Source organism: Leptodactylus fuscus (genome assembly GCF_031893055.1).
Source record: "Leptodactylus fuscus isolate aLepFus1 chromosome 5 unlocalized genomic scaffold, aLepFus1.hap2 SUPER_5_unloc_1, whole genome shotgun sequence".
Lineage (NCBI taxonomy): Eukaryota > Metazoa > Chordata > Amphibia > Anura > Leptodactylidae > Leptodactylus > Leptodactylus fuscus.
Window position 1 is genome coordinate 730,711 of NW_027439806.1, and position 144,179 is coordinate 874,889.

At 42.0% G+C, this 144,179-nt stretch overlaps 3 protein-coding genes across 3 annotated transcripts; 1 reads left to right on the forward strand and 2 right to left on the reverse strand.

The window, feature by feature from the left end:
* The first annotated feature begins 27,375 nt into the window (after positions 1 to 27,375).
* LOC142186343 (beta-1,3-galactosyltransferase 5-like) lies at positions 27,376 to 82,991 on the forward strand. Its single transcript, XM_075261172.1, has 3 exons — positions 27,376 to 27,530; positions 80,181 to 80,765; positions 82,403 to 82,991. The coding sequence occupies exons 2-3, from the start codon at positions 80,183 to 80,185 to the stop codon at positions 82,858 to 82,860; spliced, it is 1,041 nt and encodes a 346-aa protein (XP_075117273.1). The 5' UTR covers positions 27,376 to 27,530; positions 80,181 to 80,182; the 3' UTR covers positions 82,861 to 82,991.
* Positions 82,992 to 94,356: 11,365 nt separating this feature from the next.
* On the reverse strand, positions 94,357 to 105,582 carry SRRT (serrate, RNA effector molecule). The gene is made up of 20 exons (XM_075261177.1): positions 105,505 to 105,582; positions 101,909 to 102,030; positions 101,696 to 101,824; positions 101,449 to 101,595; positions 101,110 to 101,298; positions 98,905 to 99,074; positions 98,655 to 98,806; positions 98,473 to 98,577; positions 98,254 to 98,371; positions 98,008 to 98,156; positions 96,848 to 96,909; positions 96,621 to 96,699; positions 96,355 to 96,531; positions 96,096 to 96,269; positions 95,839 to 95,992; positions 95,387 to 95,580; positions 95,141 to 95,297; positions 94,964 to 95,053; positions 94,783 to 94,879; positions 94,357 to 94,696 (listed from the first exon to the last, which is right to left on the reverse strand). Exons 2-20 carry the CDS (start codon positions 102,025 to 102,027, stop codon positions 94,621 to 94,623), a joined length of 2,538 nt encoding a protein of 845 aa, XP_075117278.1. The 5' UTR covers positions 102,028 to 102,030; positions 105,505 to 105,582; the 3' UTR covers positions 94,357 to 94,620.
* Positions 105,583 to 116,785: 11,203 nt separating this feature from the next.
* On the reverse strand, positions 116,786 to 127,052 carry LOC142186345 (TSC22 domain family protein 4-like). The gene is made up of 5 exons (XM_075261174.1): positions 126,688 to 127,052; positions 119,926 to 120,354; positions 119,664 to 119,809; positions 119,297 to 119,345; positions 116,786 to 117,496 (listed from the first exon to the last, which is right to left on the reverse strand). Exons 2-5 carry the CDS (start codon positions 120,340 to 120,342, stop codon positions 117,308 to 117,310), a joined length of 801 nt encoding a protein of 266 aa, XP_075117275.1. The 5' UTR covers positions 120,343 to 120,354; positions 126,688 to 127,052; the 3' UTR covers positions 116,786 to 117,307.
* Positions 127,053 to 144,179: the final 17,127 nt, after the last annotated feature.

Here is a 144,179-nt window from a genome sequence, read left to right on the forward strand (position 1 = left end):
TACTCTAATAACTCGGTGCTGCCTGTCCTGGCCTCAGCATGATTACTCTAATAACTCTGTGCTGCCTGTCCTATCCTCATCCTGATTACTGTAATAACTCTGTGCCGCCTGTCCTGTCCTCAGCCTGATTACTGAAATAATTCTGTGCCGCCTGTCCTGTCCTCAGCCTGATTACTGTAATAATTCTGTACTGCCTGTCCTGGCCTCAGCCTGATTACTGTAATAATTCTGTGCCACCTGTCCTGGCCTCAGCCTGATTACTGTAATAACTCTGTGCTGTCTGTCCTGACCTCAGCCTTATTACTGAAATAATTCTGTGCCGCCTGTCCTGACCTCAGCCTGATTACTGTAATAACTCAGTGCCACCTGTCCTGGCCTCAGCCTGATTACTGTAATAACTCTGTGCTGTCTGTCCTGACCTCAGCCTTATTACTGTAATAATTCTGTGCTGCCTGTCGTGGCCTCAGCCTGATTACTGTAATAACTCAGTGCCACCTGTCCTGGCCTCAGCCTGATTACTGAAATAATTCTGTGCCACCTGTCCTGTCCTCAGCCTGATTACTGTAATAACTCAGTGCCACCTGTCCTGGCCTCAGCCAGATTACTGTAATAACTCTGTGCTGCCTGTCCTGGCCTCAGCCAGATTACTGTAATGACTCTGTGCTGCCTGTCCTGGCCTCAGCCTGATTATTGTAATAACTCTGTGCCACCTGTCCTGTCCTCAGCCTTATTACTGTAATAACTCTGTGCCACCTGTCCTGTCCTCAGCCTGATTACTGTAATAATTCTGTGCTGTCTGTCCTGGCCTCAGCCTGATTACTGTAATAATTCTGTGCTGTCTGTCCTGGCCTCAGCCTGATTACTGTAATAATTCTGTGCTGTCTGTCCTGGCCTCAGCCTGATTACTGTAATAACTCTGTGCCGCCTGTCCTGGCCTCAGCCTGATTACTATAATAACTCTGTGCTGCCTGTCCTGGCCTCAGTCTGATTACTGTAATAATTCTGTGCCACCTGTCCTGACCTCAGCCTGATTACTGTAAGAATTCTGTGCTGCCTGTCCTGACTTTAGCCTGATTACTGTAAGAATTCTGTGCTGTCTGTCCTGACTTTAGCCTGATTACTGTAAGAATTCTGTGCTGTCTGTCCTGACTTTAGCCTGATTACTGAAATAACTCTGTGCTGCTTGTCCTGGCCTCAGTCTGATTACCATAATAACTCTGTGCCGCCTGTCCTGGCCTCAGCCTGATTACTGTAATAACTCTGTGCCACCTGTCCTGGCCTCAGCCTGATTACTGTAATAACTCTGTGCCACCTGTCCTGTCCTCAGCCTGATTACTGTAATAATTCTGTGCCACCTGTCCTGACCTCAGCTTGATTACTGTAATAATTCTGTGCTGTCTGTCCTGACTTTAGCCTGATTACTGAAATAACTCTGTGCCGCCTGTCCTGGCCTCAGCCTGATTACTGTAATAACTCTGTGCCACCTGTCCTGTCCTCAGCCTGATTACTGTAATAATTCTGTGCCACCTGTCCTGACCTCAGCTTGATTACTGTAATAATTCTTTGCTGCCTGTCCTGGCCTCAGTCTGATTACTGTAATAACTCTGTTCCGCCTGTCCTGGCCTCAGCCTGATTACTGTAATAACTCTGTGCTGCCTGTCCTGACTTTAGCCTGATTACTGAAATAACTCTGTGCTGCCTGTCCTGGCCTCAGTCTGATTACTGTAATAACTCTGTGCCGCCTGTCCTGGCCTCAGCCTGATTACTGAAATAACTCTGCGCTGCCTGTCCTGGCCTCAGTCTGATTACTGTAATAACTCTGTGCCGCCTGTCCTAGCCTCAGCCTTATTACTGAAATAACTCTGTGCCGCCTGTCCTGGCCTCAGCCTGATTACAGAAATAATTGTATGCCACTTTTCCTGGCCTCAGCCTGATTATTGTAATAACTCTGTGCTGCCTGTCCTGTCCTCAGCCTGATTACTGTAATAACTCAGTGCCACCTGTCCTGGCCTCAGCCAGATTACTGTAATAACTCTGTGCTGCCTGTCCTGGCCTCAGCCAGATTACTGTAATGACTCTGTGCTGCCTGTCCTGGCCTCAGCCTGATTATTGTAATAACTCTGTGCCACCTGTCCTGTCCTCAGCCTTATTACTGTAATAACTCTGTGCCACCTGTCCTGTCCTCAGCCTGATTACTGTAATAATTCTGTGCTGTCTGTCCTGGCCTCAGCCTGATTACTGTAATAATTCTGTGCTGTCTGTCCTGGCCTCAGCCTGATTACTGTAATAATTCTGTGCTGTCTGTCCTGGCCTCAGCCTGATTACTGTAATAACTCTGTGCTGCCTGTCCTGGCCTCAGTCTGATTACTGTAATAATTCTGTGCTGCCTGTCCTGACCTCAGCCTGATTACTGTAAGAATTCTGTGCTGCCTGTCCTGACTTTAGCCTGATTACTGTAAGAATTCTGTGCTGTCTGTCCTGACTTTAGCCTGATTACTGAAATAACTCTGTGCTGCTTGTCCTGGCCTCAGTCTGATTACTGTAATAACTCTGTGCCGCCTGTCCTGGCCTCAGCCTGATTACTGTAATAACTCTGTGCCACCTGTCCTGTCCTCAGCCTGATTACTGTAATAATTCTGTGCCACCTGTCCTGACCTCAGCTTGATTACTGTAATAATTCTGTGCTGTCTGTCCTGACTTTAGCCTGATTACTGAAATAACTCTGTGCCGCCTGTCCTGGCCTCAGCCTGATTACTGTAATAACTCTGTGCCACCTGTCCTGTCCTCAGCCTGATTACTGTAATAATTCTGTGCCACCTGTCCTGACCTCAGCTTGATTACTGTAATAATTCTGTGCTGCCTGTCCTGGCCTCAGTCTGATTACTGTAATAACTCTGTGCCGCCTGTCCTGGCCTCAGCTTGATTACTGTAATAACTCTGCGCTGCCTGTCCTGGCCTCAGTCTGATTACTGTAATAACTCTGTGCTGCCTGTCCTGACTTTAGCCTGATTACTGAAATAACTCTGTGCTGCCTGTCCTGGCCTCAGTCTGATTACTGTAATAACTCTGTGCCGCCTGTCCTGGCCTCAGCCTGATTACTGAAATAACTCTGCGCTGCCTGTCCTGGCCTCAGTCTGATTACTGTAATAACTCTGTGCCGCCTGTCCTAGCCTCAGCCTTATTACTGAAATAACTCTGTGCCGCCTGTCCTGGCCTCAGCCTGATTACAGAAATAATTGTATGCCACTTTTCCTGGCCTCAGCCTGATTATTGTAATAACTCTGTGCTGCCTGTCCTGGTCTCAGCCTGATTACTGTAATAACTCTGTGCTGCCTGTCCTGGCCTCAGCCTGATTACTGTAATAACTCTGCTGTCTGTCCTGTCCTCAGCCTGATTACTGTAATAACTCTGTTCCACCTGTCCTGGCCTCAGCCTGATTATTGTAATAACTCTGTGCTGCCTGTCCTGGCCTTAGCCTGATTACTGTAATAACTCTGTGCCACCTGTCCTGTCCTCAGCCTGTTTACTGTAATAACTCTGTGCCGCCTGTCCTCAGCCTGATTACTGTAATAATTCTGTGCTGTCTGTCCTGACTTCAGCCTGATTACTGTAATAACTCTGTGCCACCTGTCCTGGCCTCAGCCTGATTACTGTAATAACTCTGTGCCACCTGTCCTATCCTCAGCCTGATTACTGTAATAACTCTGTGCCGCCTGTCCTGACCTCAGCCAGATGACTGTAATAACTCTGTGCCGCCTGTCCTGGCCTCAGCCTGATTACTGTAATAATTCTGTACTGCCTGTCCTGTCCTCAGCCAGATTACTGTAATAATTCTGTGCTGTCTGTCCTGACCTCAGCCAGATTACTGTAATAACTCTGTGCCGCCTGTCCTGGCTTCAGCCTGATTACTGTAATAATTCTGTACTGCCTGTCCTGGCCTCAGCCTGATTACTGAAATAATTCTGTGCCGCCTGTCCTGACCTCAGCCAGATTATTGAAATAATTCTGTGCCGCCTGTCCTGTCCTCAACCTGATTACTGTAATAATTCTGTGCCACCTGTCCTGTCCTCAGCCTGATTACTGTAATAACTCTGTGCCGCCTGTCCTGTCCTCAGCCTGATTACTGTAATAACTGTGCTACCTGTCCTGGCCTCAGCCTGATTACTGTAATAATTCTGTGCTGCCTGTGCTGACTTCAGCCTGCTTACTGTAATAACTCTGTGCCGCCTGTCCTGTCCTCATCCTGATTACTCTAAACTCTGTGCCGCCTGTCCTGTCCTCAGCATGATTACTCTAATAACTCGGTGCTGCCTGTGCTGACTTCAGCCTGCTTACTGTAATAATTCTGTGCCGCCTGTCCTGGCCTCAGCCTGATTACTGTAATAACTCTGTGCTGCCTGTCCTGGCCTTAGCCTGATTACTGTAATAACTCTGTGCCGCCTGTCCTGGCCTCAGCCTTATTACTGAAATAACTCTGTGCCGCCTGTCCTGGCCTCAGCCTGATTACAGAAATAATTGTATGCCACTTTTCCTGGCCTCAGCCTTATTACTGAAATAACTCTGTGCCACCTGTCCTGTCCTCAGCCTGATTACTGTAATAACTCTGTGCCGCCTGTCCTGACCTCAGCCAGATTACTGTAATAACTCTGTGCCACCTGTCCTATCCTCAGCCTGATTACTGTAATAACTCTGTGCCGCCTGTCCTGACCTCAGCCAGATTACTGTAATAACTCTGTGCCGCCTGTCCTGGCCTCATCCTGATTACTGTAATAATTCTGTACTGCCTGTCCTGGCCTCAGCCAGATTACTGAAATAATTCTGTGCCGCCTGTCCTGACCTCAGCCTGATTACTGTAATAACTCTGTGCCGCCTGTCCTGACCTCAGCCAGATTACTGTAATAACTCTGTGCCACCTGTCCTATCCTCAGCCTGATTACTGTAATAACCCTGTGCTGCCTGTCCTGGCCTCAGCCTGATTATTGTAATAACTCTGTGCCGCCTGTCCTGGCCTTAGCCTGATTACTGTAATAACTCTGTGCCGCCTGTCCTGGCCTCAGCCTTATTACTGAAATAACTCTGTGCCGCCTGTCCTGGCCTCAGCCTGATTACAGAAATAATTGTATGCCACTTTTCCTGGCCTCAGCCTGATTACTGTAATAATTCTGTGACGCCTGCCCTGTCCTCAGCCTGATTACTGTAATAATTCTGTGCTGTCTGTCCTGACTTCAGCCTGATTACTGTAATAACTGTGCCACCTGTCCTGTCCTCAGCCTGATTACTGTAATAACTCTGTGCCACCTGTCCTGTCCTCAGCCTTATTACAGTAATAACTCTGTGCCGCCTATCCTGGCCTCAGCCTGATTACTGTAATAACTCTGTGCCACCTGTCCTGTCCTCAGCCTGATTACTGTAATAACTCTGTGCCGCCTGTCCTGGCCTCAGCCTGATTACTGTAATAACTCTGTGCCACCTGTCCTGGCCTCAGCCTGATTACTGTAATAACTCTGTGCCGCCTGTCCTGGCCTCATCCTGATTACTGTAATAACTCTGTGCCGCCTGTCCTGGCCTCAGCCTGATTACTGTAATAACTCTGTGCTGCCTGTCCTGGCCTCAGCCTGATTACTGTAATAATTCTGTGCTGTCTGTCCTGACTTCAGCCTGATTACTGTAATAACTCTGTGCCACCTGTCCTGGCCTCAGCCTGATTACTGTAATAACTCTGTGCCGCCTGTCCTGGCCTCAGCCTGATTACTGTAATAACTCTGTGCCGCCTGTCCTGGCCTCAGCCTGATTACTGTAATAACTCTGTGCTGCCTGTCCTGGCCTCAGCCTGATTACTGTAATAACTCTGTGCCGCCTGTCCTGGCCTCAGCCTGATTACTGTAATAACTCTGTGCCACCTGTCCTGTCCTCAGCCTGATTACTGTAATAACTCTGTGCCGCCTGTCCTGGCCTCATCCTGATTACTGTAATAATTCTGTACTGCCTGTCCTGGCCTCAGCCAGATTACTGAAATAATTCTGTGCCGCCTGTCCTGACCTCAGCCAGATTATTGAAATAATTCTGTGCCGCCTGTCCTGTCCTCAGCCTGATTACTTTAATAACTCTGTGCCGCCTGTCCTGTACTCAGCCTGATTACTGAAATAATTCTGTGCCGCCTGTCCTGACCTCAGCAGATTACTGAAATAATTCTGTGCCGCCTGTCCTCAGCTTGATTACTGTAATAATTGTGTGCCACCTGTCCTGACCTCAGGCAGATTACTGAAATGATTCTGTGCCGCCTGTCCAGTCCTCAGCCTGATTACTGTAATAACTCTGTGCCGCCTGTCCTGGCCTCAGCCTGATTACTGTAATAACTCTGTGCCGCCTGTCCTGACCTCAGCCTTATTACTGAAATAATTCAGTGCCGCCTGTGCTGTCCTCAGCCAGATTACTGAAATAATTCTGTGCCGCCTGTGCTGTCCTCAACCAGATTACTGAAATAATTCTGTGCCGCCTGTCCTGACCTCAGCTTGATTACTGTAATAACTCTGTGCCACCTGTCCTGTCCTCAGCCTGATTACTGTAATAACTCTGTGCCACCTGTCCTGTCCTCAGCCTGATTACTGTAATAACTCTGTGCCGCCTGTCCTGTCCTCAGCCTGATTACTGTAATAACTCTGTGCCACCTGTCCTATCCTCAGCCTGATTACTGTAATAACTCTGTGCCGCCTGTCCTGACCTCAGCCAGATTACTGTAATAACTCTGTGCCGCCTGTCCTGTCCTCAGCCTGATTACTGTAATAACTCTGTGCCGCCTGTCCTGTCCTCAGCCTGATTACTGTAATAACTCTGTGCCACCTGTCCTATCCTCAGCCTGATTACTGTAATAACTCTGTGCCGCCTGTCCTGACCTCAGCCAGATTACTGTAATAACTCTGTGCCACCTGTCCTATCCTCAGCCTGATTACTGTAATAACTCTGTGCCGCCTGTCCTGGCCTCAGCCTGGTTACTGTAATAACTCTGTGCGGCCTGTCCTGACCTCAGCCATATTACTGAAATAACTCTGTGCCACCTGTCCTATCCTCAGCCTGATTACTGTAATAACTCTGTGCGGCCTGTCCTGACCTCAGCCATATTACTGAAATAACTCTGTGCCACCTGTCCTATCCTCAGCCTGGTTACTGTAATAACTCTGTGCCGCCTGTCCTGTCCTCAGCCTGATTACTGTAATAACTCTGTGCCACCTGTCCTATCCTCAGCCTGATTACTGTAATAACTCTGTGCCGCCTGTCCTGACCTCAGCCAGATTACTGTAATAACTCTGTGCCACCTGTCCTATCCTCAGCCTGATTACTGTAATAACTCTGTGCCGCCTGTCCTGGCCTCAGCCTGGTTACTGTAATAACTCTGTGCGGCCTGTCCTGACCTCAGCCATATTACTGAAATAACTCTGTGCCACCTGTCCTATCCTCAGCCTGATTACTGTAATAACTCTGTGCGGCCTGTCCTGACCTCAGCCATATTACTGAAATAACTCTGTGCCACCTGTCCTATCCTCAGCCTGGTTACTGTAATAACTCTGTGCCGCCTGTCCTGACCTCAGCCATATTATTGAAATAATTCTGTGCCGCCTGTCCTGACCTCAGCCAGATTACTGAAATAATTATGTGCTGCCTGTCCTGACCTCAGCATGATTACTGTAATAACTCTGTGCTGCCTGTCCTGTCCTCAGCCAGATTACTGTAATAACTCTGTGCCGCCTGTCCTGTCCTCAGCCTGATTACTGTAATAACTCTGTGCCACCTGTCCTATCTTCAGCCAGATTACTGTAATAATTCTGTGCCGCCTGTCCTGGCCTCAGCCTGATTACTGTAATAATTCTGTACTGCCTGTCCTGTCCTCAGCCAGATTACTGAAATAATTCTGTGCCGCCTGTCCTGTGCTCAGCCAGATTACTGAAATAATTCTGTGCCGCCTGTCCTGTCCTCAGCCTGATTACTGTAATAACTCTGAAGAAACATTAAGGCAGACAAGCCAAGGAAGGTTGGGTGGTGCTAGGCTCAAACATGGGGGAGTCTGCCAGGGGCTGTGGGATGTCAGGCTGGACGGGGCTGTTGACCACCATGTGGTGGGAGGTTTTCTGCCCTGAAGCCTGTGGTGTAGCCTGATTTGGTTCACTTCTGTGGTGACGTGGATTGAACAAGAACATGGTGGAGGGGTCGATAAGGAATAAAGGTGGACTAGTGGTTACCGTCCTCCTAGGAATCGGGATGAAAATACTGGATTATAGGTCTGTTCAAAGGCAACACTGACCTGCCAGAGCTCTAAGGACTGTATAACAAAGATAAATTGTGTTCTAGCAGCAATAGCGCCTCCTAGAGTGAAGTGTGACTGATACTTATACTGGGCCCCACTGTCATGTCAAAAAAGAAGTAAAATTTTCTCTTTTAAACAATTTGGTCTGTGACTGTTTCTTTAACACTTGAGCATCCTGTTACAAGTTGTATTGCATATTACTTCTTCTGTAATCCCCTGTCCTGGATATTGGTTCCTCCTGCTGTAATCCCCTGTCCTGGATAATGATCCCTCCTGCTGTAATCCCCTGTCCTGGATATTGGTTCCTCCTGCTGTAATCCCCTGTCCTGGATATTGGCTCCTCCTGCTGTAATCCCCTGTCCTGGATATTGGTTCCTCCTGCTGTAATCCCCTGTCCTGATATTGGTTCCTCCTGCTGTAATCCCCTGTCCTGGATATTGGTGCCTCCTGCTGTAATCCCCTGTCCTGTATATTGGTGCCTCCTGCTGTAATCCCCTGTCCTGTATATTGGTTCCTCCTGCTGTAATCCCCTGTCCTGGATATTGATTCCTCCTGCTGTAATCCCCTGTCCTGATATTGGCTCCTCCTGCTGTAATCCCCTGTCCTGTATATTGGTTCCTCCTGCTGTAATCCCCCGTCCTGGATATTGGTTCCTCCTGCTGTAATCCCCTGTCCTGGATATTTATTCCTCCTGCTGTAATCCCCTGTCCTGGATATTGGTTCCTCCTGCTGTAATCCCCTGTCCTGGATATTGGTTCCTCCTGCTGTAATCCCCCGTCCTGGATATTGGTTCCTCCTGCTGTAATCCCCTGTCCTGGATATTGATGCCTCCTGCTGTAATCCCCCGTCCTGGATACTGATGCCTCCTGCTGTAATCCCCTGTCCTGGATATTGGTTCCTCCTGCTGTAATCCCCTGTCCTATATATTGGTGCCTCCTGCTGTAATCCCCTGTCCTGTATATTGGTGCCTCCTGCTGTAATCCCCTGTCCTGGATATTGGTTCCTCCTGCTGTAATCCCCTGTCCTGGATATTGGTGCCTCCTGCTGTAATCCCTTGTCCTGGATATTGGTTCCTCCTGCTGTAATCCCCTGTCCTGGATATTGGTGCCTCCTGCTGTAATCCCCTGTCCTGGATACTGATGCCTCCTGCTGTAATCCCCCGTCCTGGATACTGATGCCTCCTGTAGCAGTCACTTGTCTTGCCTCATTGTTAGACCTTCTGTAAGTACAGGGCACCTCGCTGGTTATTCATTAATCCCTTTCCGCCAGTTCACATTTGGCGCTATCCATTTATTGTGTAAGTGGGGGCAGAGCCGGGAGAGTCGGGGTGGTGAGGTCTCAATCCAACAATTAAGAAAGTTGAATTCTAATGGAAATCACTGGTTGTCCTGCATATCTGACAGCCAGTGATATAAGGGTTAATTGGGCCCGCAGAGCCTGGCCGCCTTATCAGATAACCATCACCTGATTATATACAATATACGTCATCTATACCTGCCCAAAGGGATCCAGACAGAACTGGCTATAAGAGGTGGCCATGCTTGGTCCGTCTACCACCCCCGAAACGTGGTTACAGCTGTGTAGGTGGCTAAAGACCAGTGAGAGGGCCGGGGACAATTACCCATCCCTGCTGCTATTAGGGACAGCGGGCAGGAGATAAAGGGGTCCAGACAGATGGCGGCCACAATCCATGTTCAGACTGTGGTCCACCAGTTGACTATCCTTGCTATATATCATAGAGAAGAAGAGCAACTGCCTTCACTGCCCAGATCACCAGGGGCCTAATCCTCAACCCCTTCACTGCTCCAGACCACCAGGGGCCTAATCCTCAACCCCTTCACTGCTCCAGATCACCAGGGGCCTAATCCTCAACCCCTTCACTGCTCCAGATCACCAGGGGCCTAATCCTCAACCCCTTCACTGCTCCAGATCACCAGGGGCCTAATCCTCAACCCCTTCACTGCTCCAGATCACCAGGGGCCTAATCCTCAACCCCTTCACTGCTCCAGATCACCAGGGGCCTAATCCTCAACCCCTTCACTGCTCCAGATCACCAGGGGCCTAATCCTCAACCCCTTCACTGCTCCAGATCACCAGGGGCCTAATCCTCAACCCCTTCACTGCTCCAGATCACCAGGGGCCTAATCCTCAACCCCTTCACTGCTCCAGATCACCAGGGGCCTAATCCTCAACCCCTTCACTGCTCCAGATCACCAGGGGCCTAATCCTCAACCCCTTCACTGCTCCAGATCACCAGGGGCCTAATCCTCAACCCCTTCACTGCTCCAGATCACCAGGGGCCTAATCCTCAACCCCTTCACTGCTCCAGATCACCAGGGGCCTAATCCTCAACCCCTTCACTGCTCCAGACCACCAGGGGCCTAATCCTCAACCCCTTCACTGCTCCAGACCACCAGGGGCCTAATCCTCAACCCCTTCACTGCTCCAGACCATCTCTGCCCCCAGTGTCATGCCGTCCTCTCCTTCATCTGCCCCCAGTTTCCTGTTCCACCTCAATGTGTACATACATTAAACTCACCTTTTCCTTGCTCCCCCGCCGCTCTCTCCGCAGTCTCACTAATACTGTTGTAGGCGCCATGCGATGTCATCACATTGCGTCTACACAGCCACTAGCTGGAGTGTCTGTGTCCTCCGGATGCAGATCTGAGTTGAAATCGGGACATACCTCCCTCCAACCGGGACCGCGGGACACACGTCACCGACATCGTGAATGTTCCGCGGAAATCGGGACGTTTGGGAGGTATGCATTCTATACGTCACCTATATTCTATGTTTCGGTACGATTCCCAGGATACCACATTTCTATGGTTTTATTTACATTTTAACCCCTTAACAAAAATCCCAAACTGTATTAACATGTTTTTTTTTCTATAAGTCGCCATATTCTGACTCCCATAACTTTTTTATGCTTCCGTGTACGGGGGTGTATGGGGCATCTTTTTTTGCGGGGCCGGGTTACTTCTCAGTTCTCCCATTGTACTATTTTTTAATATTTTTTTTTTACTTTTCAAAAAAAAATTTTTTTTTTGTATTTATTAGACTCCCTAGGGGGTGTCTTGAACCCCAGGGGGTCTGATCACTAATTCAAATCAGTTCTATTGCAGGCTACATAGAGTACATAGTAACCTGCAATAGAACATACTGTAAGACAGGCCTGGGGGCCTTCACAAGGTTGTCACTACAGGACGCTGACTCCTCAGATTGCTCCGGGTGCCGGCGACCCCCAGCAAATTGGCGGCGCACACACTGCTGGTAAGATGGCACCTAGGTCAGCTTTGACTGAGGCGTCAGAGAGGTTAATGCCCGCGATCAATACGATCACCAATCACGGGCATTAGTGGCGGGTCTCTGCTGTATAAAACAGCAGAGACACGGAGGCTATGGTGGATATTGGGAAGGGGTTAGAAACAATTAAAAGAAACCAGAAATTGGAATCTAGAAAATGTCAGGAAAAGATTGTAGTAGGTAGTGAGGTGTATTCAGGTCTGTATGTGCACACTGTGTGGGGGCTATAATCTATGGGGCTGACCCTGCCAATGCAACCCTGCAAGCTATATCAACTTGTGTGTCCGGGTAAAAACTTTTGTCTGGGGCCTCCTATCCCCTCCCTACAGCAAATTTTTGCCAGTGAGGGTTACGGGTGCTGTAGCAATATCTCAAATACTTGAAAGGGATTCAACTGTAGTACAGTATATGAGGAGCGAGCAGTGCCCGGCATGTAAGTACAACACTGGGAGCGGCAAGCTTTGGGAAACAGCTGATCTGTGGGGTCCTGACAGTCTAAGAGATATAAAGATTGGGGGGGGGTCCAACACCTGGGGCCCCTGCTGATTAATTCTTTGAAGTTACTGTGGTGCTTTTGTGAGCGCTGTGACTCATACCCTATTAACATTACACAGTATCAGTTTTATGATAACCAAACAATGTTATTACATCCTGTAATAATAGTGCACAACTGCTATAAAACAGATGGCGTGTGGTGAATAGTGAAGGGGCCCCACACAATATGCTACACAGTGCACAGTGGCTCACACACAGTATTATATGCCCAGCGGTGGTCCCCACACAGTACTATACGCTCCACAGTGACCCCACACACAGTACTATATGCTCCACAGTGACCCCACACAATACTATACGCTCCATAGTGACCCCACACAGTATTATATGCTCCACAGTGACCCCACACAGTACTATATGCTCCACAGTGACTCCTATACAGTACTATACGCTCCACAGTGGCACCCACACAGTACTATATGCTCCACAGTGACTCCCATACAGTATTATATGCCCAGAGGTAGTCCCCATACAGTACTATATACTCCAGAGTGAACCCCAAACAGTATTATATGCCCAGTGATGGTCCCCACACAGTACTATACGCTCCACAGAAGCCCCCACACAGTATTATATGCTCCACAGTGACACTCGTACAGTACTATATGCTCCACAGTAACCCCACACAGTATTATATGCTCCACAGTGATCCCCACACAGTATTATATGCTCCACAGTGACACTCATACAGTACTATATGCTCCACAGTGACTCCAATACAGTATTATATGCCCAGAGGTAGCCCCCACACAGTATTATATGCTCCACAGTGATCCCCACACAGTATTATATGCTCCACAGTGATCCCCACACAGTATTATATGCTCCACAGTGACACCCATACAGTACTATATGCTCCACAGTGGCCCCTACACAGTATTATATGCTCCCAATAGCCCCCCTCAGCTCCTCAGACCCCCAAGTGTGTATATATATATATATATATATATATATATATATATATATATATATATATATATATATATAATATTGGAGGCCCAGGGAAGAACAAACACTAATACTCATCTTGCCTCACCTTTCCTGGGCATCCTGGCTCTGGACGTCTTCAGCATCTTCGGCCATCTTCCCTACGTCTCTGCTGAGGCCTGTGATTGGTCTTCAGTGGCCACGTGGGGGCGCACTGACATCATTTACTGCTTCACCCCATGTGACTGCTGGGGCCTAATCACAGGCCTCCGACACATGATAGAGAGGAGGCTGAGCCCAGGAGAGGTGAGTATAAGTATTACTTTCAGTCACCTCCACTGGGCTAATATCTATTGGAAAGCCGGGGCCCCTTATCATTTACAGTATATAGAGTGGTTGGGAATCCAGGCTCTCTCAGACTGCTATCATAGTGGTCCGGGGCCCCAGACAATCTCTAGCTGGCCGCAGCCCCGTACCCCACCGTGCCCAGTCGTGGTCGCGCTCCCGCAATCATTGTGCCACTGTATATGAACAATAGCCACCTGTGACACATAGGAATCCATTATACTGATACAAGTTACCACGTGGTCTGTGATCACTATATATAAATAGAACATGTGACGGTATATAGAGAGCGGTCATACAGCAGAGACAACGTATATCATAATATAGGGCATTATAGAAAAGACCTAAAAATAATAATCCACCCCCATCGCCCCATGTGCCCCGCCTGCAGGCTCCCTCCCTGTTTAGCAGGCGGTGCACATGGCGCGATGGCGGTGGGTCTATCCCTTGTAGGATTATTATTTTTATATTATATGATATTATTCTAATATTTGCCCTCTGATTTGTTGCTATTATTATATTCGGGGGTCTCCTCAGTATAACAAGTAGAGGCCCAGGAGAAGTTATGAAAAATAAACACTTATACTCACCTCTCCCGGGGTCCTCGCACTGTCCGACTCTCTTCAGTATCTTCTTTGGTCCTCTTCTGTCTGTGACTGAGGTGTTGCGCTCCAGACATCACTGATGGGGCCTTTGATTGGTCCTCACTGGTCATGCTGGACTGGAAGAGCCCCCGAGAGGATGCTGAGGACTGTTATGAGCCCAGGAGAGGTGAGTATAAGGATGTCTTATTTTTAGTCACCCTCTTGGGGCAGCAATATTCCATTAACAATATGTATAGTGAGGATACTCCCAACCATTATCATGGTGGCCTGGGGGGTCCCAGCCATATCCAGCTGCCCGCAGGCCCTGTACCCCTTGATTGTTACACCCCTGGCTCTAATTAACATCAGACTTGGACAAATGGGCGGGGTGCACAAAACAAAATGGACAATGCAATAATCTAACAGGTTAGTCAGCACTGCCACACAATATGAACAAGACAAGCAGGTTACAGGGGCGCGGGCTGTACCTGCAAAAAATTGCAAAAACAAAAAGTTGCCTCTGCCGTCTGCCAGCACCAAGAGCCACCTGTATATAAGATACATGAAGGTCAGGTCCTAGGGGTTTACTGTATCTGTAACCCGTGTACCTGCCCTGTCAGGGTGACCTCTGCTAGGGGGTCCCTGCACTAAGTGACTCATCAGGTCGCAACGTCTCCTGGGTCACACCACAATATCCTGGGGGGGGGACAGATTCGTTCCAGAAGATGATATTGCCAGTGACGGTATCTGGACTGGAGATAGGGATAAAGGTGAATTTACTCCAATCCTCCGTGTCGCTGAGCCGGGGGTAACTCGCCCAGAACCTGTCCAGACTAGCCATGAGCTTACAGCTGACATCATAGGTTTGGGCCCAGCCACCTACCCAGACCAGCCAAAATGAGACTTTCGCCCCTGGAGTTCTGCAAATACCTGCTCCATGTCCATTGCAACACCTCCAACATGGCCTGCAGGGCAGAGCTAGGCAGACTCCCCCTATGGCTCACCATACAGAAGAGGGCGCTAGCTTTCCAGGCACACATCCAGGGGAGCGACTCCTACCACCACCAAGCATGGCTAAGCCACCTGAGCAAACCAGACACTCACCAACCAAACAGCAGCCAACCACCAAACCAAAAACACCAACAGATGATAACCAAGGCCGAAATAAAGGCGACCACAGAGGCAAACAGAGAGCGGTACATTGAAGAATGGAGAAACGAAATAAATAACTCCAAGAAACTCACCAATGTGTACCAATCCCTACAAAGGGACTACACCATGGCCACCTACCTGGAGAGAATACGCCACCCCAAGCACAGACAGACCCTGAGCCGGTACAGACTGAGCGCCCACAACCTAGAGATAGAGACGGGGCGATACAGGCAGACGTACAAGCCACGGGAGAACAGACTGTGCCAGCACTGTGACCAGGGGGCCCTAGAAGATGAGACCCACTTCCTGCTACACTGCACCAAATACTCAGCTGTGAGGGCCGTCTACTACCAAAGACTCTCTGCCCACATCCCAGACTGGGAGAAGAGGAAACTCTACATCCTACTGGGAGAAGAAGAGGCCACTGTGGAGATCGCTGCCCAATACGTGTCCAGCTGTCACCAAACAAGAGGAAGATGAGACTCCATGGACTGTTATATTTATCCCAATACACCCGCCCCACCCCCACCTCCCCATATAGCGGTCACCAACGAAGAGGAAGATGAGACTCCATGGACTGTTATATTTATCCCAATACACCCACCCCACCCCACCCCACCTCCCCATATAGCAGTCACCAACGAAGAGGAAGATGAGACTCCATGGACTGTTATATTTATCCCAATACATCGCTCCCTCACCACAAACCTCTTATCTAGCAGGTCCTCCTTGGCGTCCCGATGCTTATGAGGGCGAGGGTCTGCTCTGTGTCTGGGGAAATACGGCTCACTGCTGCACTATGGTGGTCGTCAGAGAGTCCGGACATGGAAAGTTCTGTCTGTCTCATTTGTAAATCCCTCCTGGATCCTATAGGACTTGGCCAGACCCTTCCAGGACACCGTCCATCTCGTCCACCACACCTGCCCGCTCTGCACTCACTGGGTCATACAAGGTCCCGCTCTCAGGTTGTGCAGATATTTGGTTATACAAATTAGTGGATTTGTATGTGCAGCGTTTGTTTGTGAAGTCTCCTCATAGTCCCGGGATCTCCTCCACCATCTGCAGCTCAGGTACTCGTGCGCTCTCCTCACCTGGCCTCTTGGGCTGTTTGCTTTTGCCTGTCTCCATCTTTGCCCTTGCAGGGTTAATGGCTCCACCATCTGAGCTTGGATCAGTCATTACTGAGTTTCCACCGGCCTCAATCTCTCCACCATCTCCTCTGTGGCCTGTTCACGCCATACTGTGACCACATTGTACTGCCTCGGGTTGTCCCTCCGTGTCCCCTACTCCAGAGATGTCCTCAGGGCACCTGCTGCATGTCCGGCCACCATGATGACTTCTCCTGGAAACTGTCTCTTCCTTTACTGCACTCACTTTCACTTCTATCTTCATGTCACCCATAATACCGACATCCCATCTACTCTGCTGCTCATAGGAAACTATGGGATGTCCAACCGAAGTATAAAGAGGCGGAAAGTTCTGTCCCTGGAGAGGAATAAAAGGTCCAGGGGTGGTGGGAGAGATACAAAACCCGGGGTAACCTCACCGAAATCTACTGCAGATATCAGGAGATCTGCCAATCCCACAGCTAGGAGGCGCTATTATAATACTTATATACATATGTACATAGGAGCAGTATTATAGTAGTTATATTCTTGTACATAGGAGTAGTATTATAGTAGTTATATTCTTGTACATAGGAGGTAGTATTATAGTAGTTATATTCTTGTACATAAAAGGCAGTATTATAGTAGTTATATTCCTGTACATAGGAGTAGTATTATAGTAGTTATATTCTTGTACATAGGAGTAGTATTATAGTAGTTATATTCTTGTACATAGGAGCAGTATTATAGTAGTTATATTCTTGGACATAGGAGCAGTATTATAGTAGATATATTCTTGTACATAGGAGGTAGTATTATAGTAGTTATATTCTTGTACATAGGAGTAGTATTATAGTAGTTGTATTCTTGTACATAGGAGTAGTATTATAGTAGTTATATTCTTGTACATAGGAGGTAGTATTATAGTAGTTATATTCTTGTACATAGGAGTAGTATTATAGTAGTTATATTCTTGTACATAGGAGCAGTATTATAGTAGTTATATTCTTGTACATAGGAGTAGTATTATAGTAGTTATATTCTTGTATATAGGAGTAGTATTATAGTAGTTATATTCTTGTACATAGGAGTAGTATTATAGTAGTTGTATTCTTGTACATAGGAGTAGTATTATAGTAGTTATATTCTTGTACATAGGAGGTAGTATTATAGTAGTTATATTCTTGTACATAGGAGGTAGTATTATAGTAGTTATATTCTTGTACATAGGAGGTAGTATTATAATAGTTATATTCTTGTACATAGGAGTAGTATTATAGTAGTTATATTCTTGTACATAGGAGGTAGTATTATAGTAGTTATATTCTTGTACATAGGAGTAGTATTATAGTAGTTATATTCTTGTACATAGGAGTAGTATTATAGTAGTTATATTCTTGTACATAGGAGTAGTATTATAGTAGTTGTATTCTTGTACATAGGAGTAGTATTATAGTAGTTATATTCTTTTTTTTTGTAAATCATAGTTTTTTTATTGAGTTTTCAATTTTTATAATACAATACAAACAGTGTTATTGCAAAATGAGGAAAAATAAGATAGAATTCACATCTCCACAGAGCAGCTAGTACAGTAAATCGCATCAACACAATTTCTTTTCTCCATAACTATTAATGTAGTATTCCACAGTTAGTGTCCGGTGAAGGTGAGAAATATTAACGTGGTAGACTGATACTAATTTTTAATACGTATAACTAGTCGAATATAAATTTTCAACAACAGGTGGGGTAGAGGAATGGGGGGGGGGGGAGGAGAGGTAAGTATAAGGGGGGGGATGGTAGTCAGGAAGAACAGAACAGAGCAATCGGTTACATTTCAAGTCATTTGTGAGACAGCAACACTTGAAAAGATTAAATAGATAATAAGAAGTAAAAGAAATAAAAATAAAACCTAACCATCCGCAGCAATTTTAGTTTTTCTGTAGGCAAGCCAAGGGGACCAGATTTTCAAAAACTTATCATGTGAGAAATTTGCCCAGCTTGAAAGCTCCTCAAATCTTACTATTTGATCTACTTTATTGAGGAAGGGTGGAATAGAGGGCGCCACTTGTTGCAACCAATGTAGGGGGATGAAGGATTTCGCTATCTCTATCAAATGCGTAGCAAGGTTTTTCTTGGAGGGTTTGTAATCTGCTGAAGGGGTAGAAAGACACACCACTGCTGGATTTAAGATGAGAGTCTGCTGAGTGACTTCTTGAATAATATCTTGTAACTGAGACCAGTAAGTTTGAATTAAAGGGCATGTCCACCAAATGTGCGTGTAAGAACCAACATCTTTCCCGCAGCGCCAGCATAAATCAGAGTCAGCAAGTCCATGCCTGTGCAGCCACTCAGGGGTCCTATACCATCTACTTAGTACTTTATAATGCATCTCCTGCAGTCTCGTACAAGTTGTGAAGCCATGGGAGTGACTCAATATAAAGAAAGATTATGAATGATAATCTGTTTTCCCTTAGCCCAAACAGCAGCACAACTGGGGTATTCCTGCCCCTATGAGCTGTTAGGACAGGTGGAATTTTTAATTACCTAACAGCTTTTGACCTCTATAAGAGGCCGGAAGACCTGCTCCTCCCTTGTGTTAGTAACAAGTATGATATACAGAGCAATCTATGCCAAGAGATACACACACATACACAAAATCTGTACAATAGCACCTCTTAGGGAGGGAGCCTTGTGCTGCTGTTTGGGCTAAGGGAAAACAGATTATCATTCATAATCTTTCTTTCCCCCTACGCCCAACAGCAGCACAACTGGGGATTTAGCAAGTATTATCTCCCCTAGGGCGGGACCTCCTGGCAGGCTGAAGCCAAGACGGAGTGCCCAAATGCTGTAGCATCGGCCGTACGCCAGTCCAATCTGTAGTGTTTGGCAAAAGTCAGCTGTGAGCTCCAAGAGGCTGCAGCACATATCTGCTCTAGAGAGAGGAACCGTGTCTCTGCCCATGATGTCGCCACTGCTCGGGTGGCATGGGCTCGTAGGAATTCTGGAACAGGAAGCTCTTGGGCCCGAAGGGAACAGTTAATGGCCTCTCTGACCCATCTAGACAGGGTTACCTTTGATGCTTTAGCGCCTCTATTGTGGCCAAACACATTAACCAGAAGATTCTCTGATCTTCGGAACGGTGCTGTACGATCCAGGTAGATACGTGGTGCTCTTACCAGATCCAGTGTGTGTAGCTTCTCCTCCTTCTCAGTGGCAGGGGAGGGAAAGAAGCCCGGTAGGGTGATCACTTGGTTGGTGTTCTGAAGTGTGGGTACCTTCGGCAAGAATCCTGGGACGAACCTTAGCTGTACTCTGTCAGGAAAGAAAGTTATGAAAGGTTCGGAGGCTGCTAGGGCCTGCAATTTACCAACCCTCTTGGCGGAGGTTATTGCCAACAGAAAGGTCACTTTAAATGACAGGTACTTCCAGTCCACTTCAGATAATGGTTCGAAGGGGGGCGCACATAGCCCTTGTAGAACCCCGGCCAGGTCCCACCTGGGGACAGGGGGCCGTACCTGGGGGCGGAGCCTGGCAGCCCCCCTCAGGAACTGTTTGACGAGAGGATCTTGTGATAACCGTGTCTCCAGGAGAGCAGATAGAGCTGACATTTGAACCTTGAGGGTGGCAGGTGCTAGTCCTCTCTCCAAGCCGTTCTGTAAGAACTCTAGGACTGCATCTCTGTCTGGATCGCGGTGGCTGCCTGTACACCAATCTCGGAATATCATGGCGATCCTTTGGTAGCTCTGATTGGTTGCCTCTGCTCTTGAATGGGCTAAGGTACTTAGCACTCCCTGGGACAATCCTCTGTCTGCGCGTATGGCGCGGTTAGCCTCCAGGCAGTGAGGTTGAATTTGTCTAGGCCCAGGCACGGCCGACTGTTCAGTGACACCAGGTTCCTGACTGGTGGAAGCCTCCAGTAGTTCCCCCGACTCATAAGGATAAGGTCGGCGAACCATGCCCTTTTTGGCCAGAACGGCATGATCACTATTGCCGAAGTCTGGTCCTGCCTGAGTTTCGCCAATACCTTCGGTATCATCGGGATGGGAGGGAACACGTATGCCAGTTCGAACCTCCATGGTATTGACAGGGCATCCACCGCCAAAGGGTTGTCTTCCCGGTACAGGGAGCAAAACCTTTCTACTTTGGCATTGTGTTGGGTGGCCATCAGATCCACCTCGGGGAGACCCCACCTCCTGGTCAGGTAGTGGAAGATGTCCTGGTTCAGGGACCATTCGCCTGCGGTCGGCCGGCCTCTGCTGAGTTGATCTGCTAGGATGTTCAGGTGGCCCTGGATATGTACCGCGGCCAGCTGGGAGAGGTTTCGTTCTGCCCAGGAGAAGATCAGGTTTGTGACTTGCAGGAGTGAGGGGGACCTGGTTCCTCCCTGCTTGTTGATATAGTGGACTGTCGTCAGATTGTCCGACCTTACTTTGACCGCTTTCCCTCGTAGAAGTGGTGCAAATGACAGAAGGGCTCGATGAACTGCAGTAAGCTCGCGCCAGTTGGATAAGTGCGTCCTCTCCCGCTGATTCCATGTACCTTGAAGCGGGGTCTCCCCCAGATGAGCTCACCAGCCTGTGAGGGAGGCATCTGTAGTCAACAGGGTCCAGGCGGGCTGGACCGAGGACTTCCCATCTCGCAGATGGGTCCACCAGGGCAAGGTTTGCCGGGTGCTGATGGTTAACTGGATTGGCTTCTGTAAACCTGAAGGACTGTGATTCCAGACTCTCAAGATCTCGTTCTGTAGAGGGCGCATATGCCATAGGGCCCAAGGAACTGCATCTAGGGCAGCGGACATCAATCCGAGGACCTTCATCGCCGTCCTGATGGTGACCTTCCGTGTAGAAGACAAATGATGTGCCGCCCGAGCAATCTTCCTTTTGCGAGGAGAGGGTAGAGAGACCGTCATGCTGAGAGAGTCTAGAATAAGTCCCAGGAACTGAACTCGTGTTGATGGCACCATTACTGACTCCTGCCAGTTTACCAGCCACCCCAGCGTGCACCTGCGTGGTAAGAACCTCCTTTGAATGAGCCTTGAGAAGCCAGTCGTCCAGGTACGGGACTATGAATATGCCTTGAAGGCGCAGGGCGGCAGCGACCGGAGCTATGACCTTTGTGAAGATGTGGGGGGCGGAGGATATGCCGAACGGGAGGGCTGCGAACTGGAAGTGCGCCTCTTTCCCCTGTATGTCTACGGCAATCCTTAGGAACTTTCGGTGTGCCAGAAAGATGGGTACGTGGAGGTAGGCGTCCTTCAGGTCCAGAGTGACGAAGTGATCTCCAGGGTGCATGAAAGGTAGTACTGACCTTATGGTTTCCATGCGAAACCGCAGCCTGCGGATGAAGTTATTCAGATACCTGAGATCGATGATCATACGCCACTCGCCTGATGGCTTGGGGACCAAGAAGACTGGAGAGTAGACGCCTGTGCCTTGTTCTGCGCGAGGAACCATCTCTAGCGTGGCCTTGTCCACGTACTCCTGAATCAATCTCTCCAGATGAAGTTGTTTGGGGCCCTGAAGAGGGCGGGTTCTTACCATCTTCTCTGGCGGCTGGGAAACAAAATGAATTTTATAACCTTCCTGGATCATCTGGATGACCCAGGGGTCCCGAATATTCTGCCGCCAGGCCTCCACATAGTGGGAAAGACGACCGCCCACCCCAGGGGAGGGGGGGGAGTAGGAAGGGGGGGGGTGTACTGAGAGGGAATTAGAAGGGGGCATTCTTACGGCCACGAGATGAGCCCCGACCTCTTCCTTTCCCGGATCGCCGCTGGCCTCTGGTGCCTCTTCGAGTGCCTCTTCCTCGAAAGGAGGTACTCCGACCTTCAAGGGGCTGTGGCAGGTTCTTGCTCTTAGAGTCGGCCCAGCCTTCCATGATGTGGTCGAGCTCCCTTCCGAACAGCCGTCCGGGCTCAAAGGGGAGACCACAGAGGCTATTTTTGGAAGTAAGGTCAGCCTTCCAGGGCTTCAGCCATAGGGGTCGGCGAGCCACAGTAGCCAGTGCCATGGATCTAGCCGCCAGACGGGTCTGAAAATGGGTAGCTTCTGTCAGGTGATCCACCAACAGCGTGATGTCGGACACTGCCGTGAGGAGATCATCACGATCCATGCCGGAATCGATGTCCTTGGCCAGGGATGACAGTTCTGCGCGTAAGCCAGTTGCTACCTCATTCGTGACCATGCCCAAAGAGGCCTGGGCAGAGGCGGACGAATATACACGCCTCAAAGATCCTTCGACTCGGCGATCCATGAGGTCCCTGAGGCCCGAGCCGTCCTCTGATGGAAGGATGGAGCGCCTTGATAACTTGGCCACGGCGACGTCCACCTTTGGCGGGGGACCCCACGCCTTTAGTTGACTCTCAGAGACGGGAAAAAGTGCCTTGAAGCGTGTGGATGGTGCAAAGGATCTCTCCGGGTGCCTCCATTCGCCCTCCATCAGGAGGAGCATCTCCGAAGAGGGCCTGAAGGTACGAGACCTACGGCTAGAGCCTTCTCCGCCTTCCCGGTCTCTGATTCTTAGGGTCTTGAATACTCTGGACATTTTGTCCAGGGGAAAAATCTCCTTCTCCTCCTCCGTACTAGAAGACGACTCCACATCCCTGAGGCGCAGCTTTTCCAGAGGCGGCAGGGACAATTCGCAATCCAGCCGTGGCCTCTTGGCCAGGGAGACGGCTTCTTTTTTTTTCATGGAGTCCTGGACGTACCCCTTCACCCAGGACACCATCTCTCGCATGGGAGTTGTTTCAACAGAGGGGGCCCTGCACCCCTGACAGAAGCGATATTGGGAGTCATCAGGCAGCGGCACTCTACAAGAAGCGCACGCCAGATGCTTCCTTTTGGAAGTAGCCTTCCTTCTAGGCGGAACAGTGGAGGAAGAAGAAGACATTCTGAGGAGGAATAAAAAGGATACACTAGCTACTTACTGCACTCAGAGATGCAACTCTCCAAACCCCCCCCCCCCCCGGCCATGTCCACCAAACCTTAGTCAATGAAGACAGTTCTCCAGCACAGAAATTGACCAGGGAGCTTCACCAACTGATGTGCTTGCAACCGGAGCGACAAGCACTAACTGAAGCTCTAAGGGGACTTAAATAGGCCAGGGGGCGGGGTTTTGCCCGGAGCCCCGCCCAAGGGGTAGGGGCTACAACGGAGCCAGAATCTCATGAAAAAAAGGGGAGGGGAGAAGACAGGGGGAGGGGGATCTGACCCAGGTATGGTCCCCAGGACCGGGGGACCCCCCTCCCGAACTACCGTGCAATGCTCGTGTCTAGGGGTTGTTCTCTTCCCGTCCGCCGCGAGACCCGCGCACTGCGCATGTGCGGCGGACCCTGTTAGACGGCGGACCGGAGGAACCTGAGAAAGGTTCCTAGGTCTAGCGTTCCTAGGGGAAAGCCCCGACCCGGCGCCCCAGACGGACAGGAGCGTGCACGAGCCGGCAGGGTCCCCGCCGGGAGAAGGGGACCTCTGCTGAAAAAAGAGGATGTCCAGAAAAAGATCTTCTGCTGTCAGGTACCGGTGGGGGAGAGTAGTGGACCCCTATAGGAGGTCAGAACCCCTGCTCCCCCCCTGACCACCTGTCCTGTCCCACAGGACAGAAAAAAACACAAGGGAGGAGCAGGTCTTCCGGCCTCTTATAGAGGTCAAAAGCTGTTAGGTAATTAAAAATTCCACCTGTCCTAACAGCTCATAGGGGCAGGAATACCCCAGTTGTGCTGCTGTTGGGCGTAGGGGGAAAGGCTCTATCCTCATCTGAAAATGTGGTGTGAAGTTCTCTTTCCCAGGCCAACACAAACCTGGGGACTGAGCATGGTCTCATGGCTTCTAAGTATGTCTTACAAGCGGGTAACGCTCTCAATTTTTTGAATTTGGACAATATGGCCTTTTCAATAGGTGTCGAGTCTCTGAACAATGTGTGGTTCGAAATCTTGTTCAATGTACTCGTGAAGTGGGCATAATGCAGGAAAGATATAGGATAGTTCGGCATGAGAAGTTGCAAGTCCGTTAAGGAGTTCGGTCCTGTCGGAGAGAACAGATCGCCTAATTTTTGGCCTTCCAATTTTGCCCAAAAAATCGTCATAAGGTTGGGGAGCTTGGCTTAGAAGACATGGCGCCAAAGAGGCAGGCATAACTTTAGAGGAGACTAAGTTCATTTTGGCTACAATTTCCCTCCAAACTAAACAGGGACCCTGAAGGAGCGAATCAAGGGTTGTGTCCCGGAGGAATTTACTATCAGGGAGCCATAAGGACCTATCCAGTTCTCGACCATACGTGTCCTTAACTAAGTCCCACACACCACAGTCTTTCCGGGTGCTGCTAGCGCTAGCCAATTACTCAGCAGGTTAGCTTTATACAAAAGATGTATGTCGGGAAATTGAATGCCTCCATCTGTCTTTTTCCTTAGCAGTAGAGTATGAGCTAATCTTGGGAACTTATGTTTCCATACGAACTGTCTAAACATTGTGTGCAGCTTCGAGAGATAGGGAGTTGGTAGTGGTATTGGTAGCATTCGAAAAGTGTAAGTGAGTTTGGGGATAATATAAGTTTGTAAGATATTTTTCCTACCAAACCAAGAAACATAAGGGAGATCATAGGAGTTAAGCAGGTCCAGTATGGTCTTTTGTAGAGGTATATAGTTACTAGCATAAAGATCATCTAACTTGGACGTGAGCTGAATTCCCAGGTATTTAATTCCTATGGTCGCCCATTTGTATGGTGTATCTCGTTTGAGTGAGACAATTAAATCATTAGGGACTGTCACATTAAGGATCTCCGATTTAGTAAAGTTAACCTTATAATCCGCCAGAGTACCAAACTCTTGAAGGAGTGACGTCAATTTAGAAAGACCATCTGATGGATTCGTAACTAAAAATAATACGTCATCAGCGAACGCGACTGCTTGGAGGTGTCCTTTACCAACCGGGAGGCCACATACAGTCCTATGAAAAAGTTTGGGCACCCCTATTAATCTTAATCATTTTTAGTTCTAAATATTTTGGTGTTTGCAGCAGCCATTTCAGTTTGATATATCTAATAACTGATGGACACAGTAATATTTCAGGATTGAAATGAGGTTTATTGTACTAACAGAAAATGTGCAATATGCATTAAACCAAAATTTGACCGGTGCAAAAGTATGGGCACCTCAACAGAAAAGTGACATTAATATTTAGTAGATCCTCCTTTTGCAGAGATAACAGCCTCTAGTCGCTTCCTGTAGCTTTTAATCAGTTCCTGGATCCTGGATGAAGGTATTTTGGACCATTTCTTTCTACAAAACAATTCAAGTTCAGTTAAGTTTGATGGTCGCCGAACATGGACAGCCCGCTCTCAAATGATCTGAAAACAAAGATTGTTCAACATAGTTGTTCAGGGGAAGGATACAAAACGTTGTCTCAGAGATTTAACCTGTCAGTTTCCACTGTGAGGAACATAGTAAGGAAATGGAAGAGCACAGGGACAGTTCTTGTTAAGCCCAGAAGTGGCAGGCCAAGAAAAATATCAGAAAGGCAGAGAAGAAGAATGGTGAGAACAGTCAAGGACAATCCACAGACCACCTCCAAAGAGCTGCAGCATCATCTTGCTGCAGATGGTGTCACTGTGCATCGGTCAACAATACAGCGCACTTTGCACAAATAGAAGCTGTATGGGAGAGTGATGAGAAAGAAGCCGTTTCTGCACGTACGCCACAAATAGAGTTGCCTGAGGTATGCAAAAGCACATTTGGACAAGGCAGCTTCATTTTGGAAACAAAGATTGAGTTGTTTGGTTATAAAAAAAGGCGTTATGCATGGCGTCCAAAAAGAAACAGCATTCCAAGAAAAACACATGCTACCCACTGTAACATTTGGTGGAGGTTCCATCATGCTTTGGGGCTGTGTGGCCAATGCCGGCATCGGGAATCTTGTTAAAGTTGAGAGTCGCATGGATTCCACTCAGTATCAGCAGATTCTTGAGAATAATGTTCAAGAATCAGTGACGAAGTTGAAGTTATGCCGGGGATGGATATTTCAGCAAGACAATGATCCAAAACACCAAAGCTCCAAATCCTCAGGCATTCATGCAGAGGAACAATTACAATGTTCTGGAATGGCCATCCCAGTCCCCAGACCTGAATATCATTGAACATCTGTGGGATGATTGGAAGCGGGCTGTCCATGCTCGGCGATCATCTAACTTAACTGAACTTGAATTGTTTGTCCAAAATCCCTTCATCCAGGATCCAGGAACTGATTAAAAGCTACAGGAAGCGACTAGAGGCTGTTATCTTTGCAAAAGGAGGATGTACTAAATATTAATGTCACTTTTCTGTTGAGGTGCCCATACTTTTGCACCGGTCAAATTTTGGTTTAATGCATATTGCGCATTTTCTGTTAGTACAATAAACCTCATTTCAATCCTGAAATATTATTGTGTCCATCAGTTATTAGATATATCAAACTGACATGGCTGCTGCAAACACCAAAATATTTAGAACTAAAAATGATTAAGATTAATAGGGGTGCCCAAACTTTTTCATAGGACTGTATATCTGGAGATTGCCGCACAGCACAGAGCAGAGTTTCCAGTGTCAAAATGAACAAAGTCAAGGAAAGGGGGCAGCCTTGCCGCGTCCCGTTCGCAATGTCAAAACAATTTGATAATAAACCGTTGACCTTTACCTTGGCATGAGGTTGTGAATACATAGACATGATGGCTGATATAAAACCATCAGGGATGCCAAATCTGTGTAATGTAAGCGTCATAAAGCGCCAGTCTACTCGGTCGAACGCTTTTTCAGCGTTGACACTAAGTAGTAGTAAGGGTATGTTTTTCTTGCGTGCTAGATGGATGGCATGTAGCAAGCGTCTAGAGTTTTCTCGTCCCTCTCTACCTTTCACAAAACCGGTCTGTTCCCTATCTACCAGGTTAGGAATCAAAGGTCTCAATGCCAATATCTTTGCCCAGAGTTTTAAATCCACATTTAGAAGTGAAATAGGGCGGTAACTACTACATTGTTTCCTATCCCTCCCCTCTTTTGGAATAATAGAGATGTGTGCTTCCTGTGATTGTCGGGCCCATTTCCCTCCAGTTAATAAATCGTTACATAGCGTGGAAAAATGGGGAACTAAAGCATCTCTAAAACTTCTATAATAAGAGACCGGTAGCCCATCGGGTCCTGGGCTCTTTCCTTTGGGAAAAGTGGCCAGTGCGGTTCGGATTTCCTCATGTGAGATTGGGTCTATTAAAGTGTTTGCCGTTTGTTCATCTAAGACAGGTAAGTTGAGAGCTTGAAGGAACTCTTTTATGGCGCTACTTCTTCGCTGCAAGGCTTCCCCTGTTTCACCAGATCTAAGATGATATAACTCTCCGTAATACTGTCTGAATGCTTCTGCTATGGCAGGTGACTCAGTCAGTGAATCACCAGAAGGATTCAAAATCTGCGTGATGTACGACTTCTTCTTCGCTTTTTTGATAAGGTGCGTTAAGAGTTTTCCACCCTTATCACCGTGCGCATATAGTTTACTAGTTGGTACCCGCGACTTGGTCTGCGGTGATTGTAGCAGTGGGTATATACAGGCGCAGGTAAGGTTTTCGTACTGTGTATAAGGTATGGGATATGAAATGTAACTTTGTATCTTGTTGTTGCTGTAATTCAGAGAATACGTGAGACTTTTGTGTTGCAGTTACTTTGTATTTGAGTTGCTATATATACGGTGTTGTGAGAAACTTTACATAGTGACTTTGGGACAGAGGGATTTGAAGTTAACCCTTTCCCGTCGATGGCATTTTTTGATTTTGGTTTTTCATTTTTGACTTCCCTCCTTCTAAACCCCATAACTTTTTTATTTCTCCGCTCCCAGAGCCATATGAGGTCTTAATTTTTCTTGGGACAAATTTTTCTTCATGATGCCGCCATTATTTATTCTATATAATGTACTGGGAAGCAGGGAAAAAATTCTGAATGGGGGGGATTTGACAAAAAAATGCATTTCTGCGACTTTCTTGCGGGCTTTGGTTTTACAGCGTTCACTGTGCAACCAAAATGACATGTCCCCTGTATTCTGTGTTTCGGTACGGTTCCAGGGATACCAAATTTATATGGTTTTATTTACATTTTGACCCCTTAAAAAAATCCAAAACTGTGTTAAAACTTTTTTTTTTTGAAAAGTCGCCATATTCCGACAGCCGTAACTTTTTTATACGTGCGTGTACGGGGATGTATAGGGCGTCTTTTTTTGCGGGGTCGGGTGTGCTTTTTAGTTCTAACATTTTCAGGAAATGTTATTGCTTTGATCACTTTTTATTCAAATTTTTATCAGAATCAAAAGAGTGAAAAAACGGCGGTTTGGCACTTTTGACCATTTTTCCCACTACGGCGTTTACCGAACAGGAAAAATATTTGTATATCTTTGTAGAGCGGGCGATTTAGGACGCGCGGATACCTAACATGTATGTGTTTCACAGTTTTTAACTACTTTTATATGTGTTCTAGGGAAAGGGGGGTGATTTGAATTTTTAATCCTTTTTATTTGTTTTTATATTTTTTTTTACTATTTTTTTAAACTTTTTTTTTTTTGCATTTATTAGACCGCCTAGGGGTATTGACATGGGTGGGCGGTGTCGCGGATTGTCAGAGCGGTGGGGGTCGGCAAACATGGCTGCTCCGGAGCGTTATAGAGAGCCTTCTGGAGTATCGGTAAGGTGAGGGGGAAAGTGGTAAAGTATATGTATATGAGATTGTGTGGGGTTAGGGGCGAGGCTGCAGAGGGCAATAGGAATTTTGTGGCTTGCTATGGTCCAAAGTGTGTGAGATTGCAGAGATGGTGGTGTGAGTTTGGGTTTTGTGGGGGTCCTGGCACAAACGTATGTGCGCTATTGTGACGAAAAGTAGCCTATTGCGCAATCGAGTGTAGGGACTATGTTTGTGGAAAATTTCAGCCAAATCGGTCGAGCGGGTTTTGCGTGATTGAGGAACAAACATCCAAACACACAAACTCACAAACATCCAAACTCACAAACTTTCACATTTATAATATTAATAGGATATTTGAAGAATAGCTGCTGTTTAGTCGTCTGACGGTGATAGATTCTATTTAACTTTTCTCGCAATAAAGTGAGATCCTCTAAATGACTCTTGAGGCTGCGCATCTTATGTGTCCTTTCAATAGCCGCAATTTGATTAAGGATGCTCTCAATTTCTTTCCTCCTCTGCTTTTTGACAGCTGTGGCTTTAGCTATCAGAACTCCTCGTACAAAAGCCTTATGGGCTTCCCATACTGAACCAACCGTAACATCCGAAGTGGAGTTAATTTTGAAAAATTCTTTAAGTTTATTACTTAAGTCTTCTACAAATGCCCTATCTTCTAATAAATGCTCGTTCAGCCGCCAGGACCATTGGCGAGGTGTTAAACCTGTAAACAGGAACGAGACCGTCACAGGGGCATGGTCTGAAATCGTGCGGTTACCAATTTCTGCAGTGATGTCTGGGGATAATAGTGTGGAGGAGCAAAAACATCATCGATTCTCTGATGAGAATTATTTTGGGGGGCAAAATGTGTATAATCTTTTCCCGAGGGATTGATCTGACGCCACACATCTATCAGGCGCAGCTGTTGTAGTGAGCAATGAATCGACCTAATCTGCGACCCGTGGAGGAATCTAGCAAGGGATTCAATGAAGAGTTCAAGTCTCCACCTAATATAATCTCACCCATAGCGAATTTGTCCAATATGGCCAATGCCGATTTAATCCACGGAGTTTGCGAATGGTTAGATGCGTAAAAGTTTGCTAGGGTGATGGGTCTAGAGGCGATGTGTCCTCTAACAAAGAGATATCTACCCTCTGCATCAGTAAGGGTCTGGTCAGGAATAAACGGAATCGTATGGTGTATGGCTATTGCAACCCCCTTTGATGCCGAGGTGGGGTGCGAACTGAAAAACCACAAAGGGAAGCTACGTTTGGGTAAGTAAGGGAGTTTTTCCTGCTTCCAGTGTGTTTCCTGTAGCATCAGAATGTGCGACTTCAGTTTGGCCGCAATTTGTAATACTGAGTGTCTCTTCTGAGGTGTGAGCATGCCATTGACATTAAGAGAAGTTACTCTAACGGCTGACATTATGACCCTTTAAACTAAGCACTCAATCCCTACAAGAAGTCCCACTACCAAATCCTAGGGGAAGGGTGTAGGGAAAGGAAGAGGGGGGAAGAATAAAGGAAAAAGACGGAGTTAATAGGTAGGGGGAATCACAAATGATGTACTGCGAATAGCTAAACAATCAGTAAAAACAACTTCCCTGTAGGGAAAAAAGTGCAGTATAACTGAAGCCTAGCGGTATCGTCAGTCTCTGTGGAGCCAATAATAAAGCTAACAGTCTGATCGGGTCCAAGCCTATCACCGCTTCTCCAAAAAATATCAAGAGATAACATTCAACGTAATAAAGATGCAAACATTGAGCATATACAGAATAATGAAGAGTGCAGCTACACTCTAGGTCATTTAGAATAATAACTCAAATTTAGCAAAGACAGTTCACGATTAACCAATGAACTAAGGTTGGAAAACAAAGCAAGAAAGTCAACTTAGGTCATCAAAAAAGGTAATTAGTAAAGGATACCGAATGTGGGCTTCCGTCTACTATGTGAGACAGTGGCCCATTAGTTCCAGAAGTAACATATATCCATAGGTGCTTCTATTGTGGGAAGAGCGAGCGCTGCTTCTGAAGATATTTTCTTTGTTTTGGCGATTTCTGTCTCAACGGCGCCGCTTGTCCAAGATCCTCTGGTAAGACAGGAAAATCTGGTGGATCTGGAGTGGGCATCCAAGAAGGGATATCCAGAGGTTCCACATTTAGGGCTCTCCACACAGCTGGAAGATCTCTAGGCGTTAATATCATGAATCTCCTGCCATTATAAGACATTGATAATCCAAACGGATATAGCCATGCGTATTGAATGCCTTTGGCACGGAGGAGTTCTAGTAAAGGTCTCATCAATCGTCTCTTTGCCAAAATAGAGGGGACTATGTCCTGAAAAATGGCGATCTCATCCTCTCCTACCATCACTTTCTGCTGTTGCCTCGCTGCTGCAAGGATGGCGGAGGTGTCTAGATAGGACAGTAGTCCGCCTATAACATCCCGGGGGGGATCTCCTGCTTGGGGTTTCGGTCGTAGTGCCCTATGTATGCGTTCCACCACGACCGACGCTGCTCTCTCTTGCCCCAATAAACTTGTAACTAGCTGAGACGCCATTTTAGGCAAATCTCCTGGTGCCCACGATTCTGGTAGACCTTTTATCCGAATATTTCTCCTTCTCCCTCTATTTTCCTGGTCTTCAATTAGGATCAACGATCTATCTATATACTCCTTGTGCAGTGCCAATTGTGATGCTGCAGTAGTAGCGTGTGCCGACACAGCCGAGTAAGCCGACTCCAGGCCGGTGACTCTGAGGCCTAGGGTCTCCATCACTCCCCTGATCTCTGCTAGCTGTGCCATGACAGGGCTCAAGGCCTCTGTTAGAGTCTGGTGAAAAAAAGTTTTTGCAATCGCCACTGTACCTTCTTCCATGTCATTAGAAGCCGCGTACTCCGTTTCCAATTCTGTTCCCGCCGCCAAGCTCTGAGAGGAAGAGGCCGGCGCCATTTTGAGTGCTTTCTCTGGGGAGAGCGAGGGCTTCTTCTTGAGGTAGGTGTGCATGTCCCCTTGTTGTTTACTAGCTTTCTGGGCAACCGGGTGTTCCGGGCCTCTGTCCTTGCCGTATTTGACCATCATGTAGCCACACAATGTAATAGAGAAGCGGAAAATAGGCCGATGTCACGGAGCTCTACATAGGCACGTCCATTCCAGCACGCGGTCAGACTCCACCCCCTATAGTAGTTATATACTTGTACATAGGAGTAGTATTATAGTAGTTATATTCTTGTACATAGGAGGTAGTATTATAGTAGTTATATTCTTGTACATAGGAGGTAGTATTATAGTAGTTATATTCTTGTACATAGGAGTAGTATTATAGTAGTTATATTCTTGTACATAGGAGTAGTATTATAGTAGTTATATTCTTGTACATAGGAGTAGTGTTATAGTAGTTATATTCTTGTACATAGGAGTAGTATTATAGTAGTTATATTCTTGTACATAGGAGGTAGTATTATAGTAGTTATATTCTTGTACATAGGAGGTAGTATTATAGTAGTTATATTCTTGTACATAGGAGCAGTATTATAGTAGTTATATTCTTGTACATAGGAGCAGTATTATAGTAGTTATATTCTTGTACATAGGAGTAGTATTATAGTAGTTATATTCTTGTACATAGGAGGTAGTATTATAGTAGTTATATTCTTGTACATAGGAGTAGTATTATAGTAGTTATATTCTTGTACATAGGAGTAGTGTTATAGTAGTTATATTCTTGTACATAGGAGTAGTATTATAGTAGTTATATTCTTGTACATAGGAGGTAGTATTATAGTAGTTATATTCTTGTACATAGGAGTAGTATTATAGTAGTTATATTCTTGTACATAGGAGTAGTATTATAGTAGTTATATTCTTGTACATAGGAGTAGTATTATAGTAGTTATATTCTTGTACATAGGAGTAGTATTATAGTAGTTATATTCTTGTACATAGGAGTAGTATTATAGTAGTTATATTCTTGTACATAGGAGTAGTATTATAGTAGTTATATTCTTGTACATAGGAGTAGTATTATAGTAGTTATATTCTTGTACATAGGAGTAGTATTATAGTAGTTATATTCTAGTACATAGGAGTAGTATTATAGTAGTTATATTCTTGTACATAGGAGTAGTATTATAGTAGTTATATTCTTGTACATAGGAGTAGTATTATAGTAGTTATATTCTTGTACATAGGGGGCAGTATTATAGTAGTTATATTCTTGTACATAGGAGGTAGTATTATAGTAGTTATATTCTTGTACAAAGGAGCTGTATTATAGTAGTTATATTCTTGTACATAGGAGTAGTATTATAGTAGTTATATTCTTGTACATAGGAGTAGTATTATAGTAGTTATATTCTTGTACATAGGAGGTAGTATTATAGTAGTTATATTCTTGTACAAAGGAGCTGTATTATAGTAGTTATATTCTTGTACATAGGAGTAGTATTATAGTAGTTATATTCTTGTACATAGGAGTAGTATTATAGTAGTTATATTCTTGTACATAGGAGGTAGTATTATAGTAGTTATATTCTTGTACATAGGAGTAGTATTATAGTAGTTATATTCTGGTACATAGGAGCAGTATTATAGTAGTTATATTCTTGTACAAAGGAGCAGTATTATAGTAGTTATATTCTTGTACATAGGAGTAGTATTATAGTAGTTATATTCTTGTACATAGGAGGTAGTATTATAGTAGTTATATTCTTGTACATAGGAGGTAGTATTATAGTAGTTATATTCTTGTACATAGGAGCAGTATTATAGTAGTTATATTCTTGTACATAGGAGCAGTATTATAGTAGTTATATTCTAGTACAAAGGAGTAGTATTATAGTAGTTATATTCTTGTACATAGGAGTAGTATTATAGTAGTTATATTCTTGTACATAGGAGGTAGTATTATAGTAGTTATATTCTTGTATATAGGAGGTAGTATTATAGTAGTTATATTCTTGTACATAGGAGGTAGTATTATAGTATTTATATTCTTGTACATAGGAGTAGTATTATAGTAGTTATATTCTTGTACATAGGAGGTAGTATTATAGTAGTTATATTCTTGTACATAGGAGTAGTATTATAGTAGTTATATTCTTGTACATAGGAGGTAGTATTATAGTAGTTATAGTCTTGTACATAGGAGGTAGAATTATAGTAGTTATATTCTTGTACATAGCAGTAGTATTATAGTAGTTATATTCTTGTACATAGGAGCAGTATTATAGTAGTTATATTCTTGTACATAGGAGCAGTATTATAGTAGTTATATACTTGTACATAGGAGTAGTATTATAGTAATTATATTCTTGTACATAGGAGTAGTATTATAGTAGTAATATTCTTGTACATAGGAGTAGTATTATAGTAGTTATATTCTTGTACATAGGAGTAGTATTATAGTAGTTATATTCTTGTACATAGGAGGTAGTATTATAGTAGTTATATTCTTGTACATAGGAGCAGTATTATAGTAGTTATATTCTTGTACATAGGAGCTGTATTATAGTAGTTATATTCTTGTACATAGGAGTAGTATTATAGTAGTTATATTCTTGTACATAGGAGGTAGTATTATAGTAGTTATATTCTTGTACATAGGAGCAGTATTATAGTAGTTATATTCTAGTACAAAGGAGTAGTATTATAGTAGTTATATTCTTGTACATAGGAGTAGTATTATAGTAGTTATATTCTTGAACAAAGGAGTAGTATTATAGTAGTTATATTCTTGTACATAGGAGGTAGTATTATAGTAGTTATATTCTTGTACATAGGAGTAGTATTATAGTAGTTATATTCTTGTACATAGGAATAATATTATAGTAGTTATATTCTTGTACATAGGAGGTAGTATTATAGTAGTTATATTCTTGTACATAGGAGTAGTATTATAGTAGTTATATTCTTGTACATAGGAGGTAGTATTATAGTAGTTATAGTCTTGTACATAGGAGCAGTATTATAGTAGTTATATTCTTGTACATAGCAGTAGTATTATAGTAGTTATATTCTTGTACATAGGAGTAGTATTATAGTAGTTATATTCTTGTACATAGGAGTAGTATTATAGTAGTTATATTCTTGTACATAGGAGGTAGTATTATAGTAGTTATATTCTTGTACATAGGAGCAGTATTATAGTAGTTATATTCTCGTACATAGGAGGTAGTATTATAGTAGTTATATTCTTGTACATAGGGGCGGTATTATAGTAGTTATATTCTTGTACATAGGAGCGGTATTATAGTAGTTATATTCTTGTACATAGGAGGTAGTATTATAGTAGTTATATTCTTGTACATAGGAGGTAGTATTATAGTAGTTATATTCTTGTACATAGGAGCAGTATTATAGTAGTTATATTCTTGTACATAGGAGTAGTATTATAGTAGTTATATTCTTGTACATAGGAGTAGTATTATAGTAGTTATATTCCCGTACATAGGTGGCAGTATTATAGTAGTTATATTCTTGTACATAGGAGTAGTATTATAGTAGTTATATTCTTGTACATAGGAGGTAGTATTATAGTAGTTATATTCTTGTACATAGGAGCAGTATTATAGTAGTTATATTCTTGTACATAGGAGTAGTATTATAGTAGTTATATTCTTGTACATAGGAGTAGTATTATAGTAGTTATATTCTTGTACATAGGAGTAGTATTATAGTAGTTATATTCATGTACATAGGAGGTAGTATTATAGTAGTTATATTCTTGTACATAGGAGCAGTATTATAGTAGTTATTTTCTTGTACATAGGAGGTATTGTTATAGTAGTTATATTCTTGTACATAAGAGCAGTATTATAGTAGTTATATTCTTGTACATAGGGGACAGTATTATAGTAGTTATATTCTTGTACATAGGAGTAGTATTATAGTAGTTATATTCTTGTACATAGGAGTAGTATTATAGTAGTTATATTCTTGTACATAGGAGTAGTATTATAGTAGTTATATTCTTGTACATAGGAGTAGTATTATAGTAGTTATATTCTTGTACATAGGAGTAGTATTATAGTAGTTATATTCTTGTACATAGGAGTAGTATTATAGTAGTTATATTCTTGTACATAGGAGGTAGTATAATAGTAGTTATATTCTTGTACATAGGAGCTGTATTATAGTAGTTATATTCTTGTACATAGGAGTAGTATTATAGTAGTTATATTCTTGTACATAGGAATAGTATTATAGTAGTTATATTCTTGTACATAGGAGTAGTATTATAGTAGTTATATTCTTGTACATAGGAGTAGTATTATAGTAGTTATATTCTTGTACATAGGAGTAGTATTAAAGTAGTTATATTCTTGTACATAGGAGGTAGTATTATAGTAGTTATATTCTTGTACATAGGAGGTAGTATTATAGTAGTTATATTCTTGTACATAGGAGCTGTATTATAGTAGTTATATTCTTGTACATAGGAGTAGTATTATAGTAGTTATATTCTTGTACATAGGAGGTAGTATTATAGTAGTTATATTCTTGTACAAAGGAGTAGTATTATAGTAGTTATATTCTTGTACATAGGAGGTAGTATTATAGTAGTTATATTCTTGTATATAGGAGGTAGTATTATAGTAGTTATATTCTTGTACATAGGAGCTGTATTATAGTAGTTATATTCTTGTACATAGGAGGTAGTATTATAGTAGTTATATTCTTGTACATAGGAGTAGTATTATAGTAGTTATATTCTTGTACATAGGAGGTAGTATTATAGTAGTTATATTCTTGTACATAGGAGTAGTATTATAGTAGTTATATTCTTGTACATAGGAGGTAGTATTATAGTAGTTATAGTCTTGTACATAGGAGGTAGTATTATAGTAGTTATATTCTTGTACATAGGAGGTAGTATTATAGTAGTTATATTCTTGTACATAGGAGTAGTATTATAGTAGTTATATTCTTGTACATAGGAGGTAGTATTATAGTAGTTATAGTCTTGTACATAGGAGGTAGTATTATAGTAGTTATATTCTTGTACATAGGAGGTAGTATTATAGTAGTTATAGTCTTGTACATAGGAGGTAGTATTATAGTAGTTATATTCTTGTACATAGGGGTAGTATTATAGTAGTTATATTCTTGTACATATGAGCAGTATTATAGTAGTTATATTCTTGTACATAGGAGCAGTATTATAGTAGTTATATTCTTGTACATAGGAGTAGTATTATAGTAGTTATATTCTTGTACATAGGAGGTAGTATTATAGTAGTTATATTCTTGTACATAGGAGGTAGTATTATAGTAGTTATATTCTTGTACATAGGAGGTAGTATTATAGTAGTTATATTCTTGTACATAGGAGTAGTATTATAGTAGTTATATCCTTGTACATAGGAGGTAGTATTATAGTAGTTATATTCTTGTACATAGGAGTAGTATTATAGTAGTTATATTCTTGTACATAGGAGCAGTATTATAGTAGTTATATTCTTGTACATAGGAGTAGTATTATAGTAGTTATATTCTTGTACATAGGAGCAGTATTATAGTAGTTATATTCTTGTACATAGGAGGTAGTATTATAGTAGTTATATTCTTGTACATAGGAGTAGTATTATAGTAGTTATATTCTTGTACATAGGAGTAGTATTATAGTAGTTATATTCTTGTACATAGGAGTAGTATTATAGTAGTTATATTCTTGTACATAGGAGGTAGTATAATAGTAGTTATATTCTTGTACATAGGAGCTGTATTATAGTAGTTATATTCTTGTACATAGGAGTAGTATTATAGTAGTTATATTCTTGTACATAGGAGTAGTATTATAGTAGTTATATTCTTGTACATAGGAGTAGTATTATAGTAGTTATATTCTTGTACATAGGAGTAGTATTATAGTAGTTATATTCTTGTACATAGGAGTAGTATTAAAGTAGTTATATTCTTATACATAGGAGGTAGTATTATAGTAGTTATATTCTTGTACATAGGAGGTAGTATTATAGTAGTTATATTCTTGTACATAGGAGCAGTATTATAGTAGTTATATTCTTGTACATAGGAGTAGTATTATAGTAGTTATATTCTTGTACATAGGAGTAGTATTATAGTAGTTATATTCCCGTACATAGGTGGCAGTATTATAGTAGTTATATTCTTGTACATAGGAGTAGTATTATAGTAGTTATATTCTTGTACATAGGAGGTAGTATTATAGTAGTTATATTCTTGTACATAGGAGCAGTATTATAGTAGTTATATTCTTGTACATAGGAGTAGTATTATAGTAGTTATATTCTTGTACATAGGAGTAGTATTATAGTAGTTATATTCTTGTACATAGGAGTAGTATTATAGTAGTTATATTCTTGTACATAGGAGGTAGTATTATAGTAGTTATATTCTTGTACATAGGAGTAGTATTATAGTAGTTATATTCTTGTACATAGGAGGTAGTATAATAGTAGTTATATTCTTGTACATAGGAGCTGTATTATAGTAGTTATATTCTTGTACATAGGAGTAGTATTATAGTAGTTATATTCTTGTACATAGGAGTAGTATTATAGTAGTTATATTCTTGTACATAGGAGTAGTATTATAGTAGTTATATTCTTGTACATAGGAGTAGTATTATAGTAGTTATATTCTTGTACATAGGAGTAGTATTAAAGTAGTTATATTCTTGTACATAGGAGGTAGTATTATAGTAGTTATATTCTTGTACATAGGAGGTAGTATTATAGTAGTTATATTCTTGTACATAGGAGCTGTATTATAGTAGTTATATTCTTGTACATAGGAGTAGTATTATAGTAGTTATATTCTTGTACATAGGAGGTAGTATTATAGTAGTTATATTCTTGTACATAGGAGCAGTATTATAGTAGTTATATTCTTGTACATAGGAGCAGTATTATAGTAGTTATATTCTAGTACAAAGGAGTAGTATTATAGTAGTTATATTCTTGTACATAGGAGTAGTATTATAGTAGTTATATTCTTGTACAAAGGAGTAGTATTATAGTAGTTATATTCTTGTACATAGGAGGTAGTATTATAGTAGTTATATTCTTGTATATAGGAGGTAGTATTATAGTAGTTACATTCTTGTACATAGGAGGTAGTATTATAGTAGTTATATTCTTGTACATAGGAGTAGTATTATAGTAGTTATATTCTTGTACATAGGAGTAGTATTATAGTAGTTATATTCTTGTACATAGGAGGTAGTATTATAGTAGTTATATTCTTGTACATAGGAGTAGTATTATAGTAGTTATATTCTTGTACATAGGAGGTAGTATTATAGTAGTTATAGTCTTGTACATAGGAGGTAGTATTATAGTAGTTATATTCTTGTACATAGGAGGTAGTATTATAGTAGTTATATTCTTGTACATAGGAGGTAGTATTATAGTAGTTATATTCTTGTATATAGGAGGTAGTATTATAGTAGTTACATTCTTGTACATAGGAGGTAGTATTATAGTAGTTATATTCTTGTACATAGGAGTAGTATTATAGTAGTTATATTCTTGTACATAGGAGTAGTATTATAGTAGTTATATTCTTGTACATAGGAGGTAGTATTATAGTAGTTATATTCTTGTACATAGGAGTAGTATTATAGTAGTTATATTCTTGTACATAGGAGGTAGTATTATAGTAGTTATAGTCTTGTACATAGGAGGTAGTATTATAGTAGTTATATTCTTGTACATAGGAGGTAGTATTATAGTAGTTATATTCTTGTACATAGGAGGTAGTATTATAGTAGTTATATTCTTGTACATAGGAGGTAGTATTATAGTAGTTATAGTCTTGTACATAGGAGGTAGTATTATAGTAGTTATATTCTTGTACATAGGAGGTAGTATTATAGTAGTTATATTCTTGTACATAGGAGTAGTATTATAGTAGTTATATTCTTGTACATAGGAGGTAGTATTATAGTAGTTATATTCTTGTACATAGGAGGTAGTATTATAGTAGTTATAGTCTTGTACATAGGAGGTAGTATTATAGTAGTTATATTCTTGTACATAGGGGTAGTATTATAGTAGTTATATTCTTGTACATATGAGCAGTATTATAGTAGTTATATTCTTGTACATAGGAGCAGTATTATAGTAGTTATATTCTTGTACATTGGAGTAGTATTATAGTAGTTATATTCTTGTACATAGGAGGTAGTATTATAGTAGTTATATTCTTGTACATAGGAGTAGTATTATAGTAGTTATATCCTTGTACATAGGAGTAGTATTATACTAGTTATATTCTTGTACATAGGAGCAGTATTATAGTAGTTATATTCTTGTACATAGGAGCAGTATTATAGTAGTTATATTCTTGTACATAGGAGGTAGTATTATAGTAGTTATATTCTTGTACATAGGAGTAGTATTATAGTAGTTATATTCTTGTACATAGGAGTAGTATTATAGTAGTTATATTCTTGTACATAGGAGCAGTATTATAGTAGTTATATTCTTGTACATAGGAGTAGTATTATAGTAGTTATATTCTTGTACATAGGAGTAGTATTATAATAGTTATATTCTTGTACATAGGAGGTAGTATTATAGTAGTTATAGTCTTGTACATAGGAGCAGTATTATAGTAGTTATATTCTTGTACATAGGAGCAGTATTATAGTAGTTATATTCTTGTACATAGGAGGTAGTATTATAGTAGTTATATTCTTGTACATAGGAGCAGTATTATAGTAGTTATATTCTTGTACATAGGAGTAGTATTATAGTAGTTATATTCTTGTACATAGGAGTAGTATTATAGTAGTTATATTCTTGTACATAGGAGCAGTATTATAGTAGTTATATTCTTGTACATAGGAGGTAGTATTATAGTAGTTATATTCTTGTACATAGGAGTAGTATTATAGTAGTTATATTCTTGTACATAGGAGGTAGTATTATAGTAGTTAAATTCTTGTACATAGGAGCAGTATTATAGTAGTTATATTCTTGTACATAGGAGTAGTATTATAGTAGTTATATTCTTGTACATAGGAGTAGTATTATAGTAGTTATATTCTTGTACATAGGAGCAGTATTATAGTAGTTATATTCTTGTACATAGGAGGTAGTATTATAGTAGTTATATTCTTGTACATAGGAGGTAGTATTATAGTAGTTATATTCTTGTACATAGGGGCGGTATTATAGTAGTTATATTCTTGTACATAGGAGCGGTATTATAGTAGTTATATTCTTGTACATAGGAGGTAGTATTATAGTAGTTATATTCTTGTACATAGGAGTAGTATTATAGTAGTTATATTCTTGTACATAGGAGTAGTATTATAGTAGTTATATTCTTGTACATAGGAGTAGTATTATAGTAGTTATATTCTTGTACATAGGAGTAGTATCATAGTAGTTATATTCTTGTACATAGGAGGTAGTATTATAGTAGTTATATTCTTGTACATAGGAGGTAGTATTATAGTAGTTATATTCTTGTACATAGGAGGTAGTATTATAGTAGTTATATTCTTGTACATAGGAGGTAGTATTATAGTAGTTATATTCTTGTACATAGGAGTAGTATTATAGTAGTTATATTCTTGTACATAGGAGTAGTATTATAGTAGTTATATTCTTGCACATAGGAGTAGTATTATAGTAGTTATATTCTTGTACATAGGAGTAGTATTATAGTAGTTATATTCTAGTACATAAGAGCAGTATTATAGTAGTTATTTTCTTGTACATAGGAGGAAGTATTATAGTAGTTATATTCTTGTACATAGGAGGTAGTATTATAGTAGTTATTTTCTTGTACATAGGTAGTATTATAATAGTTATTTTCTTGTACATAGGAGGTATTATTATATTAGTTATATTCTTGTACATAGGAGGTAGTATTATAGTAGTTATATTCTTGTACATAGGAGTAGTATTATAGTAGTTATTTTCTTGTACATAGGAGGTATTATTATATTAGTTATATTCTTGTACATAGGAGGTAGTATTATAGTGGTTATATTCTTGTACATAGGGGTAGTATTATAGTAGTTATATTCTTGTACATAGGAGCAGTATTATAGTAGTTATATTCTTGTACATAGGAGTAGTATTATAGTAGTTATTTTCTTGTACATAGGTAGTATTATAATAGTTATTTTCTTGTACATAGGAGGTAGTATTATAGTAGTTATATTCTTGTACATAGGAGCAGTATTATAGTAGTTATATTCTTGTACATAAGAGCAGTATTATAGTAGTTATTTTCTTGTACATAGGAGGTAGTATTATAGTAGTTATATTCTTGTACATAGGAGCAGTATTATAGTAGTTATATTCTTGTACATAGGAGGTAGTATTATAGTAGTTATTTTCTTGTACATAGGTAGTATTATAATAGTTATTTTCTTGTACATAGGAGGTAGTATTATAGTAGTTATATTCTTGTACATAGGAGGTAGTATTATAGTATTTATATTCTTGTACATAGGAGTAGTATTATAGTAGTTATATTCTTGTACATAGGGGTAGTATTATAGTAGTTATATTCTTGTACATAGGAGCAGTATTCTTGTACATAGGAGTAGTATTATAGTAGTTATATTCTTGTACATAGGAGGTAGTATTATAGTAGTTATATTCTTGTACATAGGAGTAGTATTATAGTAGTTATATTCTTGTACATAGGAGGTAGTATTATAGTAGTTATATTCTTGTACATAGGAGCAGTATTATAGTAGTTATATTCGTGTACATAGGAGTAGTATTATAGTAGTTCTAATCTTGTACATAGGAGCAGTATTATAGCAGTTCTATTCTTGGACATAGGAGCAGTATTATAGTAGTTATATTCTTGTACATAGGATGTAGTATTATAGTAGTTATATTCTTGTACATAGGAGTAGTATTATAGTAGTTATATTCTTGTACATAGGAGTAGTATTATAGTAGTTATATTCTTGTACATAGGATGTAGTATTATAGTAGTTAAATTCTTGTACATAGGAGTAGTATTATAGTAGTTATATTCTTGTACATAGGAGTAGTATTATAGTAGTTATATTCTTGTACATAGGAGTAGTATTATAGTAGTTATATTCTTGTACATAGGAGGTAGTATTATAGTAGTTGTATTCTTGTACATAGGAGTAGTATTATAGTAGTTATAGTCTTGTACATAGGAGTAGTATTATAGTAGTTATATTCTTGTACATAGGAGCAGTATTATAGTAGTTATATTCTTGTACATAGGAGGTAGTATTATAGTAGTTATATTCTTGTACATAGGAGTAGTATTATAGTAGTTGTATTCTTGTACATAGGAGTAGTATTATAGTAGTTATATTCTAGTACAAAGGAGTAGTATTATAGTAGTTATATTCTTGTACATAGGAGTAGTATTATAGTAGTTATATTCTTGTACAAAAGAGTAGTATTATAGTAGTTATATTCTTGTACATAGGAGGTAGTATTATAGTAGTTATATTCTTGTACATAGGAGTAGTATTATAGTAGTTATATTCTTGTACATAGGAGTAGTATTATAGTAGTAATATTCTTGTACATAGGAGGTAGTATTATAGTAGTAATATTCTTGTACATAGGAGTAGTATTATAGTAGTAATATTCTTGTACATAGGAGGTAGTATTATAGTAGTAATATTCTTGTACATAGGAGGTAGTATTATAGTAGTTATATTCTTGTACATAGGGGTAGTATTATAGTAGTTATATTCTTGTACATATGAGCAGTATTATAGTAGTTATATTCTTGTACATAGGAGCAGTATTATAGTAGTTATATTCTTGTACATAGGAGTAGTATTATAGTAGTTATATTCTTGTACATAGGAGGTAGTATTATAGTAGTTATATTCTTGTACATAGGAGGTAGTATTATAGTAGTTATATTCTTGTACATAGGAGGTAGTATTATAGTAGTTATATTCTTGTACATAGGAGTAGTATTATAGTAGTTATATCCTTGTACATAGGAGTAGTATTATAGTAGTTATATCCTTGTACATAGGAGTAGTATTATACTAGTTATATTCTTGTACATAGGAGCAGTATTATAGTAGTTATATTCTTGTACATAGGAGTAGTATTATAGTAGTTATATTCTTGTACATAGGAGCAGTATTATAGTAGTTATATTCTTGTACATAGGAGTAGTATTATAGTAGTTATATTCTTGTACATAGGAGCAGTATTATAGTAGTTATATTCTTGTACATAGGAGTAGTATTATAGTAGTTATATTCTTGTACATAGGAGTAGTATTATAGTAGTTATATTCTTGTACATAGGAGTAGTATTATAGTAGTTATATTCTTGTACATAGGAGGTAGTATTATAGTAGTTATATTCTTGTACATAGGAGGTAGTATTATAGTAGTTATATTCTTGTACATAGGAGCTGTATTATAGTAGTTATATTCTTGTACATAGGAGGTAGTATTATAGTAGTTATATTCTTGTACATAGGAGCTGTATTATAGTAGTTATATTCTTGTACATAGGAGTAGTATTATAGTAGTTATATTCTTGTACATAGGAGTAGTATTATAGTAGTTATATTCTTGTACAAAGGAGCAGTATTATAGTAGTTATATTCTTGTACATAGGAGTAGTATTAAAGTAGTTATATTCTTGTACATAGGAGTAGTATTATAGTAGTTATATTCTTGTACATAGGAGGTAGTATTATAGTAGTTATATTCTTGTACATAGGAGGTAGTAATATAGTAGTTATATTCTTGTACATAGGAGCAGTATTATAGTAGTTATATTCTTGTACATAGGAGGTAGTATTATAGTAGTTATATTCTTGTACATAGGAGTAGTATTATAGTAGTTATATTCTTGTACATAGGAGGTAGTATTATAGTAGTTATAGTCTTGTACATAGGAGGTAGTATTATAGTAGTTATATTCTTGTACATAGCAGTAGTATTATAGTAGTTATATTCTTGTACATAGGAGGTAGTATTATAGTAGTTATATTCTTGTACATAGGAGTAGTATTATAGTAGTTATATTCTTGTACATAGGAGGTAGTATTATAGTAGTTATAGTCTTGTACATAGGAGGTAGTATTATAGTAGTTATATTCTTGTACATAGCAGTAGTATTATAGTAGTTATATTCTTGTACATAGGAGGTAGTATTATAGTAGTTATATTCTTGTACATAGGAGCAGTATTATAGTAGTTATTTTCTTTACATAGGAGGTATTGTTATAGTAGTTATATTCTTGTACATAGGAGTAGTATTATAGTAGTTATATTCTTGTACATAAGAGCAGTATTATAGTAGTTATTTTCTTGTACATAGGAGCAGTATTATAGTAGTTATATTCTTGTACATAGGAGCAGTATTATAGTAGTTATTTTCTTGTACATAGGTAGTATTATAATAGTTATTTTCTTGTACATAGGAGGTATTATTATAGTAGTTATATTCTTGTACATAGGAGGTAGTATTATAGTAGTTATATTCTTGTACATAGGAGTAGTATTATAGTAGTTATATTCTTGTACATAGGGGTAGTATTATAGTAGTTATATTCTTGTACATAGGAGCAGTATTATAGTAGTTATATTCTTGTACATAGGAGTAGTATTATAGTAGTTATATTCTTGTACATAGGGGTAGTATTATAGTAGTTATATTCTTGTACATAGGAGCAGTATTATAGTAGTTATATTCTTGTACATAGGAGCAGTATTATAGTAGTTATTTTCTTGTACATAGGTAGTATTATAATAGTTATTTTCTTGTACATAGGAGGTATTATTATAGTAGTTATATTCTTGTACATAGGAGGTAGTATTATAGTAGTTATATTCTTGTACATAGGAGTAGTATTATAGTAGTTATATTCTTGTACATAGGGGTAGTATTATAGTAGTTATATTCTTGTACATAGGAGCAGTATTATAGTAGTTATATTCTTGTACATAGGAGTAGTATTATAGTAGTTATATTCTTGTACATAGGAGGTAGTATTATAGTAGTTATATTCTTGTACATAGGAGTAGTATTATAGTAGTTATTTTCTTGTACATAGGTAGTATTATAATAGTTATTTTCTTGTACATAGGAGGTAGTATTATAGTAGTTATATTCTTGTACATAAGAGCAGTATTATAGTAGTTATTTTCTTGTACATAGGAGGTAGTATTATAGTAGTTATATTCTTGTACATAGGAGCAGTATTATAGTAGTTATATTCTTGTACATAGGAGGTAGTATTATAGTAGTTATTTTCTTGTACATAGGTAGTATTATAATAGTTATTTTCTTGTACATAGGAGGTAGTATTATAGTAGTTATATTCTTGTACATAGGAGGTAGTATTATAGTAGTTATATTCTTGTACATAGGAGTAGTATTATAGTAGTTATATTCTTGTACATAGGAGTAGTATTATAGTAGTTATATTCTTGTACATAGGAGGTAGTATTATAGTAGTTATATTCTTGTACATAGGAGCAGTATTATAGTAGTTATATTCTTGTACATAGGAGGCAGTATTATAGTAGTTATATTCGTGTACATAGGAGTAGTATTATAGTAGTTCTAATCTTGTACATAGGAGCAGTATTATAGCAGTTCTATTCTTGGACATAGGAGCAGTATTATAGTAGTTATATTCTTGTACATAGGATGTAGTATTATAGTAGTTATATTCTTGTACATAGGAGTAGTATTATAGTAGTTATATTCTTGTACATAGGAGTATTATTATAGTAGTTATATTCTTGTACATAGGATGTAGTATTATAGTAGTTATATTCTTGTACATAGGAGTAGTATTATAGTAGTTATATTCTTGTACATAGGAGTAGTATTATAGTAGTTATATTCTTGTACATAGGAGTAGTATTATAGTAGTTATATTCTTGTACATAGGAGGTAGTATTATAGTAGTTGTATTCTTGTACATAGGAGTAGTATTATAGTAGTTGTATTCTTGTACATAGGAGTAGTATTATAGTAGTTATAGTCTTGTACATAGGAGTAGTATTATAGTAGTTATATTCTTGTACATAGAAGCAGTATTATAGTAGTTATATTCTTGTACATAGGAGGTAGTATTATAGTAGTTATATTCTTGTACATAGGAGTAGTATTATAGTAGTTGTATTCTTGTACATAGGAGTAGTATTATAGTAGTTATGGTCTTGTACATAGGAGTAGTATTATAGTAGTTATATTCTTGTACATAGGAGGTAGTATTATAGTAGTTGTATTCTTGTACATAGGAGTAGTATTATAGTAGTTATATTCTTGTACATAGGAGTTCTATTATAGTAGTTATATTCTTGTAAATAGGAGTAGTATTATAGTAGTTATATTCTTGTACATAGGAGGTAGTATTATAGTAGTTGTATTCTTGTACATAGGAGTAGTATTATAGCAGTTATATTCTTGTACATAGGAGTAGTATTATAGTAGTTATATTCTTGTAAATAGGAGTAGTATTATAGTAGTTATATTCTTGTACATAGGAGGTAGTATTATAGTAGTTAAATTCTTGTACATAGGGGGTAGTATTATAGTAGTAATATTCTTGTACATAGGAGCATTATTATAGTAGTTATATTCCTGTATATAGGAGCAGTATTATAGTAGTTATATTCTTGTACATAGGAGGTAGTATTATAGTAGTTATATTCTTGTACATAGGGGGTAGTATTATAGTAGTAATATTCTTGTACATAGGAGTAGTATTATAGTAGTTATATTCTTGTACATAGGAGCAGTATTATAGTAGTTATATTCTTGTACATAGGAGTAGTATTATAGTAGTTGTATTCTTGTACATAGGAGTAGTATTATAGTAGTTATATTCTTGTACATAGGAGCAGTATTATAGTAGTTATATTCTTGTACATAGGCGGCAGTATTATAGTAGTTATATTCTTGTACATAGGAGTAGTATTATAGTAGTTATATTCTTGTACATAGGAGGTAGTATTATAGTAGTTATATTCTTGTACATAGGAGGTAGTATTATAGTAGTTATATTCTTGTACATAGGAGTAGTATTATAGTAGTTATATTCTTGTACATAGGAGTAGTATTATAGTAGTTATATTCTTTTACATAGGAGTAGTATTATAGTAGTTATATTCTTGTACATAGGAGTAGTATTATAGTAGTTATATTCTTGTATATAGGAGTAGTATTATAGTAGTTATATTCTTGTACATAGGAGTAGTATTATAGTAGTTATATTCCTGTACATAGGAGTAGTATTATAGTAGTTATATTCTTGTACATAGGAGCAGTATTATAGTAGTTATATTCTTGTACATAGGAATAGTATTATAGTAGTTATATTCTTGTACATAGGAGGTAGTATTATAGTAGTTATATTCTTGTACATAGGAGTAGTATTATAGTAGTTATATTCTTGTACATAGGAGTAGTATTATAGTAGTTATATTCTTGTACATAGGAGGTAGTATTATAGTAGTTATATTCTTATAAATGGGAGTAGTATTATAGTAGTTATATTCTTGTAGATAGGGGCGGTATTATAGTAGTTATATTCTTGTACATAGGAGGTAGTATTATAGTAGTTATATTCTTGTACATAGGGGGAAGTATTATAGTAGTTATAGTCTTGTACATAGGAGTAGTATTATAGTAGTTATATTCTTGTAGATAGGGGCGGTATTATAGTAGTTATATTCTTGTACATAGGAGTAGTATTATAGTAGTTATATTCTTGTACATAGGAGTAGTATTATAGTAGTTATATTCTTGTACATAAGAGCAGTATTATAGTAGTTATTTTCTTGTACATAGGAGGTAGTATTATAGTAGTTATATTCTTGTACATAGGAGCAGTATTATAGTAGTTATATTCTAGTACATAGGAGGTAGTATTATAGTAGTTATTTTCTTGTACATAGGTAGTATTATAATAGTTATTTTCTTGTACATAGGAGGTAGTATTATAGTAGTTATATTCTTGTACATAGGAGGTAGTATTATAGTAGTTATATTCTTGTACATAGGAGTAGTATTATAGTAGTTATATTCTTGTACATAGGGGTAGTATTATAGTAGTTATATCCTTGTACATAGGAGTAGTATTATAGTAGTTATATCCTTGTACATAGGAGTAGTATTATACTAGTTATATTCTTGTACATAGGAGCAGTATTATAGTAGTTATATTCTTGTACATAGGAGTAGTATTATAGTAGTTATATTCTTGTACATAGGAGTAGTATTATAGTAGTTGTATTCTTGTACATAGGAGTAGTATTATAGTAGTTATATTCTAGTACAAAGGAGTAGTATTATAGTAGTTATATTCTTGTACATAGGAGTAGTATTATAGTAGTTATATTCTTGTACAAAAGAGTAGTATTATAGTAGTTATATTCTTGTACATAGGAGGTAGTATTATAGTAGTTATATTCTTGTACATAGGAGTAGTATTATAGTAGTAATATTCTTGTACATAGGAGTAGTATTATAGTAGTTATATTCTTGTACATAGGAGTAGTATTATAGTAGTAATATTCTTGTACATAGGAGGTAGTATTATAGTAGTAATATTCTTGTACATAGGAGTAGTATTATAGTAGTAATATTCTTGTACATAGGAGGTAGTATTATAGTAGTAATATTCTTGTACATAGGAGGTAGTATTATAGTAGTTATATTCTTGTACATAGGGGTAGTATTATAGTAGTTATATTCTTGTACATAGGAGCAGTATTATAGTAGTTATATTCTTGTACATAGGAGTAGTATTATAGTAGTTATATCCTTGTACATAGGAGTAGTATTATAGTAGTTATATCCTTGTACATAGGAGTAGTATTATACTAGTTATATTCTTGTACATAGGAGCAGTATTATAGTAGTTATATTCTTGTACATAGGAGTAGTATTATAGTAGTTATATTCTTGTACATAGGAGCAGTATTATAGTAGTTATATTCTTGTACATAGGAGTAGTATTATAGTAGTTATATTCTTGTACATAGGAGTAGTATTATAGTAGTTATATTCTTGTACATAGGAGTAGTATTATAGTAGTTATATTCTTGTACATAGGAGGTAGTATTATAGTAGTTATATTCTTGTACATAGGAGGTAGTATTATAGTAGTTATATTCTTGTACATAGGAGCTGTATTATAGTAGTTATATTCTTGTACATAGGAGTAGTATTATAGTAGTTATATTCTTGTACATAGGAGTAGTATTATAGTAGTTATATTCTTGTACATAGGAGGTAGTATTATAGTAGTTATATTCTTGTACATAGGAGCTGTATTATAGTAGTTATATTCTTGTACATAGGAGTAGTATTATAGTAGTTATATTCTTGTACATAGGAGTAGTATTATAGTAGTTATATTCTTGTACAAAGGAGCAGTATTATAGTAGTTATATTCTTGTACATAGGAGTAGTATTAAAGTAGTTATATTCTTGTACATAGAAGTAGTATTATAGTAGTTATATTCTTGTACATAGGAGGTAGTATTATAGTAGTTATATTCTTGTACATAGGAGGTAGTATTATAGTAGTTATATTCTTGTACATAGGAGCAGTATTATAGTAGTTATATTCTTGTACATAGGAGGTAGTATTATAGTAGTTATATTCTTGTACATAGGAGTAGTATTATAGTAGTTATATTCTTGTACATAGGAGGTAGTATTATAGTAGTTATAGTCTTGTACATAGGAGGTAGTATTATAGTAGTTATATTCTTGTACATAGCAGTAGTATTATAGTAGTTATATTCTTGTACATAGGAGGTAGTATTATAGTAGTTATATTCTTGTACATAGGAGTAGTATTATAGTAGTTATATTCTTGTACATAGGAGGTAGTATTATAGTAGTTATAGTCTTGTACATAGGAGGTAGTATTATAGTAGTTATATTCTTGTACATAGCAGTAGTATTATAGTAGTTATATTCTTGTACATAGGAGGTAGTATTATAGTAGTTATATTCTTGTACATAGGAGCAGTATTATAGTAGTTATATTCTTGTACATAGGAGGTAGTATTATGGTAGTTATAGTCTTGTACATAGGAGGTAGTATTATAGTAGTTATATTCTTGTACATAGCAGTAGTATTATAGTAGTTATATTCTTGTACATAGGAGGTAGTATTATAGTAGTTATATTCTTGTACATAGGAGTAGTATTATAGTAGTTATATTCTTGTACATAGGAGGTAGTATTATAGTAGTTATAGTCTTGTACATAGGAGGTAGTATTATAGTAGTTATATTCTTGTACATAGCAGTAGTATTATAGTAGTTATATTCTTGTACATAGGAGGTAGTATTATAGTAGTTATATTCTTGTACATAGGAGTAGTATTATAGTAGTTATATTCTTGTACATAAGAGCAGTATTATAGTAGTTATTTTCTTGTACATAGGAGGAAGTATTATAGTAGTTATATTCTTGTACATAGGAGCAGTATTATAGTAGTTATATTCTTGTACATAGGAGGTAGTATTATAGTAGTTATTTTCTTGTACATAGGTAGTATTATAATAGTTATTTTCTTGTACATAGGAGGTATTATTATAGTAGTTATATTCTTGTACATAGGAGGTAGTATTATAGTAGTTATATTCTTGTACATAGGAGTAGTATTATAGTAGTTATATTCTTGTACATAGGGGTAGTATTATAGTAGTTATATTCTTGTACATAGGAGCAGTATTATAGTAGTTATATTCTTGTACATAGGAGTAGTATTATAGTAGTTATATTCTTGTACATAGGAGGTAGTATTATAGTAGTTATATTCTTGTACATAGGAGTAGTATTATAGTAGTTATTTTCTTGTACATAGGTAGTATTATAGTAGTTATTTTCTTGTACATAGGAGGTAGTATTATAGTAGTTATATTCTTGTACATAGGAGCAGTATTATAGTAGTTATATTCTTGTACATAGGAGGTAGTATTATAGTAGTTATTTTCTTGTACATAGGTAGTATTATAATAGTTATTTTCTTGTACATAGGAGGTAGTATTATAGTAGTTATATTCTTGTACATAGGAGGTAGTATTATAGTAGTTATATTCTTGTACATAGGAGTAGTATTATAGTAGTTATATTCTTGTACATAGGAGTAGTATTATAGTAGTTATATTCTTGTACATAGGAGGTAGTATTATAGTAGTTATATTCTTGTACATAGGAGCAGTATTATAGTAGTTATATTCTTGTACATAGGAGGCAGTATTATAGTAGTTATATTCGTGTACATAGGAGTAGTATTATAGTAGTTCTAATCTTGTACATAGGAGCAGTATTATAGCAGTTCTATTCTTGGACATAGGAGCAGTATTATAGTAGTTATATTCTTGTACATAGGATGTAGTATTATAGTAGTTATATTCTTGTACATAGGAGTAGTATTATAGTAGTTATATTCTTGTACATAGGAGTATTATTATAGTAGTTATATTCTTGTACATAGGATGTAGTATTATAGTAGTTATATTCTTGTACATAGGAGTAGTATTATAGTAGTTATATTCTTGTACATAGGAGTAGTATTATAGTAGTTATATTCTTGTACATAGGAGTAGTATTATAGTAGTTATATTCTTGTACATAGGAGGTAGTATTATAGTAGTTGTATTCTTGTACATAGGAGTAGTATTATAGTAGTTGTATTCTTGTACATAGGAGTAGTATTATAGTAGTTATAGTCTTGTACATAGGAGTAGTATTATAGTAGTTATATTCTTGTACATAGAAGCAGTATTATAGTAGTTATATTCTTGTACATAGGAGGTAGTATTATAGTAGTTATATTCTTGTACATAGGAGCAGTATTATAGTAGTTATATTCTTGTACATAGGAGGTAGTATTATAGTAGTTATATTCTTGTACATAGGAGCAGTATTATAGTAGTTGTATTCTTGTACATAGGAGTAGTATTATAGTAGTTATGGTCTTGTACATAGGAGTAGTATTATAGTAGTTATATTCTTGTACATAGGAGGTAGTATTATATTAGTTGTATTCTTGTACATAGGAGTAGTATTATAGTAGTTATATTCTTGTACATAGGAGTTCTATTATAGTAGTTATATTCTTGTAAATAGGAGTAGTATTATAGTAGTTATATTCTTGTACATAGGAGGTAGTATTATAGTAGTTGTATTCTTGTACATAGGAGTAGTATTATAGCAGTTATATTCTTGTACATAGGAGTAGTATTATAGTAGTTATATTCTTGTACATAGGAGGTAGTATTATAGTAGTTAAATTCTTGTACATAGGGGGTAGTATTATAGTAGTAATATTCTTGTACATAGGAGCATTATTATAGTAGTTATATTCCTGTATATAGGAGCAGTATTATAGTAGTTATATTCTTGTACATAGGAGGTAGTATTATAGTAGTTATATTCTTGTACATAGGGGGTAGTATTATAGTAGTAATATTCTTGTACATAGGAGTAGTATTATAGTAGTTATATTCTTGTACATAGGAGCAGTATTATAGTAGTTATATTCTTGTACATAGGAGTAGTATTATAGTAGTTGTATTCTTGTACATAGGAGTAGTATTATAGTAGTTATATTCTTGTACATAGGAGCAGTATTATAGTAGTTATATTCTTGTACATAGGCGGCAGTATTATAGTAGTTATATTCTTGTACATAGGAGTAGTATTATAGTAGTTATATTCTTGTACATAGGAGGTAGTATTATAGTAGTTATATTCTTGTACATAGGAGGTAGTATTATAGTAGTTATATTCTTGTACATAGGAGTAGTATTATAGTAGTTATATTCTTGTACATAGGAGTAGTATTATAGTAGTTATATTCTTTTACATAGGAGTAGTATTATAGTAGTTATATTCTTGTACATAGGAGTAGTATTATAGTAGTTATATTCTTGTATATAGGAGTAGTATTATAGTAGTTATATTCTTGTACATAGGAGTAGTATTATAGTAGTTATATTCCTGTACATAGGAGTAGTATTATAGTAGTTATATTCTTGTACATAGGAGCAGTATTATAGTAGTTATATTCTTGTACATAGGAATAGTATTATAGTAGTTATATTCTTGTACATAGGAGGTAGTATTATAGTAGTTATATTCTTGTACATAGGAGTAGTATTATAGTAGTTATATTCTTGTACATAGGAGTAGTATTATAGTAGTTATATTCTTGTACATAGGAGGTAGTATTATAGTAGTTATATTCTTATAAATGGGAGTAGTATTATAGTAGTTATATTCTTGTAGATAGGGGCGGTATTATAGTAGTTATATTCTTGTACATAGGAGGTAGTATTATAGTAGTTATATTCTTGTACATAGGGGGAAGAATTATAGTAGTTATAGTCTTGTACATAGGAGTAGTATTATAGTAGTTATATTCTTGTAGATAGGGGCGGTATTATAGTAGTTATATTCTTGTACATAGGAGTAGTATTATAGTAGTTATATTCTTGTACATAGGAGTAGTATTATAGTAGTTATATTCTTGTACATAAGAGCAGTATTATAGTAGTTATTTTCTTGTACATAGGAGGTAGTATTATAGTAGTTATATTCTTGTACATAGGAGCAGTATTATAGTAGTTATATTCTAGTACATAGGAGGTAGTATTATAGTAGTTATTTTCTTGTACATAGGTAGTATTATAATAGTTATTTTCTTGTACATAGGAGGTAGTATTATAGTAGTTATATTCTTGTACATAGGAGGTAGTATTATAGTAGTTATATTCTTGTACATAGGAGTAGTATTATAGTAGTTATATTCTTGTACATAGGGGTAGTATTATAGTAGTTATATTCTTGTACATAGGAGCAGTATTATAGTAGTTATATTCTTGTACATAGGAGTAGTATTATAGTAGTTATTTTCTTATACATAGGAGCAGTATTATAGTAGTTATATTCTTGTACATAGGAGGTAGTATTATAATAGTTATATTCTTGTACATAGGGGTAGTATTATAGTAGTTATATTCTTGTACATAGGAGCAGTATTATAGTAGTTATATTCTTGTACATAGGAGCAGTATTATAGTAGTTATTTTCTTATACATAGGAGCAGTATTATAGTAGTTATATTCTTGTACATAGGAGGTAGTATTATAATAGTTATTTTCTTGTACATAGGAGGTAGTATTATAGTAGTTATTTTCTTGTACATAGGAGGTAGTATTATAGTAGTTATATTCTTGTACATAGGAGGTAGTATTATAGTAGTTATATTCTTGTACATAGGAGCAGTATTATAGTAGTTATATTCTTGTGCATAGGAGGTAGTATTATAATAGTTATTTTCTTGTACATAGGAGGTAGTATTATAGTAGTTATTTTCTTGTACATAGGAGGTAGTATTATAGTAGTTATATTCTTGTACATAGGAGGTAGTATTATAGTAGTTATATTCTTGTACATAGGAGCAGTATTATAGTAGTTATATTCTTGTACATAAGAGCAGTATTATAGTAGTTATTTTCTTGTACATAAGAGCAGTATTATAGTAGTTATATTCTTGTACATAGGAGGTAGTATTATAGTAGTTATATTCGTGTACATAGGAGTAGTATTATAGTAGTTCTAATCTTGTACATAGGTGCATTATTATAGTAGTTCTATTCTTGGACATAGGAGCAGTATTATAGTAGTTATATTCTTGTACATAGGAGGTCGTATTATAGTAGTTATATTCTTGTATATTGGAGCAGTATTATAGTAGTTATTTTCTTGTACATAGGAGCAGTATTATAGTAGTTATATTCTTGTACATAGGAGTAGTATTATAGTAGTTATATTCTTGTACATAGGAGTAGTATTATCGTAGTTATTTTCTTGTACATAGGAGGTAGTATTATAGTAGTTATATTCTTGTACATAGGAGTAGAGTAGTATTATAGTAGTTATATTCTTGTACATAGGAGTAGTATTATAGTAAGTATAATCTTGTACATAGGAGTAGTATTATAGTAGTTATATTCTTGTACATAGGAGGTAGTATTATAGTAGTTATATTCTTGTACATAGGAGTAGTATTATAGCAGTTATATTCTTGTACATAGGAGCAGTATTATAGTAGTTATATTCTTGTACATAGGAGTAGTATTATAGTAGTTATATTCTTGTACATAGGAGCAGTATTATAGTAGTTATTTTCTTGTACATAGGAGTAGTATTATAATAGTTATTTTCTTGTACATAGGAGTAGTATTATAGTAGTTATATTCTTGTACATAGGAGCAGTATTATAGTAGTTATATTCTTGTACATAGGAGTAGTATTATAGTAGTTATATTCTTGTACATAGGAGCAGTATTATAGTAGTTATTTACTTGTACATAGGAGTAGTATTATAGTAGTTATATTCTTGTACATAGTAGTATTATAGTAGTTATATTCTTGTACATAGGAGCAGTATTATAGTAGTTATATTCTTGTACATAGGAGTAGTATTATAGTAGTTATATTCTTGTACATAGGAGCAGTATTATAGTAGTTATTTACTTGTACATAGGAGCAGTATTATAGTAGTTATATTCTTGTACATAGGAGTAGTATTATAGTAGTTATATTCTTGTACATAGGAGTAGTATTATAGTAGTTATATTCTTGTACATAGGAGGTAGTATTATAGTAGTTATATTCTTGTACATAGGAGCAGTATTATAGTAGTTATTTTCTTGTACATAGGAGGTATTGTTATAGTAGTTATATTCTTGTACATAAGAGCAGTATTATAGTAGTTATATTCTTGTACATAGGGGACAGTATTATAGTAGTTATATTCTTGTACATAGGAGTAGTATTATAGTAGTTATATTCTTGTACATAGGAGTAGTATTATAGTAGTTATATTCTTGTACATAGGAGTAGTATTATAGTAGTTATATTCTTGTACATAGGAGGTAGTATTATAGTAGTTATATTCTTGTACATAGGAGCAGTATTATAGTAGTTATTTTCTTGTACATAGGAGGTATTGTTATAGTAGTTATATTCTTGTACATAAGAGCAGTATTATAGTAGTTATATTCTTGTACATAGGAGTAGTATTATAGTAGTTATATTCTTGTACATAAGAGCAGTATTATAATAGTTATTTTCTTGTACATAGGAGGTAATATTATAGTAGTTATATTCTTGTACATAAGAGCAGTATTATAGTAGTTATTTTCTTGTACATAGGAGGTAGTATTATAGTAGTTATATTCTTGTACATAGGAGCAGTATTATAGTAGTTATATTCTTGTACATAGGAGGTAGTATTATAGTAGTTATTTTCTTGTACATAGGTAGTATTATAATAGTTATTTTCTTGTACATAGGAGGTAGTATTATAGTAGTTATATTCTTGTACATAGGAGGTAGTATTATAGTAGTTATATTCTTGTACATAGGAGTAGTATTATAGTAGTTATATTCTTGTACATAGGGGTAGTATTATAGTAGTTATATTCTTGTACATAGGAGCAGTATTATAGTAGTTATATTCTTGTACATAGGAGTAGTATTATAGTAGTTATATTCTTGTACATAGGAGGTAGTATTATAGTAGTTATATTCTTGTACATAGGAGCAGTATTATAGTAGTTATATTCTTGTACATAGGAGCAGTATTATAGTAGTTATATTCTAGTACAAAGGAGTAGTATTATAGTAGTTATATTCTTGTACATAGGAGTAGTATTATCGTAGTTATATTCTTGTACAAAGGAGTAGTATTATTGTAGTTATATTCTTGTACATAGGAGGTAGTATTATAGTAGTTATATTCTTGTACATAGGAGTAGTATTATAGTAGTAATATTCTTGTACATAGGAGTAGTATTATAGTAGTTATATTCTTGTACATAGGGGTAGTATTATAGTAGTTATATTCTTGTACATATGAGCAGTATTATAGTAGTTATATTCTTGTACATAGGAGCAGTATTATAGTAGTTATATTCTTGTACATAGGAGTAGTATTATAGTAGTTATATTCTTGTACATAGGAGGTAGTATTATAGTAGTTATATTCTTGTACATAGGAGGTAGTATTATAGTAGTTATATTCTTGTACATAGGAGGTAGTATTATAGTAGTTATATTCTTGTACATAGGAGTAGTATTATAGTAGTTATATCCTTGTACATAGGAGTAGTATTATACTAGTTATATTCTTGTACATAGGAGCAGTATTATAGTAGTTATATTCTTGTACATAGGAGCAGTATTATAGTAGTTATATTCTTGTACATAGGAGCAGTATTATAGTAGTTATATTCTTGTACATAGGAGTAGTATTATAGTAGTTATATTCTTGTACATAGGAGCAGTATTATAGTAGTTATATTCCTGTACATAGGAGGTAGTATTATAGTAGTTATATTCTTGTACATAGGAGTAGTATTATAGTAGTTATATTCTTGTACATAGGAGTAGTATTATAGTAGTTATATTCTTGTACATAGGAGTAGTATTATAGTAGTTATATTCTTGTACATAGGAGTAGTATTATAGTAGTTATATTCTTGTACATAGGAGGTAGTATAATAGTAGTTATATTCTTGTACATAGGAGCTGTATTATAGTAGTTATATTCTTGTACATAGGAGTAGTATTATAGTAGTTATATTCTTGTACATAGGAGTAGTATTATAGTAGTTATATTCTTGTACATAGGAGTAGTATTATAGTAGTTATATTCTTGTACATAGGAGTAGTATTATAGTAGTTATATTCTTGTACATAGGAGTAGTATTAAAGTAGTTATATTCTTGTACATAGGAGGTAGTATTATAGTAGTTATATTCTTGTACATAGGAGGTAGTATTATAGTAGTTATATTCTTGTACATAGGAGCTGTATTATAGTAGTTATATTCTTGTACATAGGAGTAGTATTATAGTAGTTATATTCTTGTACATAGGAGTAGTATTATAGTAGTTATATTCTTGTACATAGGAGTAGTATTAAAGTAGTTATATTCTTGTACATAGGAGTAGTATTATAGTAGTTATATTCTTGTACATAGGAGGTAGTATTATAGTAGTTATATTCTTGTACATAGGAGCAGTATTATAGTAGTTATATTCTTGTACATAGGAGCAGTATTATAGTAGTTATATTCTAGTACAAAGGAGTAGTATTATAGTAGTTATATTCTTGTACATAGGAGTAGTATTATAGTAGTTATATTCTTGTACAAAGGAGTAGTATTATAGTAGTTATATTCTTGTACATAGGAGGTAGTATTATAGTAGTTATATTCTTGTATATAGGAGGTAGTATAATAGTAGTTACATTCTTGTACATAGGAGCAGTATTATAGTAGTTACATTCTTGTACATAGGAGGTAGTATTATAGTAGTTATATTCTTGTACATAGGAGTAGTATTATAGTAGTTATATTCTTGTACATAGGAGTAGTATTATAGTAGTTATATTCTTGTACATAGGAGGTAGTATTATAGTAGTTATATTCTTGTACATAGGAGTAGTATTATAGTAGTTATATTCTTGTACATAGGAGGTAGTATTATAGTAGTTATAGTCTTGTACATAGGAGGTAGTATTATAGTAGTTATATTCTTGTACATATGAGCAGTATTATAGTAGTTATATTCTTGTACATTGGAGCAGTATTATAGTAGTTATATTCTTGTACATAGGAGCAGTATTATAGTAGTTATATACTTGTACATAGGAGTAGTATTATAGTAGTTATATTCTTGTACATAGGAGTAGTATTATAGTAGTAATATTCTTGTACATAGGAGTAGTATTATAGTAGTTATATTCTTGTACATAGGAGTAGTATTATAGTAGTTATATTCTTGTACATAGGAGTAGTATTATAGTAGTAATATTCTTGTACATAGGAGTAGTATTATAGTAGTAATATTCTTGTACATAGGAGTAGTATTATAGTAGTTATATTCTTGTACATAGGAGTATTATTATAGTAGTTATATTCTTGTACATAGGAGGTAGTATTATAGTAGTTATATTCTTGTACATAGGAGTAGTATTATAGTAGTAATATTCTTGTACATAGGAGTAGTATTATAGTAGTAATATTCTTGTACATAGGAGTAGTATTATAGTAGTTATATTCTTGTACATAGGAGTATTATTATAGTAGTTATATTCTTGTACATAGGAGGTAGTATTATAGTAGTTATATTCTTGTACATAGGAGTAGTATTATAGTAGTTATATTCTTGTACATAGGATGTAGTATTATAGTAGTTATATTCTTGTACATAGGAGTAGTATTATAGTAGTTATATTCTTGTACATAGGAGTAGTATTATAGTAGTTATATTCTTGTACATAGGAGTAGTATTAAAGTAGTTATATTCTTGTACATAAGAGTAGTATTATAGTAGTTATATTCTTGTACATAGGAGTAGTATTATAGTAGTTATATTCTTGTACAAAGGAGTAGTATTATAGTAGTTACATTCTTGTACATAGGAGAGTATTATAGCAGTTATATTCTTGTACATAGGAGTAGTATTATAGTAGTTATATTCTTGTACAAAGGAGCAGTATTATAGTAGTTATATTCTTGTACATAGGAGTAATATTAAAGTAGTTATATTCTTGTACATAGGAGTAGTATTATAGTAGTTATATTCTTGTACATAGGAGGTAGTATTATAGTAGTTATATTCTTGTACATAGGAGTAGTATTATAGTAGTTATATTCTAGTACAAAGGAGTAGTATTATAGTAGTTATATTCTTGTACATAGGAGTAGTATTATAGTAGTTATATTCTTGTACAAAGGAGTAGTATTATAGTAGTTATATTCTTGTACATAGGAGGTAGTATTATAGTAGTTATATTCTTGTACATAGGAGTAGTATTATAGTAGTTATATTCTTGTACATAGGAGTAATATTATAGTAGTTATATTCTTGTACATAGGAGGTAGTATTATAGTAGTTATATTCTTGTATATAGGAGTAGTATTATAATAGTTATATTCTTGTACATAGGAGGTAGTATTATAGTAGTTATAGTCTTGTACATAGGAGCAGTATTATAGTAGTTATATTCTTGTGCATAGGAGTAGTATTATAGTAGTTATATTCTTGTACATAGGAGGTAGTATTATAGTAGTTATATTCTTATACATAGGAGCAGTATTATAGTAGTTATATTCTTGTACATAGGAGGTAGTATTATAGTAGTTATATTCTTGTACATAGGAGGTAGTATTATAGTAGTTATATTCTTGTACATAGGAGCAGTATTATAGTAGTTATATTCTTGTACATAGGAGGTAGTATTATAGTAGTTATATTCTTGTACATAGGAGTAGTATTATAGTAGTTATATTCTTGTACATAGGAGTAGTATTATAGTAGTTATATTCTTGTACATAGGAGTAGTATTATAGTAGTTATATTCTTGTACATAGGAGTAGTATTATAGTAGTTATATTCTTGTACATAGGAGGTAGTATTATAGTAGTTATATTCTTGTACATAGGAGGTAGTATTATAGTAGTTATATTCTTGTACATAGGAGGTAGTATTATAGTAGTTATATTCTTGTACATAGGAGGTAGTATTATAGTAGTTATATTCTTGTACATAGGAGTAGTATTATAGTAGTTATATTCTTGTACATAGGAGTAGTATTATAGTAGTTATATTCTTGTACATAGGAGTAGTATTATAGTAGTTATATTCTAGTACATAAGAGCAGTATTATAGTAGTTATTTTCTTGTACATAGGAGGAAGTATTATAGTAGTTATATTCTTGTACATAGGAGGTAGTATTATAGTAGTTATTTTCTTGTACATAGGTAGTATTATAATAGTTATTTTCTTGTACATAGGAGGTATTATTATATTAGTTATATTCTTGTACATAGGAGGTAGTATTATAGTAGTTATATTCTTGTACATAGGAGTAGTATTATAGTAGTTATTTTCTTGTACATAGGAGGTATTATTATATTAGTTATATTCTTGTACATAGGAGGTAGTATTATAGTGGTTATATTCTTGTACATAGGAGCAGTATTATAGTAGTTATATTCTTGTACATAGGAGGTAGTATTATAGTAGTTATATTCTTGTACATAGGAGTAGTATTATAGTAGTTATTTTCTTGTACATAGGTAGTATTATAATAGTTATTTTCTTGTACATAGGAGGTAGTATTATAGTAGTTATATTCTTGTACATAGGAGCAGTATTATAGTAGTTATATTCTTGTACATAAGAGCAGTATTATAGTAGTTATTTTCTTGTACATAGGAGGTAGTATTATAGTAGTTATATTCTTGTACATAGGAGCAGTATTATAGTAGTTATATTCTTGTACATAGGAGCAGTATTATAGTAGTTATATTCTTGTACATAGGAGTAGTATTATAGTAGTTATATTCTTGTACATAGGAGGTAATTTTTATTAGTAAAAACAAAACAAAAATACATTACATTCCAGCAGAATTAATAACTAATTAATAATAATAATAATAATATAACATAAATCAGACATGTCTGTCAGATAACAAAAATGAGAATCACTTTAACTTAAGAGTCCATTGCTGGCAGGATAAAGAGGGGGGAAAAATAAATAAATCCATAAATAAATGAACAGACTTATTTGCAGTGTTATCAGAATATTCAGCAATCGATATATACATTTCTCCACAATTTTACATTATCAGACTTTTTTCTGACCTCCAGAGACTTTATCCACCTCAGTTCAGACATGATATATGTGACAGCGGTCATATGACGGAAGGGCTCTCTGTGTAGGGACACCTGGGTCCTCGTATGCCAGTGATAATATTTGATGACAGTAATAATAATATACAGGGTCTCCCGGTTAATGTCACCTATATTAGTTGGGATGCCATATATGATTTCGGGGTATTTGAGAGACTGTAATCGGGGAATTTTCAGCCTCCGGGATATTTCCTGCCAGATCTTTCGCCCTCCCCCGCACTCTGATATAAAATGTGCCATGGTCTCCTCCTGCTGACAACCTAATGGACATGCCCGATCTGTCACACTGAGATGTTTTAGGTTGCCTCTTACAAAAAGTTTCCCATGCAGAGATAGCCAGGCAATGTCAAAGAACTTTGCAGGGAGCCTCCGACCAGTGAGGAGCCTCAGACTATCCTGCAGGGTTATAGATGTACAGTCCCTCAATGCCGGCTGGAGACAATAGAAGGTCTTACATACCCTGGTGTATAGATCTCTCCTGGTCTTACTCACCAGATAGGTCTTTTCAATACCCCATTTTTTTAGGCACCTTATGCCATAGTCCAGATACTGGGGGAGGTAGTCACGAGTCGATCGACCCCTCTTAAGGCTGCCGCCTCGCACCCAGGATTCTGCAAAAGGCAATATCCAGTCCCTGATACTATTTACCCACAGGGAGCTGTTATCTGAGTCCAGGCAACCAAAATTTACTTTTAGAAACATGGAGTCAAAAAACACCCTTGGATTTAACATATCCAGCCCACCCTCTCTCCTCCGTAGGTAGGTTATCCCTCTTTTTACTGGGTTCAACCTGTTCCCCCACAAAAGTTGGAAGAACAGGCTAAAGAGCCTAGTGGAGAAAGATTCTGGCAAAGGAAAGACAACAGAGACGTACAAGAAGACAGGGACCAGGTAAGTCTTCAACATTTTAACCCTTTCTCTATAGGTCAGCCTCCAGTTCTTCCATCGCTGAACCTTTGCATTTCCGGATTCCAACTTTTCTTCCCAATTTAGTCTGCAATTATCATCCCTCCCGAATTTCACCCCAAGGATCTTAATATAGGAGGAGGCCTGGGCAAACTGCGGCAGATCAAATGTAGGACCAGTATGACCCGTCCAGAGAGCTTGACTCTTCTCAAGGTTGACAAGAGACCCGGAGGCCTCTGAGTAACTTCTGATGGCTGCAGACAACATCTCCACCTCACGAGGCTCAGATATCACCACAGTCACATCATCCGCGTAGGCAACAACTCTCAGGGGCAAGCAGTGGGGGACCGGCGCCCCCTGAAAATCACACTCCTGCAGTGACCTAAGAAACGGGTCTATGGCAAACACATACAGTAATGGACTCAGTGGGCAACCTTGTCTCACCCCTGCCTCAACCCTGAAAGCATCACCCTGCCAACCATTAATCAGAGGAAAGCTCTCCGCCTCACGGTACAAAGTTCTCAGCCAATCCACAAATTGTCCCGGAATACCGTACTTTGTCAAAGTCGCCCATAGATACTCATGGTCTACTCTGTCAAAGGCCTTAGCCTGGTCAAGACTCACAACATATCTCCCACACCTCAGAGCTTTACATCTCTCAAACATCTCCCTTATCGAGATAACTGCTCCAGAGATGTTCCGCCCTTTAACTGTGCCAAACTGTGAGCCTGCCAACAGTGCCGGGGACAAACAAACTAATCTAGAGAACAGAATTTTTGCAAGAATCTTCCTATCGACATTCAAGAGGGCAATCGGCCTCCAGTTCTTGATGTCACTAGGCTCTTTACCTTTAGACAGCAGGATCAGGGAGGACACTCTCATGGATGGAGGCATCAGGTGGTTTTCTAGACTAGTTTTGTATACATCCACGAGAATTGGTGCCAAGAGGTCTCGGAATTTCTTATAGAACTCAGCTGTAATCCCATCTGGACCTGGTGCCTTCTTCAGATGTAACTTATCTATGGCCTCTTTCACCTCCTCCACTGTTAACTCTGCTGTCAAAGGAGAAAAGTCCAAATCATTAGTATCAGGACCTGGAGTTGCCTCCAAGAATTGAGCCACCTTCTCTCTATCCAAAACCTTCTTCTGAAACAAGTCAGCATAGTAAGTTCTCACCACCCCCAGGATACCCTCCCGAGACTCCTGTAAAACACCCTGGGAGTCAGTGAGACCTGTGACCGATTTATTTGCCACCCGCTCCCTGCAATTCTCAAAAGGATCCGGAGCCCCTAAGGACCCATAATCCCGTTCAAGAACCAGGGATGTATACCTGCGGTACTGATACTGACTGATCTCAGATTTCAGCCGGTCAATCTTCTGTTGGTTATCCCCGCCCGCCGAATAGAGTGACTCTAATTCTTTCCGCAGCCTGAGATACTGGCTATACTTACTCTTCCCCTTCTTAACTGACAGTCTCCTTAAGAGGGATCTGATCTCCTCCTTGACATCCTCCCACCAGTCTGCCATGTTATCATAAAACACCACTCTCTCAAGCTGGTTCTGAAATAGAGAGTGGACACAACTCCGGACACAGTCATCGTCCAAGAGGCTGGAATTGAGCTTCCATAGGCCTCTCCCAATATCAGGGCGTTTTGTGGAGCCCAAGCAAAAATACAAAGCCAGATGGTCAGAATAAGGGACTGTCTTTTCACTTTTCTCACTAACATGCTCAGCGGGACTGACCAGAGCTAAGTCTATCCGACTGCATCTACCAGCGCAGGAGTAAGTGAATTTTGGTTTCCTACCACCCTCAGTAAACACATCAGACAGACCAGCCTGTGAAATAATTCTGCTTAAGACCTTGCAGTCCCTGGTGAGAGGCCGACCAGTAGGTCTGTCACTGGATGACATGGTGGCATTGAAGTCCCCTGCCATGACTACCGGAACAGATGTAAACAAGTACTGCTTGACTTCATCAAACAGACGTGCCCTTTCCATCACCGACTGCGGTGGACCATAGATATTAATGAGTCGGAGCCTTCTGCCTCGGATGGTAACTTCTAAAACCAGGCACCTCCCCATCAGAACCTCAGTGAATCTGTGTATGGTGACATCAGGGGTGTTAAACAGTATAGAAACCCCGGCATAAGGTTCCACAGCCAGAGACCAGAAGGACGGGCCAGATTTCCATTCTCTCTCTGCTTCTCGTATTAGTCCTAAAGTATTTAAACGGGTTTCTTGTAAGAAATAGACATCGGCATCAAGATATCTCAGATGTTCATACACTGCGTGTCTTGTCCTCCTTGCTCGGATGCTATTCACATTACTAGAGATAACTTTAAGATAGAAACCTGCCATCAGAACAACTAGGAATATGAGAAACAGAGAGATGGGCCCCATTGTCATAGATCAGAGTCAGAGGTGTCCTGGTGACCAGCTGTTTCCATGTCTGATTCGGACTGCCCCTCATCTCGGTGGGGTCTCCTCTTATTGGGAGGATCGCCCTCTGGCTCCTCCTCATACTCCGCCATCATCCGTGAGAGTTCTCTGTCTAGTTCTGCTTCTCCGTCTGACTCTGATAGGACACTAAATCTATTCCCCGTTGCAGTGACCTCGCCTGCACTACTTACTCTCATCTTTGTAGGCTTTTCTACCGTGGTCCACTCACCCTCAGGCTTACGGCTGGCTTTATCCTTCTTCCTCCTTTTATTATTGTTGGATGATCGGGCAGGAGAAGAGACGACCACTGAGGGTTGTACAACCTGCTCGACAACCTCCATGGTCGTCTCAATGGGACCTGACTCGGCCTGGTCTTGGGTGGTATCACCTGTATGTGGTTGAGGCTCCGCCTCCGTGACTACTGACCCTGACAATAGCGCCTCCTCCTCCTCCTGTATGTCATCAGCCGCTGCCAGCAAGTCCTCATCAGGGCTATCCTTACAGATGTTATGCCAGGCATCAGGACAATCTCTGTGGGGGTGACCGATCCGACCGCACAGGTTACACCTAATGCTTTGGCATGTGGCACTCACGTGGCCCATTTCATTACATAGGCTACACTTTACCATGGAGCATACACTGGCCACATGGCCGGCCTTCCCACACTTGAAGCACCGGCGAGGCTGACCCGCATAGAAGCAGATCCCTTTTTCTCGGCCTATAAAGAACGAATTGGGCAGATGTTGGGTTATGTTGTTCTGCTGACGCAACTTCACCAGGACCCTCCACCCACCGGTCCAGACCCCGTCTTCATCCCTGTTCTTACTAAGATCGGACATGAGGTCACAATGCCTCCTGAGCCAGATGACAATGTCCTGAGGGGGAACGGCTTCATTCCAAAATACAATTGTGACAGAGGCTGTATCTGGCCTAGAGATGGGGATGAAACTGAACTTATCCCAACCTTCCGTATCTCTCAACCTGGTGAGATTGGCCCAGAACCGGTCCAGATCAGACATCAGCTTAAAACTAACATCATACCCCTGGCGGTCAGGAAGGTTTATGACGGCCAGGATATCAGTCGGCACAAAGCCCATCTGGGTACATAGGAGCTCTCGGACCACAAACCTCCTATCCGGCAGATCCTCCTTGGCACCTCCGTGCCTAAACCTGACTACATTCCTCCTCCTGAAAGCCTGGCCTGTATAACTGGAGTTTGATGCAAAAGATGGAGCACCGCGGCTCCAGGCATTCCCTGAGGAGGTACGGCCGGATCCGCCATCTTGGCGTGTTTGTGGGCGCTGTGTGGGCTGCTGAGCACCTGTACCATGTGGTTCTGCTACTGTGCGAGTATCCAGAGGGGGAAAGTCCTGCACACTGGACTGTCCTGTGTCCGCCCCACCATCAACCTCTATGTCTGCAATATCACCAGACTCCAGAGACTGGACTGCAGAGGGGTCTGACGCCATAGATAGTGAAGGATCCCCCCCAGAAACACCTTCCCCTGCTGGGCCGTTATCACATACAGGAATATCCATAATATCAGGCACATTAGTCAGACAATCAGCGGCAGCAGAGTCCTGCACAGCAGAGTCCATATTAGTATTATAGTCAGCGGCAGCAGAGTCCTGCACAACAGAGTCCACAACCTGTAACCCCAAATATGTTACTCCCCCAGTACCTTCAGGTAAGAGTCCATAGTCCTGCTGCAATGACTTGTCTCCTGGGACTTGTGGTGTCTGCACAGCTGCTACTTCATTACCATTAGGCAGGGGTCCATGACCTGGTTGCAAAGTGCTGGTTGCTGGGACTTGTGGTGCCTTGCTGAGAACTGCTGCAGGTTTTTGCTGTTGCTGAACACTGGTCGCTTTCCCGTACAAATTCCCTTCCTTAAAAGGGAAACTTGCTGGCTGCAGAACTGGTTTTACATGGGACTGCTGGCTGCCACCTTGAGAGGGTTCAGACCCAGCTTTAGCACAAGGTGATGGTGACTTCTGGTATTCCTGGAACCGCTGCTGGTTTCTGTATGATTCTCCCACCGGTCCCATTTGCTCCAGTACAGTCTCGGTCTCCCGTACGTTCTCGGCGAGCTCTTTCGCCAGTGCGCTCAGCTTCCTGTCCAGTAACACCAGTTTCTCAGGGCATGCAGACTTTTTTAGATTATACGCACATTCAATCTGTCTCTGCAGATATATTTTACTGGCCTTCAATGTCTCCAGTCGCTTGACCAGTGCTGGGATCTCGTCTGCCAGGCGCAGTTCTGGTGCTCGCTCAGTAGCTGTGACAGTCTGTGCATTGTTGGAAAGCTTTGCAGGTTGGTTACCCCCAGTATGGCTTCTGGTTGGTGTAGCCTGTGATTTCTGACATGCTACGGCTGTTGTCACTGCCATGGGCCCACAATGTCCAGACTGGGGACTATGTCCCAGTTTATTTCCAGTGACTGTACTGCTGGTACCTTGAAGCTTCCCCGCTGGTCTCCCTTTGATCTCCTCCACTGCCTTCACTACATTTTTGTAGTTACCGCTTCCAGATCTTGTCCGCTCAGACCGTACCAATACAGACTGCTGCATGTTCTCCTGCATGGTCTGCTTCTCCAGGGATGTTCTCCTCTGTCTGCAGGAGGGTGGGGTGGACTGGACACCTGCAACCTGCAATGGAGTCTGCACAGGCTGCAAAGTTTGCTCCTTACATTCAACCATTTTGCTTGGTTGTTGCACCGTACTACTGCTTGCTTCCGTTACTTCTTCCTTTACAACTTTCTTCCCATCTTGGCTTGCTGCACTAGGACTGCTGACACACTGGACACGATTCCCATTACTGGGGACTTTAGGATTTCCATCCATTTTTTTAGTTGTCTGGGAATTGCTTCCCAGAGAAGGCCTTGGAGCCTGGGCCTTGGCAGGGGAACTTCCCCACCCAGGGCGGCCCCGCCCTGGGCTATCTCCAGACATCAGGAGCCTCAGGAGAGCTACAAAAACACGTCCTCACAGCTAGGAGGTAGTATTATAGTAGTTATATTCTTGTACATAGGTAGTATTATAATAGTTATTTTCTTGTACATAGGAGGTAGTATTATAGTAGTTATATTCTTGTACATAGGAGGTAGTATTATAGTAGTTATATTCTTGTACATAGGAGTAGTATTATAGTAGTTATATTCTTGTACATAGGGGTAGTATTATAGTAGTTATATTCTTGTACATAGGAGCAGTATTCTTGTACATAGGAGTAGTATTATAGTAGTTATATTCTTGTACATAGGAGGTAGTATTATAGTAGTTATATTCTTGTACATAGGAGTAGTATTATAGTAGTTATATTCTTGTACATAGGAGGTAGTATTATAGTAGTTATATTCTTGTACATAGGAGCAGTATTATAGTAGTTATATTCGTGTACATAGGAGTAGTATTATAGTAGTTCTAATCTTGTACATAGGAGCAGTATTATAGCAGTTCTATTCTTGGACATAGGAGCAGTATTATAGTAGTTATATTCTTGTACATAGGATGTAGTATTATAGTAGTTATATTCTTGTACATAGGAGTAGTATTATAGTAGTTATATTCTTGTACATAGGAGTAGTATTATAGTAGTTATATTCTTGTACATAGGATGTAGTATTATAGTAGTTATATTCTTGTACATAGGAGTAGTATTATAGTAGTTATATTCTTGTACATAGGAGTAGTATTATAGTAGTTATATTCTTGTACATAGGAGTAGTATTATAGTTGTTATATTCTTGTACATAGGAGGTAGTATTATAGTAGTTGTATTCTTGTACATAGGAGTAGTATTATAGTAGTTATAGTCTTGTACATAGGAGTAGTATTATAGTAGTTATATTCTTGTACATAGGAGCAGTATTATAGTAGTTATATTCTTGTACATAGGAGGTAGTATTATAGTAGTTATATTCTTGTACATAGGAGTAGTATTATAGTAGTTGTATTCTTGTACATAGGAGTAGTATTATAGTAGTTATATTCTAGTACAAAGGAGTAGTATTATAGTAGTTATATTCTTGTACATAGGAGTAGTATTATAGTAGTTATATTCTTGTACAAAAGAGTAGTATTATAGTAGTTATATTCTTGTACATAGGAGCAGTATTATAGTAGTTATATTCTTGTACATAGGAGGTAGTATTATAGTAGTTATATTCTTGTACATAGGAGTAGTATTATAGTAGTTGTATTCTTGTACATAGGAGTAGTATTATAGTAGTTATATTCTAGTACAAAGGAGTAGTATTATAGTAGTTATATTCTTGTACATAGGAGTAGTATTATAGTAGTTATATTCTTGTACAAAAGAGTAGTATTATAGTAGTTATATTCTTGTACATAGGAGGTAGTATTATAGTAGTTATATTCTTGTACATAGGAGTAGTATTATAGTAGTAATATTCTTGTACCTAGGAGTAGTATTATAGTAGTTATATTCTTGTACATAGGAGTAGTATTATAGTAGTAATATTCTTGTACATAGGAGGTAGTATTATAGTAGTAATATTCTTGTACATAGGAGTAGTATTATAGTAGTAATATTCTTGTACATAGGAGGTAGTATTATAGTAGTAATATTCTTGTACATAGGAGGTAGTATTATAGTAGTTATATTCTTGTACATAGGGGTAGTATTATAGTAGTTATATTCTTGTACATATGAGCAGTATTATAGTAGTTATATTCTTGTACATAGGAGCAGTATTATAGTAGTTATATTCTTGTACATAGGAGTAGTATTATAGTAGTTATATTCTTGTACATAGGAGGTAGTATTATAGTAGTTATATTCTTGTACATAGGAGGTAGTATTATAGTAGTTATATTCTTGTACATAGGAGGTAGTATTATAGTAGTTATATTCTTGTACATAGGAGTAGTATTATAGTAGTTATATCCTTGTACATAGGAGTAGTATTATACTAGTTATATTCTTGTACATAGGAGCAGTATTATAGTAGTTATATTCTTGTACATAGGAGTAGTATTATAGTAGTTGTATTCTTGTACATAGGAGCAGTATTATAGTAGTTATATTCTTGTACATAGGAGTAGTATTATAGTAGTTATATTCTTGTACATAGGAGTAGTATTATAGTAGTTATATTCTTGTACATAGGAGTAGTATTATAGTAGTTATATTCTTGTACATAGGAGGTAGTATTATAGTAGTTATATTCTTGTACATAGGAGTAGTATTATAGTAGTTATATTCTTGTACATAGGAGTAGTATTATAGTAGTTATATTCTTGTACATAGGAGTAGTATTATAGTAGTTATATTCTTGTACATAGGAGTAGTATTATAGTAGTTATATTCTTGTACATAGGAGTAGTATTATAGTAGTTATATTCTTGTACATAGGAGTAGTATTATAGTAGTTATATTCTTGTACATAGGAGGTAGTATCATAGTAGTTATATTCTTGTACATAGGAGGTAGTATTATAGTAGTTATATTCTTGTACATAGGAGGTAGTATTATAGTAGTTATATTCTTGTACATAGGAGCTGTATTATAGTAGTTATATTCTTGTACATAGGAGTAGTATTATAGTAGTTATATTCTTGTACATAGGAGTAGTATTATAGTAGTTATATTCTTGTACATAGGAGGTAGTATTATAGTAGTTATATTCTTGTACATAGGAGCTGTATTATAGTAGTTATATTCTTGTACATAGGAGGTAGTATTATAGTAGTTATATTCTTGTACATAGGAGTAGTATTAAAGTAGTTATATTCTTGTACATAGGAGTAGTATTATAGTAGTTATATTCTTGTACATAGGAGGTAGTATTATAGTAGTTATATTCTTGTACATAGGAGGTAGTATTATAGTAGTTATATTCTTGTACATAGGAGCAGTATTATAGTAGTTATATTCTTGTACATAGGAGGTAGTATTATAGTAGTTATATTCTTGTACATAGGAGTAGTATTATAGTAGTTATATTCTTGTACATAGGAGGTAGTATTATAGTAGTTATAGTCTTGTACATAGGAGGTAGTATTATAGTAGTTATATTCTTGTACATAGCAGTAGTATTATAGTAGTTATATTCTTGTACATAGGAGGTAGTATTATAGTAGTTATATTCTTGTACATAGGAGTAGTATTATAGTAGTTATATTCTTGTACATAGGAGGTAGTATTATAGTAGTTATAGTCTTGTACACAGGAGGTAGTATTATAGTAGTTATATTCTTGTACATAGCAGTAGTATTATAGTAGTTATATTCTTGTACATAGGAGCAGTATTATAGTAGTTATTTTCTTGTACATAGGAGGAAGTATTATAGTAGTTATATTCTAGTACATAGGAGCAGTATTATAGTAGTTATATTCTTGTACATAGGAGGTAGTATTATAGTAGTTATTTTCTTGTACATAGGTAGTATTATAATAGTTATTTTCTTGTACATAGGAGGTAGTATTATAGTAGTTATAGTCTTGTACACAGGAGGTAGTATTATAGTAGTTATATTCTTGTACATAGCAGTAGTATTATAGTAGTTATATTCTTGTACATAGGAGTAGTATTATAGTAGTTATATTCTTGTACATAAGAGCAGTATTATAGTAGTTATTTTCTTGTACATAGGAGGAAGTATTATAGTAGTTATATTCTTGTACATAGGAGCAGTATTATAGTAGTTATATTCTTGTACATAGGAGGTAGTATTATAGTAGTTATTTTCTTGTACATAGGTAGTATTATAATAGTTATTTTCTTGTACATAGGAGGTATTATTATAGTAGTTATATTCTTGTACATAGGAGGTAGTATTATAGTAGTTATATTCTTGTACATAGGAGTAGTATTATAGTAGTTATATTCTTGTACATAGGGGTAGTATTATAGTAGTTATATTCTTGTACATAGGAGCAGTATTATAGTAGTTATATTCTTGTACATAGGAGTAGTATTATAGTAGTTATATTCTTGTACATAGGAGGTAGTATTATAGTAGTTATATTCTTGTACATAGGAGTAGTATTATAGTAGTTATTTTCTTGTACATAGGTAGTATTATAATAGTTATTTTCTTGTACATAGGAGGTAGTATTATAGTAGTTATATTCTTGTACATAAGAGCAGTATTATAGTAGTTATTTTCTTGTACATAGGAGGTAGTATTATAGTAGTTATATTCTTGTACATAGGAGCAGTATTATAGTAGTTATATTCTTGTACATAGGAGGTAGTATTATAGTAGTTATTTTCTTGTACATAGGTAGTATTATAATAGTTATTTTCTTGTACATAGGAGGTAGTATTATAGTAGTTATATTCTTGTACATAGGAGGTAGTATTATAGTAGTTATATTCTTGTACATAGGAGTAGTATTATAGTAGTTATATTCTTGTACATAGGAGTAGTATTATAGTAGTTATATTCTTGTACATAGGAGGTAGTATTATAGTAGTTATATTCTTGTACATAGGAGCAGTATTATAGTAGTTATATTCTTGTACATAGGAGGCAGTATTATAGTAGTTATATTCGTGTACATAGGAGCAGTATTATAGTAGTTATATTCTTGTACATAGGATGTAGTATTATAGTAGTTATATTCTTGTACATAGGAGTAGTATTATAGTAGTTATATTCTTGTACATAGGAGTAGTATTATAGTAGTTATATTCTTGTACATAGGAGTAGTATTATAGTAGTTATATTCTTGTACATAGGAGGTAGTATTATAGTAGTTGTATTCTTGTACATAGGAGTAGTATTATAGTAGTTGTATTCTTGTACATAGGAGTAGTATTATAGTAGTTATAGTCTTGTACATAGGAGTAGTATTATAGTAGTTATATTCTTGTACATAGGAGCAGTATTATAGTAGTTATATTCTTGTACATAGGAGGTAGTATTATAGTAGTTATATTCTTGTACATAGGAGTAGTATTATAGTAGTTGTATTCTTGTACATAGGAGTAGTATTATAGTAGTTATAGTCTTGTACATAGGAGTAGTATTATAGTAGTTATATTCTTGTACATAGGAGGTAGTATTATAGTAGTTGTTTTCTTGTACATAGGAGTAGTATTATAGTAGTTATATTCTTGTACATAGGAGTTCTATTATAGTAGTTATATTCTTGTAAATAGGAGTAGTATTATAGTAGTTATATTCTTGTACATAGGAGGTAGTATTATAGTAGTTGTATTCTTGTACATAGGAGTAGTATTATAGCAGTTATATTCTTGTACATAGGAGTAGTATTATAGTAGTTATATTCTTGTAAATAGGAGTAGTATTATAGTAGTTATATTCTTGTACATAGGAGGTAGTATTATAGTAGTTAAATTCTTGTACATAGGGGGTAGTATTATAGTAGTAATATTCTTGTACATAGGAGCAGTATTATAGTAGTTATATTCCTGTATATAGGAGCAGTATTATAGTAGTTATATTCTTGTACATAGGAGGTAGTATTATAGTAGTTATATTCTTGTACATAGGGGGTAGTATTATAGTAGTAATATTCTTGTACATAGGAGTAGTATTATAGTAGTTATATTCTTGTACATAGGAGCAGTATTATAGTAGTTATATTCTTGTACATAGGAGTAGTATTATAGTAGTTGTATTCTTGTACATAGGAGTAGTATTATAGTAGTTATATTCTTGTACATAGGAGCAGTATTATAGTAGTTATATTCTTGTACATAGGCGGCAGTATTATAGTAGTTATATTCTTGTACATAGGAGTAGTATTATAGTAGTTATATTCTTGTACATAGGAGGTAGTATTATAGTAGTTATATTCTTGTACATAGGAGGTAGTATTATAGTAGTTATATTCTTGTACATAGGAGTAGTATTATAGTAGTTATATTCTTGTACATAGGAGTAGTATTATAGTAGTTATATTCTTTTACATAGGAGTAGTATTATAGTAGTTATATTCTTGTACATAGGAGTAGTATTATAGTAGTTATATTCTTGTATATAGGAGTAGTATTATAGTAGTTATATTCTTGTACATAGGAGTAGTATTATAGTAGTTATATTCCTGTATATAGGAGTAGTATTATAGTAGTTATATTCTTGTACATAGGAGCAGTATTATAGTAGTTATATTCTTGTACATAGGAGGTAGTATTATAGTAGTTATATTCTTGTACATAGGAGTAGTATTATAGTAGTTATATTCTTGTACATAGGAGTAGTATTATAGTAGTTATATTCTTGTACATAGGAGGTAGTATTATAGTAGTTATATTCTTGTACATAGGAGCAGTATTATAGTAGTTATTTTCTTGTACATAGGAGGTATTGTTATAGTAGTTATATTCTTGTACATAGGAGTAGTATTATAGTAGTCATATTCTTATAAATGGGAGTAGTATTATAGTAGTTATATTCTTGTAGATAGGGGCGGTATTATAGTAGTTATATTCTTGTACATAGGAGCAGTATTATAGTAGTTATATTCTTGTACATAGGAGGTAGTATTATAGTAGTTATATTCTTGTACATAGGGGTAGTATTATAGTAGTTATATTCTTGTACATAGGAGGTAGTATTATAGTAGTTATATTCTTGTACATAGGAGGTAGTATTATAGTAGTTATATTCTTGTACATAGGGGGAAGTATTATAGTAGTTATAGTCTTGTACATAGGAGTAGTATTATAGTAGTTATATTCTTGTAGATAGGGGCGGTATTATAGTAGTTATATTCTTGTACATAGGAGTAGTATTATAGTAGTTATATTCTTGTACATAGGAGTAGTATTATAGTAGTTATATTCTTGTACATAAGAGCAGTATTATAGTAGTTATTTTCTTGTACATAGGAGGTAGTATTATAGTAGTTATATTCTTGTACATAGGAGCAGTATTATAGTAGTTATATTCTTGTACATAGGAGGTAGTATTATAGTAGTTATTTTCTTGTACATAGGTAGTATTATAATAGTTATTTTCTTGTACATAGGAGTAGTATTATAGTAGTTATATTCTTGTACATAGGAGCAGTATTATAGTAGTTATATTCTTGTACATAGGAGTAGTATTATAGTAAGTATAATCTTGTACATAGGAGTAGTATTATAGTAGTTATATTCTTGTACATAGGAGGTCGTATTATAGTAGTTATATTCTTGTATATTGGAGCAGTATTATAGTAGTTATTTTCTTGTACATAGGAGCAGTATTATAGTAGTTATATTCTTGTACATAGGAGGTAGTATTATAGTAGTTATATTCTTGTACATAGGAGTAGTATTATAGTAGTTATATTCTTGTACATAGGGGTAGTATTATAGTAGTTATATTCTTGTACATAGGAGCAGTATTATAGTAGTTATATTCTTGTACATAGGAGTAGTATTATAGTAGTTATATTCTTGTACATAGGAGTAGTATTATAGTAGTTATTTTCTTATACATAGGAGCAGTATTATAGTAGTTATATTCTTGTACATAGGAGGTAGTATTATAATAGTTATTTTCTTGTACATAGGAGGTAGTATTATAGTAGTTATATTCGTGTACATAGGAGTAGTATTATAGTAGTTCTAATCTTGTACATAGGTGCATTATTATAGCAGTTCTATTCTTGGACATAGGAGCAGTATTATAGTAGTTATATTCTTGTACATAGGAGGTCGTATTATAGTAGTTATATTCTTGTATATTGGAGCAGTATTATAGTAGTTATTTTCTTGTACATAGGAGCAGTATTATAGTAGTTATATTCTTGTACATAGGAGTAGTATTATAGTAGTTATATTCTTGTACATAGGAGTAGTATTATCGTAGTTATTTTCTTGTACATAGGAGGTAGTATTATAGTAGTTATATTCTTGTACATAGGAGTAGAGTAGTATTATAGTAGTTGTATTCTTGTACATAGGAGCAGTATTATAGTAGTTATATTCTTGTACATAGGAGTAGTATTATAGTAAGTATAATCTTGTACATAGGAGTAGTATTATAGTAGTTATATTCTTGTACATAGGAGGTAGTATTATAGTAGTTATATTCTTGTACATAGGAGTAGTATTATAGTAGTTATATTCTTGTACATAGGAGCAGTATTATAGTAGTTATATTCTTGTACATAGGAGTAGTATTATAGTAGTTATATTCTTGTACATAGGAGCAGTATTATAGTAGTTATTTTCTTGTACATAGGAGTAGTATTATAGTAGTTATTTTCTTGTACATAGGAGTAGTATTATAGTAGTTATATTCTTGTACATAGGAGCAGTATTATAGTAGTTATATTCTTGTACATAGGAGTAGTATTATAGTAGTTATATTCTTGTACATAGGAGCAGTATTATAGTAGTTATTTACTTGTACATAGGAGTAGTATTATAGTAGTTATATTCTTGTACATAGGAGTAGTATTATAGTAGTTATTTACTTGTACATAGGAGTAGTATTATAGTAGTTATATTCTTGTACATAGTAGTATTATAGTAGTTATATTCTTGTACATAGGAGCAGTAGTATAGTAGTTATTTTCTTGTACATAGGAGTAGTATTATAGTAGTTATATTCTTGTACATAGGAGGTAGTATTATAGTAGTTATATTCTTGTACATAGGAGTAGTATTATAGTAGTTATATTCTTGTACATAGGAGCAGTATTATAGTAGTTATTTACTTGTACATAGGAGTAGTATTATAGTAGTTATATTCTTGTACATAGGAGTAGTATTATAGTAGTTATTTACTTGTACATAGGAGTAGTATTATAGTAGTTATATTCTTGTACATAGTAGTATTATAGTAGTTATATTCTTGTACATAGGAGCAGTATTATAGTAGTTATTTTCTTGTACATAGGAGTAGTATTATAGTAGTTATTTTCTTGTACATAGGAGTAGTATTATAGTAGTTATATTCTTGTACATAGGAGCAGTATTATAGTAGTTATTTTCTTGTACATAGGAGCAGTATTATAGTAGTTATTTTCTTGTACATAGGAGTAGTATTATAGTAGTTATTTTCTTGTAAATAGGAGTAGTATTATAGTAGTTATATTCTTGTACATAGGAGCAGTATTATAGTAGTCATATTCTTCTACATAGGAGCAGTATTATAGTTGTTATATTCTTGTACATAGGAGGTAGTATTATAGTAGTTATATTCTTGTACATAGGAGTAGTATTATAGTAGTTATATTCTTGTACATAGGAGCAGTATTATAGTAGTTACTTTCTTGTACATAGGAGTAGTATTATAGTAGTTATATTCTTGTACATAGGAGCAGTATTATAGTAGTTATATTCTTGTACATAGGAGTAGTATTATAATAGTTATATTCTTGTACATAGGAGCAGTATTATAGTAGTTATTTACTTGTACATAGGAGCAGTATTATAGTAGTTATATTCTTGTACATAGGAGTAGTATTATAGTAGTTATATTCTTGTACATAGGAGCAGTATTATAGTAGTTATTTACTTGTACATAGGAGTAGTATTATAGTAGTTATATTCTTGTACATAGGAGTAGTATTATAGTAGTTATTTACTTGTACATAGGAGTAGTATTATAGTAGTTATATTCTTGTACATAGGAGCAGTATTATAGTAGTTATTTTCTTGTACATAGGAGTAGTATTATAGTAGTTATTTTCTTGTACATAGGAGTAGTATTATAGTAGTTATATTCTTGTACATAGGAGCAGTATTATAGTAGTTATTTTCTTGTACATAGGAGTAGTATTATAGTAGTTATATTCTTGTACATAGGAGCAGTATTATAGTAGTTACTTTCTTGTACATAGGAGTAGTATTATAGTAGTTATTTTCTTGTACATAGGAGCAGTATTATAGTAGTTATATTCTTGTACATAGGAGCAGTATTATAGTAGTTATATTCTTGTACAAAGGAGTAGTATTATAGTAGTTATATTCTTGTACATAGGAGTAGTATTATAGTAGTTATTTACTTGTACATAGGAGTAGTATTATAGTAGTTATATTCTTGTACATAGGAGCAGTATTATAGTAGTCATATTCTTCTACATAGGAGCAGTATTATAGTAGTTATTTTCTTGTACATAGGAGTAGTATTATAGTAGTTATATTCTTGTACATAGGAGCAGTATTATAGTAGTTTTATTCTTGTACATAGGAGTAGTATTATAGTACTTATATTCTTGTACATAGGAGCAGTATTATAGTAGTTATTTACTTGTACATAGGAGTAGTATTATAGTAGTTATATTCTTGTACATAGTAGTATTATAGTAGTTATATTCTTGTACATAGGAGCAGTATTATAGTAGTTATTTTCTTGTACATAGGAGGTAGTATTATAGTAGTTATATTTTTGTACATAGGAGTAGTATTATAGTAGTTATATTCTTGTACATAGGAGCAGTATTATAGTAGTTATATTCTTGTACATAGGAGTAGTATTATAGTAGTTATATTCTTGTACATAGGAGCAGTATTATAGTAGTTATATTCTTGTACATAGGAGGTAGTATTATAGTAATATACTTGTACATAGGAGTAGTATTATAGTAGTTATATACTTGTACATAGGAGTAGTATTATAGTAGTTATATTCTTGTACATAGGAGCAGTATTATAGTAGTTATATTCTTGTAAATAGGAGTAGTATTATAGTAGTAATATACTTGTACATAGGAGTAGTATTATAGTAGTTATATTCTTGTACATAGGAGCAGTATTATAGTAGTTATATTCTTGTACATAGGAGTAGTATTATAGTAGTTATATTCTTGTACATAGGAGTAGTATTATAGTAGTTATATTCTTGTACATAGGAGCAGTATTATAGTAGTTATATTCTTGTACATAGGAGTAGTATTATAGTAGTAATATACTTGTACATAGGAGCAGTATTATAGTAGTTATATTCTTGTACATAGGAGGTAGTATTATAGTAGTTATATTCTTGTACATAGGAGTAGTATTATAGTAGTTATATTCTTTTACATAGGAGGTAGTATTATAGTAGTTATATTCTTGTACATTGGAGGTAGTATTATAGTAATATACTTGTACATAGGAGTAGTATTATAGTAGTTATATACTTGTACATAGGAGTAGTATTATAGTAGTTCTTTTCTTGAACATAGGGGCAGTATTAAATTACATAGACACATATCTATTGACAATTTATCTCTTTCCTCAAGGCATGAGACGTATAAACTTCCTGGTCAGTTCTGGACTACTCTCTGCCATCATTTTCCTGACCTATAGATGGATAGATTGGTCGGACCTCATTGTATTTCATTCTCTTCCTGAGACACCCGATGTGACTGTCATGACTCCGGTGGTGAGACAGTCGGTGACTCTTAATGATGGAGAATATGATTATCACTTGAGTCTCTCCAGGTTCCAGGCGGAGTTCCCGTACCTCCAGACCTACCAGTGCTCACTGATGCTCCATCCTCCAGTAGCGCCATACGATGACAGTGACTTACTGCTCATAATTATGGCCATAAAGTCCCATCCAGGATCTGGGCGCAAGAGGTTTGCAGTACGACAGACTTGGGCCAAAGAGCAAGAACTGAAAGGCTACAAGATAAGACGACTCTTTCTTTTGGGGAAGACTAAGTTGTCAGGAGAAATGGAGTTGTTGAAGGTTGAGAGCGCCACATACAGGGATATCCTACAATGGGACATGATGGAGGGACATCACAACTTGTCTCTGAAGGAACGATGCTTCCTGGAGTGGCTGCACCACAATGTCCCCGAAGTGGATTATATATTCAAAGGTGAGGAGAGGAGCGGTCACTGACCCTATAACTTATAGGATTCTGTATGTGACACTATTATCAGAGGAGCGGTCACTGACCCTATAACTTATAGGATTCTGTATGTGACACTATTATCAGAGGAGCCGTCACTGACCCGATAACTTATAGGATTCTGTATGTGACACTATTATCAGAGGAGCGGTCACTGACCCTATAACTTATAGGAATCCCGTGTATGACACTATTATCACTGACCCGATAACTTATAGGATTCTGTGTGTGACACTATTATCAGAGGAGCCGTCACTGACCCTATAACTTATAGGATTCTGTGTGTGACACTATTATCAGAGGAGCGGTCACTGACCCTATAACTTATAGGATTCTGTATGTGACACTATTATCACTGACCCGATAACTTATAGGATTCTGTGTGTGACACTATTATCAGAGGAGCCGTCACTGACCCTATAACTTATAGGATTCTGTATGTGACACTATTATCAGAGGAGCAGTCGCTGACTCTATAACTTATAGGATTCTGTATGTGACACTATTATCAGAGGAGCGGTCACTGACCCTATAACTTATAGGATTCTGTATGTGACACTATTATCAGAGGAGCGGTCCCTGACCCTATAACTTATAGGAATCCCGTGTATGACACTATTATCACTGACCCGATAACTTATAGGATTCTGTGTGTGACACTATTATCAGAGGAGCCGTCACTGACCCTATAACTTATAGGATTCTGTGTGTGACACTATTATCAGAGGAGCCGTCACTGACCCTATAACTTATAGGATTCTGTATGTGACACTATTATCAGAGGAGCAGTCAGTGACCCTATAACTTATAGGATTCTGTATGTGACACTATTATCAGAGGAGCCGTCACTGACCCTATAACTTATAGGATCCTGTGTGTGACACTATTATCAGAGGAGCGGTCACTGACCCTATAACTTATAGGATTCTGTATGTGACACTATTATCAGAGGAGCAGTCAGTGACCCTATAACTTATAGGATTCTGTATGTGACACTATTATCAGAGGAGCCGTCACTGACCCTATAACTTATAGGATCCTGTGTGTGACACTATTATCAGAGGAGCGGTCACTGACCCTATAACTTATAGGATTCTGTATGTGACACTATTATCAGAGGAGCGGTCACTGACTCTATAACTTATAGGATTCTGTATGTGACACTATTATCAGAGGAGCGGTCACTGACCCTATAACTTATAGGATTCTGTATGTGACACTATTATCAGAGGAGCGGTCGCTGACTCTATAACTTATAGGATTCTGTATGTGACACTATTATCAGAGGAGCGGTCGCTGACGCTATAACTTATAGGATTCTGTATGTGACACTATTATCAGAGGAGCGGTCGCTGACCCTATAACTTATAGGATTCTGTATGTGACACTATTATCAGAGGAGCGGTCGCTGACGCTATAACTTATAGGATTCTGTATGTGACACTATTATCAGAGGAGCGGTCGCTGACGCTATAACTTATAGGATTCTGTATGTGACACTATTATCAGAGGAGCGGTCACTGACCCTATAACTTATAGGATTCTGTGTGTGACACTATTCTCACTAATAACCCATTTAGTAGTGTCTTGTGGTTTCTCGGCAGGTGATGATGATGAGTTTGTGAACACTGAGCTGGTTGTTGATCTTATTATGGAATTTGGTTCTCCATATATAGTCCATGGTTTCCATCAGCATCGTCCTCCTGTAATGCGTGACACCAAATACAACATCTCTAAATCTCTCTACCCATTGAAAAATTACCCCGGCTTTGTATCTGGTGGAGGCTTCATCTTCTCAGGACCTTCGGTGCCCCGTCTATATAATGTCTCCTGTATTATGCCGGTTTTCCCATTGGACGATGTTTACTTTGGATTTTTGGCTTTGGGATCAAATTTAACTTACAGACACGACTCTCGTTTCCATGTTCACGGGTTGAAGTATGACGTGTGCAGGTACAAGGAGGCGATTGTTGTACATGGAATAGGCCCAGACCAACTGACCCAGATATGGATAGAGGTGAACGAGAAGAAGTGTGAGAAGGAAGAAAAACTGAAGAGGTAACGGAAGATGAGGAGTAAAGACAAGGAAGAAATGGAATGTGGAGTTTGGTCAGCACCTTAATAAAACTGACGGTCTTCTTTCATAAGAACTTTGTTATGTAACTATATAAAGTGTAGAATTTTTTAAATAGCCATGAAGACTGTGCGTGTTTTGTTCTTAGATAAGACTTCATCTCTCTAGTCTCTCATCCTTCTTCCATATTCTACTCCTCTCTAGTGTCTCATCCTTCTCCCGTGTTCTCCTCCTCTCTAGTCTCTCATCCTTCTCCCGTGTTCTCCTCCTCTCTAGCGTCTCGTCCTTCTCCCGTGTTCTCCTCCTCTCTAGTGTCTCATCCTTCTCCCGTGTTCTCCTCCTCTTTAGTCTCTCATCCTTCTCCCGTGTTCTCCTCCTCTCTAGTCTCTCATCCTTCTCCCGTGTTCTCCTCCTCTCTAGTCTCTCATCCTTCTCCCATGTTCTCCTCCTCTCTAGTCTCTCATCCTTCTCCCGTGTTCTCCTCCTCTCTAGTCTCTCATCCTTCTCCCGTGTTCTCATCCTCACTAGTGTCTCATCCTTCTCCCATGTTCTCCTCCTCTCTAGTCTCTCATCCTTCTCCCGTGTTCTCCTCCTCTCTAGCGTCTCGTCCTTCTCCCGTGTTCTCCTCCTCTCTAGTGTCTCATCCTTCTCCCGTGTTCTCATCCTCACTAGTGTCTCATCCTTCTCCCGTGTTCTCCTGCTCTCTAGTGTCTCATCCTTCTCTCGTGTTCTCATCCTCACTAGTGTCTCATCCTTCTCCCGTGTTCTCCTGCTCTCTAGTGTCTCATCCTTCTCTCGTGTTCTCCTCCTCTCTAGTGTCTCATCCTTCTCCCGTGTTCTCCTCCTCTCTAGTCTCTGATCCTTCTCTCGTGTTCTCCTCCTCTCTAGTGTCTCATCCTTCTCCCGTGTCCTTCTCCCGTGTTCTCCTCCTCTCTAGTCTCTGATCCTTCTCTCGTGTTCTCCTCCTCTCTAGTGTCTCATCCTTCTCCCGTGTTCTCCTCCTCTCTAGTGTCTCATCCTTCTCTCGTGTTCTCCTCCTCTCTAGTGTCTCATCCTTCTCCCGTGTTCTCCTCCTCTCTAGTCTCTGATCCTTCTCCCGTGTTCTCCTCCTCTCTAGTGTCTCGTCCTTCTCCCGTGTTCTCCTCCTCTCTAGTGTCTCGTCCTTCTCCCGTGTTCTCCTCCTCTCTAGTCTCTCATCCTTCTCCCATGTTCTCCTCCTCTCTAGTGTCTCATCCTTCTCCCGTGTTCTCCTCCTCTCTAGTGTCTCATCCTTCTCCCGTGTTCTCCTCCTCTCTAGTGTCTCGTCCTTCTCCCGTGTTCTCCTCCTATCTAGTTGGTCATTATTCTTGCAATCCCAATATTTAACTTCTTATAAGCTGTAACATAAATCAATGTCAATGGTGAAATGAAATAATAACACGACAAAAGAACACAAAAAACATAACGCCACCATTTTCTGTTTCTACAAACACGAAACGGGGCAGGACTTTCATCGTCAATCATCCCCTGTGGGCGAGGTAAGCAGGACTCTCACTGTCTCTTCTAGGAGTCCTATCAGGATTTACCCTTCTTATGTAAACCCATACATCATATAGCTACACCAGCAGATCACATTCAAAAACAGTAAAGCCGAAAAATAGAAAAAAAACAGCTCACCGCCATCATGTGCTCAAATTGGAATACATACTCCTAGAATGAAAGGTGCACAAAAAAATAGATCTTGGGGGGCCACACGGTGGCTCAGTGGTTAGCACTGCAGCCTTGCAGCGCTGGAGTCCTGGTGTTCAAATCCCGCCATGGGCAAAAAACCATCTGCAAGGAGTTTGTATGTTCTCCCCGTGTTTGCATGGATTTCCATCCCATATTCCAAAAAAAGACATACTGATAGGGAAAAATGTACATTGTGAGCTCTATGTGGGGCTCACAATCTACATTTAAAAAAAAAAAAAAAATAGATCTTGGACTTGCAGACCTGTGTTAATCCTCAAACTTGATGACAAAAAAAAAAATAATTCAGCACCAAATTCATAAAATATAACTTTTAATCTTCCAGTACAAAAATACAATCCATGGGTTCAGTAGTCAAAAAGGGACTACCAGCCACACGGATCAACCAAAACAACACCATACCGTACACCAGGCTCAGTGTCAGGACAGACCCCAGCGCCTCTTTTCAGGATCTGCCATGAAGTGCAGGCTCTGTAGCCCTTTATGGCCCAGTAATGAGCCCATGACCCACACCTGGGGCTGAGGCCTATTCCAAATCCGCACTGGCCCACACGTTCTTCTCGGAGTGCTGCACTGAGGAGAGGTCTCCATGTAGGTCGGTGAGGCCTGGCACCAAGTCGGCGTTCCAAAACATCCCAAAGGTGTTCTATAGGATTCAAGTCAGGGCTCTGTGCAGGCCAGTCCATTACAGAGATGTTATTGTGGTGTAACCACTCCGCCACAGGCCGTGCAGTATGAACAGGCGCTCCATCATGTTGTAAGATGCAATCGCCATCCCCGAATTGCTCTTCAACAGGCAAGAAGGTGTTTAATACATCAATGTAGGCCTGTGCTGTGATAGTGCCACGCAAAACAACAAGGGGTGCAAGCCCCCTCCATGAAAAACACCACCACACCATAACACCACCGCCTCCGAATATTACTGCTGGCACTACACACGCTGGCAGATGACGTTCACCGGGCATTCGCCATACCCACACCCTGCCATCGCATCGCCACATTGTGTACCATGATTCGTCACTCCACACAACGTTTTTCCACTGTTCAGTCGTCCAATGTTTACGCTCCTTACACCAAGCGAGGCGTCGTTTGGCATTGACCTGCGTGATGTGTGGCACCCAATCACCTGACCACGTTCGAAGTCCGTGAGTTCTGTGGAGCGCCCCATTCTGCTCGCTCGCAATGTCTACTGAGGTCGCTGATATGGAGAACCTGGCAGTAGGGGGCAGCACAATGCACCTAATATGAAAAGTTTATGTTTTTGAGGGTGTCTGGGGACTTTTGATCACATAGTGTAGATCAGGCATCTGGGGCTGATATACCAGGACTCTACCACTCTGCCTGTCACCTTCTCACATATCCCCTTTCCCCTCCTGGGTTTGGACCTGTAGGGGTGGATACTTTTGGCCCACATATAATGGGTCCCAGACTGGACATCAGCATTCCCCTGCAGCTTGCCTGGCCTGTCTTCCACAGTGAACTTAAAATTGTGTAAAGTCAGAAACCACCCGGTGACTCCGGCGATCCTCTCCTTAGCACGGCCCAGGAGGGGAGTGATCAGCTTATAGTGTCGGACCAGGAGGTTGTACCTTAGGGATTCCCGGGCCCACTTATGGCTGAGCCCTCCCCCAAATGCTATAATGTCTCTCCGGGGGTGTAAGCTTCCTACTCAGGTCAGTTACTGGGGGCTCTTCACCCCCCACCATTTGGGACTGCACTGCCCCTAATCCTACATCAGAGGGGTCAGTCAACACAAACTCTATGGTAAAGTCAGGTGTGACCAAAAATGGCTGTTTACAGAGGACTGACCCCAACTCCTGGATGTCCCCTCGGCCTCTTCCCTCCATTTCACCATGACACAATTAGTCCCTTAGTCAGGTCTCTCAGTGGGGCTGCAATAGTTGAAAAATTTGGGATGAACCTGTGATAGCAGCCAACAATTCCCAAGAAACTCTCTTACTTGCTTTTTATCTAAGGGCCGAGGCCAGTTTTGAATGGCCTCCACTTTGTTACTCTGGGGTTTTATCGCCCCTCTTCCTATTACATACCCCAGGTATCAGCCTTTCCCTATTACATACCCCAGGTACCGGTCTCTTCCTATTACATACCCCAGGTATCAGCCTTTCCCTATTACATACCCCAGGTACCGGTCTCTCCCTATTACATACCCCAGGTATCAGCCTTTCCCTATTACATACCCCAGGTACCGGTCTCTCCCTATTACATACCCCAGGTATCGCCCCTCTCCCTATTTCCTACCGCAGGTATTTGCCTCTCCCTATTACATACCCCAGGTACCGGTCTCTCCCTATTACATACCCCAGGTACCGGCCTTTCCCTATTACATACCCCAGGTACCGGTCTCTCCCTATTACATACCCCAGGTACCGGTCTCTCCCTATTACATACCCCAGGTATCGGCCTCTCTCCCTATTACATACCCCAGGTACCGGCCTCTCCCTATTACATACCCCAGGTATCGGCCTCTCCCCCATTACACACCCCAGGTATCGCCCCTCTCCCTATTACATACCCCAGGTACCGGTCTCTCCCTATTACATACCCCAGGTACCGGTCTCTCCCTATCACATACCCCAGGTACCGGTCTCTCCCTATCACATACCCCAGGTACCGGTCTCTCCCTATCACATACCCCAGGTACCGGTCTCTCCCTATTACATACCCCAGGTACCGGTCTCTCCCTATCACATACCCCAGGTACCGGTCTCTCCCTATCACATACCCCAGGTACCGGTCTCTCCCTATCACATACCCCAGGTATCAGCCTTTCCCTATTACATACCCCAGGTACCGGTCTCTCCCTATTACATACCCCAGGTACCGGTCTCTCCCTATTACATACCCCAGGTATCAGCCTTTCCCTATTACATACCCCAGGTACCGGTCTCTCCCTATTACATACCCCAGGTATCGCCCCTCTCCCTATTTCCTACCGCAGGTATTTGCCTCTCCCTATTACATACCCCAGGTACCGGTCTCTCCCTATTACATACCCCAGGTACCGGCCTTTCCCTATTACATACCCCAGGTACCGGTCTCTCCCTATTACATACCCCAGGTACCGGTCTCTCCCTATTACATACCCCAGGTACCGGTCTCTCCCTATTACATACCCCAGGTACCGGCCTCTCCCTATTACATACCCCAGGTATCGGCCTCTCCCCCATTACACACCCCAGGTATCGCCCCTCTCCCTATTACATACCCCAGGTACCGGTCTCTCCCTATTACATACCCCAGGTACCGGTCTCTCCCTATCACATACCCCAGGTACCGGTCTCTCCCTATCACATACCCCAGGTACCGGTCTCTCCCTATCACATACCCCAGGTACCGGTCTCTCCCTATCACATACCCCAGGTACCGGTCTCTCCCTATCACATACCCCAGGTACCGGTCTCTCCCTATCACATACCCCAGGTACCGGTCTCTCCCTATCACATACCCCAGGTACCGGTCTCTCCCTATCACATACCCCAGGTACCGGTCTCTCCCTATCACATACCCCAGGTACCGGTCTCTCCCTATCACATACCCCAGGTACCGGCCTCTCCCTATTACATACCCCAGGTATCGGCCTCTCCCCCATTACACACCCCAGGTATCGCCCCTCTCCCTATTACATACCCCAGGTACCGGTCTCTCCCTATTACATACCCCAGGAATCGCCCCTCTCCCTATTATATACCCCAGGTATCGGCCTCTACAGACTCAGAGCACACTTTTTTGGGTTGACTGTTAAACCGACTGCTTGGAGAGAATTTAGCACGGCCTGAACTTTTGGCAAGTGACTCTCCTAGTCCATACTAAAGATGACAATGTCCTCCAGGTGGGCTGAAGCAGACCCTCGATGGGGCTTAAGGAGTCTGTCCATCAACCTCTGGAAGGTCTCCGGAGCCCCAGGTAACCCAAACGTCATTGTCACATATTGGAACAAGCCCTCTGGGGTGACTAATGCAGTTTTTCTCTAGGCAGTGGCTCCAGTTGATAAGTGTCCGCTTTAGGGCAATGTAAATCAGGCTTCTCCAGTTTCTTCCAGTCTGATTTAAGGATATGCGCGAGGAGAGGATGATCTGGGAAAACTCGTCCCTTGTTCCTGTGAAAATAGTAGAGTCTCTCTCTTCTAGATCTGTCCCCCTTTATATTATCAGTCTCCGCTGTTTTCTTGACAGGCTTGATCGGCTGCTGAACTTTTTATGGAAAAGAAATTCGTCACCATCACCACCAGAGCGGTCATCTGTATCATCAGATCTTATCTCGCCATCCAAATGAGGGACACGTGAGATCCATCAGAAGAGGATACTTGAACACAAGTGGACGGCTTCTTAGTAGGATGATGAGCCTTAAGGAATACCTGTAACTGCACAGCCGCCAGAGGAAAGGTTAGGACACAGATGAAGGCGGCTGCAACGGGGCATCACCACTGTCGGAGGACAACTCCCCCCCCAATACAAGCTGGGAGCTCAGGAAATCGACCCCATATATTTGTACTGCCAAAGAAAGGTCTCATGTAGACGGCTTACTGGTGGCTGTACAGTCTGTTACTTCATGATATAGGTGGACGCTTTACTATAGAATTATCCCGATGGCTGGAGGACATTGTCAGCCAAGCTCTTGGTGGTTACTACACGTGGTCAGTAGGGATGAGCCGACCTTGAGATTTCATGATTGTTTTTAAAATCCGATTTTCGATCATTTTCCAGCCAATCCCGATTGTGAAATCTGCTCGATCGGGATCCAATCTTTCCCGATCCCTCAACCCTAGTTGTCAGTATTTGCCTTATGTGTATGCCCTCAGTATAACAAAGTCACGTCCATTCTGGAACATACCAGCACCTTCGGCTAATTCTTCCCGAGACCTGATGGTGAACAGGCGTATAGGAGACGTGAGTTTATCATACAGTGCTTGGCTGACAACGTCCACATACGCCAACCACCGTAATAACGTGACAGTAAACGTTACCCATCTATATATATATAAAACTCAAATCCTGTAGTATCCGCTCTATACAAATCCACAGATCTCACCTAATTTGGGTGAAATATGGCACGCCCCTTCTCCACCCACAGGAGCAGAATACTGCGCACATTACATCTCACTAGTGTCCCCCCCACCATGAGATTGGGGCCCCTGAAGTTAGGCCCTATACATATAAGGGGGAAAAGCGAAAGCGCTGAGGGGAAAATAACAGTTGTGACTGACGGACGGATTATAGCGACGGCGCCAAAGAGTCGCTGCTAAAGGGGCCGCAACACCACACACAACCACCATATACACATCACACAGACAGCACAGATATACCAACCCACAAGCACAACACCACACATATGCCACAACACATGCACGGACCACACACAGCACATACACCAACCCACAAATATCACATACACACGCAAACACACTTGGATGAACACTATACACACGGATGAACAGAGCACACACAACTACTGCACGCATAGACACTTGTACTGCACAAACACATGGATCACATGCGCACATACATATACACAGACCAAACATGTGCATGCACACACACACACACACATACGTACCAATGGATCACACGCATGCACAGACACACACGCGCCCTGACAAAACATGTCTGGTATCCTTAGTGGCTTCTTGCACAGTATAGTATTCTTCACGGACCTCCTGGCCATGGATTTGGCGGTTGCATAGACTTCTTTGTGCACAAAGCTGTGAATTTTGTAGCTCTATAGAAGTCTATGGAGATATAGAATGCATGGCCCAGAGACCCGTGAAAACTCCTGTAGTGTGCGAGCCGCCTTACTGAGCAGTCATATTGGTCAGGCGATATCTGCCCCATAGTAAGATTGTCAGTATTACTGACTATACAGGAGCCGAATCACTGAAGATGCTGAGGTAAAGTGAAAGCTGAGCTCTGATTGGTTGCTATCGGCCTGTGAGGCGGCTCCTTCAGGTCATAGTAAGGGTCCACTCACACGGAGGAAAATGGTGAGGAATTTGCTGTGGAATTCAGCACTGAAAAAAAAGTCTCCCATTGACTTCAATGTTTTTTTTTCTGCTAGTTTGGAGGGTTTTTTGGCAAGGAAAAAATCTGCTTCAGAAATTAAGAAATGTTTTGTTTTTTTTAAGTGGTTTTTGGAGCATTTTTTTTTTTTCCTTCAGCACAAGGCATGGACCCTGAAAAAAGCCGCTACCATTTTTTTTCCGTGCGGTTTTTGACAATTCTGCGCCCAAATCCCCGACGTGTGAGCCGTATCCGCCTCAAAATCCTGACCAAAAAGACGGCTCCCATTGAAATCAATGGGAGCCGATCAGTTTTTTTTTTTTTCCTGGGAGCCATTTTGTTCCGGCTCCTGGAAAAAGTAATGAGATTTTCACTCTTCGGGCCGTTTCGCCTCACAGTATCCGCCTGAAGACACTCCCTCCCAACTAGGCTCATTCACACCAACTATATATAAAAATAGCTGTAATAGTTTATAGGACATAATATGTATTGGATATGGGAAATCAATAAAAACATTGAAATTAAAGAACAAGTTGTTCACATCAATGTCACGACAAATTAGGAAAATGACAAAAAAACTTAGTGCAAAATAAAAGTTACTGTAGCGCTGAAAATGTCAATTACAGTGCGACAACGAACATTTTACTTTAGCGTAACCAACAATGTCACATTTTACGGGAGCGAGGCCGCCGGGGATTCTACTAGTCTATATAAGACCAGTCAGTCCCAAAGCAGCACATGGAGGAGGGGCACGTGGGCAACTATCAAGGAAGGGTTAAATGAAGCCCAATGGATAGAAGGGGTAGGTGGGACAAGCTGGTCATGGAGGAGTTATGTGGGGTGGGGTTGGCTAGTCATGGAGCTGGTGGACAAGTCCAGTCAGTCATAAAGCGGGTCAGCACTGGCCGCAGTCCTTGACACTGCAATCACACAATGTCAGTATACACGGGATCACTCTCCCTTATAAACCCTTCACTATTAGCAGATCACATTAGCCTGAGCTAGCAAGAGAGAAGTCCTTAGTAGTCAGGACAGCGACATTACAGACACCATCCTGGAATATGTGGAGACGCCATCACACATGGAGGGTCAATCTATGCTGAATCCAAGGGGCCGATCACCACCACTGATGGAGGATATGCCTGATAGGTTACAATACCCGGCCAGTCTGATAAGATGCGTCTTTAGTTTGCGTTTGAAACTGTAGAAATTGGGAGTTAATCTGATTGTCCGGGGTAGAGCATTCCAGAGAAGTGGTGCAGCTCGGGAGAAGTCTTGTATACGAGCGGGGGAGGTTCTGATAATAGAGGATGGAAGTGTTAGGTCATTGAGTGAGCGGAGAGCACGGGTTGGGCGGTAGACAGAGATGAGGGAAGAAATGTATGGAGGTGCGGCATTATGGAGAGCCTTGTGGGGGAGGGGGAGAACTTTATATTTTATTCTATAATGAATAGGCAGCCAATGTAGTGACCGGCACAGACCGGAGGCATCGCTGTAGCGTCTAGCCTGGTAGATGAGCCGCTGCATTCAGAATAGATTGTAGAGGGGAGAGTTTAGTGAGGGGAAGACGGATTAGTAAGGAATTACAGTAGTCAAGGCGAGAATGAATCAGAGAGACAATAAGTGTCTTTAGTGTATCTCTGGTAAGGAAAGGGCGTATTCTGGAGGTGGAGGTGACATGAACGTGCGAGTGATTCAACATGAGGGGTGAAGGAAGCCTCAAAAATAAATCCAGAACTGAAGTAATCAGGATGTAACTCTAAAGGCAAATGTCGCTGTGAATCCAAATCCAAAATAAAGACTGCTCAGAAGAAAGTTGCTCTCCTCAATAACTTCTGTGATATCCTGAAGCTGCCGACGTCAAGATTTTCACAAAAAATCCTGGTTAGAAGATTAGTATCAATAATGCCGACTATTATTCCTCCGGAGCAGGCAGGCTTTATAGCTGGCAGACCAACAGATGGCACTCGCAGGTTCATAGACCTTGTTCCACATGCATAGGTGACCCGTACACCTTCCATGCTTCAGGCCTTAGATGCAGAGAAAGCGTTTGATAGGGTGCACTGGAATTTCCTGGAAAAGGTACTGATAAAATTTGGATTTGTAGGAAACATCCAAGACGCTATACTTACACTTTATTCTAATCCCTCGGGTAGAGTATACAACAGGTTATATTTCAGGTAAATTTACCATCACAAATGGCACCCGCTAAGGATGTCCATTATCTCCTATCATTTCTGCCATGATCATGGAACCGCTAGCGGAGCATAGAAGGCAAAACCAAAACATATCGGGCCTTAAGGTAGGGAAAACTATCCATAAAATTGGCTTGTACGTTAAAGTCAACACTATGACTATGTCCTGGAAGGTCGGAGGCATGGGGCTGCCTGACATACGTATCAGACAGCATCCTTATTAGACAAAGCTAAGTCTTGGTGGCGTCAACCCCAGAACAGATGGTCACAGATAGACTTCTATGTTCATGGACATACCATCCGCCTTCTAACACCAAACGACGAAGTGGATAACAGAGCTCATGCTAAACCTGCTTCCCCTATCTAGTGTCAGAGCTACATATAATGTGTGGATAACTTACTCTAAAGTGACCCCAGAGCTGGATACAACACCAGTGACCTCTCTGCCACTACCTTATCTTTATACTATTGTCCCTGATCTTCACCTCTCCACATGGGAAGACAAAGGAATTCGGAATATTGCTGATATACTGGATGGTGGTTCCCTGGTTCCTTTTGTAACCCTAACCTCGAAGTTTCATATACCAAACAGACTTCTTCAAATACCTACAAATCCGTCACGCCCTGGCATCTCACCAGTTCACCACCTACACCTTCCCTAGAATCTACAAGTATTATTACATCCTACTGGAAAAGTTCAACACCCCTGCACATCTCCGAAGTCAGAGAAAGAGTTAACATCGCAGAGGACTTGGAGCTAAAATTTGCCTCACAAAATAAGTGCTGGTCAATAACAAAAGAGAGAGGGCAGTTTTGGGACCCGGCTACTTTCTCTTAATATAATGCCAGGTCACTGTAGAGTGTGTATATATATATATATATACACACACACACACATACAGTATAAGAGCATACATGAGCACATTTGCTCGATACTCTGGTCTTCCTTCTCCCTTTCCATAAAATGTACTTGGTAATTTGGATACGACATTCACGGCACGCTTCAATATCGTCCTCTCTTATATTATTACTTTCTAGTTTGTCACGCGGCGGTGCTATTATTATTTTCCTGTATTTTTTCTTTTGTTACCCGGTTCTGTAAACTCAAGTTGTTACTTTAAAATTTCTTGTTTGTATTTAAAAAAATAAATAAAAATTTCAATAAAAATAAGTTGGGGAAAAAAAAAAAAAAAAAACCACACGAGGCCCATGCCCGTATCCTCATCTAGTCCTGTTAATGCCATCTTGTGGTCATGGTAGACACTACACTCTGACAACTCCTTTCCTCATTCCTGAAGCTCCAGAACATTCTGAGCCCAGAAAAGAGGGGCCTGATAGTAATAACCTCTGGATCTCCTAGCCATCAGCTCTTATTAGTAGCCCATAGCATTTAGCAGCTCTGCCTGATCGTGTAACACCGCTGCCCTCTGCTGGCTCAGTCTGTATAGTGCACGTTCTGCTGCCTTGCAGTGTGGTGCAGATACTCCACATCTCCCACAATGCAGGACAGCTGCGAGTTAAGACACCGGAGACGTCACATAGTGCAGATACATTTACAAGTTTATTAGATCATGGAATGACAGTAATCCCGCCTCCTCCAACAGCCCCTCCCCCATCTATAACTTATCAGTCGGTGCCGGCGAACACGTTGAACAGGACGAGGTCACATCAGCTACAGTCCTGAAGAGTTAATAATAATAAAAAATAAAAACAACAAAAAGTCTGGAAGGGGGAGGCGGAAATACCTGAAGGAAGGGGCGGAGCTGCCTGCAACTTGAGGCGTGGGGGAGGGGCAACATCTAATATAAGTGCTAAAAGAAATCCACATCTTCTGGAGCGTCCAGGTCTCTGTACTCAATAATAGAGCGAGGGTCTCCTCTCATCATCCTGTGAAGGGGGGACAGGTCATCAGCACGGAGTATGCAGAATTGGGGGGGGGGGTGTTAAATATGGACAATCTATTACTCACTCACCGGCTGCGGGGTTTGCCTGGGTAGCCTCCACCCTGGCCCCTAAACGCATCATATCCACGTCCAGCGCCATAAGGATTGGGAGGGAACTGCGGGGCTCCTGGGGGGGGGGGGGGGGGAGACGAGAGTCAACAACACATAAAACCGAAAACCCCCAAAATCCCAGCCGAGGTCCCGAACCTACCTCCATACCCCAGAACTGGGGGGCGCGGCTGACCGTAAGGCAGGAGAGCCTGAGGCCCCTGGTGAGGATACAAGAGCCCTGGGGCCAAACCTGCAAAACAAGAGCAAAGCGTTATGAAGTGATGGGGAGGAGCTATGAGCCTGCCCCGCCTCCTGCAGGGTGATGACTTGGACTCACCTTGCCCAGCCACAGGGGCCTGGATGGGTTTGACCTCAGGCAGTGCGGGGCGCTTGCTGTCCATCAGGAAATTATTAAAGAAGGCCACCTCCTTCTTGACCTCTTCGATCTTCTCTCCGTGTTTATTGAAGATGTGCTTACGGACAAACTCCGGCCCCTGAAGAAGAGCGCACATCAGTGAGCTGGAGGGTCGGAGGTCAGGACCCGACCCCACGCCCTCCACCCCACACACTCAGGCCTACCCACCTTGAACTTCTTGCCGCTCAGTGGGCACAGCCACTTCTCCTTGCCCAACTCCTGGGTGTTGGCCGTTACAAACTTCTCCACTTCCTGTTCCGGGTCCTTCTTCCCAACCTTAATGGCCTCCTCCTCGGAGAGAGTCTCGCGTACAGCAAAGAGGGGCGCCAGCTTCTCCTCAAACGACTTCTGCCAGTCCGCCACTACCAGGAGAAGGAACAGTGAGGGCTCTGTCCATACAATATAGGCCCAACCTCTGAGGGGCCACAAACTACCCCTGCAGATTGTATCTACATAGACTGTTACTAACTCCTACAGCTGAGGGGTTGTTACAATGTCTCCAGGATTTGTGAGACAGTGTTCAGCTCACCGACTACTGTAACAAACCGTCAGCTGCGAGAATGCTGAACTCTGTAGATGAGGTTTCCATGCGGACCCCTGGGATTACACCATGACATTACCATCTCGGTGGGAGACCCGGTTGGGTGGTAGGGGTCCTCGCATGTGCATGATCCCGCAGCGCGTCGGCATCTCGTCCTCGCTGGGGTAGTCGCAGGTGATGTAATAATCGACAGAGTGAACGATGCGCAGGTAGAGGAGGAGCTTGTCCAGGACCTGAGGTGAGAAGAGAGGGGGCGGTAAGTGATGAGTGCGGCAGACCCTCACTCCACTCACTGAGGGGCAGGTATTACTCCAGGGGGCGCTATCATTCCCTTACCTTAATGAGCTTCTCATCTCTCTCCACGCTGACCTCGGTGGGGTTCCCTTCTTTCGGAGGCTCCGCTCCCGCCGTCCGCCCGGCCCCCCACAGCAGATCCTCCTCCTCCGCGCTGACCTCATCGATGAGGTAATCTGTGATGTTCTTCAGTATGGGATTCTGGGCAGCAACTTCCTGAAGAGACAAAAGCGGAAGGTCCATAAGAGACCGCAACAGATAAATAGCCCCTCCCCCAGAGAGACCCCTCCCCGATCCTCACCTCCCCGTCCTGTGTCTCCTTCCATAGCTGCCCCCTCTCATCCAGGGCGTGGATGAGCCGAGCCGCCAGCTTGATGTCGTTGCGCAGGATGGGTCGGTGCTGGGTGATGCCGTTCACGTGTCGGATCCTCCAGGACAGCTCTCTGTTCACCACAGGGCTCAGCTCACACTCACGAAGCTTCAGAAAAACAGATCAGAAGATGAGTGAGCAACGTGGGGAGGAGAAAGGAAACCCCCTAAAATCTTACACAAGGGAGAGCGCCGTACCCGGATATTCTGAAGATTCCAGCAGATCTCCTTAATGTTCACACCACGATCAAACGTCACATAACCTTTCCGCAGAAACCTACAGAAGACAATGGAAAGTCACTGACCTGCCCCAACAGGAGCACGAGCAATCCCCCCCCACACACACACTGACCTGCCCCAACAGGACATGGAGCACGCACGAGCAATCCTCCCCCCCAAATCAAAATCCTCATCACCCGACTCACCTTCTTTCAGGTTGAGGATCAGATAGCGCCACCCGCAGGAAGCCGGGATATCTCTTACAGAGCTGGAAGCAAAACCAGAAAGAGAAGTCAGGATAAGTAATGTATGTACACAGTGACCGCAGAATAGTGAGCGCAGCTCTGGAGTATAATACAGGATAAGTAATGTATGTACACAGCGACTGCACCAGCAGAATAGTGAGTGCAGCTCTGGAGTATAATACAGGATAAGTAATGTAATGTATGTACACAGTGACTGCACCAGCAGAATAGTGAGCGCAGCTCTGGAGTATAATACAGGATAAGTAATGTAATGTATGTACACAGTGACTGTACCAGCAGAATAGTGAGCGCAGCTCTGGAGTATAATACAGGATAAGTAATGTAATGTATGTACACAGTGACTGCACCAGCAGAATAGTGAGCGCAGCTCTGGAGTATAATACAGGATAAGTAATGTAATGTATGTACACAGTGACTGTACCAGCAGAATAGTGAGCGCAGCTCTGGAGTATAATACAGGATAAGTAATGTAATGTATGTACACAGTGACTGTACCAGCAGAATAGTGAGCGCAGCTCTGGAGTATAATACAGGATAAGTAATGTAATGTATGTACACAGTGACTGCACCAGCAGAATAGTGAGCGCAGCTCTGGAGTATAATACAGGATAAGTAATGTATGTACACAGTGACTGTACCAGCAGAATAGTGAGCGCAGCTCTGGAGTATAATACAGGATAAGTAATGTATGTACACAGTGACTGCACCAGCAGAATAGTGAGCGCAGCTCTGGAGTATAATACAGGATAAGTAATGTAATGTATGTACACAGTGACTGCACCAGCAGAATAGTGAGCGCAGCTCTGGAGTATAATACAGGATAAGTAATGTATGTACACAGTGACTGTACCAGCAGAATAGTGAGTGCAGCTCTGGAGTATAATACAGGATAAGTAATGTAATGTATGTACACAGTGACTGCACCAGCAGAATAGTGAGCGCAGCTCTGGAGTATAATACAGGATAAGTAATGTAATGTATGTACACAGTGACTGCACCAGCAGAATAGTGAGCGCAGCTCTGGAGTATAATACAGGATAAGTAATGTATATATGCAGTGACATCGATATATTACACATTGCTTGATAAAAGACCCTTACCGCTGTGATTTCAGCCTTTGAGATGTTGGGGGCGACATTTCGTATAAAGAGTGAGCAGGTCTTATGTAACGGTCGCGGTTTCACAGCTTCCTCCTTGGGCTTCTCCTTCTGTTTCTCGTCCTCCTCCTCTTCCTTTTTGGGAGACTCTTCTATTAGGAGATAGAGGTTACTATCCAAAGAACTGGGGAAGGGGGGGCACCATCATGGCGCTGTGTTTCATAACCTCAGCTCTGCTGTTGGACTCACCTCGCCCATTTTGCCCTTGACTCTCTGGTTTGGGACTTCCAGGCTCAGAACCAGACCCCGACTCAGAGTCGCTGCCATCATCGCTGTCTCCACTCCGCTTCCTTTTTCTTTTACTAGACTGTGGAGATGAGAAGAGGTAATGTGACACCCGTCCGGGGCATAGGTGAGGGGGTTCTGCCCTGTATAATCAGACATGAGGGGCGTCACATCCTCACTGACCTTCCTGCTCTCTCGCTCTGGCTCCTCCTTCTCCACTTTCCTCTCTTCCTCCTCCTCTGGTTTCGGAGGTTTCTCTTCCACTTCGGGCTCCTTTTCTGGATCAGTCTGGAGACACAAGTATCGCTCAGTATATACTGGCCACTACCCCCTCCTCCACACAATGACCACAGCCACTCTCTTACCTTAGGCGCAGCCTCCTTCTCTTCTGGAGGCTTAGACTGCCCCTCAGTGGCTCGAACCTCCTCTTTCTTGGCAGCCTCACGCTTTGCCTGTTCTTCCTCCTCATCCAGGATCTTCAGGTCAATTTCTGTTCCTCCTTCCATCTTTATGACAGCTGCGGGAGGCAGAAGTAAGGAAGATGAGCAATGAGGAGACTACAAGTCCCACATGATACTAATCTGGCCCACTCCCATGAGTCTGTGTCCCCCATACCTGCGTCCAGGACTTTGATGATGGCGGGCGCCTTCTCCATGTCCAGCGTGATGTCATTTAGCCAAGAGTTCTCCATCAGGTACAAGAAGGCGTTGAGTCTGTTGCGCAGCGCCGCCTGAGATTCCTGCCGGTGACGTCCAACCTCATCCGGGTGATACTTGGATCGGAACCTAGTGAGAAACCGCGGCAATACATGGAAGGGGCAGGGAGAAAGATGGTGATGGGGAGAGAAGAGGAGACCATGAGATAGGGGTCACAAGAAGAGTCACCGAATCAGCAGCTCTAACCCTTCACCTGATGGCAGCCCCATGACTACATTCCTGCGTGGCCTGTACTACTCCCACCTGACACCATCCACAGGAGGCGCTCTGGTGTCATGAATTGACCCCGCCTTATTGTATATTACTGGCAGATCATAGGCCCAGGGGGACAATTCAGATGATGTGCAGCAGGGGGCGCATGGCCTAACTTAACATTACCCCCTTCAAATCAAATCTGCCGCCCCTTCTCACTGTATTCAGGGACACCCACTGCCCAAATAAGACAACTGCAGGGTCCTGGACCCCAAAAATTCATGAGGAACTCTGCAGATCCTTTACTTAGGTCATATACTCCAGTCACCTTCAGAGCTGAATCCACAACTCTTCAGGAGTCCTGCGAGCCTTCAGTGTAACCGCAGCTCTGGATGTGACTGGAGTACAGAGCTGGTGGTACATGGAGATGACATCACTGTACTGAGAAGCTCCTCCCACATCATGTGCCCCTCCCCCTCCACATAGTATACAGTTGCTGATTTGGTAACACACAATCCCCAGGCTCCACCCCCAGCGTTACCTGGTCCATACCGGGCAGAAGTTTCGGATTAAAACATTTACACTTTTCATGAAAATCCTGGAGGATTGAGATTATTTTTGCCCCCGCACGGCCCTGTCTGACTAACCCTAAGACATTCAGAAACTAAAGAAAACAAAAAAGCCTGACTGTCTACGATCGGAAAAAGCGCGAACCGGCGCCAGGAGGAGGATGACTGCACCTTCAGCGTCTTCAGAGAAGGAGAAAAGCGAGAAAACACCGAACATCAAATCACATATCTCATCATGTAATAACAGCGGGGGGCAGCAGGGGGAGACACAGGGAGAGAGAAGCAACATGGAGGTGGAGGAGGGGGCAGCAGGAGGACACGGGGAGGGAGAAGCAACATGGAGGTGGAGGAGGGGGCAGCAGGAGGACACGGGGAGGGAGAAGCAACATGGAGGTGGAGAGGGGGGAGGAGGGAGAAGCAACATGGAGGTGGAGGAGGGGGGGGCAGGGGGAGACACGAGGAGGGAGCAGCAACATGGAGGTGGAGGAGGGGGCAGCAGGGAGACACGGGGAGGGAGCAGCAACATGGAGGTGGAGGAGGGGGCAGCAGGGGGAGACACGAGGAGGGAGCAGCAACATGGAGGTGGAGGAGGGGGCAGCAGGGGGAGACACGGGGAGGGAGCAGCAACATGGAGGTGGAGGAGGGGGCAGCAGGGGGAGACACGGGGAGGGAGCAGCAACATGGAGGTGGAGGAGGGGGCAGCAGGGAGACACGGGGAGGGAGCAGCAACATGGAGGTGGAGGAGGGGGCAGCAGGGGGAGACACGAGGAGGGAGCAGCAACATGGAGGTGGAGGAGGGGGCAGCAACATGGAGGTGGAGGAGGGGGCAGCAGGGAGACACGGGGAGGGAGCAGCAACATGGAGGTGGAGGATGGGGCAGCAGACAGGAAGGGAGCAGTAACATGGAGGTGGAGACATGGAGAGGAAGCAACATGGAGGTGGAGGAGGGGGCAGCAGGGGGAGACAGGGAGGGAGAAGCAACATAGAGGAGGGGGCAGCAGGGGGAGACACAAGGAGGGAGAAGCAACATGGAGGTGGAGAGGGGGGGAGCAGTGGGGAGACAAAACAGAAGGGGCAGGAAGGAGAGAGACCAAACAGGGGGCAGCAGGAGGGGCAACACATGACAGGTAAAACAGGAGAGGCGAGGGGGAGCCCGACAAGAGGGGAGAGGGGCTACACAAAAGGGAGGAAGGGTAGGAGAGAAAGAAAGAGGGAGCAGCAAGAGTCAACATGGAAGGGCGAGAACATAGAAGATGACTTTGGAGAGATAGAGGGGGAGGGAGGGGTTGGACAACAGCAGGGCGGCACTAGAGAGCTGCCACATTACACACTGGGTCACGTACCACTCCTCGTCTTTATGTGCCAGGAAGAAGTCCTGCATCTGCTGGCGCCTAAACTCCATCTTGTACTCGTTGTAGCGGCGGACGGCCTCCGTCTCATCCACAGAGTCCTCCAGGGAAAGCAGGAACTCCTTAAAGGTCTTCATGACTGGAGCCGGGGTGCCCATATCCACGTCATGCAGGTTTCCCAGCCTGAGGGAGGAGATTCAGATATATATATATATATATATATATATATATATATATATATATATATATATATATATATATATATATATATACACACACACAGTAAGTAAGTGACCCCTGCCTCCAGCAGTGAGCCATCCCCTCAGCTCCTACCTGGCTTGTATGGGGATCCCATGATGCTGCATGACGTGCATGTCTGGATGGGCCCAGGGCTGTGGCGGGCCGTACGAGGGGGCTCCCGACGAGCCGGAGTACTGCATGTCATAGCCGCTGTGATACGGGTCTGAGCTGTGGTCATCCCTGAAAGAGAAACACCCATCAGCAGAGGCTCCAGAACACCCCACTCAGGTCTACCCCCTGTATCACCCCACAGGAGGCGGGGCCATCTCACAGCTCTTACCAGTCTCGTCTCATCCGTTTCTGGGGCGGGCTCATCTCGTGTCGCGGAGGAGAGAATCTCTCTCTGCGGCTGCGGTCGTAGTCTCTGTATTCTCCGCGGCTCCTCCGCTCTCTTCCTCTGTCCCATTCCCTAATGTAAGGAGAAGCTCCATTAACCATCCGCCCCCCTAGGTGGCGCTGTATAGTACGTACTGACCATCACGGGGTCTCTCACCTGTCGCTCCAGTCGTCTCTTCGCCTCTCCTCTCGTTCACGGGATCGGTCATAGTCACTTCTCTCCCTCCTGAACTTGTCCCTTCGCCTGCGATCGTACTCATCATCGCTGTCACCCATGGTCTGTGAGACAAAGACAATGAAGGCCTGTGATGCGTCACCCCCACCCATGGCCCCCAAAATACACAGGGTCTCCTCAGCCGTGGTCAGCTTCTACCCCGTCCCCCCCCTATATCCTGCTGCACCCCCTTCTCGTAATCTATGGAACTTTCCATATCACTGCACCCCCTCTTTTTCTACTACCTGGAACCTTCCATCCCACGCCGCCCCCCCCTTACCATTAAAGGGAGTCTATCATCTGAAAAACACATTTTTAAGTAAGAAACAGCAGGGAGAAGCAAAGAAGGCAAGGCCGGAGCCCGGGAGTCTTATGTAGGATACTGCAACGTGACATTGGTTAAGTGGGTTTCTAATATGATAGACTCCCGTTACAGAGGAGCTTTCCTGTACATGCGGATATTGTCGGGGGAGGGTCCTCACAGCCAGGCAACAACATCATGAGCGCCTTTCTGACAGTGGGTAGAGATCGGTGCCGAAACTAACAACACCGATATCTCCAGCCCCCGGGCACAGGACGGGAGAGCTGATAACACCGCATGTGCAGGAGGGCAGGAAAGGTCGTCCTTAAATCTTCTATCCTGCTGCACCCCCTCATCCTAAGCTATGGAATGTCCCACACCCCCCTCTACATGACACAGAACCCTCCGTACCCCCCTCTACATGACACAGAACCCTCCGTACCCCCCTCTACATGACACAGAACCCTCCGTACCCCCCTCTACATGACACAGAACCCTCCGTACCCCCCTCTACATGACACAGAACCCTCCGTACCCCCCTCTACATGACACAGAACCCTCCGTACCCCCCTCTACATGACACAGAACCCTCCGTACCCCCCTCTACATGACACAGAACCCTCCGTACCCCCCTCTACATGACACAGAACCCTCCGTACCCCCCTCTACATGACACAGAACCCTCCGTACCCCCCTCTACATGACACAGAACCCTCCGTACCCCCCTCTACATGACACAGAACCCTCCGTACCCCCCTCTACATGACACAGAACCCTCCGTACCCCCCTCTACATGACACAGAACCCTCCGTACCCCCCTCTACATGACACAGAACCCTCCGTACCCCCCTCTACATGACACAGAACCCTCCGTACCCCCCTCTACATGACACAGAACCCTCCGTACCCCCCTCTACATGACACAGAACCCTCCGTACCCCCCTCTACATGACACAGAACCCTCCGTACCCCCCTCTACATGACACAGAACCCTCCGTACCCCCCTCTACATGACACAGAACCCTCCGTACCCCCCTCTACATGACACAGAACCTTCCGTACCCCACTCTACATGACACAGAACCTTCCGTACCCCCCTCTACATGACACAGAACCCTCCGTACCCCCCTCTACATGACACAGAACCCTCCGTACCCCCTCTACATGACACAGAACCTTCCGTACCCCCCTCTACATGACACAGAACCTTCCGTACCCCCCTCTACATGACACAGAACCCTCCGTACCCCCCTCTACATGACACAGAACCCTCCGTACCCCCTCTACATGACACAGAACCTTCCGTACCCCCCTCTACATGACACAGAACCTTCCGTACCCCCCTCTACATGACACAGAACCCTCCGTACCCCCCTCTACATGACACAGAACCCTCCGTACCCCCCTCTACATGACACAGAACCCTCCGTACCCCCCTCTACATGACACAGAACCCTCCGTACCCCCCTCTACATGACACAGAACCCTCCGTACCCCCCTCTACATGACACAGAACCCTCCGTACCCCCCTCTACATGACACAGAACCCTCCGTACCCCCCCTACATGACACAGAACCTTCCGTACCCCCCCCTACATGACACAGAACCTTCCGTACCCCCCCCCCCCACACACATTACACAGAACGTTAAATACAGCCGCCCCCCTACTAGAACCTTCCATCTGCTCCCTCTCTTCTTAGGAAAAAGACATATCTTTGCCACAGCTCCCCCTCTTCCAGCTAAATGGAGTCTTCCTTTTTTTTTAATTTTCTTTTAAAAAACTACATGAGATGTCCCCCACTCTTATTGCTATGTGGAATCTTCCATACTTCCCCCCCCCCCCCATGGGCTCCTCCATAACGCTGCTGCTCCCCCTCCCCTGCAGCCCTGTACCCCAGCGGTCACTCGGGGTCTCCTGGGCCCCTGTACCCCAGCGGTCACTCGGGGTCTCCCGGGCCCCTGTACCCCAGCGGTCACTCGGGGTCTCCCGGGCCCCTACAGCCCTGTACCTCAGCAGTCACTCGGGGTCTCCCGGGCCCCTGTACCCCAGCGGTCACTCGGGGTCTCCCGGGCCCCTACAGCCCTGTACCTCAGCAGTCACTCGGGGTCTCCCGGGCCCCTACAGCCCTGTACCTCAGCAGTCACTCGGGGTCTCCCGGGCCCCTGTACCCCAGCGGTCACTCGGGGTCTCCCGGGCCCCTGTACCCCAGCGGTCACCCGGGGTCTCCCGGGCCCCTGTACCCCAGCGGTCACTCGGGGTCTCCCGGGCCCCTGTACCCCAGCGGTCACTCGGGGTCTCCCGGGCCCCTGTACCCCAGCGGTCACTCGGGGTCTCCCGGGCCCCTGTACCCCAGCGGTCACTCGGGGTCTCCCGGGCCCCTGTACCCCAGCGGTCACTCGGGGTCTCCCGGGCCCCTGTACCCCAGCGGTCACTCGGGGTCTCCCGGGCCCCTGTACCCCAGCGGTCACTCGGGGTCTCCCGGGCCCCTGTACCCCAGCGGTCACTCGGGGTCTCCCGGGCCCCTGTACCTCAGCAGTCACTCGGGGTCTCCCGGGCCCCTGTACCCCAGCAGTCACTCGGGGTCTCCCGGGCCCCTGTACCCCAGCAGTCACTCGGGGTCTCCCGGGCCCCTGTACCTCAGCGGTCACTCGGGGTCTCCCGGGCCCCTGTACCTCAGCAGTCACTCGGGGTCTCCCGGGCCCCTGTACCTCAGCGGTCACTCGGGGTCTCCCGGGCCCCTGTACCTCAGCAGTCACTCGGGGTCTCCCGGGCCCCTGTACCTCAGCAGTCACTCGGGGTCTCCCGGGCCCCTGTACCTCAGCGGTCACTCGGGGTCTCCCGGGCCCCTGTACCTCAGCGGTCACTCGGGGTCTCCCGGGCCCCTGTACCCCAGCAGTCACTCGGGGTCTCCCGGGCCCCTGTACCTCAGCAGTCACTCGGGGTCTCCCGAGCCCCTGTACCTCAGCAGTCACTCGGGGTCTCCCGGGCCCCTGTACCTCAGCGGTCACTCGGGGTCTCCCGGGCCCCTGTACCCCAGCGGTCACTCGGGGTCTCCCGGGCCCCTGTACCTCAGCAGTCACTCGGGGTCTCCCGGGCCCCTGTACCTCAGCAGTCACTCGGGGTCTCCCGGGCCCCTGCACCTCAGCAGTCACTCGGGGTCTCCCGGGCCCCTGTACCTCAGCGGTCACTCGGGGTCTCCCGGGCCCCTGCACCTCAGCAGTCACTCGGGGTCTCACCTTTCGCCTCTCACAGCTCCGGCTCCTGCAGCACGACAAACAAAGATGGACGCGGGAAGGTGAAATTTACCTCAAAGCCTGTAAGGGCAGGAAGTGCGTCATGGTGGGAGGAGTTAAACAGAAGGCGGGAACAACAACTATGCAGCCGCCATTTTGTAGAAGGCCAAGACTAACATCAGAACACGTGCTGGCCGGTGATAGTGACACAGGCGCGGGAAAGGAGCGTGCCCGAAACAAAGATGGCGGCGGGGGCGTCACCTCAGTTACACCTACAGGGTGTGGGCGGGAATTGTATAGAAGGACTGAGGTGAGATAGGATGATGTGGTGAAGAGAAAACTAATATACAGTATATATATAATATACAGTATATACACTCCTGTACATGAGGAGAATATACATGTGTGTCAGTATATATATATATATATATATATATATATACAGTATATACACCTGTACATGAGGAGAATATACATGTGTGTCAGTATATATATAATATACAGTATATACACCTGTACATGAGGAGAATATACATGTGTGTCAGTATATATATAATATACAGTATATACACCTGTACATGAGGAGAATATACATGTGTGTCAGTATATATATATATATATATATATATATACAGTATATACACCTGTACATGAGGAGAATATACATGTGTGTCAGTATATATATATATATATATATATATATATATATATATATATATATAATATACAGTATATACACTCCTGTACATGAGGAGAATATACATGTGTGTCAGTATATATATAATATACAGTATATACACCTGTACATGAGGAGAATATACATGTGTGTCAGTATATATATAATATACAGTATATACACCTGTACATGAGGAGAATATACATGTGTGTCAGTATATATATAATATACAGTATATACACCTGTACATGAGGAGAATATACATGTGTGTCAGTATATATATATATATATATATACAGTATATACACCTGTACATGAGGAGAATATACATGTGTGTCAGTATATATATAATATACAGTATATACACCTGTACATGAGGAGAATATACATGTGTGTCAGTATATATATAATATACAGTATATACACCTGTACATGAGGAGAATATACATGTGTGTCAGTATATATATAATATACAGTATATACACCTGTACATGAGGAGAATATACATGTGTGTCAATATATATATAATATACAGTATATACACCTGTACATGAGGAGAATATACATGTGTGTCAGTATATATATAATATACAGTATATACACCTGTACATGAGGAGAATATACATGTGTAATATACAGTATATACACCGGTACATGAGGAGAATATATATATGTGTGTCAGTATATATATATAATATACAGTATATACACCTGTACATATCAGCCTCAGGTTTGGGTCATAGTCCAGAGCCTGCAGTTCAGGGCAGATCCTGGGAGGAGAGGGGGCGCCGGTGGTCTGTCCTGACACTGAGAGATGGCATTGTGCTATTATTGGTTGCTTTGTGTGTCATCCCCATGTTACGGTTAGTATATACTGTTAGTGAGCGCGCAGATGAGCAGGATATTGTTTCTCAGGCGGTGTTCACACTTGCGCTGCCGTCCGCCTGCCGTGATTCTGCCGAAAATGCTGAAAAACAGTTTGGGTACAGGTTGGTTATGGTCAGTTTAACCCCTTCTCGCCGCGGGCATTTTTCAGCTTTTCTTTTCCATTTTTTACTCCACCCCCCTCCAAAGCCCATAATTATATTCCTCCGCTCTCAGAGCCGCACGAGGTCTTAGTGTTTGTGGACAGATTGTTCTTCCTGATGGCGCCATTACTTATTCTGTACAATGTGCTGGAAAATAACTCAGAATGGGGGAAGAAAAACTGCACTTGTGCGACTTCCTTACGGGCTTCGTTTTTACGGCGTTCACTGCGCAGCCACAATGTCCTGTCCCCTGTATTCTGTGTTTCGGTACGATTCCGGGGATACCAAATTTGTAGAGTTTTACTTACATTTTAACCCCTTCAAAAAAATCCAAAACTGTGCCAAAAATGTTTCTTTCTACAAGTCGCCATCTTCTGACAACCCCGTACCTTTTGTATACGTCCGTGTACGGGGATGTATGAGGCGTCTTTTTTCAGTTCTACCATTTTGGGGAATGTCGATCGCTTTGATCACTTTTTATTCAAATTTTTATCAGAGGCAAAACTGAAAAAAAAGGCAATTTGACACTTTTTGATGATTTTTCCCGTTACAGTGTTTACCGTACAGGACAAATATTTGTATAGATTTGTAGAGCGGGCGATTTCAGACATAGGGAGGCCTAATGTGTAGGTGTTACCCAGTATTTATTCTTATTCTTATGGTAGAGTTGGAAGGGACCTCAAGGGCCATCGGGTCCAACCCCCTGCGAGTGCAGGTTTTCCTAAATCATCCCAGCTATATGTTTCTCCAGATTCCGCTTGAAGATTTCCATTGATGGAGCGCCCACCACCTCCCGTGGCAGCCTATTCCACTCTCTCACTCCCCTCACTGTCAGAAAGTTTTTCCTAATGTCTAATCTGTATCTCTTTCCCTTTCGTTTCATCCCATTGCTTCTTGTACTTCCTTGTGCTAATGAGAATAGGGGAGATCCCTCTGCACTGTGACTACCTTTCAGATATTTGTAGACTGCTATTAAATCTCCCCTCAGCCTTCTCTTCTGCAAACTAAACAATCCCAGTTCTTTTAGCCGCTCCTCATAGGACATGGTTTGCAGACCTTCCACCATTTTGGTTGCTCTTCTCTGGACTTGCTCCAATATATCGATGTCTTTCTTGAATTGAGGCGCCCAGAACTGTACACAGTATTCCAGGTGTGGTCTGACCAGGGAAGAGGACAGCGGAATAATGACCTCTCTTCATCTAGATTCAATGCTTGTCTTAATACATCCCAGAATTTTATTTGCCTTTTTTGCAGCAGCACCGCACTGTTGGCTCATGTTGAATTTGTGATCTACTATTATGCCCAAGTCCTTTTCCCCTCTGCTATCACTTAGTTCTATTCCTCCCATACTATATATGTTTTTTACATTTCTGTTACCCAGATGTAGAACTTTGCATTTGTCCCTGTTAAATCCCATTTTGTTGGCCTCAGCCCATTGTTCCAGTGTGTCTAAGTCCTTTTGAATATACTCTCTCTCCTCTCTAGTGTTGGCTATTCCTCCTATCTTCGTATCATCTGCAAATTTTATGAGTTCCCCAATAATTCCATCGTCCAGATCATTTATAAAGATATTAAAAAGTACTGGGCCCAGAACAGAGCCCTGCAGCACCCCGCTTTTGACTTTCTTCCAGTTGGATGTGTAGCCATTTAGTATTACTCGTTGTGCCCGATCATTAAGCCAGTTGTGAATCCACCTAACGGATTTTTTGTCAAAGCCATACTTAATCATTTTTTCAATAAGAAGGTTATGTGATACTTTATCAAATGCCTTACTGAAGTCAAGATATACTATGTCCACGGCATTCCCTTGGTCCAACCATTCAGTGATTTTGTTGTAGAAGGAAATCAGGTTAGTCTGACAAGATTTATTGGTCATAAAGCCGTGCTGGCTCTGGTTAATTAATGCCTTCCCATCCAGGTACCGAAGTAAATGTTCCTTGACAATTTGCTCAAAGATTTTTCCTGCTATCGAGGTCAGACTTACCGGCCTGTAATTTCCTGGATCGTCCCTTTTCCCCTTTTTGTAGATGGGGACAACATTTGCCCTTTTCCAATCTAAAGGGACCACTCCTGTTTCCCATGACTTACCGAAGATTATAGCAAGGGGTTCTGTTATTTCCTCTGCTATCTCTTTCAGGACTCTAGGGTGTAAATCATCTGGTCCTGGGGACTTGGTTTCCTGTAACTTGGCTAAGTGCTCTCTTACCAGACCTTCGCTTATAGTCAGCTTGGAGTCCTCCTTCCCCTCATCTCCATCACCATTAATGTCGATATTTCCATTAGTTTCTTGGGAGAAGACGGATACAAAATATGAATTTAGTAGCTCCACCTGCTGTTCCACCATGTTAACTGTTTCTCCTTTGTCATTCTTCAGGACTCCAATGGTCTCCTTCACTTTTCTTTTGCTTTTAACATATCCCCAAAATCCTTTTACCTTACTCTTTGCCTCTTTTGCAAGCTTCAATTCGTGTTCAGCCTTAGCTCCTTTGATGCTTGTCTTGCAGAGTCTGCAGACTGCTGTATACTCTTCCTTAGGTATACTTCCCATCTTCCACTTCTTGTATGTTTCCTTTTTCCTTTTTAGCAGGTTATGTAATTTTTTGGTCATCCATCCTGATATTTTTAGGTGCTTCCCATTTTTCTTCCTTCTAGGTATTGTTAGTTCCTGTGCTTTAATGATTTCCCTACGGAAGATTTCCCACCCTTCATGTGCATTTTTGTGCTTAAGAATTTTGCACCATGGAATTCTGCTAACCCTTGCCTTCAGGCTCTTGAAGTCTGCCCTGCTAAAGTCGAGCCTTGAAGTCTGTGTCTTCTCAGGTCTTCTTCTTCTTACAACCCCAAACTCAAGTATAGCATGATTGCTGAATCCCAGTGTCCCTGCTACCCGTAGTCCCTTAACCATGTGCTCTTTGTTGGTTAGGACTAGGTCCAAAATGGATGTTCCTCTCGTGTTTTCTTCTACTAGCTGGGCAATGAAGTTGTCTGCTAGAGAGGATACAAATTTGATGGAGCCTTTACTCTTGGCTGTGTGGGTTTCCCAATGAATGTCAGGGTAATTGAAGTCTCCCATGATCACTATTTCATGTTTCTTTGAGAGTGTGGTCATTTGCTGTGAAAAAATCTCATCCATGTCTTCTGTCTGTCCTGGTGGTCTGTAATAAACGCCTAGTATGATGTCCTTATCATTGTTTTTCCCTTGAATTACTACCCAAATAATTTCCAGTAGATTATCATTCTGTATAACTGTCATTTCTGTGGAGATGTGTTCTTTTTTAACATACAATGCAACTCCACCCCCTCTTTTATTAGTTCTATTCTTTTGGAATAAGTTGTATCCTTCCATCTGTATGTTCCAATCATGCATGTCGTTCCACCAGGTTTCTGTGATGCCGATGACGTCATAGTTTTCCTTGTGTATCATCAGCTCTAGTTCTCCTTGTTTGTTTCCCATGCTTTGTGCGTTTGTGTAAAAACATTTCAGATTGTGCTCTGTTGCATCCTTTTTCGTAATTTCCTTCTGAGTATCCTGTCTTGGGTCCTCTATACCACATCTAGTAACCTTGTTTAGTATGTCTTTTAGCTCCATGTTCTTGTCTTTCTTTTTTCTTCCCATCCCCTCTTCTTCTAGTTTAAAGCCCTTCTGATGAGTGTGGCAAGTCTTCTGGCAAATATGTTTTTCCCAGGTTTTGTGAGATGTATCCCGTCTCTAGCAAGGAGTCCATCGTAGAGGTAATTCACGCCATGGTCCAAAAATCCAAATCCTTGCTCTCGGCACCACCGTCGAAGCCAGGTGTTTACCTCTAGTATTCTATTCCATCTCCTGATGCCATGACCATCAACTGGGAGGATTGATGAGAATACTACCTGCGCATCCAGTTCCTTCACTGTCTTCCCCAAATTTTCAAAGTCTTTATAGATAGTTGGTAAATCATTTTTTGCCGTGTCGTTTGTACCCACATGTATCAGTAGGAATGGGTAGTCGTCCTTGGAGCTGAGGAGGCTTGGTATCCTATCGGCCACATCCTTGATTTTTGCTCCTGGGAGGCAGCATACTTCTCGTGCGGTTAAGTCTGGCCTGCAGACAGCTGCCTCTGCGCCTCTTAGCAGTCAGTCACCCATAACCACTACTCTTCTTTTCTTCCTTGCAACACCATTTCTTGTTGCTCCTGATTGTCTCTGGGTGACTTTTGTTTCTTCTTTTGCTGATAGGTTATTTTTGTCATTTTCATCCACCTGCATGAGAGTTTCATATCGGTTACTTAGCTGTGTGAGTGGTGATGGCCTTGTGATCCATTTGCATCTCTTGGTCACATGTGTCCAGTTTTCTGCCTCTGTAGGTTCTCTCAAGTATTCTTCCCTTACTGTATTCGGGGGACTTGCATCAGTCTCTGCAACTGTAGGCTCTCTAGCACTTTCATCCCCCACTGTGTTCTGGAGGCTTGCTTCAGCTTCATCAATGAAGACCTCACTTTCTTTGATGCTTCTCAACGTCACTATTCTTTCTTCCAACCTCTGCACTTTTTCTTCTAAAAGGGCCACTAGTTTACATTTCATACAGGTGAAGTTGGCTTTATGGTCCGGCAGATCTGTAAACATATAGCAAGTGTTGCAGCTCACCATGTGGGTTTTCTCCTCTTCCATGTTGCTCATTAAGGGTGCATTCAGACTACGTAACGCCGGGCGTGTATGAGAGCCGTACACGCCGGCATTACGGCAGACTGCCGAACACTTCCCATTCACTTCAATGGGAGCGCTCGTAAACGCCGCTGTTACGAGCGCTCCCATTGAAGTGAATGGGAAGTGTTCGGCAGTCTGCCGTAATGCCGGCGTGTACGGCTCTCATACACGCCCGGCGTTACGTAGTCTGAATGCACCCTAAATTTGGATGAATGATCTTGTATATGTTTTTTTTTTTTTTCCTCGTCTGACGGCGTCTACGAAGTGTAGAAACTCTTGGTTTTGCGATGTCCTCTAACCAGCGAGACCCAGCAATTCCCAGCAATCGATGAGATTAAGGCGACTCTTCTCCTCTTCCCAGCATGCACCAGAAATATTCAAATGAGCTTCCAATCCCAGGTTTTGCGATGTCCTCTAACCAGCGAGACCCAGCAATTCCCAGCAATCGATGAGATTAAGGCGACTCTTCTCCTCTTCCCAGCATGCACCAGAAATATTCAAATGAGCTTCCAATCCCAGGTTGGAAGGGATCCTATCATTTAAATACATTTTTTTCTAGCTGACACGTCAGAACAGCATTAAGAAAGTCTGTTCGTCTCCCAACTTTATCAGTCGTCTCTGTGCCGCTGTTCAGTAGAAATACCAGTTTTTACCTGTATGCAAATGAGTTCTTTCGAAGCACTGGGGGTGGGCCCCAGTGCTCAGACAGCACTGGGGGCGTCCCCAATGCTGCCAGAGATCTCTCTCCAGCAACCTCCTCTTCTGCGTCTTCTTCCGGCTGGCATCACACTCCAGCACCTGCACAGTCGGCTCTGCCATCGGGACGCAGGTAAGAGCCGAGTGCACAGGCCGGTTGGTGGCCATTTTATGGAGGCCGCTACGCGCGTATGCGCAGTACGCTTCTGTAGCTCTATGGAAAACAGGAGTGTACTGTGCATGCGCGCATAAGCGGCCTCCAAAAAAATGGCCACCAACCGGCCTGTGCACTTGGCTCTTACCTGCGTCCCGATGGCAGAGCCGACTGCACAGGCGCCAGAGTGTGACCTCAGCCAGAAGTGTACAGCATTCGGCCAATCAACGCTGGTTCTGTTGGAGGCTCGTTTGTGAGGAGGTGGAGTCTACGATTGGATCACAGCAGTCTCCATGGTCCGATTTAGACTCCGCCTCCTCACAGACGAGCCTCCGGCAGAACCAGCATTGATTGGCTGAATGCTGTACACTGGCCAATCAACGCTGGTCAATGCATTCCTATGACAAAAAAGTCAGCTGCCTCGTAACAGTGAGATGCCAGCTCTCCCGACCAGCAAGGACAAGCCTGCTGCAGAACCAGCGTTGATTTGCCGCAGGCTCGTCTTTGAAAGTTGGGAGAGCTGGCAGCTTGCTGTTACGAGGGAGCTTACTTTTTATCAGCGCAACTGCAAGCGCTGTCCAGTTATAGCACATGGACCCCATAGAATATAATAACTGCACAGCGCTCCTCCTAAACACTCTGAAACGAGCATTTCCACCCATAGACTATAATGGGATTCGATATTCCATCGAGTAGTCAAATATTGAGGCTCTACTCGAAACGAATCTGGAATATTTCACTGTTCGCTCATCTCTAATCCCTATATGTGGCTCACAATCTACATTTTTAAAAAAAGAAGGGAGTTCCCGAAATGCCGGAGCACGAGGTGTCCCGGGACAATCTTGGGACTGCTCAAATTAGAGAACCTAATCTGTAAGAAGGTAATGGGTGAAGCCCAGTATCCAGGAGCTGATAAGGAGCTCGCCTATATGTCCAGGAGCCAGGACCTACTGTATAGGGTGAACCAAATACGGGGAGAGATCGTTAAACACTTAGTGGTTCCCCCGCCCCATCAGAGTGTAGTGTTAGATGTGGCACATAAGCCTGTGTTATGAGGACACCGGGGGTACGAGTGGACCAAAGAGCACATTCTATAGGGTTTCAGTATTGAAAGCGGCCATTTTCTCGTGGCCGGCGGGCATGTGCAGTCCGCTTGCCCTAGGCCTGAGGCCTAGAAGTTACAAACCACCGTCGGTGAAGACCTCGTTCCAGAAGAAGATGGAGGTGGCTCTGGAGAGTTCTCCGGCAGCATTGGGGACGCCCCCAGTGCTGCGAGAGAACTCATTTACATACCGACAGAAACCATATTTTCGGCCCGGAGAAGACAACGAAAGGTAGGAGAAGAATCGCCTTTCTTAATGCTATTCTGATGTGTTAATGAGAAAATATTGTGATTGAGCGATGGGATCCCTTTAAGATGATGACTGATCACTCCCTTCTGACGTGGATGTGCCACGTTAAGGAGAGAAAGGCCGGAGTCACCAGGTGGTTTCTGTCCCTGCAAAGTTTTAAGTTCGCGGTGGAACACGGGGCGGGCAAGCTGCAGGGGAGTTCTGATGCCCAGGACCCTACAGGTCCGAACAAAGGGGGGGATATGTGAGAATGTGAGAGGCAGAGTACCGGAATCTCACTATATCTCACCCAGTGCAGATCCTGAGGAGGCCTCGGCTCCAGGTGTCAGTCCTTGGCTCATTACTGGGCCGGAAAACGTCTGCAGGTCCAGGGAGTGAGAGGAGGCGTCTGGGTCTGTCCTGACACTGTGAGACCATCTTGTGCTACTTTTGGTTGGTAGTAAGCCACCCGTACAGTTAGTTGCTCAGACGAGCAGGGTCTTGTGTTGTCTGCAGGTAAGGATGTATTTTATTTTGCCCATTTGCCTGACGTGAAGGTTCATTTATTTTACTGTTTGTTTGCGGCACATTTTGTTCCCCTGACTTGACTGGTTGTGTCCGCACTGAGCTACCTCCCCACATATGATGGATACCTCTCTGTAGTGATAGATAGGTCTCTTCACTATGTACAGAAGTAGACATTGTACATGATACCCTTATTGTGCTTGCTCTGGGGTTGCCATGGTGATGTCAAACTAAAAGTGTGAAGATCACATGACAGGAAGTTCTTGCCGTATTAATCTCTTGTCACAATGGCAACCCCACAGCGTGCAAGATATTCTCATTGTTGCTGGAGATTTACAGCAATGCTCCTTTTACCTTTTCCTTGCAGGTTGCCGACATTGCTGTCCTCCATGATGTCACTGCCATCCTCCATGATGTCACCGCCGTCCTCCATGATGTCACCGCCGTCCTCCATGATGTCACCGCCGCCCTCCATGATGTCACCGCTGTCCTCCATGATGTCACCGCAGTCCTCCATGATGCCACTGCCGTCCTCCATGATGTCACCGCCGTCCTCCATGATGTCACTGCCGTCCTCCATGATGCCACTGCCGTCCTCCATGATGTCACTGCCGTCCTCCATGATGTCACTGCCGTCCTCCATGATGTCACCGCCGTCCTCCATGATGTCACCGCCGTCCTCCATGATGTCACCGCCGTCCTCCATGATGTCACTGCCGTCCTCCATGATGTCACCGCCGTCCTCCATGATGTCACCGCCGTCCTCCATGATGTCACCGCTGTCCTCCATGATGTCACTGCCGTCCTCCATGATGCCACTGCCGTCCTCCATGATGCCACTGCTGTCCTCCATGATGTCACTGCTGTCCTCCATGATGTCACTGCCGTCCTCCATGATGCCACTGCCGTCCTCCATGATGCCACTGCTGTCCTCCATGATGTCACTGCTGTCCTCCATGATGTCACTGCCGTCCTCCATGATGCCACTGCCGTCCTCCATGATGCCACTGCTGTCCTCCATGATGTCAATGCTGTCCTCCATGATGTCACCGCCGCCCTCCATGATGTCACTGCCGTCCTCCATGATGTCACCGCCGCCCTCCATGATGTCACTGCCGTCCTCCATGATGTCACTGCCGTCCTCCATGATGTCACCGCCGCCCTCCATGATGTCACCGCCGTCCTCCATGATGTCACCGCCGTCCTCCATGATGTCACTGCTGTCCTCCATGATGTCACTGCTGTCCTCCATGATGTCACTGCCGTCCTCCATGATGTCACCGCCGCCCTCCATGATGTCACCGCTGTCCTCCATGATGTCACTGCTGTCCTCCATGATGTCACTGCCGTCCTCCATGATGTCACCGCCGCCCTCCATGATGTCACTGCTGTCCTCCATGATGTCACTGCTGTCCTCCATGATGTCACCGCCGCCCTCCATGATGTCACCGCTGTCCTCCATGATGTCACTGCTGTCCTCCATGATGTCACTGCTGTCCTCCATGATGTCACTGCCGTCCTCCATGATGTCAATGCTGAACTACAATGCTCAGCTATAAGGTAATCCATGTTCTCATAGTATGACTGAACAAGGTCACAGATTCACAGTCCTTACCATAAAGAAACGACTCCTGGGCTATTCCACAGACTTACAGCTCTTCCACTGTATAGCCTGCTCCTGGGGTAGGCTATTTCACAGACTTACATCTCTTACAGTATAGATACAGCTCCTGGGGTAGGCTATTTCACAGACTTACATCTCTTATAGTATAGATACAGCTCCTGGGGTAGGCTATTTCACAGACTTACAGCTCTTACAGTACAGTCCCATCTCCAGGATAGGCTATTCTACAGAGTTACAGTATAGACACAGCTCTTGGGGTAGGCTATTCCACAGACTTACAACTCTTCCACTATATAGCCTGTTCCTGTGGTAGGCTATTCCACAGTCTTGCAGCTCTTCCACTATATAGCCTGCTCCTGGAGTAGGCTATTCTACAGATTCATAGATCTTATGGTGAGGACACCTTGTTGATGTAGCGCCCCCTTGTCTTATGAGAGGCTATTTATAACACATTTAACCCCTTTAGCATCTGATAAGCCCCTCGGGGCCCCTGATTGGTTGTCCTGTCTGCGCCCGCACTATGGCCTATACCGCTGTGACGATCCCGAGTGCTGTGTGCTATAAAAATACTTTTATTTATCAGTACAGTTATTTGGGTCACACATTGCGCCCGGCGAGCGTCCCGTGCCCTGTGCCGGAGTGTACGCCGGGACCTCGCCGTCCGCCATTAGTAATTATACGTCGTACCATTATACTTCCCTTTACTCCAACGAGGTGCTGGTTACTATGACAAGCACACGGCAGTAAGTCGCAGAGCTGCGCTCGCCATACGCTTGGTGTCAGTCAGCGTTAGTTCATTAATCACATTCATTAAAACAATTTAAATTGGCCCCGCCCCCTGCGCCGGGACAGTCAGAGATAAGGCACAAAATGGCGCCTGACGCAGCAAGAGTGGGCGGGGCATTTATAGCGCAGCATTTATTGGCAGTGTCGTCTGTTATCAAGTCCTCATGTCTGGGCCGTATACGAAGACCGCAGAAACGCAGGATGGCGTATCTTGGCTCCGCCTCCTTCTTCCCTTTCTTGGAGTGTCGCCAGTACAGACTCGTCTCAACTCTTCTGACTCCAGTACACACAACACAATCTGCAGCTTCACAGCGGTTTCCTAGAGGCCTGGATGCGTGCGCTGAGTTCGGACAGTTGCTGCGGCGTGGCGAGTGTGCGCAGAAGACTGTTCTCATGCTCCAGGACGCCATTCCTCTCCGTAAGGTCCTTAATCTGTTCCCGTAACGCCTCCACCTCCTCACGGACAGCAAAGAGGAGATGAGTCTTCACCAAATCCTGAGGGGTGAGAGCAGGCAGATACAGGGGTGTAGTGTAAGGTCTATAGAGGGGAGGGCAGTGGTGTGTGTGACAGGAGGAGTAGATAGAGGGCAGGGCGGAGGGCAGGGCTGTGTGACAGGAGGAGTAGATAGAGGACAGGATGGAGGGCAGGGCTGTGTGACAGGAGGAGTAGATAGAGGACAGGATGGAGGGCAGGGCTGTGTGACAGGACTAAATAGAGGCGGGGTCGTGGGTGTGACAGGAGGAGTTACTAGAGGGCAGGATGGAGGGCAGGGCTGTGTGACAGGAGGAGTAGATAGAGGACAGGATGGAGGGCAGGGCTGTGTGACAGGAGGAGTAGATAGAGGACAGGATGGAGGGCAGGGCTGTGTGACAGGACTAAATAGAGGCGGGGTCGTGGGTGTGACAGGAGGAGTTACTAGAGGGCAGGATGGAGGGCAGGGCTGTGTGACAGGAGGAGTAGATAGAGGACAGGGCGGAGGGCAGGGCTGTGTGACACGAGGAGTAGATAGAGGACAGGGCGGAGGGCAGAGCTGTGTGACAGGAGGAGTAGATAGAGGGCAGGGCGGAGGGCAGGGCTGTGTGACAGGAGGAGTAGATAGAGGACAGGATGGAGGGCAGGGCTGTGTGACAGGAGGAGTAGATAGAGGACAGGATGGAGGGCAGGGCTGTGTGACAGGACTAAATAGAGGCGGGGTCGTGGGTGTGACAGGAGGAGTTACTAGAGGGCAGGATGGAGGGCAGGGCTGTGTGACAGGAGGAGTAGATAGAGGACAGGATGGAGGGCAGGGCTGTGTGACAGGAGGAGTAGATAGAGGACAGGATGGAGGGCAGGGCTGTGTGACAGGACTAAATAGAGGCGGGGTCGTGGGTGTGACAGGAGGAGTTACTAGAGGGCAGGATGGAGGGCAGGGCTGTGTGACAGGAGGAGTAGATAGAGGACAGGGCGGAGGGCAGGGCTGTGTGACAGGAGGAGTAGATAGAGGACAGGATGGAGGGCAGGGCTGTGTGACAGGACTAAATAGAGGCGGGGTCGTGGGTGTGACAGGAGGAGTTACTAGAGGGCAGGATGGAGGGCAGGGCTGTGTGACAGGAGGAGTAGATAGAGGACAGGATGGAGGGCAGGGCTGTGTGACAGGAGGAGTAGATAGAGGACAGGATGGAGGGCAGGGCTGTGTGACAGGAGGAGTAGATAGAGGACAGGATGGAGGGCAGGGCTGTGTGACAGGAGGAGTAGATAGAGGACAGGATGGAGGGCAGGGCTGTGTGACAGGAGGAGTAGATAGAGGACAGGATGGAGGGCAGGGCTGTGTGACAGGACTAAATAGAGGCGGGGTCGTGGGTGTGACACGAGGAGTAGATAGAGGGCAGGATGGAGGGCAGGGCTGTGTGACAGGAGGAGTAGATAGAGGACAGGGCGGAGGGCAGAGCTGTGTGACACGAGGAGTAGAAAGAGGGCAGGATGGAGAGCAGAGCTGTGTGACAGGAGGAGTAGATAGAGGACAGGGCGGAGGGCAGGGCTGTGTGACACGAGGAGTAGATAGAGGACAGGGCGGAGGGCAGAGCTGTGTGACAGGAGGAATAGAAAGAGCGCAGGATGGAGGGCAGGGCTGTGTGACAGGAGGAGTAGATGGAGGGCAGGGCTGTGTGACAGGACTAAATAGAGGCGGGGTCGTGGGTGTGACAGGAGGAGTTACTAGAGGGCAGGATGGAGGGCAGGGCTGTGTGACAGGAGGAGTAGATAGAGGGCAGTGTTGTATGTGACAGGAGGAGTAGATAGAGGGCAGTGTTACTCACCATAGCCTGCTCGATCTTGTTGTCTATGGCCCCCATGCTGTGCGCGGTGCTGTGTGGAGAGACAGAGGGGTGAGTGAGTGTGGTGTAGCAGAGCTGTGCTGGTCACATGATGGAGTAGTTGGGGGTTTAGTGTCAGAGTGTGACATTCCTCATACATATTCCAGGGCGCGGCCGCTGCTTGGGGCTTTGCACAACTTTTACTAAACTGAGTCGTATTCTTAACATGACCTCTCCTAATGCTGGCCCCCTGCTGCTGAGCGGGGCCCGGCTGTCCACACAGTCTCTTCTATGCCCTCGCAGGCTGTGTGTCCCCTGAGCTCTGGGGGCCCTCAGGTATAAGATGTCAGACATACATGTAGCCACTTACCTGTCACTCTCATTCTCATCTCCGATACTGAACACAGATCGGGCCAGGAGGAGACGTTCATTGAAGACATCAGAGACCGGCCGGCTGGGGCGACCCTCGGTGTGCGGCGTGGTGGGTGGTGACAGCAGACGTGGGGGAGGAGACAGCTGCACGGTAGGCGGGGCAAGAATATGAGACAAGGAATGATACATTGTATATGTCTGTGTAATGTACAAGTGGGCGGGGTGTGTGCGTGTGTCTGTGTGATGTAACGATGTCTCACCTTAGCTGTTGGCTCCTTGTCCATCACTGCACCAAATATAGGGGCCCCTTGTGACCTAGGAGCTTGCTGCCCCTTGGTCCCCGCACCTGGTGAGAGTAGTAAGGGACTGGCCGGAGTAGACCTGGGGAGGCCTGAGTCTAGGGAGTGTCCGGCCCCCGCCCTGTGCTGGGCCCCCACCTCCAGGTTGTAAAAGTCCACACAGGTCCAGCGCCCCTTCTCATACTTGCGCCCTCCACCCAGCGGACCCTGGTCTAACCGTACCAACCGAAAGCGGGAGGTGGGAGGGGACCGAGGTCCATTGGGCAATGAAGGGGATGGAGAGCGCTCTGCAGGGCCTGGGGAGAGGGGGGAGGTCGGCTGGTAGTCAGTGGTCACACTGGTGATCTGGAAACCGCTCCGCTTCTTCCCTCCACTCATGATGGAGCCTTCCTGCAGAAGAAAAAGACTCTGTCATGTCATCACACCACACCATATACACTGCTATACCTCTACAGCACATCCAGCTCTGCTACATACACATTATTCTGCACTATATGTATCATCACACTACACCGTATACACTGCTATGTCACTACAGCACATCCAGCTCTGCTACATACACATTATTCTGCACTATATGTATCATCACACTACACCGTATACACTGCTATGTCACTACAGCACATCCAGCTCTGCTACATACACATTATTCTGCACTATACAGTGTTGGACAAAAGTATTGGCACTGTTTGAAAAATCATGTGATGCTTCTGTAATTTGTGTAATTAACAACACCTGTTACTTCCCTGAGGCACCTAACAGGTGGTGGCAATAACTAAATCACACTTGCAGCCAGTTGAAATGGATTAAAGTTGACTCCACCTCTGTCCCGTGTCCTTGTGTGACCACATTGAGCATGGAGAAAAGAAAGAAGACCAAAGAACTGTCTGAGGACTTGAGAAGCAAAATTGTGAGGAAGCCTGAGCAATCTCAAGGCTACAAGTCCATCTCCAAAGCCCTGAATGTTCCTGTGTCTACCGTGCGCAGTGTCAGTAAGAAGTGTAAAGCCCATGGCCCTGTGGCTAACCTCCCGAGATGTGGACGGAGAAGAAACATTGACGAGAGATTTCACCGCAAGATTGTGCGGATGGCGGATAAAGAACCTGACTAACATCCAAACAAGTCCAAGCTGCCCTGCAGTGCGAGGGTACAACAGTGTCACCCCGTACTATCCAGTGTCAGCGTCTGAATGAGAAGGGACTGTATGGTAGGAGACCCAGGAAGACCCCACTTCTTACCCACAGACAGAAGCCAGGCTGGAGTTTGCCAAAACTTACCTGAGAAAGCCAAAACCGTTCTGGAAGAATGTTCTCTGGTCAGAGGAGACAAAAGTAGGAAAAGGCCTCAACATAGAGTTTACAGGAAAAAAGAGAAGAAGACGCCCCCTACAGTCAGACATGGCGGAGGTCCCTGATGGTTTGGGGTTGCTTTGCTGCCTCTGGCACTGGACTGCTTGACCGTGTGCATGGCATTATGGAGTCTGAAGACGACCAACACATTGTGCAGCATCATGTAGGGCCCAGTGTGAGAAAGCTGGGTCTCCCTCAGAGGTCAGGGCTCTTCCAGCAGGACAAGGACCCAAAACACACTTCAGGTCAGCACTAGAAAATGGTGGTGAGAGAAAGCCCTGGAGACTTGTAAAGTGGCAGCAATGAGTCCAGCCCTGAATCCCATAGAACACCTGTGGGGGAGGGGGAGAGATCTCTTGGTGGCAGTTTGGAGAAGGCCCCCTTCACATCTCAGGGGGGACCTGGAGCAGTTTGCCAAAGAAGAAGGGTCTAAGATTCCAGCAGAGCCTTGTAAGAAACTCATTGCTGGTTAGCGGAAGCGGTTGTGCGCAGTTATTGTGTCTAAAGGTTGTGCTACCAAGTATTAGGCTGAGGGCGCCAATACTTCTGTCCGCACCAGTTCTGGAGTTTTGTGTAAAATGATCAATGATGTGACTTTTTTTTTCATTCTCTTTTGTGTTTTTTCATTACAAACAAAATAACTGAAGATATTACCAAAGAGTTTGTGCTTGTAATCATTATCTGGGGACAGCGAGGATTATCTGACAGGACTGCAGGGGGCGATACTTATACTGTATATACCCTGTGTCACTTATATACTATATAAGAGTCTGTGCTGTGTAATCATTATCTGGGGGACAGCGAGGATTATCTGACAGGACTGCAGGGGGCGATACTTATACTGTATATACCCTGTGTCACTTATATACTATATAAGAGTCTGTGCTGTGTAATCATTATCTGGGGACAGCGAGGATTATCTGACAGGACTGCAGGGGGCGATACTTATACTGTATATACCCTGTGTCACTTATATACTATATAAGAGTCTGTGCTGTGTAATCATTATCTGGGGGACAGCGAGGATTATCTGACAGGACTGCAGGGGGCGATACTTATACTGTATATACCCTGTGTCACTTATATACTATATAAGAGTCTGTGCTGTGTAATCATTATCTGGGGGACAGTGAGGATTATCTGACAGAATCGCAGGGGGGCCAATACTTTTGGCCAACACTGTATGTGTCATCACACTGCACCATATACACAGCTTGTACACTAAGATGACACTACAGCACACCGGGCTCTGCTACATACACATTATAATGTACACTATATTTATCATCATACTACACCAGCACACCGCTCTGCTATCCCACTATATACAGAACACACAGTACTGTTGTGTTCAGGCAGGATATTTCTGGCCCTGTATAGTATTTATACATAGCAGTTCTCCATGCAGCCACTGAGGGCGCTGTACTGTGAGAGTTTTTGTAGATGTTCACACTGATGGACTTGTCTGATATAAACACCCAAGTATCATCATAATGTCCTGTGCCAGGAAGAGGTGTGAGAGTGTCCTGTACAGAGTGCCAGGCAGACCAGTGAGTGTCCTGTACGGAGTGCCAGGTAGAACTATGAGAGTGTCCTGTACAGAGTGCCAGGCAGACCTGTGAGTGTGTCCTATACACAGTGCCAGGCAGGACTATGAGAGTGTCCTGTACAGAGTGCCAGGAAGAGGTGTGAGAGTGTCCTGTACAGAGTGCCAGGCAGAACTATGAGAGTGTCCTGTACAGAGTGCCAGGCAGACCTGTGAGAGTGTCCTATACACAGTGCCAGGCAGGACTATAAGAGTGTCCTGTACAGAGTGTCAGGCAGACCTGTGAGAGTGTCCTGTACGGAGTGCCAGGAAGAGGTGTGAGAGTGTCCTGTACAGAGTGCCAGGAAGAGGTGTGAGAGTGTCCTGTACAGAGTGCCAGGCAGAACTAACAGTGCTCTGTACAGAGTGCCAGGCAGAACTATGAGAGTGTCCTGTACAGAGTGCCAGGCAGAACTATGAGAGTGTCCATTACAGAGTGCCAGGAAGAGGTGTGAGAGTGTCCTGTACAGAGTGCCAGGCAGAACTAACAGTGCTCTGTACAGAGTGCCAGGCAGAACTATGAGAGTGTCCTGTACAGAGTGCCAGGCAGAACTATGAGAGTGTCCATTACAGAGTGCCAGGAAGAGGTGTGAGAGTGTCCTGTACACAGTGCCAGGAAGAGGTGTGAGAGTGTCCTGTACACCAGGCAGGACTATGAGAGTGTCCTGTACAGAGTGCCAGGCAGACCTTTGAGAGTGCCGTGTACAGAGTGCCAGGCAGGACTATGAGAGTGTCCTGTACAGAGTGCCAGGCAGAACTATGAGAGTGTCCTGTACAGAGTGCCAGGAAGAGGTGTGAGAGTGTCCTGTACAGAGTGCCAGGCAGGACTATAAGAGTGTCCTGTACAGAGTGTCAGGCAGACCTGTGAGAGTGTCCTGTACAGAGTGCCAGGCAGGACTATAAGAGTGTCCTGTACAGAGTGTCAGGCAGACCTGTGAGAGTGTCCTGTACAGAGTGCCAGGCAGACCTTTGAGAGTGTCCTGTACAGAGTGTCAGGCAGACCTGTGAGAGTGTCCTGTACAGAGTGCCAGGCAGACCTGTGAGAGTGTCCTGTACACAGTGCCAGGAAGAGGTGTGAGAGTGTCCTGTACACAGTGCCAGGCAGGACTATGAGAGTGTCCTGTACAGAGTGCCAGGCAGACCTTTGAGAGTGTCCTGTACAGAGTGCCAGGCAGACCTGTGAGAGTGTCCTGTACAGAGTGCCAGGCAGGACTATGAGAGTGTCCTGTACAGAGTGCCAGGCAGAACTATGAGAGTGTCCTGTACAGAGTGCCAGGCAGACCTGTGAGAGTGTCCTGTACAGAGTGCCAGGCAGACCTGTGAGACTGTCCTGTACAGAGTGCCAGGCAGACCTGTGAGAGTGTCCTGTACAGAGTGCCAGGCAGAATTATGAGAGTGTCCTGTACAGAGTGCCAGGCAGAACTATGAGAGTGTCCTGTACAGAGTGCCAGGTAGAATTATGAGAGTGTCCTGTACAGAGTGCCAGGCAGACCTGTGAGAGTGTCCTGTACAGAGTGCCAGGAAGAGGTGTGAGAGTGTCCTGTACAGAGTGCCAGGCAGAACTATGAGAGTGTCCTGTACAGAGTGCCAGGCAGAACTATGAGAGTGTCCTGTACAGAGTGCCAGGCAGAACTATGAGAGTGCCCTGTATACAGTGCCAGGAAGAGGTGTGAGAGTGTCCTTTACAGAGTGCCAGACAGACCAGTGAGAGTGTCCTGTACGGAGTGTCAGGCAGACCTGTGAGAGTGTCCTGTACAGAGTGCCAGGCAGACCTGTGAGAGTGTCCTGTACAGAGTGCCAGGAAGAGGTGTGAGAGTGTCCTGTACAGAGTGCCAGGAAGAGGTGTGAGAGTGTCCTGTACAGAGTGCCAGGAAGAGGTGTGAGAGTGTCCTGTACAGAGTGCCAGGCAGACCTGTGAGAGTGTCCTGTACAGAGTGCCAGGCAGATCTATGAGAGTGTCCTGTACAGAGTGCCAGGCAGATCTATGATAGTGTCCTGTACAGAGTGCCAGGCAGAACTATGAGAGTGTCCTGTACAGAGTGCCAGGAAGAGGTGTGAGAGTGTCCTGTACAGAGTGCCAGGAAAAGGTGTGAGAGTGTCCTGTACAGAGTGCCAAGAGTGCTCTGTACAGAGTGCCAGGCAGAACTATGAGAGTGTCCTGTACAGAGTGCCAGGAAGAGGTGTGAGAGTGTCCTGTACAGAGTGCCAGGCAGAACTATGAGAGTGTCCTGTACAGAGTGCCAGGAAGAGGTGTGAGAGTGTCCTGTACAGAGTGCCAGGCAGAACTAACAGTGCTCTGTACAGTGTGCCAGGCAGAACTATGAGAGTGTCCTGTACAGAGTGCCAGGCAGAACTATGAGAGTGTCCTGTACAGAGTGCCAGGCAGAACTATGAGAGTGTCCTGTACAGAGTCCCAGGAAGAGGTGTGAGAGTGTCCTGTACAGAGTGCCAGGCAGAACTAACAGTGCTCTGTACAGAGTGCCAGGCAGAACTATGAGAGTGTCCATTACAGAGTGCCAGGAAGAGGTGTGAGAGTGTCCTGTACACAGTGCCAGGCAGAACTATGAGAGTGTCCTGTACAGAGTGCCAGGCAGATCTATAAGAGTGTCCTGTACAGAGTGCCAGGCAGATCTATAAGAGTGTCCTGTACAGAGTGCCAGGAAAAGGTGTGAGAGTGTCCTGTACAGAGTGCCAGGCAGAACTAAGAGTGCTCTGTACAGAGTGCCAGGCAGAACTAAGAGTGCTCTGTACAGAGTGCCAGGCAGAACTATGAGAGTGTCCTGTACAGAGTGCCAGGCAGACCTGTGAGAGTGTCCTATACACAGTGCCAGGCAGGACTATAAGAGTGTCCTGTACAGAGTGTCAGGCAGACCTGTGAGAGTGTCCTGTACGGAGTGCCAGGAAGAGGTGTGAGAGTGTCCTGTACAGAGTGCCAGGAAGAGGTGTGAGAGTGTCCTGTACAGAGTGCCAGGCAGAACTATGAGAGTGTCCTGTACAGAGTGCCAGGAAGAGGTGTGAGAGTGTCCTGTACAGAATGCCAGGCAGACCTGTGAGAGTGTCCTGTACAGAATGCCAGGCAGACCTGTGAGAGTGTCCTGTACAGAGTGCCAGGCAGAATTATGAGAGTGTCCTGTACACAGTGCCAGGAAGACCTGTGAGAGTGTCCAATAGAGAGCGCCAGGCAGACCTGTGAGAGTGTCCTGTACAGAGTGCCAGGCAGACCTGTGAGAGTGTTAGTGTGCACAATACTAGGCAGAGCTGTGACAGTATTCCATGTAGGATTCTGGGGTAGTTATGAGTCTCCTATATATGGAGCTGTGAGAGTGCTCTGTGCAGGGTACTGGGATAGCTATGAGAGCGCTCTATTCTGGGTACTGGAACAGCTCTGAGAGTGCTCTGTGCACGGTCCTGGAGTAGTTATGAGAGTCTCCTATATATGGAGCTGTGAGAGTGCTCTGGGTTGGGTACTGGGATAGCTATGAGAGTGCTCTGTTCTGGGTACTGGGACAGCTGTGAGAGTGCTCTGTGCAGGGTCCTGGGGTAGTTGTGAGAGTCTCCTGTGTGCGGAGCTGTGACAGTGCACTGTGCTTGGTACTGGGACAGCTGTGAGAGTGCTCTGTGCAGGGTCCTAGGGTAGTTGTGAGAGTCTCCTATGTGCGGAGTTGTGAGAGTCCATTGTGTACACGGGAGAGTGTTCTGTATTTGTCAGACTTGTACGAGACTGCTGCCAGGACTGACATATAGCACTGTCTATAGGTGCAACATTCCAGAGCAGAGCTGAAGACTCACCTAGACCTGGAGGTCTGTAGAGCTGGGAGGAGGGGTGGTCCTCAGCTAGTTCCTGATGGCAGGGAGCCCCTCAGTGAAGTTTTGTGGGGTGTCTCTCCTGCCCCCCTCATCCTCTGGGTCGTTCCCTTCTCGCCTGTCTCTGCTCACCCTGTTGACATCTCGCCTGTCAGGAAGTCCTGCCTCTTCTTTCTGTCTGTCCCCCAAGTGCTTCCTTCTCTCTTTCTCCCTCACTCTCTGTCTCTCCTCCCCTTCCCCCCTCCTTAGGGTGTCTCTCACACTCTGCTTTCTGTCCTCCTTCCAGTCCTTGCTAGTCTGTCTCTTACACTCTCCTCTAAGTTCTGGATCTGACAGAGCACTCTCTATAATCTGTGATTTTCTTCCTGTCAGCAGTCTCTGCTGTCTCTGCACTTCTCCTCTATCCTGATCATTTTTCTTTTAGCACTCTCTTAATCTTCTCTTGATCTCTGGTACTGTTTACTCTCTGATGCCCCCTTACCCCTTCTTTTCCCTGACACGCTCTAACTCCCCTATTTCCATCTGACACTCTCTGACTCCTATATTTCTGACACTCTCTTATTACTATACTTCTGACACTCTCTTACTCCTATATTTCTATCTTGCACTGTCATTTTACTATATTTCTGTCTGACACTCTTATTACTATACTTCTATCTGACAGTCTCTTATTACTATATTTCTATCCGACACTCTCTGACTCCTATATTTCTGACACTCTCTTATTACTATATTTCTGACACTCTGTTACTCCTATATTTCTTTCCTACACTTTCTTTTCTCTGGCTTCCTCGTGCTCCTCTATTCCTCCCTTGCACTCTCTTACTTCTGTTTTTCTCCATCACAGTCTTTCTGCTTTATTGCTGTCTGACACTCTCTTGCTTCCCTATTTCCTTCAAAACTCTCTTACTCTCAAAACTCTCTCCTGTTCCTCTGTAACACTGTTCTGTTTCTCCTTCTGGTACTCTCTTATTCCTCTGTTTCTCTTTCTGGTACTCTCTTTCGCCTCTGTTTCTCCTTCTGGTACTCTCTTATTTCTCTGTTTCTCTTCCTGGTACTCTTACTCCTTAGTTTCTCTTTCTGGTACTCTCTAATTCTTCTGTTTCTCTTTCTGGTACTCTCTTACTCCTCTGTTTCTCCTTCTGGTACTCTCTTATTTCTCTGTTTCTCTTCCTGGTACTCTTACTCCTCAGTTTCTCTTTCTGGTACTCTCTTATTCTTCTGTTTCTCTTTCTAGTACTCTCTTACTCCTCAGTTTCTCTTTCTGGTACTTTCTTATTCCTCTGTTTCTCTTTCTGGTACTTTCTTACTCTTTCCTTTCTGGTACTCTCTTACTCTTCTGTTTCTCTTTCTGGTACTCTCTTACTCCTCAGTTTCTCTTTCTGGTACTCTCTTATTCCTCTGTTTCCCTTTCTGGTACTCTCTTATTCCTCTGTTTCTCTTTCTGGTACTCTCTTACTCCTCTGTTTTTCCTTCTGGTACTCTCTTACTCTTCTCTTTCTCTTCCTGGTATCCTCTTATTCCTCAGTTTCTCTTTCTGGTACTCTCTTACTCCTCAGTTTCTCTTTCTGGTACTCTCTTACTCTTCTCTTTCTTTTCCTGGTACTCTCTTACTCCTCTGCTTCTCTTTCTGGTTCTCTCTTATTCATCTGTTTCTCTTTCTGGTACTCTCTTATTTCTCTGTTTCTCTTTCTGGTACTCTCTTTATCCTCTGTTTATCTTTCTGGTACTCTCTTACTCTTCTGTTTCTCTTCCTGGTACTCTCTTACTCCTCTGTTTCTTTTCCTGGTACTCTCTTACTCCTCTGTTTCTCTTTCTGGTACTCTCTTATTCCTCAGTTTCTCTTTCTGGTAGTCTCTTATTCATCTTTTTCTCTTTCTGGTACTCTCTTTCTCCTCTGTTTCTCTTTCTGGTACTCTTACTCTTCTGTTTCTCTTTCTGGTACTCTCTTACTCTTCTGTTTCTCTTTCTGGTACTCTTATTCCTCAGTTTCTCTTTCTGGTACTCTCTTATTCCTCAGTTTCTCTTTCTGGTACTCTCTTACTCTTCTGTTTCTCTTCCTGGTACTCTCTTACTCCTCTGTTTCTTTTCCTGGTACTCTCTCACTCCTCTGTTTCTCTTTCTGGTACTCTCTTATTCCTCGGTTTCTCTTTCTGGTAGTCTCTTATTCATCTTTTTCTCTTTCTGGTACTCTCTTTCTCCTCTGTTTCTCTTTCTGTTACTCTCTTATTCCTCAGTTTCTCTTTCTGGTACTCTCTTATTCATCTTTTTCTCTTTCTGGTACTCTCTTTCTCCTCTGTTTCTCTTTCTGGTACTCTCTTATTCCTCTGTTTCTCTTTCTGGTACTCTCTTACTCTTCTGTTTCTCTTTCTGGTACTCTCTTACTCTTCTGTTTCTCTTTCTGGTACTCTCTTACTCTTCTGTTTCTCTTTCTGGTACTCTCTTACTCTTCTGTTTCTCTTTCTGGTACTCTCTTACTCCTCTGTTTCTCTTTCTGGTACTCTCTTATTCCTCAGTTTCTCTTTCTGGTACTCTCTTACTCTTTCTGGTGCTCTCTTACTCTTCTGTTTCTCTTTCTGTTACTCTCTTACTCTTCTGTTTCTCTTTCTGGTGCTCTCTTACTCTTCTGTTTCTCTTTCTGTTACTCTCTTACTCTTCTGTTTCTCTTTCTGGTACTCTCTTACTCTTCTCTTTCTTTTCCTGGTACTCTCTTACTCCTCTGCTTCTCTGTCTGGTTCTCTCTTATTCATCTGTTTCTCTTCCTGATATTCTCTTACTCCTCTGTTTCTCTTTCTGGTACTCTCTTATTCCTCTGTTTCTCTTTCTGGTACTCTCTTATTCCTCAGTTTCTCTTTCTGGTACTCTCTTATTCCTCTGTTTCTCTTTCTGGTACTCTCTTTCTCCTCTGTTTCTCTTTCTGGTACTCTCTTATTCCTCTGTTTCTCTTTCTGGTACTCTCTTTCTCCTCTGTTTCTCTTTCTGGTACTCTCTTACTCTTCTGTTTCTCTTTCTGGTGCTCTCTTACTCTTCTGTTTCTCTTTCTGTTACTCTCTTACTCTTCTGTTTCTCTTTCTGGTACTCTCTTACTCTTCTCTTTCTTTTCCTGGTACTCTCTTACTCCTCTGCTTCTCTTTCTGGTTCTCTCTTATTCATCTGTTTCTCTTTCTGGTTCTCTCTTACTCTTCTGTTTCTATTTCTGTTACTCTCTTACTCTTCTGTTTCTCTATCTGGTACTTTCTTACTCCTCGGTTTCTCTTTCTGGTACTCTCTTATTCCTCTGTTTCTCTTTCTGGTACTCTCTTTCTCTTTCTGGTGCTCTCTTATTCTTCTGTTTCTCTTTCTGGTACTTTCTTACTCTTCCCTTTCTGGTACTCTCTTACTCCTCTGTTTCTCTTTCTGGTTCTCTCTTACTCTTCTGTTTCTATTTCTGTTACTCTCTTACTCTTCTGTTTCTCTATCTGGTACTCTCTTACTCCTCGGTTTCTCTTTCTGGTACTCTCTTTCTCCTCTGTTTCTCTTTCTGGTACTCTCTTTCTCCTCAGTTTCTCTTTCTGGTACTCTCTTTCTACTCTTTTTCTCTTTCTGGTACTCTCTTACTCCTCAGTTTCACTTTCTGGTACTCTCTTACTCCTCTGTTTCTCTTTCTGGTACTCTCTTACTCCTCTGTTTCTCTTTCTGGTACTCTCTTACTCTTCTCTTTCTGGTACTCTCTTATTCCTCAGTTTCTCTTTCTGGTACTTTCTTATTCCTCTGTTTCTCTTTCTGGTACTTTCTTACTCTTCCCTTTCTAGTACTCTCTTACTCTTCTGTTTCTCTTTCTGGTACTCTCTTACTCTTCTGTTTCTCCTTCTGGTACTCTCTTATTTCTCTGTTTCTCTTTCTGGTACTCTTACTCCTCTGCTTCTCTTTCTGGTACTCTCTTACTCTTCTGTTTCTCTTTCTGTTACTCTCTTACTCTTCTGTTTCTCTTTCTGGTGCTCTCTTACTCTTCTGTTTCTCTTTCTGTTACTCTCTTACTCTTCTGTTTCTCTTTCTGGTACTCTCTTACTCTTCTCTTTCTTTTCCTGGTACTCTCTTACTCCTCTGCTTCTCTGTCTGGTTCTCTCTTATTCATCTGTTTCTCTTCCTGGTACTCTCTTACTCCTCTGTTTCTCTTTCTGGTACTCTCTTATTCCTCTGTTTCTCTTTCTGGTACTCTCTTATTCCTCAGTTTCTCTTTCTGGTACTCTCTTATTCCTCTGTTTCTCTTTCTGGTACTCTCTTTCTCCTCTGTTTCTCTTTCTGGTACTCTCTTATTCCTCTGTTTCTCTTTCTGGTACTCTCTTTCTCCTCTGTTTCTCTTTCTGGTACTCTCTTACTCTTCTGTTTCTCTTTCTGGTGCTCTCTTACTCTTCTGTTTCTCTTTCTGTTACTCTCTTACTCTTCTGTTTCTCTTTCTGGTACTCTCTTACTCTTCTCTTTCTTTTCCTGGTACTCTCTTACTCCTCTGCTTCTCTTTCTGGTTCTCTCTTATTCATCTGTTTCTCTTTCTGGTTCTCTCTTACTCTTCTGTTTCTATTTCTGTTACTCTCTTACTCTTCTGTTTCTCTATCTGGTACTTTCTTACTCCTCGGTTTCTCTTTCTGGTACTCTCTTATTCCTCTGTTTCTCTTTCTGGTACTCTCTTTCTCCTCTGTTTCTCTTTCTGGTGCTCTCTTATTCTTCTGTTTCTCTTTCTGGTACTTTCTTACTCTTCCCTTTCTGGTACTCTCTTACTCCTCTGTTTCTCTTTCTGGTTCTCTCTTACTCTTCTGTTTCTATTTCTGTTACTCTCTTACTCTTCTGTTTCTCTATCTGGTACTCTCTTACTCCTCGATTTCTCTTTCTGGTACTCTCTTTCTCCTCTGTTTCTCTTTCTGGTACTCTCTTTCTCCTCAGTTTCTCTTTCTGGTACTCTCTTTCTACTCTTTTTCTCTTTCTGGTACTCTCTTACTCCTCAGTTTCACTTTCTGGTACTCTCTTACTCCTCTGTTTCTCTTTCTGGTACTCTCTTACTCCTCTGTTTCTCTTTCTGGTACTCTCTTACTCTTCTCTTTCTGGTACTCTCTTATTCCTCAGTTTCTCTTTCTGGTACTTTCTTATTCCTCTGTTTCTCTTTCTGGTACTTTCTTACTCTTCCCTTTCTGGTACTCTCTTACTCTTCTGTTTCTCTTTCTGGTACTCTCTTACTCTTCTGTTTCTCCTTCTGGTACTCTCTTATTTCTCTGTTTCTCTTTCTGGTACTCTTACTCCTCTGCTTCTCTTTCTGGTACTCTCTTACTCTTCTGTTTCTCTTTCTGGTGCTCTCTTACTCTTCTGTTTCTCTTACTGGTGCTCTCCTACTCTTCTGTTTCTCTTTCTGTTACTCTCTTACTCTTCTGTTTCTCTTTCTGTTACTCTCTTACTCTTCTGTTTCTTTTTCTGGTGCTCTCTTACTCTTCTGTTTCTCTTTCTGGTACTCTCTTACTCTTCTCTTTCTTTTCCTGGTACTTTCTTACTCCTCTGCTTCTCTTTCTGGTTCTCTCTTATTCATCTGTTTCTCTTTCTGGTACTCTCTTACTCTTCTGTTTCTCTTCCTGGTACTCTCTTACTCCTCTGTTTCTTTTCCTGGTACTCTCTTACTCCTCTGTTTCTCTTTCTGGTACTCTCTTATTCCTCTGTTTCTCTTTCTGGTACTCTCTTATTCCTCAGTTTCTCTTTCTGGTACTCTCTTACTCTTCTGTTTCTCTTTCTGGTACTCTCTTACTCTTCTGTTTCTCTTTCTGGTACTTTCTTATTCCTCTGTTTCTCTTTCTGGTACTTTCTTACTCTTTCCTTTCTGGTACTCTCTTACTCTTCTGTTTCTCTTTCTGGTACTCTCTTACTCTTCTGTTTCTCTTTCTGGTACTCTCTTACTCTTCTGTTTCTCCTTCTGGTACTCTCTTATTTCTCTGTTTCTCTTTCTGGTACTCTTACTCCTCTGTTTCTCTTCCTGGTACTCTCTTACTCCTCAGTTTCTCTTTCTGGTACTCTCTTATTCCGCTGTTTCTCTTTCTGGTACTCTCTTACTTCTCAGTTTCTCTTTCTGTTACTCTCTTACTCTTCTGTTCCTCTTTCTGGTACTCTCTTACTCTTCTGTTTCTCTTTCTGGTACTCTCTTACTCTTCTGTTTCCCTTTCTGGTACTCTCTTACTCCTCTGTTTCTCTTTCTGGTACTCTCTTATTCCTCAGTTTCTCTTTCTGGTACTCTCTTATTCCTCAGTTTCTCTTTCTGGTACTCTCTTATTCCTCAGTTTCTCTTTCTGGTACTCTCTTATTCCTCAGTTTCTCTTTCTGGTACTCTCTCTTTCTGTATCTCTCTCTGTCATAGTAGTCTCTGGCACTCTCCTACTCTCTCTCCATTCTTTAGGGCACTCTGTCATTTCTCATATACTACTCTTTGAAACTTTTTTCACTTGCCTCTCTTCTGTCTAGCGCTCTCTTGCTTCTGTAATTTTTTTGTGACTCTCATACTCCACTAGCACTCTTTTTTTTCATTATTTCTCTCTGACATTCTCTTACCTCTCTAGCACTCTCTTACTCCTCTGACACTCTCTTACTCCCTTATTTCATTCTGACACTGTTTCTCCCATGACACTCTCTTACTCCTCTACCATTTCTGTACTCTTCACTCTCTTGATCAGGTGCACCATCAGTTACCACACAAGAGACTGTCTGACATGTCTCTCCATCTCTCCTTGTCATCCTCTTTCTATAGTTCAGGACTTAGGAGAAGGAGTGTCCCCGAGACCTCTCACAGTGCATGACTGCCTGCACCTCTCTTTCCTGTCTGTCTCTCTTTAACCCACTGTGTGTCCTCTCATTCCTCTCTCTCTGTCACAGATTATATCTAGAGTATCTCTCTTTACTCTTCCTCTCTCTCTCTCTCACAGAATATATCTACAGTGTCTCTCTTTACTCTTCCTCTCTCTCTGTCTCTCTCTCTGTCACAGAATATATCTACAGTATCTCTCTTTACCCTTCCTCTCTCTCTGTCTCTCTCTCTGTCACAGAATATATCTACAGTGTCTCTCTTTACTCTTCCTCTCTCTCTGTCTCTCTCTCTGTCACAGAATATATCTACAGTGTCTCTCTTTACTCTTCCTCTCTCTCTGTCTCTCTCTGTCACAGAATATATCTACAGTATCTCTCTTTATACTTCCTCTCTCTTACTATCTGTTTTTTTTATTATTATTTCCTACTCTCTCTTCCTCTCTGTCTCTCATTCGTTGTCTCTCTCTGTCCCTTATTCTCTCGCTGTCTCTTTTTCTCATGCTGTCTCTCCTTTCCCAATTTCTTTCTTTGTTGCTGTCCTTCCTCTTTGCCACTGTCTCTTTCCCTCATTCTCTGTCTCTCTCTTTTGCTGTCTCTCACTGTCTCTCTATGTTGCTGTTTCTTGTGCTCTCATTCTCCCAGTCTCTCTCTCATTCTCTCTCTCTCTCCCCCGCAGTGTCTCTCTTTGTCGTTGTCTCTTTTGCAGTCTCTCTCTGTTGCTGTCTCGTCCTCCTCCCATGTATCACCCCCCCCTCGTTCTCACTGTATATATTGGCAGGTTCACAGCACCCTGGTGTTCTTTGTCTATTAACCCTATCCCTTGCAGTCTCTCCTCTGTATACTGTCAGCTGCAGGATGAGCACAGTGTACAGAGTAGCAGACCCGCTGGCCTCCAGTCACCAATGTGCAGTCTTGACCTTTGGCCTGGCTTGGAGTTGAGCAGTAGGTTTAGTGACACTCCCTGCAGTCTGCTGTCAGCCTCTGACCTCTGCCCTGTATGATAATCCTGTATATGTGCACAGTAACATAGGTGAGATATCAGCAGGGCAGCGCCCGGCAAGCCTAATTATCAGCACCCAGCTCTCCCCTCCTCCACTCTCCACACCTGCACAAAAAGGGTTAAACTTAAAACACGTCTGATCGCTGGACACGTGTAACATGTTCCCAAGTATTCAACATTTTAATGAGGGGTAAAGTGACCCCTCTTTCAGCCCATCTGCTTTTCTGAGAAACATTTCGAGGGTGAAGTAATAGTAGGACAAACGGATTATCAATGGTACGGTAAGGAGCAGGAGAGACCTTGGAGACAGAAGTAAGGAGGAAGAATGGTAGTCATAGGACATTGGTACAAGGAAGTCAGAAGTAATAAGATGGGTTGGAAGAAGTGGGGAGTCAGAGGAAAAAGTGAGGAGTCGTAGGAAGAAGTGAGTCATAGGACATTGGTTCAAGGAAGTGAGGAGTCATAGAACTGGAAGGAAGAAGTAAGGCGTCCTAGGACATTGGTAGGAAGACGTGAGGAGTCCTAGGACTGGTAGGAAGACGTGAGGAGTCCTAAGACATTGGTAGGAAGACGTGAGGAGCCCTAGGACATTGGTAGAAGCCGTGAGGAGGCCTAGGACATTGGTAGGAAGACGTGAGGAGTTCTAGGCCATTGGTAGAAGACGTGAGGAGGCCTAGGACATTGGTAGGAAGACGTGAGGAGTCCTAGGACTGGTAGGAAGACGTGAGGAGTCCTAAGACATTGGTAGGAAGCCGTGAGGAGGCCTAGGACATTGGTAGGAAGACGTGAGGAGTTCTAGGCCATTGGTAGAAGACGTGAGGAGGCCTAGGACATTGGTAGGAAGACGTGAGGAGTCCTAGGACTGGTAGGAAGACGTGAGGAGTCCTAAGACATTGGTAGAAGACGTGAGGAGGCCTAGGATATTGGTAGGAAGATGTGAGGAGTCCAAGGACATTGGTAGGAAGACGTGAGGAGTCCTAGGACATTGGTAGGAAGACGTGAGGAGTCCTAGGACATTGGTAGAAACCGTGAGGAGGCCTAGGACATTGGTAGGAAGACATGAGGAGGCCTAGGACATTGGTAGGAAGACATGAGGATTCCTAGGACATTGGTAGGAAGACATGAGGAGTCCTAGGACATTGGTAGGAAGACATGAGGAGTCCTAGGACATTGGTAGGAAGACATGAGGAGTCCTAGGACGTTGGTAGGAAGACGTGAGGAGTCCTAGGACATTGGTAGGAAGACGTGAGGAGTCCTAGGACATTGGTAGGTAGACGTGAGGAGTCTTAGGACATTGGTAGGAAGATGTGAGGAGTCTTAGGACATTGGTAGGAAGAAGGGAGAACTCCTAGGACATTAGTACATTAGTAGGAAGAAGTGAGGAGTCCTACAACTTTGGCAGGAAAAAGTGGGGAGTCCTAGGACATTAGTAGGAAAATGTGAGGAGTTCTAGGACTGGTAGGAAAACATGAGGAGTCCTAGGACATTGGTAGGAAGACGTGAGGAGTCCTAGGACTGGTAGGAAGACGTGAGGAGTCCTAAGACATTGGTAGGAAGACGTGAGGAGTCCTAGGACATTGGTAGGAAGACGTGAGGAGTCCTAGGACATTGGTAGGAAGACGTGAGGAGTCCTAGGATGTTGGTAGGAAGACGTGAGGAGTCCTAGGACGTTGGTAGGAAGACGTGAGGAGTCCTAGGACGTTGGTAGGAAGACGTGAGGAGTCCTAGGACGTTGGTAGGAAGACGTGAGGAGTCCTAGGACGTTGGTAGGAAGACGTGAGGAGTCCTAGGACGTTGGTAGGAAGACGTGAGGAGTCCTAGGACGTTGGTAGGAAGACGTTAGGAGACCTAGGACTGGTAGGAAGACGTGAGGAGTCCTAGGACATTGGTAGGAAGATGTGAGGAGTCCTAGGACATTGGTAGGAAGACATGAGGAGTCCTAGGACGTTGGTAGGAAGACGTTAGGAGTCCTAGGACGTTGGTAGAAAGACGTTAGGAGTCCTAGGACATTGGTAGAAGGCGTGGGGAGTCCTAGGACATTGGTAGGAGGACTTGAGGAGTCCTAGGACCTTGGTAGGAGGACGTGCAACTCCATTGTGGTCAGTGGGGTTACAGAGCAGTGGTCCTACAGAGTGAAGATGTGTAGGAAGGAGCAGCAATGAGAAGCGCTGTGTGTATGAGCGCCACAATTCAGGTGCAGCTTAGAAGACTTGTAACCAAATCAAGTCAGTACATGGGCAGATAGGGGCACAGAGACCCGAGAACTGCGTGGGGAGATTTCCTCTAAGATTTATTTGCACATCGCCAATGTTGGTCGTCGCCGAAACGTCCTCTTCTGTTTTGTTGCCAGGTCACCTCACAGGAGGATGAGCCTCATCATGTCCTTTCCCAGAAAGTGATGTTCTGTGGGTACGGAAAGTGACTCGCCCATGTTTTACACACCCTGTCAGGAACACTCCACGTTACTAACATGTATACGGAAGGAACTATGAGCCAAGACGGCCTGGTGCGTCCACTGCTATCAGCAGCCCTAGACCGCTATATCCTCCCCACAAAACCTGGTAGTGTGAGACCCGCCCGCTGGAACCCCAGGATGAGCCCCCCAAAATCCCAGATGGTAAGCAAGTAAGAGGATAAGAAGAAGGATGAGTGAAGGTGCGGCCGGACGTGTCAGTGAGTGGCCTTTAAATAAACTCCTAGAGAAGAGCTCAGGCTGAACACAAGGAAAACCACGAGCGATGGCGACAGCTGCCGAGCCCCGAGGAACGCCACAAGTCATTGTTATTAGTGGACACTTGGGAGAAACGTCCAGCAGGTGTCTGGGGGGAAAGCAGTGCTAAAGCCCCGTCATATACTACACCAGTGAGAGGGCAGAGGGTAAAGCTCCGCAAGATCCTGAAAACTCCAGATAAGGACAAGTCTGTACAGAGCCAGGAGGACACATGTCAGGGACAAGCTGCAGCCCTCAGAGCTGAAATCTACATACAGCACAGGAGAGCTTATGTAACCCTGAGTTACAGGCTGCATTGTACTCCAGTCACATCCACTGCTGCATCCAGAGTGGTGCTCTCACAACTAGGAGGCAATGTGGTTGTTATAGGGCACTATAGCTGGTATATGGAGAATTGTCATTATTATAGGACACTGTGTTTGTTATGGGGTCCCTATGGTTCTCATGGGTCACTGTTTGTTATGGGGGTCCCTATGGTTCTCATAGGTCACTGTTTGTTATGGAGGTCCCTATAGTTCTTATAGATCACTGTGTTTGTTATGGGGTCCCTATAGTTCTTATAGATCACTGTGTTTGTTATTGGGTCCCTATAGTTCTTATAGGTCACTGTGTTTGTTATGGGGTCCGTATGGTTCTTATAGATCACTGTGTTTGTTATGGGGTCCCTATGGTTCTTATAGGTCACTGTGTTTGTTATGGGGTCCCTATAGTTCTTATAGGTCACTGTGTTTGTTATGGGGGTCCCTATGGTTCTTATAGGTCACTGTGTTTGCTATGGGGTCCCTATAGTTCTTATAGGTCACTGTGTTTGTTATGGGGTCCCTATGGTTCTTATAGGTTAGTGTGTTTGTTATGGGGTCCCTATAGTTCTTATAGGTCACTGTGTTTGTTATGGGGTCCCTATAGTTCTTATAGGTCACTGTGTTTGTTATGGGGGTCCCTATGGTTCTTATAGGTCACTGTGTTTGCTATGGGGTCCCTATAGTTCTTATAGGTCACTGTGTTTGTTATGGGGTCCCTATGGTTCTTATAGGTTAGTGTGTTTGTTATGGGGTCCCTATAGTTCTTATAGGTCACTGTGTTTGTTATGGGGTTCCTATGATTCTTATAGATCACTGTGTTTGTTATGGGGGCCCCTATGGTACTTATAGGTCACTGTTTGTTATGGGGTCCCTATAGTTCTTATAGATCACTGTGTTTGTTATGGGGTCCCTATAGTTCTTATAGATCACTGTGTTTGTTATGGGGGTCCCTATGGTACTTATAGATCACTGTGTTTGTTATGGGGTCCCTATGGTTCTTATAGGTCACTGTGTTTGTTATGGGGTTCCCTATGGTTCTTATAGGTTAGTGTGTTTGTTATGGGGTCCCTATAGTTCTTATAGGTCACTGTGTTTGTTATGGGGTTCCTATGATTCTTATAGATCACTGTGTTTGTTATGGGGGCCCCTATGGTACTTATAGGTCACTGTTTGTTATGGGGTCCCTATAGTTCTTATAGATCACTGTGTTTGTTATGGGGTCCCTATAGTTCTTATAGATCACTGTGTTTGTTATGGGGGTCCCTATGGTACTTATAGATCACTGTGTTTGTTATGGGGTCCCTATGATTCTTATAGATCACTGTTTGTTATGGGGGCCCCTATGGTACTTATAGGTCACTGTTTGTTATGGGGTCCCTATAGTTCTTATAGATCACTGTGTTTGTTATGGGGTCCCTATAGTTCTTATAGATCACTGTGTTTGTTATGGGGGTCCCTATGGTTCTTATAGATCACTGTGTTTGTTATGGGGTCCCTATAGTTCTTATAGGTCACTGTGTTTGTTATGGGGTTCCCTATAGTTCTTATAGATCACTGTGTTTGTTATGGGGGCCCCTATGGTACTTATAGATCACTGTGTTTGTTATGGGGTCCCTATAGTTCTTATAGATCACTGTGTTTGTTATGGGGTCCCTATGGTTCTTATAGATCACTGTGTTTGTTATGGGGGCCCTATAGTTCTTATAGGTCACTGTGTTTGTTATGGGGGCCCCTATGGTACTTATAGGTCACTGTGTTTGTTATGGGTCCCTATAGTTCTTATAGGTCACTGTGTTTGTTATGGGGTCCCTATAGTTCTTATAGGTCACTGTGTTTGTTATGGGGTCCCTATGGTTCTTATAGATCACTGTGTTTGTTATGGGGTCCCTATAGTTCTTATAGGTCACTGTGTTTGTTATGGGGTTCCTATGGTTCTTATAGATCACTGTGTTTGTTATGGGGTCCCTATGGTTCTTATAGATCACTGTGTTTGTTATGGGGTCCCTATGGTTCTTATAGATCACTGTGTTTGTTATGGGGTCCCTATGGTTCTTATAGATCACTGTGTTTGTTATGGGGTCCCTATGGTTCTTATAGATCACTGTGTTTGTTATGGGGTCCCTATGGTTCTTATAGATCACTGTGTTTGTTATGGGGTCCCTATAGTTCTTATAGGTCACTGTGTTTGTTATGGGGTCCCTATGGTTCTTATAGATCACTGTGTTTGTTATGGGGTCCCTATAGTTCTTATAGGTCACTGTGTTTGTTATGGGGTTCCTATGGTTCTTATAGATCACTGTGTTTGTTATGGGGTCCCTATGGTTCTTATAGATCACTGTGTTTGTTATGGGGTCCCTATAGTTCTTATAGGTCACTGTGTTTGTTATGGGGTTCCTATGGTTCTTATAGATCACTGTGTTTGTTATGGGGGCCCCTATGGTACTTATAGGTCACTGTGTTTGTTATGGGGTCCCTATAGTTCTTATAGATCACTGTGTTTGTTATGGGGTCCCTATAGTTCTTATAGGTCACTGTTTGTTATGGGGTCCTTATGGTACTTATGAGCCCACATTGGTTACTGCGGCAGTATTGGGGGTATTATTTGGTGTCCCCATTACATGTAGGTTCCCTTTCTCTTGTATTGTGTAGGGCTTCTCGCCTCCTATGTAAGAAGACTTATAGCTCAGATTTCGCTCTATGATGTGTATGTGGCAGGGCCAGGCTATAAGTCACTGTCATGGCAGGCATGTATGGCGTCCAGCTGACATACCCGCAGGCACTGCTCACTAATACTACAGCCTGTCACCCTGCCAGTCGCGGCTGCCGTCTCACCTGAGCATCCTCTTGGCCTCTTCTTAAGGAAGTAAAGTGCAGCGGACCAGAAAGAAGGCCATTCATTGTCTCTGCTAATGCAAGTGAAGCACGGGTGTATCCAAACAATCGGGGTGTATCCGAACAATGGGGTGTATCCAGATAATCCAGCATGTATGAGTGCAGTGGTACATGATGGGGGGAGTTGTGCTACATTACTCCCATCATCCACCTATGTGTAACATGACTCTCCACATCACATTTTGTAGGATTATAAAAAGTTTTAATGAGTTTACATCTGGAATGTCGCTAAACCTGCTGCCTACCCCGGGGTGCTGCAGTGTGGTGGATGGCCAGCAGATGGCAGTGCTGCACCTACAACTATGCTGAATATTATACCGCCTGCTGGATGGTTCAGGTCAGGGGATCGTAGTGCTCACAGTGACCCCATAACAACCACAGTGTCTCCATATTAATCTCAATTCCTCTATATTGACCAAAAAGCTTCCTGTGTCCTGCTCTCTGAGAAAGTGCAGGTAATAATAAAATTCTCCCAAAATGCCTCCATATCAACTCAGACTCATAATAATCCTCAAAGCTAGAAGCAGGGGTATAAAGACTGCTCTGATGTAGAGGACGGTAATATACACAGGGTAATACAGAACGTATGCTCTATATACAGGGCGATACAGAATATATGCCTTATATACACGGTGATACAGAACATATACTCTATACACTGGGTGATATAGAACGTATACTCTATATACAGGGCGATACAGTATATTTATACTGTATATACAGGGTGATACAGAACATATACTCTATATACAGGGCAATACAGTATATGTATACTGTATATACAGGGTGATACAGAACATATGCTCTATATAAAGCATGATACAGAACATATACTCTATACCCAGAATTATACAGTATATGTATTATGTATATACAGGGTGATACAGAACATACAGTGTTGGCCAAAAGTATTGGCCCCCCTGCAATTCTGTCAGATAATCCTCGTGTTCTTCCAGATAATGATTGCAATCACAAATTCTTTGGTATTTTCTTCATTTAATTTGTCTTTAATGGAAAACCACAAAAAGAATTGTCACAAAGCCAAATTGGATATAATTCCACACCAAGCATAAAAAGGGGGTGGACAAAAGTATTGGTACTGTTTGAAAAATCATGTGATGCTTCTCTAATTTGTGTAATTACCAGCACCTGTTACTTACCTGAGGCACCTAACAGGTGGTGGCAATAACTAAATCACACTTGCAGCCAGTTGAAATGGAGTAAAGTTGACTCGACCTCTGTCCTGTGTCCTTGTGTGACCACATTGAGCATGGAGAAAAGAAAGAAGACCAAAGAACTGTCTGAGGACTTGAGAAGCAAAATTGTGAGGAAGCCTGAGCAATCTCAAGGCTACAAGTCCATCTCCAAAGCCCTGAATGTTCCTGTGTCTACCGTGCACAGTGTCATCAAGAAGTGTAAAGCCCATGGCCCTGTGGCTAACCTCCCTAGATGTGGACGGAGAAGAAACATTGACCAGAGATTTCACCGCAAGATTGTGCGGATGGCGGATAAAGAACCGCGACTAACATCCAAACAAGTCCAAGCTGCCCTGCAGTCCGAGGGGACAACACTGTCACCCCATACTATCCAGCGTCAGCGTCTGAATGAGAAGGGACTGTATGGTAGGAGACCCAGGAAGACCCCACTTCTTACCCACAGACAGAAGCCAGGCTGGAGTTTGCCAAAACTTACCTGAGAAAGCCAAAACCGTTCTGGAAGAATGTTCTCTGGTCAGATGAGACAAAAGTAGGAAAAGGCCTCAACATAGAGATTACATGAAAAAAAGAGGCCTTCAAAGATGTGTACATGCATCTTGTGTACAAGCATCTGCATATTATCTGATCTGTTCCAGGCAGTGCTGACACACTGGATGGGAAAACATCTTTACCCCACATTGGCAGTTTATAAAGATATATATAGCTATATATAATATATATAAAGCTGTTAGTGATGTGGCATAAAAAATCTATAACACGAAAAATAATGCAAAAGACCAAATCCGCTCAGAGGTTATCAGGTTCCCTGATGGTTTGGGGTTGCTTTGCTGCCTCTGGCACTGCACTGCTTGACCGTGTGCATGGCATTATGAAGTCTGAAGACGACCAACACATTGTGCAGCATCATGTAGGGCCCAGTGTGAGAAAGCTGGAGGAGAAGGATCCATTGGTTAGGGATAGGTTGCAGAGATGGGTTAGGGCCGGAGTAATGACTTCAGTGAGTTTGGGGATGAGATGTGACTGGATTGGGTCAAGCGCGCAGGAGGTGAGGTGGGATTTAGAGATTACGGAGGAGTTTTTCATCAGTGACGGTGGAGAAACAGATACAGAGCAACGCCAGGTGGTTTTTGTGCTTATTTTGTGTTTATTTTTACAGCCGTAAAAAGCAGTCTCCATTGAGTTCTATAGTAAATTTACGCCTGTATTTTTACGTCCGTTATTTTACGGACGTAAAATAACAGAAGTAAAAATAAAAGCGTAAAAAAATGCCAGCCTTTTACTATAGAACTCAATGGAGACTGCTTTTTACGGCTGTAAAAATAAGCACAAAATGAGCACAAAAAACGCCTGGCGTTACTCTGTGTGAATGGACCCAGAGCAGCAAGTAGTTGGGTAGAGGGGTTGTCGGGGGTTTAGGGTGATACAGAACATATATCCTATATATAGGGCAAAACAGAGCACACACTGTATGTATAGGGCGATATATAAAGCAGTTAGTGATGCGGCATAAAAAATCTATAACACGAAAAATAACGCAAAAGACCAAGACAGCAATGATAGAGGCAAAGAGAAGAATCTCCCAGGGAAATAAAAATAATCCAAAATTATTCCTCATCTACATAAATTGACAATGTGGCCGTTCTCAGACATAATCTGGGTGTCATGGTGGAGGAGGATGAAGAGAGGCACATCTAGTACATGTCTACACAGGGAAGTCGTGATGAGGGGTAATGTCAATTTTCTATGAAATATCACCTGTGTAACCCAAGAGGAAGTGCAAGATGCTAAAATAGACAAATCACCGGACCCAAATGGCATGTCCCCAAGTTCTGAGGGAATTATTTACTGTGATACACACACCCTTATGTTTAATATATAACGTTTCAGTAATGGCCTAGTGGACATTCGGAACAAGTTTCAAAAAACAAAAAGACAAAATCTGCAGCATGCGTTGTGTGCACGGCAAGTATAGATGTTATAAGACCCGCCTACGGCACAGCCCACTTACACTTTGGCCCTGCCTATTTCTATCCATGTCCGTTTGCGTCCCAAATCTGTACAGCACTCCTTCAGTGTCATGCCCCCTTCAAGTACCTACACAGTATAATGTCTCCTTGTACTCCCTATGGTATACTGTGCCCTTAATGGCCCCCACAGTGTAATTCCCTCTCTACTACAGCCCTCACTTTATAACGTTCCCTTTAATAGGGCCTCAACATTATAATTTCACCTTAATATGTCCACCACATTATAACGGCGGTCCCACAGTTCAATGCATCAAGCTCCTCATCTCCTGCATTCTCCATTCTCTCCACCTGAGGTAGTGACAAGGGATGAATGTATTCAATTTTTCCCCCTACGCCCAACAGCAGCACAACTGGGGTATTCCTGCCCCTATGAGCTGTTAGGACAGGTGGAATTTTTAATTACCTAACAGCTTTTGACCTCTATAAGAGGCCGGAAGACCTGCTCCTCCCTTGTGTTTTTTTCTGTCCTGTGGGACAGGACAGGTGGTCAGGGGGGGA

What these genes read in the sequence shown, in the direction of transcription:
- LOC142186343 (XM_075261172.1), top strand. Translation starts at nt 80,183, where the DNA reads ATGAGACGTATAAACTTCCTGGTCAGTTCTGGACTACTCTCTGCCATC. An exon ending in AGTGGATTATATATTCAAAG is followed by an intron (nt 80,766 to 82,402) that starts GTGAGGAGAGGA and finishes GTTTCTCGGCAG; the next exon opens with GTGATGATGATGAGTTTGTG.
- SRRT (XM_075261177.1), bottom strand. Translation starts at nt 102,027, where the DNA reads ATGGGTGACAGCGATGATGAGTACGATCGCAGGCGAAGGGACAAGTTC. An exon ending in CAGAGCGAGAGAGCAGGAAG is followed by an intron (nt 98,372 to 98,472) that starts GTCAGTGAGGAT and finishes TCATCTCCACAG; the next exon opens with TCTAGTAAAAGAAAAAGGAA. An exon ending in CAAAGGCTGAAATCACAGCG is followed by an intron (nt 96,910 to 98,007) that starts GTAAGGGTCTTT and finishes TTTTGCTTCCAG; the next exon opens with CTCTGTAAGAGATATCCCGG.
- LOC142186345 (XM_075261174.1), bottom strand. Translation starts at nt 120,342, where the DNA reads ATGAGTGGAGGGAAGAAGCGGAGCGGTTTCCAGATCACCAGTGTGACC. An exon ending in ACAAGGAGCCAACAGCTAAG is followed by an intron (nt 119,810 to 119,925) that starts GTGAGACATCGT and finishes CCTACCGTGCAG; the next exon opens with CTGTCTCCTCCCCCACGTCT. An exon ending in GATGAGAATGAGAGTGACAG is followed by an intron (nt 119,346 to 119,663) that starts GTAAGTGGCTAC and finishes CTCTCCACACAG; the next exon opens with CACCGCGCACAGCATGGGGG.